This window comes from Nesoenas mayeri, assembly GCF_963082525.1.
Source record: "Nesoenas mayeri genome assembly, chromosome: 12".
Taxonomy (NCBI): domain Eukaryota; kingdom Metazoa; phylum Chordata; class Aves; order Columbiformes; family Columbidae; genus Nesoenas; species Nesoenas mayeri.
Genome location: NC_137547.1, coordinates 2,474,051 through 2,610,939, shown reverse-complemented (window position 1 = coordinate 2,610,939; position 136,889 = coordinate 2,474,051). Strand labels below are relative to the sequence as shown.

Below are 136,889 nucleotides of genomic sequence, written 5' to 3'. Positions count from 1 at the left end.
GGCGCTCCGGAAGAGTCCCGGGCAAACCCATCCTCCCGCAGCCGCCCCTGCCCGCGCTGCCGCCCCGCGGGTGCGGAGTGGGATCCCGCGCGGGAGCTGCCGGGCGCTGTAGTCCCCGCAATCGCGGCTGCGCCTGCCCAGAGCATCAGGTGATGGGCAGGAACTACCGCGCCCACAGGCCCCCGCCCGCCCCGCAGTGCCCGCCGAGCCGGGCGCGCCCCCGCGGGGGGAGGTGCCGGGGGAGCCGGGGAGGGGGCACATGCAGGGGCGGTTCCGGGGGGAACGGCACAGCCAAGGCTGCTCGGTGCCGGCCCCGGTGGGGGGAGCTGGTCCTGCCGTCTACCCCCTTTGTCTGCGGTTGTTTTTCTGCTCCGCGGTTTGAGAAATGCGATATCGACCCCTCTGTCTCCCGGGAAAGCGGCCTCCTGCGCTCATTGCCCGCTGCAGGAGGGTGCGGGGACAGCGGGAGGGCTGCAGAGGGGTCACCTCTGGGACTGCAATAGGTCACCCGTGGGGCTGCAGAAGGGTTACCTGTGGGTTTGCAATGGATCACCCAGGGCTCTGCAATGGGTGACCTGTGGCTCTGCAGATGTGTCCCCTGTGGGGCTGCAGTGGGGAGTGTGTTGTGGGGCTGCTGAGGGCAGGTCGGGGCAGATGCTGTGGGGCCGAGTGCCAGCAGCCCGATCCCTCGCCCTGTCACTCTCCCAGAGCAGCATTTGCTCCTGATCCTTCCCTCCTGCAGGAACAAGTCGCTCCTCTTGCACAGTTTCCTCATTGTTTGCAGATGATGAAAATGTTTTTATCTCTCAGGCTCAGTTCGGCTTTCATAGGAAATGACTGGAGATCTGCCATGAAACACAGCGGCAGCAGGATTCAGGGGACAGAGAGGTGAACACTCTCGCCCTCCTCTGCCCCCGGGGAGGAGAAGGCCTGTCCCACCCGTCCTGGGTGCGCAGAAAAGACTCCTTGTTTGTGCTCAGGGTGGAATAAGGGATCCTTCTCTCAGGAATATTCCTATGACCTCATTTTACCTCCCTGAGTAAGAGCCTGGGCTGTAAATCAGGCTTATTTGTGAATTGTTTTTGTAGAACCTTCTTTTTGCTTTCTCCACTGACTTAGGACATAGAAAACCAGCTTTCTATTTGTGGTGCCTAAATTAAATGGTTTGAGACTTGGGTTCTATTCTGTGTGTTTGGGTATCTTTCCTTGGCTGATGAAGAGAAAGCAAGCTGCTTTTGCCGACATTGATTTTATTTTGTCCCATATTGTTACATCTTGAGTCTTTTTCCTGTCTCTACTATTTATTCTTTCTGACGAGCTTCTGCTTTGCCACAGTGTTTAGCTGCAGAAGTAATTTGTTCCAGTCCTATCCTATTTCAAGTGCAATATTTTAGCTTTGCTCTATGCTAATTTAAACATACTTGCTACTTGAGAATTTTAGTCAATTCATAGTTGACAAAATAACAGAAATGGGATGGGGTTTGTGCTGTCTTGAGGTGGTGCAGAAAACTCATTTGTTTTACTTAGGAATTAAATTTTGTGTATTTCCAGTCATCGTACTGATTGTACTGAAAGCTTTTGCTTGTTTCCCGCTCAGCTGGTGAAGGCTCAGTGGAGTGTCTGGCCCTGCTTATCTTCCCTCAAAAACCCTGCTCACAAAATGACCCTCTGGAGCACTATATGTTAGAAATTCAAGTTCAAAGAGGGACATTTTGATTTATTTGCAGCGTCAATAACTGTTTCAGAACATTGCAATCTGCATCTCCTTCAGACCAATTTATTTTTTTTTTCCCATATTTTAAACCTTTTTGACTTCTGAAATGTCAAGTTTTGGAGCCTATATATTTTGACACTTTTCCTTTAAAGTTGTCATCAGTCATGTATGTGGAAAGCTGAGTGTTACCTGAATCTGGCCTTTTGACTGATAATTAACAAGAAGTGTCATGGTGCTTTTTTCCACGTTTGATAAGATGTAGTTCAGCAGAAAAGATTTCAAGCTGTGGCAAGACTTGTCAAGGTCTTTACCACAAAAACAAAACCAGAACTGATTTTGCAGTAAGATTTAATCAGATCAACTGAAACGTTCAGCTTACTTTAAACTCTACCATTTACATTCCGTGTATACAAGTAGACTTCCCAGACATCTTGATGTCAGTGTGAATGTTCCAGAACTCATTAGAAATCAAGGTTGAAGGCTACCTGGCACTTTAAAAATTGAAGTCCAATGGATGTGGAGCCATGAATTTGGCTAGGGGAGGAACACAAATTAACCTTTGCACTTGGTCCATGCGATACCATTCTGCCCCCAACCTGCCCTCCAGAATCAGCTGGTATAGCAGAAATTTTCAAGCCAGCCCAGCCACGGTGCCTGTGCAAGAGGAGAGGCGCAGGCTGTGTGACATGGCCGCTCTGCCACGGTGTCTGTGCGGACAGGAGAGGCGCAGGCTGTGTGACATGGCCGCTCTGCCGTGGTGTCTGTGCAAGAGGAGAGGCGCAGGCTGTGTGACATGGCCGCTCTGCTGCGGTGTCTGTGCAAGAGGAGAGGCGCAGGCTGTGTGACATGGGCACTCTGCCGCGGTGTCTGTGCAAGAGGAGAGGCACAGGCTGTGTGACATGGCCGCTCTGCCGCAGTGTCTGTGTGGACAGGAGAGGCACACGCTGTGTGACATGGCTGCTCTGCCGCGGTGTCTGTGCAAGAGGAGAGGCGCAGGCTGTGTGACATGGCCGCTCTGCCGTGGTGTCTGTGCAAGAGGAGAGGCGCAGGCTGTGTGACATGGCCGCTCTGCCGCGGTGTCTGTGCGGACAGGAGAGGCGCAGGCTGTGTGACATGGCTGCTCTGCCGTGGTGTCTGTGCAAGAGGAGAGGCGCAGGCTGTGTGACATGGCTGCTCTGCCATGGTGCCTGTGCAAGAGGAGAGGCGCAGGCTGTGTGACATGGCTGCTCTGCCATGGTGTCTGTGCAAGAGGAGAGGCGCAGGCTGTGTGACATGGCTGCTCTGCCATGGTGTCTGTGCAAGAGGAGAGGCGCAGGCTGTGTGACATGGCTGCTCTGCCACGGTGTCTGTGCGGACAGGAGAGGCGCAGGCTGTGTGACATGGCTGCTCTGCCACGGTGTCTGTGTGAAGACTGCATGACATGGCCACTCTGCCCCGCTGACAGGCCCAGCCAGGCCTCAGCCCTCATCTGCACATTCTGCGGTGCTGCTCGCACCTCACATCGCATGGCGGCGTGGGAACAAGGCTGAAGGTCTTCAAATGGACATTGCACAAGCCAAAACATATGTTTTTAGTAAAATATTTGAATGAAATATGAATTCAATAGTCAATCTCTTCTGTTTAGAAATGCACACAGAAAATAAATAGGATGAAAAAAAGCCTTTCCATGGTCAATGTAATATGAAGTGGTGTTTGTGTGATGAAGTATCCGTTGCTTTAATTGTGATAAATATATCTCCAGCGTTATTTGAACACAGCTCCTTCCAGGAAAGCAAAGAGCGCTGCTGCGGCAGAGCCGTGCCCGCCTTCCGGCTCGTGGAGTCACAGCTAAGCCGCGGTGCCCGGGCAGAGCCCGCGCCAGCCTGGCCCGTGCATGCTGCCTCCGCCCGCTGCGGCTTGGCGCATCCATGGGTAATACGAGGAAGAGAAGACTTCCCACACAAGCTGTGAAATTAGTTAATGAGCGTTTGTGAAAATCTTGTGCAATGACGTGTCAAGGATGAAACACCTGTATTTCCTACAGCAATCTGGCCTTGTCTCTGCCCCCGGCCCAGCCGTGCTCTGCCCTTCAGAGGAGACGTTCACTCGGGCCCGTGGGCCTGTGCTGACCGGTTGTCCTGATCAACAGACAGTTTATGGTTTATGTATCATCTACAAATCATATGAACACGATTTTCAGACATGCCAGCCACAGAAGGTGGCGAGTACTGCTGGCCAAGGGCAGGTCCTTGGTCCCCATCTTACATTCCATGTTTAGTCATAAAGCCATAGGATGGTTTTCTTGCAGTCATAAGAAGCTAAAATAATGAATTTTATGTTGATGGTGAGGAGCTGGAGATACAGAACAACAGCAAATGCACAAATATATAGAAAGATAGAGAATTGGAGAAAAAAATCTTGATAAACAGCTGCTGCCATGTTTCCACTTTGACAGACCTTCAGCAAGGTCCTTCGTCTTGAAGAGCTGCATAGTTTAAACCCCATGATTACAGTAAAGGCATGGGATAGCTAAGGATTCATTTTTCTTCTGCTGTTACATTTAAATAAAGGCACTGGATAGAAAACTGCTCTTCATAGCTTGAACATGGCAGTGTTGTTATTGATATTTAGGAATCTTTGAGGACACTAAGTAAATGGAAACCACATGGCAAACCCTCTGTATTCTGTGCTGTCCAAGTAAGGAGGATGGTTGTTGCCTGCGGAACACTGCTGATGTGAGCAGTTCAGAATATAAGGAGCATTTTCAGAGAAATTACTGTTTCTACTGTTATTCAAACAGAATATAGAACTTGAAGATCTTGTCCAAAGCTCAATGCAGTCAGTGGAAAAAGCGCCAGTTCAGTGACTTCGTATCTTAATTTTTACCAGCTCTTGTTGGACACGTTTGCTTTAAGAATCAAGTAAAATTAAGCAGTAGAATGGAAAAATTTGAAGATATTTTTTTCCGTTACTAATACAAGAACTTACTAAAATACAGGAGCTAGACATTAAAATGTTTATTTCTGACTACAAAAAAGAAGACAAAGTAAAGGTATAGAAAACAGGTGTCGTCTTAAAAAAATGTAAAATGTTGTTTATTGGAACTGGATGGACTGTGATACTGAGGTGTCCCCAGCTCAGGGCTGCAGTGAGGCCAGAGTGGTTCCTAGTGACCCGTGGAGCCCAGGGGTGTAGGAACGCTCCGAGCTGGCTGGTGACCGTGTCAGAGGTGTCCAGAACTGTTGGGGGAGCTGGCACACTCACACTGCTCGCACCGGCTTTTTCTTCAGGCAAGCTCTAATGTGCGAAACCTAAACTGGAGACAGGGTGTCAACCTGAACGCGTGGTCCCTGAAACCGAGAGGCATCAATGTGGAAAAACAAAATGCTTTGTAGTTTGGAAATGCTCAGTGTTTTGGAGAACAAAGCCAACATTTGTACCACTTAACTGTTGATCTTGCCCAGAGTACTTGTTCAGAGGAGTGGGATCTCAAAGGACTTGTTAGGCCTAACTGTGATTCCTTATGGCAGGACTCAAGGGACACTCAAGATTACAGCTACCCTGAAATCTACTGATGAGAAGCATAGTAGCAGTATTAAGTATCGCAAACTGTTGTGATTAGCAAAATTACCAAAAGCAGAATCCTAGAAAATAGGATTAAAGCTTGTCTCTATAATTAATTGATTTTTATATAGTACTTTCCTCTTACCAGTTGTATACTGTAACATTGCAACTTCAATTCATTCATGATACCATTGCAAATATTATCATCTAGCTGTTCTTATGATTTGTAATTTTTCTCTGATACATTCTGCTCTTGGTATGAATACCCATGTATTTTAGATATAACAATAATTCTTGATATAGTACTTCATTTATGTGAAGAATAAAAACACTACTGAATATAGCTGAGGTTGTTAGTTAATTAGGATGCATGTTATAACCTTTCTGGCACAAGGTTACACAGCATTTTAGGAGTTTTTCAGTTTGCTGTGTGTTGTCCTGCCCTCACAGGAGAGCTCCCAGGGAGCAGATATGACACTTACGAAGTGCTTCTCTCTCCAAATATGTGAATTGTACCTACTTTGGGATATTTTTGTCTTGTAAAAGTAGAGTTGCACACCAAAATACTGCAGTGTGCGAGCAGCTGGTGCGTCAGGCCAGTGAAGGGGTAAAGAACCCCAAGATCTCAGCCCATTCAGATCGGCTGGACTGTGTTGTGACGACAGCAAAGCAAAGAAGCCATCAGGAGCAGACACTTACAAAGTCATGTGCAGCTTTGCATAAAATCGAGAAATGGCATAACTTTCTTAATTTCTACCTTAAATTAGTGTAAAGCACATTTTAAATGAGGCCTGCTCTTCCAAAGTGCCACTTGTTACCGACTCTCTAAGAGAGGAGCTACCTGTACCCTTAAAAAGGTATTTATTGTTTTGTTCTCAGTGCTGGATTAAACCTCTAAATTATGCCAAAGAAACAGTGTTGGACTTCAATAACTCAATGTGTTAATAAATTACAGTAACAAGAAAAATAGATATCTTTTTGGCAAATCTTACTAATCACTTTTTTATCAGTGAATACTGCCTTGTTTGCGTTCAAATGGAAAACATTTGTGTTTGTATTAGAATAGTTGAACAGCTGCCACTGACTAGTCTATTTGCTCTAGAAAGCAAGGCAGGATGTTGTAACTGATCTCTGTTGGTTCTCTCGTTTATTCATTTGCTTCCTTACCAGATCCTGATCCCGTACCGGCAGAGCCCCCTGCTGTTACACACGCTCTGAAATGCCATCACTGTCTGTGCTTTGCTGTGTCTGGACCTTCTGACTTGAGACCAAAAAAACCCCAAAAGTAGTCTCAGGGTCCTGGTTGCACAGATCGGGTTTGCTTCAGGGGTGAAATCTGTATGTTCTGCCTGCACAGGACACATTTGTGTTCTTGGCACGAGTCGTAGTTTATATAAAAGGCCTGTCTTGTCTCGGTGTGTCTCTGGAGGAGCCCTCTGCTGGGAATGGATCGCTGTAGGCTGGAAACAGTGCGGAGACGGGAAACAAAACACACACAGAACTTAAATAGGAAGAAGGAAAGGAAAAGGGCAAACCAGGCAATTGACTGAGGCTGTACGGAGCAGAATGCACAGCCCGGCCAGGCCGCTCCGAGGGCTGCGGTGCGGGGTCCTGTCCTGCCTGGGAACGGTCACCAGGGACTCGAGTAAGGTCAGAAGAACATCAACAGGCTGGACCCACGCAGCAAATGATTTTGCGAATGCTGTTTGATTCTGTGTTCATCACACAACATTGGTAGGAAGGACGGAGAGGGATATTTCCATTCCCGCCTCGGGGGCCGAGCTCTGGTGATGCTCCTGCGACTTCGGGCCCATGGGCTGCGGGTACAGAAATCAGCGGGTGACCCTGCAGAAAGGAGGGCTCCACAGCTGATCAAACAAAACTATACACCTGTGTATCTTACATTTATCTATAAGAGACACAGTTAATACTTACAGATGCTCTTTGTAACTTACAGCACCTGGATACCCACAGCATCTAGAAAACCCCTCAGAGTGCGTTTGTGTGGAGAGATGATAACCAGAGTTCAAGTGATGTTCCCCCACTATCAATATGTAGGATTTAAAACACTTCTAATTATATTTTGACCATATGTACTTTATATTGGGAGTTTATTTTTGTTCACCTACAATTCATATATCCATCTCAGCACTGATTTCATTTCATGATAGTGCACACAAAGCAAGCATCACACTTAAAATCTAACTACTATGTGTTCCAGTGCTTAGTTACAGAGTAGTTTAATAAGCATCTTTTGCTTTATGTGAGTAATTTAGAATAAAAATGTTGGGATTATTTTATTGTCTTTACTTCTTACCCTAGAAAAAATATAAAGCTATCTGGAGCAATTACCTCTATAAGCATTTGTTTTATCATCTGCAATCAGAATCATTTGCATTGCAATAATGCAAAAGCTTGCAGTGCAGGCAGCCGTGACGTGCAGGGCTTCCAGTGGGAAACAGGCAGAGAAACCACTTACCAAACAGATCCTTCTGGTCATCTAAATCTCACAGCAGTTTTACATTAAATCAATTAATTTAAGAAGAGGGCTAACCAACAACAAAGGAGCAATACAGCTGGTCTATTACTGGAATGGATTTTTCAGTGTCTTTAATTCACTTGCATATATTGGCGAATACACAAAAAAATAAATATTTATATGAAAGACCTGTGACATCAAGTATAGTGAGAAGTACAAGCAGAAGTACAGTGTTTTGTACAAATACAGATCCTAATCTTCATTTCGGGGCTGTCTCTGTGGAGTTTGTGTCCGTTCCGAGTGGTGCCCCTCTCTGCTGGGATGCTGGCTGTGAAGGATGGGTGGGAACACATTCTCCTGGGCCAGGTGGGAAAAGTGCAGCCTAAGCAGATTAGAAGTGATTAAAACCCTGACATTTCCTCAGTTTGCACGTGCAAAGAGCACAGTCCAGAGTTCTGCTATTCTGTTTTCTCCGGGAGCTTTCAGTGGAGATCTGCCCCAGTAATCACAGAGAGAAGCTGGCAACAGGAGACAGTAAAGGACTTGGAGCGGTCGTACTTGGAGCCACAACTGTAGCCTCCCACTTCAAATGGTAAATGTAAGAAATGTGCTCTGAGGAGAGCATAGTTACTGTGAAGTTAGACACACAGATGGTTTGTGTCGAAGGACCCCCCAGCTCCCTCAGTGCCGCCCCTGCCATGAGCAGAGACATCGTCACACTAACTTCACCACATTTGGGTTTAAAATTTAGAAAAGGAAAAATTTATCCTAAGATTGTCACCTGTGGACTTTGTCATATGAGAGGATTAACTGTTAAGATTACTAAGAGGAACCACATTTCAAATGTAAGGTGAGGATGCTCCTCTTTAGAGTTGTCAAATTCACTGTATCACATAACTTCCCCATGTTACCTCCTGAATATTCAGATTTTCCTCTATGTGGCCTTTTGGAAGATGTTTCTGTTTTTACACTCTTCATTTAAGGCACAGCAATCACATCACTTAGAAATCTGTAATAAAAACATATTGCTTATCTAGAGCATATGTCTTTGGTGGATCTGGAACTCCCATTTTCAAGTTTCTCAGAACCTGTAATAAATGACTGTCAACAAATGAGCTGAGTAATTCAAGCACTAGTGAGGCCAGACAAGGTCTGATCTGCTGGGAAGGTCACCAAGCCACGGGAAGATCAAACCACTGGCCCTTCAGCTGGAGGACGACTCTCCTCTGTGAGAAGCTCGGACAAGTGATTGTCTTTTTGTGCCTGGAGGAAGAAGTGTCTTTTCCTGGCAGGGAAAGATTATTTGGGCTGTCCTGGCAGATGAATACATAGTCTCTCTAGATTCCTGGCCACTTAACCTCCAAACTGCTTTTAGGTTAATTTCCATGAAGGAGAAGTATAGACAAAAGTCTTATTAAAACTGCCTCTCCTCCAATGTTTTTTCTCAATACTTTAGTGTAGCAAACAGAATTCAAGACTAAACTACAGACATAAAATTAAAATTCTGCTGAAGCGGGCCCAGAGCCAGCCTCACAGCTGCACTCACTGCCACCTACTGAAAGCATCACAGTTCCAGTACAGTTCTTTAGTATTTGTGGGCAGCTGTCCTTCAGGCTATTTTAAACAGTCATCTTCAAAAAGAGTTTTCTGTTGTGACTTTGTTGCACTTTTCTGCTGTAGATATTTTGTAGTACAAGTAAAAAATAATCATTCAAATTCCTGTTAACAGCAGTATTGCCATCATCACTTTCCTTTTTTCAATCCAGAGGTAAATGATTCAGATATAAATATTTTGTACAAAGCTTTTACGTGCTGATGTGACATTTCAGTCTAAGAGCTGTGTCTTGGAGGAATTTTGCAGTTGAAATGAGTCTTTCCAGCTGCTGTATTTAAAATGTATTTTACAGGAAATATAAAAGTTTACATCATGCTATTAATATTTTTAGGTGGGAGTGACAGGAAAATTAAGGGACTAATGTAAAAATATCAGATTAACAAGCATGACAGCTTGCAGAGGCAGGACAGAATACCCCAACTGCTGAACCACGAAGCTCCCGAAGATCAAGGAACAGCAGCAATAACTCTCTCCCTCCAGGCTTTTTCTGAATTGAGATGAAGACCAGAAAAATAGTATTCAGCACTTGCTTGACTGTTTGTACATTTCAGTGTAACTTCACAGAACCACAGATGGTTTGTGCTGAAGGGCCTCCCCAGCTCCCCAGTGCCCCCCCTGCCATGAGCAGGGACATCTTCACCAGCTCAGGTTGCTCAGAGCCCCGTCCAGCCTGGCCTGGGATGTCTCCAGGGATGGTTCATCCACCACCTCTCTGGCCAACCTGGGCCAGGCTCTCACCACCCTCAGGGCCAACAATTCCTTCCTCATGTCCAGCCTGAATCTCCCTCCTTTAGTTTAAACCATCACTCCTTGTCCTATCACAACAGACCCTGCTCAAGTCTGTCCCCATCTTTCTTACGGGCACTTTTAAGTCCAGAAAGGCTGCAATAAGGTCTCCCCGGAGCTTCTCTTCTCCAGCTGAACACCCCAACTCTGAACACAGAACATCAGGGGTTGGAAAGGCCCTGGAAAGCTCATCCAGTGCAATCCCCCCATGGAGCAGGAACACCCAGATGAGGTTACACAGGAAGGTGTCCAGGCGGGTTGGAATGTCTGCACAGAAGGAGACTCCACAACCCCCCTGGGCAGCCTGGGCCAGGCTCTGCCACCCTCACCCCCAACAAGTTTCTTCTTATCTTTCAGTGGAACCTCCTGTGTTCCAGTTTGCACCCATTGCCCCTTGTCCTGTTACTGTTTGTCACCCAGAAGAGCCTGGCTCCATCCTCCTGACACTCCCCCTTTCCATATTGATCCCCATGAATGAGGTCACCCCTCAGTTTCCTCCTTCTGGAACTGAGGGGCCCAGAACTGGACACAATATTCCAGATGCAGTCTCAAAGTCTCTCAGTCTGTCCCACTGCAGGGGCTGGTGCTGCTCACGGTACTGGGCAGGGCTGCAGGAGCCGCCCCAGCACTGCCTGCAGTGAAAGGTGCAGGTACGTGACACCCCAGGGACAGGTCACTGCGGTGGGGCCCTGCCAGCTCCAGCCATGCTGGAGCAGCGCTCAGAGGTGACAGCGATGTAGGGAACGTTTAACGAAGGACTGTTGTTTTTACATAACTGAGGACCTGGCACCTGACCCCAGCAGGGGAGAAGGGCCAAGAGACATCGGACTATGAATCCTTAATGTAAAACCTTCCCAGAATATATACTGATACCAATACCTGCATTTACCAGTTAATTTAGGGAGAAGGGTAGCCAAAGTACCAGGAATGCTTATCTTTATAATGGATTGATAACCGGAAGGGTATTGTATGTAAACTCAGGGACGGTCGGGTGGTCTGTAAACTCTGAAGTACCAACCAATGCAGAACAGGGGAGGAAAACTGCAGCCGGGATTTTGGGGGGATATAAGCAGGGGCTTTTTGCCCTATTATGTGTGCCTGCCTTTAGGTCAAACACTCGGTGTTGCAGTATCGTTATTAAAAAAAATGCTGTGCTAAGAGATCCTGACTGGGCCTATTACATTGGCAAAATAATTGTTTCCTACAGATCTGGGGGCTCTTCCGGGAGTCAGCGTCGTCCTCTCGGGGGTCCCAATAGCCGGAGGACGGGAAGGCGCGCCCCGCTGATTTCAGCGGTCCCGTGGATCGTCAGTGGGGACTCCAGGAGACACCGACAGAAATCCTGAGGCTGTATTGAAAAAGGCGGATCTCTGCAAACCATAGCGGGAAGAGTAAAGGAAAAAGTGGTAGGCACAATACAAGCGACCTGGCAACTCTGTGCACGGAGCAAGGTAAGGAAATTGTTTCCTACAGCGAGTAGCTCGGCCCGGCGAACGGCGGCTCCGCGCTCACTCAGCCCGGCCCCCCGGCCCGGCCCCGCGCGGCTCTGCCGTCACCGGGCTGGGCGGGGCTCTGCGGCGGCGCCGGGAGCGGCTCCTTTGTCGGCGGCCTCGCCGGGGGCGGTGGCGCCCGGTCCGCGGAGGGTGTGCGGCTGCACGGCCGTGCCGCGGCCCTGCCCTCCACTCCCGCCCTCCGCGGGGCGGGCCGGGCCGGCGCTCCGGCGGCAGCGAGCATGTCCTCGAGCAGGGCCAAGAAAGTGAAGATGGCCACCAAGTCCTGTCCGGAGTGCGACCAGCAGGTGAGCGGACAGGGGATCGGTGGCCGCAGGGCTGAAGCGGCGGCCGGGCTGGCCCCGCTGCCTCTGCCCACCCTCCCAGCCCCGTTCCAGGACGGGACGGGCCCGCCGGGCCCCGGCGAGGGCAGGAGCTGCGGCTGGGGGGGAAGCGCTGGGACCCGCGGGCGGAGCTGTCCGGTCGGGCTTCGGCCCCAGCTGGCCGCCCGGAGCTGGGTCCGAGCCCTCGGCTGCGATCGGTGCCGGGGCTGCGGAACCCGCTGCCTCAGCGCTGCGGTCCGGCCGAGGCACCTCGGGGCGGCACCGCGGGACGGGCCAGCGCCCGCCCGGCTCGGCCGCGTCCGTGTGCGGCGGGATGGACGCGCAGCGCCGCGCTCGCTTGCCCCGGGGTCGGGGCTGTGTCCCCCGGTGTTGGTGCCGTGTTCCCCCGGGGCCGGGTCGGGGCCGTGCCCGGCCCGCGCCGCCTCCCATGGGCGCCGCTCCGTGTCTCGGTTGCGGTTCCTGCTTTGACAGCAGCTGCCGACTGAGCCGTTGGGTTTGAGGGAAGGGGGGGGATGAAATTGCCTCCGTGCCGCTGTGAGGCGATGTTTATATGAAGTACATTATTGCTGCCTTTGCAGTGTACTTGGAATGTGGATTAAATACCGCGTTCTCTTGCAGGGTGCTGTAACAGCCTTATTATGCTGAAGGGACGTGCAGAGTCGTTTGTTTATGCGCTAGTATTGTTTAGTAACAATGTCATTTATTAAAAGCGTAATGAACTTGGTAATTTATAGCATGCAGTTTCTCCTTTGGATGATGGGGTGCCTAAGGCTGGTCAGGAGAACCCTCAGTCGTGGTGTTTTCTCATGGAGTGGTTTAGAAGCACCAAAATAGAGCCTGTCACTGCGGTTCCCACCGTCTAGTCCAGATGTACGTGTGAACTGCTGCTCGTGTCTCACCGCGCTTTTGTTGCGTGTACAAAATGGAGTTAGGCTTCAACATTAACAACAGCTGATCCGCACTGTTACTGGATCGTGAGCTTGTTGGCATTTATGCTTTTTTTGCTGGTGATGTTTTGCTATTAAAAATGGGGCAGTTTGTTCCAGCAGCTGAACAATAGCACAGCCCTGCAGGAAGCTGCCGTGGGGCCGGCTGGGGGAGACGCTTCCACACTTTTCTGTTATTTGATCCTGAAACTTGACTGGTGTATGCTATGCTAGCTATGCTTAAAAAAAAAATCTCTCGTTTTTCTTATAAAAAAAATTAGAAAAAGTCTTCTTATTTGTTCAGATGTACATAGTTTTTATAGTGTTTCTCCTCACCCCGGAACAGTTTGGAAGGTTAAGATGTGTGGAGCATCCTTTCGTGTTTTAAGCAGTAGATGAACCACTGCAAATGCTCCCGTGTTAAGTGTGTCACTTAAGTGCTATTTCTGAGGATGAAAATGGTGTGCCAAGTTCTGGTTATTCAGCTGGCGAAAGACAAAATTAAAATGAGTGAGAAGCTGAAGATGAGAGTGGTAGGTTGTGTGTTATTTTTTTGGGTTTGTGGTTTTTTTTTTAATAAATGTCAAGCCACCAACAATAGGAAGATGAAGTAAGCAAATGTTACAGCCTTTTAAAGCTGAAGCTGAAACTTTCGCTTTGTTCTGTGCTGTAAAACTCACACATATGATATGCATAAGTCAATGTAGATTTTATCTCAGCAGCTCTTCTGTGGCTAAAATGAATCAGTGTGCAGCTGTGTCCTGCCCTGGCACAAACATTGCTCACAGGGCCTTGTTTTTCAGTACCAAATGTTTGAGAGAGGACAAGAAACTGAAGTGTCCGGTACAAGTCGTCTCTTTGCAGAATGTGGGGAGGCTCTTGTGCAACTGTGTCCTGTACTAGCGTTTCTTAAATTCTTCCATGAACAATTTGCATTTGTTTCCCATTTCTTCGCTAGCAGTGGCACGCATGGAAATATTTAGACAGCCACAAATATTGGAGCACAATATTGAGTAACACTTCTTAGACGTTTAAGCTTCCTCTGTTGTAGTTTTGATTATGTGTAATTGCCATTTCAACTTTTTTTTTTTTTTAATTAGAAAAAAAAATAAGGGTTTGGGGGATATTTTCACAACTAAAGCATGGCCCCTTCAGGGAGCCTGAAGTACTTGCAGTCAATCAGAAGAAATAATGGTCACTTCTTAATTTAGCTTCAGTTAAACATCCTTTTTTGAGAAACTCAGACTATTCTGGTTAGGTAGATGTTAAACAGCGTAAAGCAGTGTTGGTAGGATCGAGTTGCCTTAATAATTATGTGACAGGATGTTAGCAGTGTAGGTCTTCGAAGCATAACTGATACCTTTCCTTAATCCCCTCCAAATGACAGATACCTACATGCCAGAACTGTCACATGAGAACAATATTATCCTGTTTAAACACAGTTAGTTCATTGAAAAATACTCAGTCTGCTCCAGTCCCTGTGGCTGGTTTTCCTCGGATTTTTTTTAGGCTGAGTCCAGAAATGTAATTATTGGAGAGACCCAGGTGTTAAAAAATGGGCTTAAACGGAACTCCTGTATCACCTTAATGCAGACAAACTATCTGCTAGATAGTGGGTTTTAGTGCTCTTATACTGACTTATGAAAAAGGAGGGAAGCGTGCACATGAGTCTGCTAAATTCTGAGCTTTAAGGCTCATTAAACCTCGACTAGAATTGTTTTTATTATGTCAGTGTCTCCATGAAGGGAATTTAAAAGTCTCTAGGTATATAAAACCTATATCAAAAGTCCGTATGTAAGCTGTTCCTAGGGGAAAGTTCAGGACTTAAGATGTGCTACAGAAAGTGAAATAATGTTTATTCTGAGTAGCAGTTCTCCTTTAAACCTGCGTACTATCTGGCTGGAACTTGGTTCTTGTGCGCGGTGGGTCGAACTGAACCATCAGTTGTGGTTCTGTGCTCCTGCCTGGCTCGGAGGGCACCGCTAGACTTGTGGGGACCTGTCTTGAAGAATTACGCTTGAGAAATTACCTCCTGCTCTTTTTGTCGTGCTTCAACATGACTTTCTTTAATGTGTGATCATCTCTTCCAGATCTCTGTTTAAACTTGCTTCGATTTGTGTTTTCAGTCTTAAGCCTAATCAAAGCAATATGTTGTATTCCGTACTATCGAAGATCTCAGAAGATCTTGGCTCTAAGGGAAGGCAACGAGGTTTGCAATTTATCACTATTCCTTCTTTTAATTGCTCAGAGTAGGATTTTTATGTTTCTCGTGTTGCGCGGCATTTCTAGATTTTCTCGACTTGTTTAAAATCACCTGACGTGGGTGAATGTGCTGCCCCGGCTGCTCAGGAGGAGATTTGCTTTTCGAGTTAACCAGGTTGATTTGCCTTTTGAGTTAACCAGGTCCTTGTGTGTTTTGCTCCGGGCTCCGTTGTGCTCCTGTTTCGAGCTGCTGCTGCTCTCTGAAGGAGCTGCTTTCAAATGCTTCTGAAAGTGAATATTCAGAATGGACTAACAGTTTTAACTCATGCTTTTTTTTTAAATAAATGAAGGAAGCAGAACTGTCTGACTGATTTGACTGGGGATATTTTAGAACTCTGAAGATGAATTACTTTTCTGTTCTAATTCACTCCTGCTTTAGTGGTCCCGCTTTCCCCCAAACTCGTGTGTTTGTAGCATGAGGTGGTCACAGCAGCCGCATGTTTCGAGCTTCATTTGTAGTATCTCCATAAAGAGAAGGCTTGGTGGGAGATTCACAGCACAATCTGGTTTAAGTACATTGAAATACAATTGTATAGTAGTACAGACAAGTGTGCAGCGCAGTCTGAATTTGAAGAGATATCTCTGAGGACAAAATGTGAGTTACTGGGGTTTTTTCCTTCATCAGAGGGGAATTTTGTCATAATCTGAAATGCTCTGAAACATTTGTCTTTTGTTTTCCCAGGTTCCTGTTGCATGTAAATCATGTCCCTGTGGCTACATATTTATTAGTCGAAAACTTCTGCATGCTAAACGTGCTGAGAGATCGCCACCCATCACAGGTAATACTCAAAGAGGTGGGAAGAAGGGCATAACAGTTCTTTCTCTTTATTTATTGGAGGCGAAGGATATAGAGTATTTTACTTCCCTGTGTAAACTGACTGTTGTCAGTTCACTTTGTGTTGAATTTGTGCACAGTAGACTTTTAATGTGTTAATTTTTCTTGAGTTTTGAGGGTGGGGAAGCCGTTTTTTTCAGTCTTACTTCCTTTGCACTTGTGATGTTGGCATTTACTCTGTGTATATTCTAGCTGTGCATATTGCTCAATATGCAAAATAACTCCTTACAGAAAGCTTTCTGTTAATCCTATTTTGAAGCTAAATGTCTAGAGCTGCCAAAGGGGTCAGATTTAATGGTACATGCTGATTGAAACTGGGCTTTCTGAAAGTAAAAATCCTCTTTTTTTGAAGAAGTCATGCTGAGTTGTACTTATTCACGAGCACCCGGGTGTCACTTCGTAAAAAATCGATCCTATGTTTGATCTAAAACCAGGAGGGTCTTGCATCTCTCTGCATGGTTACATTTATAAATAGTGTATTTTTTGTGTCTAACTTGTCTGTCTTTTATTGTTGATGGGCACAGGGAGAAGTGAGCTGAATGTACATTCTGGCACGATTAACGTTCTCCTCGTGTTCATTTTTATCACCTCCTCCAATTCTAGCAGGAATTAGTCAGAACAAGCCCCTCTCAGGGAAAGTGTTCTAAAAAAAAAAATCAATCTGATTTATAATGTTCGCTTTTTGTAGGCCTGGTAAATAATTTCTAAATGGAAACTAAGCATTTGATATTTTGTCTCACTGTTTTGAAGGGTATGTGCAGCTTACCAGCTTGCAGGGATTATTGGTATCCGACATTATGTGAGAGAGCTGAACTTTGGGGATGGAGGAGGTGAAGCGATGTCTGTGGTGCTGTTTGAGAGTGGGGCCTGATTTCCTTTCCCCCTCCCCGATTGCTGGTGAAGTTGTTACCAAATGCAGCTGGAGGCCATAGTCTGGTAGAGCAAAGCTCTTGTCTAATCCATGTTTGTGCAGCGAGGGTTGCCAGGCAGGTTGTGAGACACTGAAATCTGGATGTGGTCCCGGGCAGGTGGCTCTTGGTGGCCCTGCTTGGGCAGCATGGTTTCCATGGTCCCTCACTACCTCAGCCTTTTAGTGCTACGGTGAAATACAGCTTTTGTATTAACATTAGTGACAATTTACCCTGCTGTCGAGTCTGTCCCCTGTCTCTATACAAGATTAGTGGGACAACTCCAGCAAAAGAAACCGCTTCCACAGGAATATATAGTGGGAGACCATGTGTGCCTGTGTTGGGCTCCTAAGATACCTGCAGCTTCTTTTAGAAAACATTGTTCCATGTTTTTCAACAGTATAGCTACTGCAGAATTGTGCTGCAGGCTTGCAAATGCCCAACTAGTCTGTTGGATAGTGTGCTGGGGTGGCTGTGCTGTTTTCAGTACCCAGCCTCGTTAATCCATCCTCACTTTACAGGTGAAACTCATGTAAACATTGTGTCCAGCTGTGGCCCCTCAGTTCCAGCAGGACAGGGAACTGCTGCAGAGAGTCCAGCGCAGCCACCAAGATGCTGCAGGGAGTGGAGCATCTCCCGTGTGAGGAAAGGCTGAGGGAGCTGGGGCTCTGGAGCTGGACAAGAGGACACTGAGGGGGGACTCATTCCTGGGGATCAGTATGGAAAGGGGGAGTGTCAGGAGGATGGAGCCAGGCTCTTCTGGTGACAACCAGGGACAGGACAAGGGGCAATGGGTGCAAACTGGAACACAGGAGATTCCACTGAAAGATGAGAAGAAACTTGTTGGGGGTGAGGGTGTCAGAGCCTGGCCCAGGCTGCCCAGGGGGTTGTGGAGTCTCCTTCTGTGCAGACATTCCAACCCGCCTGGACACCTTCCTGTGTAACCTCATCTGGGTGTTCCTGCTCCATTGGAGGGATTGCACTGGATGGGCTTTCCAGGGCCCTTCAACCCCTGACACTCTGGGATTCTGTGAAATACTTTTATTTTTTTTTACTCTGGCGTGTAGGGAATAGTACACTTGTTCAGCACTAGAACATGACGAGGCCTTTTCACAGGCTGGCTTTGGGGACGGGGATGCTGCGTGATGTGGTGCTTGCTGATGGTCTTGTTGGCTCAGCATCACCATCCGTGTGAGCAGCAGGGAAATTATTTAATTGTCAGTGTTAAAAGAAGGCGAAGAACTTTGCTGTTGGCCTATATAATATGTGGCTGGCGGAAGCATGCCGTAGGCTGTCTTGATGGCTGTGATCTGTATAGTTTTTTCCATCTTACAATGGGAAACTGAACTTTCTGTATACTGGCAAATATCTCATGTTGCTAAATGCATTTAAAGTAATTAAAGGTTTGTAATCAAGAAGTGTCATTCTGCATCTGACACCTTAGTTTCTACGTGGATGTTGTGCAGATGTAATTGTTGTGTAAAGGTATAGACATGTAAGCACTTTTCCTAAGAGATTTAAAGAAAAAAGGTGATTGGATGTGGTAAGCAGTAAGAGTGAATTAAGAACAAAGATGAAAACAACTCTAGATCACGCCATCTCTGTTCATTTGCACAGACAACAAGAGTGAGGCCAAAAGGAGACGGACAGAGAGAGTTAAGCGAGAGAAGATAAATTCTGCAGTAAATAAAGACTTAGAAAACCGCAAGAGATCCAGGTCTAACAGCCATTCGGATCACAGCAGGCGAGGGAGAGGAAGACCTAAGAGCGCCTCAGCCAAAAAGCACGAGGAAGAAAGAGGTATGAGAACTGGAGAAATATGTTCATTGGGTTTTCTTTCTGTATGAATTATTTTTTTAATCAATAACCCTTTATAACATTCAAACCATTTACGTAACTTGACTGGTTCAGAAAATACTCGATATCTTAATATGGGGAAGGGACTGTTTCACATCTGTGGAAAGCTCTGGTTTTATGTTTGTGTCTGACTAGAACTAACTGCAAAGAATGAACCCTGTACTTTTAGCTTCCAGATCAAGTTTCAGCATACAGCTTGACAGCTGGTGGACTGTGCTGCTCAGCAGGTTTTTCAGTTTTGTGTTGGTTTTGAAGTACCGCTGCTCTGTATCAAAAGGACAAACGATATAATGATGCCTGTTATCAGGGGGTGATTAGGATGATTGGATTGCTTAAAAAGTTCATTGAAACCTTTTGGAGGGACAAAGTAAAAATGGTACTTTAGTCACTGCTGTGACCTGAATTTTCGCCCCATGTTTCTACAGAATAATGCTTTAGAGGGAAGAATGACTCCTGGCTTGTTAAGGTTCCTTGGTGACCTGCTGTTCTTACTCTTTATTCAAAGAAGAGACTGTTGCATGCACTACATTAATTTTGCAGCCATTCAAGTATGTGACCGTCATAGTATGTGATCCTAAGCTTAGGATTCCTGTTTTTTCAAAGCCTGTTGACCCTGCATTTGTTATCTATGGTTTTGGAGTTTGAGGCCTGAATAATTAATCAAAAACTTAGCATAGACTTAAAAAGGCTGGAGGGTAGATAGGAGGGGAAGAACAAGACTTCTTATAAATATGCAGAAGATCTTGTTCTTAAAACTACTAAAACCATCAAGCACACCTTGTGGTATAACTTAGAAGTGCAGTTGTTTTCTTCCCTTGCCACCATATTTGTTAAAAAAATGGGTGTTAATCCGTGTTGCAAAGTGAGTTCCTATAATTTTTTGAAATCAATTCTGTTGTCTCTGCTGTTTAATATGAATCTATTTGTTCTTATACTTTGTTTTTTATAGGAAAGAAACTTTAAAGTGAGATTTCTTTGTTGTTTTTAGTGCTTTGTCTGCGGAAAGAAGAGATGGAATTTGAATTATCTATGTTGTTTGGATGACGGTTGCTTTACTATAACAGGAATACATTTATAATATCCAATATCTTCACTGTTGCATATGGTTTGCTGTTGTATGTAGGATTGCAGAGCTTCCCTATTTGTTACTGATGCAAGCTGGACTTTGTCTGGCATCTGTATGATCAGTTCTGGGCATTTTACTGCCAGTTTAGTTCACACACAGCTTTAGTTGGAAAAGTCCTGCAAACTTGTTGGTTTGCCTTAGAAAAGTAAATCTTTCCTGTCGCCTGAAAAGAAGGAAAGCAATCTCAGTGATCAAAAGAAAATACCCTTTCTCTTAACACATGTTTTATAGTCTCTGGAAAGCAAGAATTTGAAAGCATGAGGGGTATTTAAACAATGTGTTTTCCTATCCAAAACTAGGCTGAATGTTTTTAACCTCTTGCTGCATACTCTGCAGTGTGACAGCGTGCCAGTGCCCTGAGCTAGAAATAAAGATGCAGTGACATCTTTGCACACGAGTGCACGTGTGGTGTTTTCCCAGTGTTTGGTGGTGTGGCTTTTTTAGAGCTGAATCTCCTGTGAGGACATTGTCTCCTTGTCCTGTCCTGCCCTCCCTGTCACTCAGTGCTGTGACTGCCACTATTTCTTCCTTGACGTGTCCTGGAGAGCCTGGGCTGACACCACATCACATTGCGCAGGAACAGCCCCAGGTTCCAGTATAAGTTGAGGAAAGAGCTGTTGGAGAGCAGTGTAGGGGAAATGGACCTGGGGGTCCTGGGGACAGCAGGGTGACCATGAGCCAGCACTGGGCCCTTGTGGCCAGGAAGCCAATGGGACCTGGGGTGGGTTGGAAGGGGGTGGTCAGTAGGTCAGAGAGGTTCTCCTGCCCCTCTGCTCTGCCCTGGGGAGACCACACCTGGAATCTTGTGTCCAGCTGTGGCCCCTCAGTTCCAGCAGGACAGGGAACTGCTGCAGAGAGTCCAGCGCAGCCACCAAGATGCTGAAGGGAGTGGAGCATCTCCTGTGTGAGGAAAGGCTGAGGGAGCTGGGGCTCTGGAGCTGGACAAGAGGACACTGAGGGGTGACTCATTGCTGGGGATCAATATGGAAAGGGGGAGTGTCAGGAGGATGGAGCCAGGCTCTTCTGGGTGACAGCCAGTGACAGGACAAGGGGTGATGGGTGCAAACTGGAACACAGGAGGTTCCACTGAAAGAGGAGAAGAAACTTGTTGGGGGTGAGGGTGTCAGAGCCTGGCCCAGGCTGCCCAGGGGGGTTGTGGAGTCTCCTTCTGTGCAGACATTCCAACCCGCCTGGACACCTTCCTGTGTAACCTCATCTGGGTGTTCCTGCTCCATGGGGGGATTGCACTGGATGAGCTTTCCAGGGCCCTTCCAACCCCTGACACTCTGGGATTCTGTGAATTGTCTTTCCTCCTCACCAGTGCAGCACACCTTACTGGATAGGAAGAAGTCGTCTTAGGCTATTTCTTACTTTTGACTTATTTCTGGTTATGTCAAGCTGGAATGTGTGTAGGCCACTGTGGTGATTATTGGGCAGATTAAAAGAAAAAGAAAGTTGACATGTGTCTGTCATAAATATACAAATAAATTCAGCAGAGAACCCATCATTTTACAAGTAATCACTATAAAACAAGTTAACATTGACTTCTCCCTTTTCAAGTGCCTTATGAAATTGACCTAACTACTACATGTGGAGTAATTAGTGGGGGATTTTAGAAATATTCCTCCTTTAGTGAACCTTCTGCTCAATAGTGTTGTTTGCATAAAGACATACTAAGCAACTTTAACTCTTCTACTGTGGTTAAGGTGACTTTTGCGTGACTTGTTGCTAATCCTTGTATCAGTCTGTGTAGTGTTGAAAGTCAGCTCTGGAGTGCAAGACATAAGCTTAGTGTTAGCCTTCAAGCATATTATTTCCTCGCCTATTGTGTATTTGTAGGATATTTTGGGTACACAGCAGGTAATCTGTTCACTTAAAGACCACTTAAAGCTGTGAACATCTTCTGCCTAAGGCCACCCATGAGATCTGTATCTTCTCTTGCTTACGTTGTGCTCTTTTCATACCCAGCATGCTTGTTCCCAGTGTTCGTGCTCTTCAGTGGTTCTACTGTGCCCTTCGTGACTGGCTCAGGTTAGAACCAGGAGCTGGAGGATTCAATAGCAATTAGCAAGAACTGGAGAAGCAAAGGGGCTTTTTAAAACAAGCTGGTTTTCCTGCAGCTTTTAGTAAGAAGGAATGGAGAGGTAGGAAGGAGGAGGCTGATGTGGGTGGAGGGGATGTGGCACAACACTGAGACCAAGAGAATAATCCTGACATGTTTCTCAGAGCCATTTGGTGACCCTGGGAAATAGGAACGTCTCACTGCAGGCTTGGCTTGTCAAAATTCTCACTTAATTCCTTCGTCAGAAATTCTACGCTATATTTTGAAAACAGAAACTTCATAATAATATGATTCTGATTGTTGTTGTGGTGTGTGTTTTGTTTTTCTGTGTGTGACTGTGATACTCAGCAAGACAGGTTCCCAGGCGGCCTTGTTAGCTAGGTAACAGCCTTGATTATATTAAAACAAACAGAACAACCTTCATATGTTGGAGGAAGTGGTGTTTGCTATTGTGATCCTGTTACCATCAAATGAGACTCAGTAAGCATGGCCTGGAGTCTTACTAAAGCATACCCGATACTGAACAAGGAGGGGAATCTATTTATAAAGATACCTACATTTCAGTAATCAGGTAAAACTGAAGTTCAATTAAATGTATTAATCCAAGTTTTCCTTTTCCAGTAACTTCCAGCTGTATTCCTCATACAGTTGCTTGCCCAGTGTGCACATTTGAAGCAGTTTACTATCTCAGGTAGTGAACCTCAGAACTTTGGATTTTGAATCCACACAAAATGTGTGAGAGGGAGGATCCACATTTGATTTATACGTATATCACAGTTTTAGGGGCTGTGGGTTGCAGGAGATCTGGGGATGAGAGTGACATGCTACAGAAAGACTGAATATTTTCACCTACATAGCCTCAGTTGTATTTCAAAAGACTTGGTATTTTTAATGTGTTGCAAAACTGCATTGTGACTCTGTAAGACAGTCTTCTGCTAATAATAGAGAAGTGAGTCAAAACTACTTGCAGATAAGGCCGTGAAGTGGAAAGTTTTAATAGTGTCTGTAGAAACCACAGTATCCTATGAGTAGCATATGATAAAATGTCAGGCAGATTCAAGTCCTCACTAGTTACTGGTGAGAACTGGAATTGTCTTAAGAGCTCGCAGAGCTGTGTTAATCCTGAGACTGGCTGATATCAAGATCTCGGTTCTTTAAAGCTGATGCCTCTCAGAACAAGCCAGTAATTTGGGAGGACGGGGAGAAGAGAAACTCGAGAAAGGGATTTTTTTTTGCTAAGAAGTCTGCAGTCTGTTAATAGCAATGGGACTGGGGGGAAGTATTTTTAATTTTGCTGGGTGGTGACATATTTGGGTGGTGGCTGGACTTGTTTGGATCGGGAAGTATGAAGAAAGGAGAGGGGTTTAGATGTGAAAATAGAAAAGGCTGATGTGGAATAAGCAGCGTGCTCGGTGTCCGTGCTCAGAACAGGTTGTTTGTAGGAGGTGGGAGGACGGGGAGCAGCCCAGCCTGCTGTTGGGATAGAACCTGATCTGTCTGCAGCTGCAGGGCAGCGCTCGTAGCGAAACTCCGTTCCTCAGCTTTCATTTCAAACTCAGTACACTGCAGAGTATTGTTTTGTGTAGCCAGGGAACAAGAAGAAACCATTTACGTTCCAAATATCAAACATGCTTTGATTTGTTTTATTTTGCAAGGGCAACTTTTTGTTTTCAGACAAAAAACCTGATGCATCTTGGTGTGTGCAGGCTCCTCACAAAGCAGTTTTACTTGCAGGGAAAGGTGAGCTGATGTGTGATTTCAGTTGTCTACAAGTCTTTAAGTAGAAGGATTTGTTGCTATGTCTCTATCGGTATTGAATCTGAACACAGAGATAAAGGATTTTTCAGTTTCTCCCTCTTAGTTGTGTAACACAAGCACTTGACTTCCCGGGGAAGGTCGTTTGTTGGGATGGTGTTCGTAGCTGTAACACAATCTAAAGCCAAATCTAAAAATGTTGTTACGATGCGGAGCCACGGAAGGGGTAACCGTGTGAGCAGCAGGAGGTACGAGGTGCTGGAAGCTTTTCTCCACGTGGTGCTTTTTGTTGTTTTCCAAGCTTGTTCTTCCCCTTCCCCTGGCTGGCTGGAGCGGGACATGGGCAGGCGTGTGTCCATCTGTCCGTGGGACAGAGGGACGGTCAATGAGTCTTGGACACCAACCAAGGTTCTCCATGCATTCCTCTCTGTGTCTGCAGGCCTGGTCTTCTGCCGACAAAGCTGGGGTTTATGGCTTGTTTTTTGTGTTTGTTTGGTTTAATGAGTTGTGTCAGCTGCCCCATGGCTAGCTAAACTGGGCTATTAATAGCCATGATCTGGGGTAAGTGGTATTTATGAAAGTATTACTGTGTTAGTTTGGTCATACGCTATAGTGTGACTTAGTGTACCTGAGCACTTGGAGGCGTCTTGATGCTCATGGTGACAAATCGGGAACCTGCCTCGTGCCACGTGTCTGCTCTTTGCTCTTGGACGCTGCTGTTGAGCTCTTGGGTTCTCTTAAATGTAAAATAGGGGGACAAATGTCGTATTTAATGAGGATATGGTGAAATATCTTTGTTTTCTGGGCTGGGAGGTATTTATGTAAAAGCCAAAAAAAGACTCCGGAACTGGAGGAACACTCAAACTCTTTTGTGTCAGGAGTCAGTGTAATGTTAGTGACTCATTCTTTGTCATGAAAGAACAGAAATTCAGTCGTGCTTTTAGATGACTAATTCTGTGGCTCTTTTAGCACCTTGGTGTGCCTCCATTCCTTCCTGCTCTCCCTCAGTCCCTCCCTGCACATGAGTTGCTTGTCTAACTTCTTTTCAGTTCCAGTTCTCCCTTCCACATAATGTATGAACTACAACATAATCTGCTTCTAAAAGCTTCTAATAGTGACTTTCTTTTCCTTCTACAGAGAAACAAGAAAAAGAAGTTGACATGTATGCTAACCTTTCAGATGAAAAGGCCTTCGTATTTTCAGTGGCCTTGGCGGAAATAAACAGAAAAATAATCAATCAGAGACTTATTCTGTAACTTGTAAGCACAATGTGATGTGTTTATATGCGTATTCCCAAGGTGGCGTGGACTCTCGGGAGGTGTGTTGTCTTCACCGACCAGGACCGTAGTATTTCGGGTTAAAATTCTGCTCCTGTTCTTGGAAATCGAATTCTGTCTCTGCAAGTCAGAAAGAAAGTGTTCACAAGCTTGTGCTATGACACACCAGAACGCAGATGTGTTTTACACCCTGAAGACAAACGCACAGAGAGACTGCGCCCATTTCAGAGCACTTCTTTAAAATTTGCTGCCAGAAATGCAATATTTTAAATATTTTCAGAAATAAATGATTTTACTTTAAAAATTATATATTTCAGATTTTTCAGCTATATTGCCGTTTACGTATGTACAGTTCACATAACTTTTTAATAAATTGATATTCCAATATTTTATTGAGCTGTGAATTAAGTACATTTGTGATACGTAAGGTATGTTGGCTTTAATCATCTTAGAAATATGGTATTCATCCTAGGGATGACTTTAGCTTTGCCTTTTTTTAAGAGGTGTAATTTACTTCCGATGGCAAGAAAATCAAAGTAATTTCATTTGGGGGGATTATTCTGCTTGACAACTTTGTATTGTTTATGGATTCTCTTTAGAAAATGATTCTCGGTTACATAGAGTTGTTTTTTAAAAATCATAGATACACTTTTGGGGGTCAGACTCCTGAAGTTCGGGAGCGAAGCGCCTGTTCTGTGACACGTGTTCGCTGGGTGTCCCTGGCCTGGGCGGTAAGTGCTGCTCCCTTACTCCTTCTTGGCCCGTGATTTACTGGAGAGGGAGAGATGCAGAGATGTATTTCCAAAAGATGCGGATATACTAGTTCCTTTTACTCTCATCAGCTTTTTTTTTCCGTCTTTTAAAATCGTAATTCTTAACAGTATTGTATTTGCACTGTTGACTGTAAATACCAAAGCAAAGGTCTACTGGAGTGTGCCAAATAAGGTGTTCTGGCAGAAGTTGGTTTGGGGAAAACATTCACCAAAGTAGTCTTTGTGAAAGTGGTGTAGTGCAATGTGAGCCAAACTTCTTAGATTTGTAAATACTTCGGGGTTTTGTCTTACCAAAAAGAGCCGCGACATCCTGAGGGAGCAGGTGTAGGAGGCAATTGTGGTCGTAAAATCTGCCATACCAGCTTTGGGTCACCTCTCATTCACACTTTTCTAAGAAAGGGAATTCAACCAAATGTCTCAAGTTTTTTTTCAGTGTTACTCATGCTTTTTAGTATCACATTACTTTAATAGTGAGAATTACCTAACGAGATTCTGCTGCAGAACTGATGTCTAGGGGGAAGCAGAGATTTTGATAAAGCTGAATGATTAAGTACTGCCTCTTTATTAATTACTGGTTAAAGGAAGGAGCTGTGATGGCTTTGAGGACCGATCAGATGCAATCTTTGTAAGCAGGACCAGGAAACATGGAAAGTGATTTTTACTTCTGAACTTGTAAGGAGCAATTTGGGTCCTTTCAAACACTGCATGACGGGGGATGGCTGTGGAAATGCACTTAAACCACTAATCTCTGTTTGTCTTTATTCCAGTAAATGAAAAAAATGTGAACACCAGACCTACTTCCCTATATCATGTAGACTTCGGCTTTCCAGAACTGTAGCCTGTCACAGATGCCAGTAGGAAGGACAGATGAATAACTCTTAAGGATAAAGCATGTTTGCAAGTTCTTATAGTAAGGAAGACACAAGTGAAGTTCTGATTTTGAAGACTTAAGATATGATCAGGCCGTGTTGCTTCTACTGCCAGAATGAGATCTACAGTGCAAACAAGGACAAAGGAACTGCTGCTGCAGTCTCATTCAGCGCTCGCACCGGTGTTCCTACAGGTATCTCTTTCCTTCTGCTCCTATACGTGGAATTAAAGTTATCTTCAGAGGACTGAAGTTAATGTTGTTACACGTGACAAAATTCAACTTATGACTCGTACATTTAGATTGGTGACTTCTCTGATAAGTACCGAAAAATACGTTCACACCCCTCAAAAGCACAAGGCCGTCTGTTTTTTCATTCATTGGTGGAGACTCTGTAGAAGCAGTGGTTGAGTTCTGTTTCTGTACTTCTTCCCTTTGTCTTCACCAGGTCTCTGCTGTCAGCTCTTTCCCATTTGTGGTTGTGCTATTTTTCTTCCCCTGCTGGCTTCCAGTTTTCTTCAATAAAGCTGTGATGGAAGCAGGTGGCCCTGAAGATGTCCTAGGGAGAGAGTGCTGCTTTACCAAAGCGAAGCAGGAGTCCTGACTTGCATTTCTCACCAAACAGAAATAAACCATTCTTTTGTAGAATCACAGAATCATTTTGGTTGGAAAAACCCCTCAAGATCATGGAGTCCACCCATAACCCACCCCTAGCACTGCCCCATGTCCTGAGAACCTCATGTCCGTCTGTCCAGCCCTCCAGGGATGGTGACTCCAGCACTGCCCTGGGCAGCCTGTTCCAATGCCCCACAGCCCTTTGGGGAAGAAATTGTTCCCAGATCCAACCTCACCCTCCCCTGGCGCAACTTGAGGCCGTTTCCTCTGCTCCTGGTGCTTGTTCCTGGGGAGCAGAGCCCGACCCCCCTGGCTCCAAGCTCCTTTCAGGCAGTTCAGAGATCAGAAGGTCTCCCCTCAGCTCCTGTTCTCCAGCTGAACCCCCCAGGTCCCTCAGCAGCTCCCATCACACTTGTGCTCCAGCCCCTCACCAGCTCCGCTCCCTTCTCTGCACTCTCTCTAGTATTTCAATGTCCTTCTTATGATGAGGGGCCCAAAACTGAACACAGGATTCACGGTTTGGCCTCTCCAGTGCCCAGTACAGCAGCACAATCACTTCTCTAGTCCTGCTGGCCACACCAGTGCTGGTACCAGCCAGGATGCTGGTGGCCTCTTGGCCACCTGGGCACACGCTGGCTCATGTTCAGCCGCTGGCACCAACACCCCCAGGGCCTTTTCCAGCCGCTCTTCCCCAGCCTGCAGCGTTCATGGGGTTGTTGTGACCCAAGTGCAGGACCCAGCACTTGGCCTTGTTGGACATCAGACAACTGGCCTCAGCCCATTGATCCAGCTGCTCCAGATCCCTCTGGATGGCCTTCCCACCCTCCAGCACATCAGCACTCCCACCCAATATGGTGTCATCTCCAAACTCACTGAGGGTGCACTTGATCCCGTCATCCAGACCATTGATAAAGAGATTAAGCAGAACTGGCCCCAGTACTGAGCTCTGGGGAACAAACCTTGTGGCCGGCCCCTGACTGACCTGGACTCCATTCACCACAGCTCCTCGGGCCCGGCCGACCAGCCAGTTCTTTACCCAGTGAAAAGTACGTCTGGCCAAGCCATGAGCTGCAGCTTCTCCTACAGACAGGACACTGCAGCATCTTCCAGAGGCCCTCGGTGGCTGCGATGTGCTGAGACACATGTCTTGGAATACATTCAGTGACTGAACTGGAAGGTGTTTGCATTGTGTGAAATGACTATCAGCACGATGGCATCTCAAGACCTCGCTCCTTGTGTGTTAGAGATGCTAAGTGCATGAAACACTTGGCACGTCATTGTAGATTATATTTGTGAAATGTGTATTAGATCTTGGTCTATGAAGCTAAAATAAAAGCCAGTGACAGCTAAAGGATAAGACTAAAATTCTATGTACTGCATCTCTGATGTACTTGGAAACTGCATAGTTTCCAAAAAAGAAATAAATACGTAACATTTCAGGAAGTTGCTTATGCAAACTTTTTTTTTTTCCTTGAAACTCTCTAATTCGAATATAAGATTTTAGGCCCTGTCTTTGAATGTCTAAAAGATTCAGTCTAACTTAATTTGTTTCACTGCATTTTGCAGCGTGACACCTCACACACAAGCTTAATCTTTCAGAAGAAATGTACTAGGCTGCCTTGATTCGCGTGTGTCACCACCACAAAAGCGCTGATATGTGTGTTGACTTATCTGACGGCATAAACTTGGTGCTGTGAACTGGGTAGTTCAGAGTTGTAGTGGAGCACCGCCTGTTTATACACCACCCTCTAGCGAGCTCTGCTCTCTGACCCCTCTTTTCCCTGTTGTTTTTTTCTGAAGGATGGTGCTTGTTCACAGTTCAGGTCCTGCAGTTGCTGTGTTCTGCTGCCAGGTGGCAGCCTGATCTAAAGACCGTTCCTGTCTCCTCAGGCATTACTACTGTAGATACTGGGATATTTTGCATTAGGAGCTGCTCACTCATACCTGCTTTGGGAGCTTAAAGCCCAGCCAGGCTGTCTGCACTGAACGTGGATTGCTTTGTCGGTTGTGTGGGGTGTTACAACTTGAGCTGTGGAAGTCAGTGGAGATGAGTCATTTATCAAGACCAGAGAACTCTGAACTTTCAATTGGCAGTTCAATAAAAAATGGTTCAAGAGAACTCTTCTTCACCTTCCTTGGAAGTCCTGTATATCTAAGCTTGGTCAAATTTTCTAAACATCTCTAATTCTCCTGTTATTTTCACTCTAATACTGTTACGATTCATTAAAGACGGTTGAAAGTGGGGCAAGGTTTTGGGGAATACTTTGCAGATTATCATCACCCTGTGGCTGGGCAGCAGGATTTACAGAGCAGGAGCCCGGAACTGCCATTTGTGCTTCAAATATCAGGTCCTAAATAAGGTCTTTGGGTTGGTTTTACGTGTTTGAATTGAGTGAAACAGTGATTTATGTAGCCTGCTTGCAGCACTGTGTCTTGGGCCTTGGACTGTACTATCAAGGATGCTTAGGATCTTATTGCCTAACAGGACATGGTGCTCAGCTTTTGTTCTGTAAGGTGCTGATGACCTGTGATGAAACAGCATCACCAGAGAGCTGCCTCAAACTGCCGTGTAGCGTGAGCCTTCCTGAGATGCTGTTCTCTGGAACAGGGTTCCTCTGGGTGCTGGGTCCTGCAAACCTTGTCATAGTCTCTACTTCCAGTGCTTGTGTTTGCATTGTGGAATGGTCTTGGGGAACAGGCAGTAGTTTCCCTTTACAACAAAATGGACCCTGAAGATGTTGTTGAGCTGCGAGCGGTGCTGGGTGTGCAGGAGCAGCTCTGCCCGCAGCACATGTTGGGCTCTCAGTACCCGCTGGAATTTGCTCCGCAGGTTTCCCGCTGTGCCTCATTTCTTCCCTCTGATGAAAGTACAGCAGAGCAAATGTTAACAGTTTAACCAGCGCTTCCAGGTCAGTTGGGATCCTTCGAATCAGCAACGGTGCCAGCAGTGTTTTGTTGTAGGCTGCCTGATGCTTTATTTTGCTGTGGATTCTGACAAATATCCTCTAGCGAATGACCATGAGCCAGCACTGGGCCCTTGTGGCCAGGAAGGCCAATGGGACCTGGGGTGGGTTAGAAGGGGGTGGTCAGTAGGTCAGAGAGGTTCTCCTGCCCCTCTGCTCTGCCCTGGGGAGACCACACCTGGAATCTTGTGTCCAGCTGTGGCCCCTCAGTTCCAGCAGGACAGGGAACTGCTGCAGAGAGTCCAGCGCAGCCACCAAGATGCTGCAGGGAGTGGAGCATCTCCCGTGTGAGGAAAGGCTGAGGGAGCTGGGGCTCTGGAGCTGGACAAGAGGACACTGAGGGGGGACTCATTCCTGGGGATCAGTATGGAAAGGGGCAGTGTCAGGAGGATGGAGCCAGGCTCTTCTGGTGACAACCAGTGACAGGACAAGGGGCAATGGGTGCAAACTGGAACACAGGAGGTTCCACTGAAAGATGAGAAGAAACTGATGGCAGGACAGCTCTAATAAGTGGTAACATGTTGTTTGGTGTTTTTTTCTCTCCTTTAGACTCACTTTCAGAACTCAGTAGTAATTACAGAAAGTCTGGCTGCCCCAGAGTTTTATCTGATTAAGCAGTTTTGAGATGAAGATGATAAATTTTACTGCCTTATGGTTGATCAGATGCTACAGAAATGCCCTGCATGTTTTCAGTAGATATTGTGAATCCATAATGAACTGAAAGTATCTGTAAGTTAATGTACTAGAGTGGCGTTTTTTTGCCCTTACTTTACAAAGGGCTGCTTGTAGCTGCTGGCTCTGGAATGGGCTGTGCAATCCAAGTAAAGGGCAAGAAACTGATTATGCAGAAACCAGTGGAAATGGTTAAATCTGTGTATGTCTTTTTTTCTCCAGAAGAAAACCTAAACCTGCTTTCACCGAAGTTGTCTAATTTCAGGCTCAGAACATGATTCTCGTGAAACATTTGGTGTCACCATGCAGCACATCCTCCAGGAAAAGTCAGGTACCCCTCCCCCATCTTCCCTTTGCCCCCCAAAAGCTGCTTTTCTTGGTGCTTCTTGGCTTTGTGCACAGAACCTGAACTCCATCTTCTAAATGTTGAGTTTTACTGCCTTCGGTTTCCTACTGTGAATTATTTCTCTCAGTCATAACTTAGTCTTTCATTTTGTCATAAGGGTTAAGGAATAAATACTGTTGTAAATCCTGGAGCGTGCTGAAGACCCTGGGAAGCTGTGAAGAACAGTGAGTGTTCCAGATACCAGAAGGACAGACATTAGCAGTCTGGCAGTTTTCCAAATCTTGCATATTTTGTTTTGTCTTGGAATAAACAGCTTTTGAATATTTTATTGAGATGCACTTGCTAATAAAGAAAAATCTTCCGTTTGAGATCTGAGCTGCTTTATTTGGAGAAGCTGTGGAGCAGAATGTGTGTGTGGGAGCTGAGCCTGGGTCCCGGTCCCCAGCATCCCCAGAGACATGGTTTCGGCTGCGGCCCCTGGGCTGGTACGAGCTGGGCCAGGAGTTCTGGTTTCCAGTGAAGTGAGTAAAGGACACTGAGTCCTAACGCTGGTTTTACTGGCACTGCACCGCAGCTTGTAATGCAGTTGAAATTAAAGTTCATTGATGGGCTTTTCTTCTTTGGCAAATAAAACAATTCTGATGTACTAAAGGACATTTTTAAGTAAAGAGCTGCAGTCTATTAACAGTGTAGTTCACAAATGTTCAGATTCAGTGTTGTCGCAGCATGCAGCAGGGATGCGCCAGGTGCCAAATCTGTTGTACGGGTCTTGTCTTGGACACAAGGCAGAAGTCGGAGAGAAACCATTAGTGTAAGAGACTCCTGAGGAGAACAGGCATTACTGTGCGTGAGACTGTCAGCTGGAGGACGTGATCGAGACTGTGAAATGGTGATGTGTAACCTCAAATGAATGAAGTTAGACATACAAGGCTCTTTGGTTTTTTTAATATCACTAAGGAACTTGTGTTACTGTCGAATGAGGGCTAAGGCATAATGGCGTTTTACTGTAGCTTCCTGAAACAGTGGGGGATAATGATCACTTCCTATCATCTTGAAAAAGCAACAAATCTCACTGTTCTTTAAGACAGAGCAGTTCTGGAGAATTAAAAACTATGCCATGAGTAGAGATACTTAAGACATTGAGATATATTGAGTCTTGGCCAAGTACTGATTCGGAGCCTGATCCTCTAGTTTTACCTCTTAATTCTATTGAAAAAGAACAAACTAAATTAAAAATCATTAAAAAATAGTAGAATCCCTGACCAAAATGAGCAGACTGAAAAAATCCTAAGAGTAAATTCTAATTCTCATCTTCAAAAAAACTGAGATGAGCATTAGAATTTACTCTAAGGATTTTTTTACAGTGACAGGTCTTGACATCCAGTGAAAGATTTTCAAGAAGGTACGTTTAAAACAACCCTTTCTTGAACTGGATGTTTCCAATGATGGAATGTGTCTCTAGCACTGACTAGAGGTGTGTTTGGAAAACAGCACCTCAAAGCAGTGAAGAACTGGCTGAGCGGAGCTGCGGAAAGAAGCCGGATTCAGGTAAACGTGTGTGTTCAGGTATGTGTTCTGAAGAGCAGCCGGGCCGCCCCGCAGCAGCGTTGAGACTGCTGATAGTACCGGGGAACATGTGTCTTGTACAATGTTCTGTCTTTTAAATCCTTGATTAGATTTTTAATGCATTACAAGAACTTGAAAGCGAAGTGAACAGAACCAGCCACAGAAACAAAAGCACAGCGAATGGTGAAGAGCAGGGCATGTGTCCTGTTTTGGATGCCTACGTTACAAACGCATTCCTGGGAAACAAGAAGGTTCATTATTTGAACATGAGGAATCTGAGACAGTCACGACAATGATATATAGGTATTTTGTGAGACTAAGACAAGCTGGACTTGGCCAGATTGGAGAGGGAGCAGTGATGGGCACAGAGAGCTGGGGAGCCCTCAGGAGGGTTGTTCCCCTTTGCGTTTAATTGCTCTCTACTTAAAATAACCAACTGCCTTTAGATTTGGCTGATAATAAATAAAATATGCTATTATTATTACTATTATTATTATTATTAGTAGTATTATTTTGTCCTTCCCATCTTGTTGGCTGCTAAATGTGCCATCCACTCAATCAAAAGTTCAAGCAGATTATTCTTTATTTAGGCTAATATTAAACAAATAAACAATTAAATTAATACAAATATTACCAGGAGAAGGGTTAAGGTTATGAAGATCTTTAAAAATCTAATTAAACTAGAAACAAAATATTATTATATTATCATTCAATCAGAAGCTATTGAAAATAGGCTACAATATGATTTAGTATGAAATATATAATAAAATTAGCCTTGGGACTGAGAAAACTATTTCTAAAAAGGAAAACTTAGGCACACAATTTACATTTCAGAAGCGAATTTTCCCTTTTCAGCACCATTTCATTTATTCTAATGAAATTCCCTTGGGTATGGTTGGATTGTAGGCTGTATTTTAAAGTCTATGTTGATTTTCCTTCCTGCGATGCAAGGCCAAGAGGAGCAGGGGAGACAAGGCAGAGGTGACTGGGGAGGAGAACTTCAATTAAATAATAGGTGGTTTGGGAAATTAATTGTCCAGAGGCTTCACCATCTGTATCCTCAGTTGTGAGTTTAAAGGATGTTTTCTTGCTGGAGACTCATTCAGATGTGATGTAGATGAACAAGATTCCCCCACTGCTGGGAGTGGGACCAAGAGTGTTAATCCTTGTTCTTCAGAGCTGGTTCAAAATGAGGAAACGCCTTGTAAAGAAGGTTTGTGAGGACTAGAACGATCCCAGTTAGTGGATGCTGATTTAACGGGGAAATGAAAAAAGTCATCAAGCCAGACTTCCAAAGTTAAAATACATCTAAAATATTTACCTCTGAATTCCAAATTCAAATGTGAAGGATCTTGTGAGTCTGATTTCCACCTGCATGTTCATTGGACATATATTTTTTGTGCTGCATGGGTACTTTATGGGGCTGGCTCTCAGAAATTAGGTCTTATTGGAGTGACAGGCTGTAATTACCCCCTGTGCATTGTGGCTGCCTCACAGTGGGCACGATGATTTAATTCTTCATCAAAACTACAGAACAGCGCCTGTGCCAAGCAGGAGCTTGATAAAACCCTATAATCCAACGCAAGTGGCAGCTCACTGATCCCATCTGCTGGGGAACACACTTTATCTGCCCTTCTCAGTACTGCTGGCTTTTTGGAGGGCGAGTAACGACATCAAATTTGTTTGGTTTCAGGTTTTTGCAACAGGTCACCTCTCCGTGCTAAAACTAACAGGCTGTTGAACAGTACATCTGTGCTACAACAAGTGCTTTGCAAAGGAGAATAAGGTAACTAGAAGAATAAGGTAACTAGAAGAATTCACCTGCGTTTTTCCTCTGGCTGTTGTTCCCTCCGGAGGGGGGAGCAGGAGGTGCCGCTGCCGCCTCCCTCAGCATCGCAGGGGCTCTGTGCTGTGCACAAGTGAGAGATTACTGTCCCCAAACTGTCCCCTGCCCTTCCAGAGAAGGCTTGAATCTGTTCTCCTTTGGACCTTTTTTATGACCATCTAAGCCAGGTTTGCTGTGTAATGTGGTACGTTTGGAATGCAAAGTCATCCGCCCGTGCTGGCCAGGAGACAAAGTAGATACTGAGTCACTTTGTCTCTTTTCACTCGTTATTATGGTGATTGTGGCTATTTTTGAAGTGTCTGGTAGATAAGTTGCCTTTTGTGAGTTTATTCAGCTGCACCCACTGCAGCAGCTGGAGCAAAAGCAGGATAAAGAAAGAATGAAAATGTGCTGACAGATGTGCTTGTGTTTGTGCTTTGCAGGCAGGGTTCGTTAAAGTGCAAATCTTTGTGGGCTGATGAAGTTAAAGCAGGGCTTTAGGCACCAAGGTACTATTCCGCAAAAGCAGCCTGCCCAAAACTGTCTCTGCTGGTGCTTTCCTTCTGAAACGAGAGTCAACGCTACAGGTTTAAAAATGGAATATAATTTGTGAGGCCTCTAGCCTTGGGGATGAGTCCTTGTGTAAACGGGATTAAAACATTTAAAATTAATATTAATAAGGTGGGGAGGCTTTCAGCCTGGCCTTTAATGCTAATCCATGGTGAGCGGAGCCGCTCCAGCATGTGCTGGTGCTGGCAGCGCCGCGGCAGCACGGTCCCCGCGGATCCGAACACTTGTGCTGGTCAGATACCAAAGGGGACGTGGCCGTGCTGGTGTGGGTGCTCTGATCAGCCACGCGGGGCCGTGCTGGTGTGGGTGCTCTGATCAGCCACGCGGGGCCGTGCTGGTGTGGGTGCTCTGATCAGCCACGCGGGGCCGTGCTGGTGTGGGTGCTGTGCCACTGACCCTGCCCTGTGTCCCGGGGACGCTCCTGTGCGCCGTCTCGTTGCATGGATGGAAGCGTAATGAGAGGGTAAGTTACTGGAAATGTCTTTGGGAAGAGAACTGTGAACCTTCCATTAGATATTTTGGGCATAGTTGTGAGGAGTTAAACTGCGTGGCATCAGTGTTAGTAGCTCCCTGCCCCTGATTATTAGTGACAAAAAGGCTCTAACGTGCTCAGTAATTTAGTAACACTGAAGTGTGTGTGAAAGAAATGTACCAAGGGACTAAAGCTTCTACTTATTTTCATAAGGAAGATACTCTGTATTAACTGCCACGTTAACCGTTTTAGCCAGGGAATGTTGTTTAGATTATAAATTCCCTGCAAACGGGCTGTGCGAGTGGAGCAATGCACCTCCTGAGTCATGGAGGCCGATGCTGGGAGATGAGAGAGGGCACTTCAAAAGTGCTGAGCCTCTTGTTTTACTCTGTAGTTGGTGCAGGAGTCGGTGTATCTGTCAGCGGCTGGCTGGGGAAGCCGCTGATAACAAATGACCTCTTACATTACCTTTTTCCTTTTCTTGGTCTTTGCTCCAAATGCACCAATCTAGCTGTCAAACGCCTCTCTAGTTTTAATAGGAGTTTTGGAACCTAAATATAGCAGATTCAAAGAGTTCCTTTAAAGCTGAAGCACTAACCTTGCTCTTTATTTAATTTGTTGGGTGCAACTTGCATTAGAAGAGCTTTGCATTTATTCTATATGTAAACGATGTGACATCTCCAAAGCCTGTACTGCAGTATCTGTACTCCCAGTGAGCACTTGCCTTGTCTCTAGCTCATAGTATTTTAATGCAGAGCACCAAGCTCTATTTTACCTTGTCTGTAAAGTCCACTGGACCTTTCCCTAGTACTGAAGAAGACGTGTCCATTGCCTGTTTTCTATCCACAGCAATACATGTGTGGTGAGACATGGACTGCTTCTTTCTTGTGGATTGGATGTTGTGTAGTTGCTACTGATTTGTTGCTTTTAATACTCTTCTGAAAACAGAGCCCAGAATCAGTATCATATGATCTGAAGTTAAAATGGGGGAGAGAAAAGCTCCAGATTTATTTTTTTTCTGAAGCTAAAATGGAGAAAAAGAAAAATCAGTGAAGTTCATCATCATAGTAATTGCATTCTTAGTATAATTAATGAAAACACTGCAGGAAGGTGTTGTTTTACGCTACAGTTCTGTATTTAGATCTGCAAACGGAAGATCGCAGGCTGAGCATTGCTTGTTCTGGACTGCTTGCCAAATTTCCTAAAGGATTCTCTTTGTCGTGCAAGCTTTCTCCCAGTGGCACGGCGCTTGCGTGCTGCACATGCCTCTGCTGCCACATTAACTAATAGCATCTCTTTATTAAATCTGGAGTAATGACATGGTTATTTGTGCTATTGGAATAAATCACTGGTTAGTGTTCCCTAGGCCGGGGATTGTGCTCCACGTGCTGTCCCTCCGCAAGGGACAGGGCAGGGTTTGGGCACCAGCGTTCCTGCACCATTGCACGGACCTCCCTGATGTGTCTTAAGGTTTTGGGGGCAGTTCTGAGCTAGAATTTATGGGTTAGTTTTACCCTTTGAAAGGGGGAAGAGTAACAATAGATTCTAAAGCTCTGAGAAGGTTCTGTGAGCTAGGAGGAGTTTAACTCAGTTGTTGCAGGTGGAAAAACCAGGGCACAGAGATGGAGTCGGCGATGGACAGGAGTTGGCGGCTGAGACAGACCAAGGCCTCCGGGGGTCCGAGCACAGCGTCTGGGGCACCCACAGCTCCTGGGCTCCCACAGCCTCTGGGTACAGCTATCTCACCTCCATGGGCTGTGGCCAAATCATCATTTATGGTTATCAACTGGAACACAGGAGGTTCCACTTAAATGTGAGAAGAAACTTGTTTGGGGTGAGGGTGTCAGAGCCTGGCCCAGGCTGCCCAGGGGGTTGTGGAGTCTCCTTCTGTGCAGACATTCCAACCCGCCTGGACACCTTCCTGTGTAACCTCATCTGGGTGTTCCTGCTCCATGGGGGGATTGCACTGGATCAGCTTTCCAGGGCCCTTCAACCCCTGACACTCTGGGACTGTGTGATCCTGTGCCCCAGGCAGCCCTGGCCTTTTCATGTGTTTGTTGAATGGCCTGATAAACATTCCCTGCCAGGCAGTAAAAAATCCTGCGGCACAGTGAGCATGCCCATCTCCCCCTCCAAGAGCTCCTTATCCACCTTAATTCACTGTTTTTGCCTGTACTAACATGGGTTTTATATTTTTTTTACAGCATATTGGTTATCTTGCTGTACAAACCTAAGTGGAAACAAAGCACTTGCTTTTGCTGTGAGAGGGGCAGCAAGATCTATACCCACACTTCCGGACCTGACATCTCTTAGATCGTAATGCTAAAGGTACAGTGTCCCATCTGCATTGCTCGGGGGACTGTTTTAGGCCAGAGTTCACGTGCACTTAACCTGTGGTAAAACACGCTTCTGTTTCAATCTGGACAGTGAGGACACGGCTGGTGCTAAGCCCAGATCTCGCTGCCTGAGATGTTTGTCCGTCTGCTCCATCTGGTCCTTAGCGAGTGTCTGTCACTGGGTATGCGCCTGCCTGTTGGGGTTCAGGTTAATGTTAACCTGAGGCCAGTGATGCGCAGAGCCCGCTGTGCTGCGCTGCGCCAGCGGAGCGGGACAGGGAGGCACAGCACAGGTGAAAACTGAAAGCAGGTGGTTTTTTTCTGCTTCTTCAGAACTTACTTTCCAACTTAGGTCATCCCGCATCTTGGTGTCTGTGGTCTTTGTATATTTGTGCTCCACTGGCACAGTCTTGGTAAGAACTCAATTAAAAATGCATTTTACACAGGGCAAAATAAAAAGGAATTAAGTAGTTGAGGTCTAAACAAGCGAGGAGGAACATCATTTGGGTGCATTATGGCTGCTTACTCATCTAACTGTGTAGGAAGAAAAAAAGTTAACAGATTGTAAGTCTAGGGCTTTACAAATACGCCTACATGGACGTCATGGCAACATACACTTGTGTGAGTACGAGGTATTTTACAGACTGCAGCGAATGACTCTGTGTGTGCAGCGAGAGGCTGTAGAAACCGTGCTTGAAGGCATAACTAGGTACGTGAATTCTGATTATGAATATTTGTCCATTCTTTTGTTCCCTCTGTTCCCATCTTATTGCTTAAGAAACTGGAAATAAAAGAAATGCGCATGTGTGTAATAATCATGTTGTTATGTTAAAGCGAATATCCCGCAGCAGCCGTCAGTGTCACTGGGAAGAACAGCACTCAGATAAATGAGTCTTCTTGCTGCTTGGCTGAAGCAAACACGCTGTCCTTAAGTTACAGCTAAAGCAAAGTTAAACTGGGCAAAGATAAGCTAAGGGACAGAGAAACGCAAAGAGGGGACTCGAGTGGCTCGGGAGGTTTGGCCGTCACCCTCTGTTGTTTCCGCACCTTAGCGTGGCCGTTATCAGGAGTTCAGGAAGTGAGCTTATCCATGTGGATAGAACTGAGTGCTGCTGATAAGGGATTTAAATGACTGAAATGCCTGGTGCAGTGTTAGATAAGAGGAAATGCCAAGTTTATCTCCCAAGCAGGATTCTAGTGAGATCCAGGGAGGCTGTGCGGCTTTATTCAGTGAAAGGCTTCAGGCCACCTGAGTGAGCACCGTACGAGCCAAACAGAATGGGAACTTTATATCAAGAATCTTCCCCACACAGATCTCTTCGCTTGAGCATGGGAGGATTTTGTGTTTCTGATTACATAAAGAGATTTACGGTAAGAGAGTCCTTAGTGTTTATTGCGAGTCTAGCCTGAATGTAACAGCTTTCTAGATGGCGCAGTGCTGGTTTCTGTGCCTTTTGCAAAGCGCCGCGTGTGCCTGACGTTCTTGGCCAGGTTGTGCCGGCCGCTGGCTTGCAGAACACCTGCTGGCGTCAAGGAGGCGTTTCTGAAATGATGAGCGCTGGCTTTGCCTTTGGAAGGAAACTTGCTTTCCGTGAGAGCCATGGCACGTTACAACTTTTATTCCAAGTGGCAGATCTGTAGAATGGGATGTCAGACTGCCATTCGAATTATGTGGGCAGCTGTTACAGCTTTTTGCTTTAGTTGACATATGTCTGATAGTTTTAAGACAATCTATCAGGCAGGCTCACGCTGAGGCCATTCAATGAGGAGCCAAATTCTGCATCGGCCCATCCGACCTGCGGCCCAAGCAGCGCGATGAGCTGAGCAGGGCGCTCGGCGCCCAGGGGCTGCGTGGAGCTGTGAGCTCAGAGCCCCCTGTGCCCCGGTCTGAGGACGCACAGCCAGAGGCTCTGACCACCAACCAAACCCGCCAGCCCTGCGGGAGCAGAGACACTCCCAGACATCGCCGGGGAAGAGAGCAGGAATCCGCTTTTCTACTGACATGAGCTCTTTATGGAGCTACACCGACGTTTAAATCCGCCTGTGGGGCTGCGGAGGTGGAAGGAAGTCGAGGGAAACAGTATTTCTGTTGTCCTCCGCTTGTTTGTGCGTGCCTACTTTTTGAGTTGCTGAAAAGATTATTTACCATCCAGACAGAAGCAGGAAATTGACCTAAGCAAGCTTAAGAAGAATACCATGTGCGTATAATGATCTTCAAATAATGAAAAAAAGAATTTGAATTTAAGCAATGTATATATTAACTATACACGCATCTTTTATTCAGGATTGGGAAAGTCTGGGGATTTGGGAGTGCCAGAAACATATTTTTATACACTCTGCAGATTGTGGTTTCTGAATTAAGGTGTTTCTCATGCTTTTCTGAGGTTGTTTGCCAATTCCCATAAGTTTTGATCCAATAACCTTAATAGTAACATTTAAGGCCTTCTGAATTATGTTAATGAATAAAGTTCTGAATTTTGATTTATTAAGGTTTCCAAAATGAAGGTTTATGGATCAGATTGTTGTGTTCTTTTTTTTTTTCCTTATTTTTTTAAGACCATTCTCTTTCCAAATTTTGAAGAACAGGTTTCCTCATGTATTTTGTTCAATAATATCTCTAGTGGGCTTTCTTAAAGAGTTTACATTTGTAATCCTCTTAGTTCTTTAAAACACTAATGGAGTAAATGAGCTAAATCAACAGTAATAAACCAAATTCTGGCCCAGCTGAAGAAAAGGACAAAATTTATACTAATTTCAACAAGTGGGATCTTGTTCCAAAGCCTTAAATTCATCTAATGTGACGTCACGTAGTGGATTTAATATAGCCAGGAGTATAACATGATATTGTTGGTTATAATTTATTACATAAGAAACAATGGCTCAGAAGACTAGATACGTTTAATACCCCTGTGGCCACATGATTTATTGTCTATTTATCACAACACAGCAGAACATCATTTTGGTCTGTTAATTTGAATACACTACTCAGCTGTTCTTCATGCTGAACAGATAATGACGTGTTTAAATTGTTAATGTACAATGTTTTGTTAAAGAAAGATACTGAACATCCTGAAATAAATGCAATTTTCTCTTGCTTGTTGCAAGGAGTGCAAATGAAGGGTATGTCAGGAAGGAATACAGAAGGCAGCTTTAGAACCATCAGAGTGAGTGAACTGGGACTTTTTGGACTAGTCTGGGGGAAGAACGTCTGTGCTGCAGTTGCCTGTGTAGAGGGCATTCCGTGGTTTGGGTCTGTGCAGATCAGAGTTAGTATTTGAAGTTAAAATATGAAAGCCAGGATGAGCTCCCGAATATTTATTTTTTCTGTGATTGATCTGTTGGTGACCAAGTCATTCTTTCGTATTCATTGCTTCAATTTCCCTTTCGGTAAAACCAGTGATAGTGGTACTTCTCTTATGAAAATACGTTAAGGTCCACAGATAAAAGGTATTTTAGATTTAGTTTGATTTATTGGTTTTCCTAGTCCTCAGTGAGCTAAGAATCAAAAATAACTTTGTTTTGGATGTCTTGCATTAGATTACATCACTCTGGCCAGCTTACCAAACCCATTATGTTTATCTCTTGAATAATCATTCTTTGTTTTGCTCACAAAGCTAGCACTCGAATTCATGGAACATCATGCTTTTGGCGGGTATGACCAGCGGAGATGCATATAAGGATAAGTAGTGTCTTGGAGCACGTGTGCGGCTCTTACTGGAGCTGGTGAGAGCTGCGCTAACCCGTCAGCCTCATGGGAACGCTGCTGGTATTGCTCAGATGTGCGGTGGAGGGTGCAGTTCATCTGAAGCAATCAGATGAGGTGTTTTGTGGTTTTGAAATTAATCGGGCTCTTCGTTAGGAGAGGCAGTGATAAGAGTGTTCTAATGTGCCTGAAGGCCAAGTTGCCTGGGTTTCCTTCATGTTTTTCCTTCCCATGAACTGAACAGCTTTGATGTTCAGCTGCATCAATTCTTTTAGCCTTGGTGGTGCTGCTCTTTCTTCTGCTAACTTGATGGAGCAAATTCTTAGGACACAGATGCTTAAAAAGGTATCTGAGGTCACCTAGTCCTTGACATAAGCTCATCTTGGTGCTCCTCTCCTACTTCTTTTTTGTGGTAGGGGGTGTGCATTCCGCTCTCATTTTTTCCGTAACATCTTGCTGATTTTACTGTTCAGACTTCTTTCTTCTGGAGGTCCTGTGTAGGGTTATTTGTAACTCCTCAGCTACTCTTGGTTCACATCTTGACCTTTGTGTATTTGTTTTGTCTTGCACTGCACAACAATTACCTTTGTTTTAATCTCTTTAAACAGTTGTCTCTTGTTTTGTGTAGAGAGTCTGGAGAGTTGGACAGGGAAAAATTTAATGAAAGGGCAAGTGTAGAGTCTTGCATCTGGGCAGGAACAACCCCAGGTTCCAGTGTAAATTGGGGAACAACCTGTTGGAGAGCAGCGTAGGGGAAAGGGACCTGGGGGTCCTGGGGCCAGCAGGGTGACCATGAGCCAGCACTGGGCCCTTGTGGCCAGGAAGGCCAATGGTACCTGGGGTGGGTTAGAAGGGGGTGGTCAGTAGGTCAGAGAGGTTCTCCTGCCCCTCTGCTCTGCCCTGGGGAGACCACACCTGGAATCTTGTGTCCAGCTGTGGCCCCTCAGTTCCAGCAGGACAGGGAACTGCTGCAGAGAGTCCAGCGCAGCCACCAAGATGCTGCAGGGAGTGGAGCATCTCCCGTGTGAGGAAAGGCTGAGGGAGCTGGGGCTCTGGAGCTGGACAAGAGGACACTGAGGGGGGACTCATTCCTGGGGATCAGTATGGAAAGGGGGAGTGTCAGGAGGATGGAGCCAGGCTCTTCTGGTGACAACCAGTGACAGGACAAGGGGTGATGGGTGCAAACTGGAACACAGGAGGTTCCACTGAAAGATGAGAAGAAACTTGTTGGGGGTGAGGGTGTCAGAGCCTGGCCCAGGCTGCCCAGGGGGGTTGTGGAGTCTCCTTCTGTGCAGACATTCCAACCCGCCTGGACACCTTCCTGTGTAACCTCATCTGGGTGTTCCTGCTCCATGGGGGGATTGCACTGGATGAGCTTTCCAGGGCCCTTCAACCCCTGACACTCTGTGGTTCTGTGAGTCATGTTTGGACTACAGACCTGCTGGAGACCAGACCCTGGCCCCTGCAGTTCCCCTGGTCAGTCCCTGCTCAGCAGAACAGATGTGGGGTCCATGCCGCGGATCTGCCCCAGGTGCCGAGGCCAGGCGGGCTGTGTGCCGACTGCTGCCCAGAGCCGCCTGGGAGGCTGACACACCGAAGGAAAAAAAGTCAATGGAAGCTGCTTAGAAGGATTTGAACTTTTTGAAAAACACAGAGTTGGAAAATTTCTGAGCAGCTCAGTTGTTAACACTGTCTTCCCAGGCTTTGTGGGAACTTGAAAGGTGTCATATGCTCCAGTTCAAATTTTGCACCAGTATATAATAATTTGCAGTCTAAATATATTCTGTTGAGTATCTTTTCAGACAGAAACTAGAGTAGTAAACTATATATAGTATCTGACATGACAAAAAAGGTTTGTTTTCACTTTCTCTCATGGCTGAACTGAGATGGTCCTCCTGCTGTCGTGGTTTACTTTTCATTCTCTCATTTGTGTCCTCATTTTGGTGTTCAGCCTTGAGCAGCACATGTGTTTCTGGCTTCTCCAACGTATTTACTAACACCTCCAGCTTCACGTATGTACTGTCCTGAATGCTGCTGGTCCCTTCCAGCACTGACATTGCATTCTCACTGGTGTTGTATGGGGCTGGGCAGAATTAAAAAGAAACACCCTTTTTCTATCAATAGCTCTGTTCTGATGTTTGCTTGGCGAGTTCCTGTTCTGAGTTTCAGCTGAAGTCCCCCAGAAGCCCAGCGTGGGAAGCTTCAGCTTCAGAGTCCTGATTAATTCTCAGCATGTCCTTAGGAATTGGTACAGACTGAATTGCATCTTCTGTGACCTCTTTTGCTATAAAAAGGAAATAGTTTTCTACACATTTGGTGATTGATTTGGCCTTGTTTCTGGGTTTGCTTTATACACAGTTATCAGACTTAGGGCCAGAAGACATCGGTGCAAGTTCTTGCGTGGCTGACTGGGTCATTCCACTCCGTGAGGCAGTTCTCGCCGTGGCCATCAGTGGTCACTGGTCTTGGGAAGGCAGGCAGAAAGCTGTCAGTGGTTGCTGTGAGGCACTGAGTTTGTTTCAGTGCGCTTTCCACTGTGGTGTGATCCATATAGGATTTCACAAGGTCCACACTTCACTAGCTTTAGTTTAGAGAAACCTGTGCAAAATTTCCCTGTGCCTCCAGTTGTGGCTGAGCAGGAACCAGGAAGCTCTGTGCTCCACCGTTCTCATGGGTTATACGTAGACACTCTTGCCAGATATCACTTGCTGTCCTGGTGCTCTCCTATCTGCAGAATATCGCTGCATCTTCTCCAGATCCTGCCCAGCATTTGAACTGCTCTCCTGATTGCTCACACTGAGAAGATCTTGATGTGCTGTTACTGGACGAGTGGCAGGCACTGCCCTACTACCTGTTAGTGACAGCTACTCCCGATATCAACTTAATATGAAATCCAAGCCATTTGTATCCTGAATCTTTTATCAACAGTGTTATTTGCTCACTCTCCTCTGAATGATTTTGCTTTACAGTGGCAGGGCTTGGTGCTGGTGTTTTGGTCTAACGCTGCTTATTGGTGTATCTGGGTTTAGACTGCAGCTGTCTCTGCAGTGTATCTGGAGATTAACCCGTCACTGATCTAACAGCAGCAATGTGAGATCAGTGGCTTAGTAGTTTTAATTCAGGAGCTTCTTATAAGTGCAGAAAAACTTGTATGTAGTTGCTTATAAATTAATAGCCTGGAGTCTGTTGAATGTTGGTGTAAGGTAGCACTGTGGAGGAGAAAAACTCACCGAGTTTGGATAGAAGCATCCCAGAGAAGCACCAGGTTTTGCCGACTGGTCTGGAAGTGGTGCACTGAATGTGCTGTGGATTTCTGGGTTTACCAGATATTTGTACGGAGATACAAACTTTAGATGGAAAAACGGATCAATGTGCTTGGTCATACCATCGGGGCCCAAACTCAGGACTTGTAATTCTACACCCTTAAACCTTAGAGAGAGAAACTTAAAAAAATGCCTTCTGATCTTTGCTGTGGAAGCTTAGCACCCATTGAGTGCTGCTTTCTGCATCTCCACCAGCACATGGTATGATTTATTTCAGAAAAGCTTTTCTGTAGATGACATTCTTTTGTTTGTTTCCTGGATCTTTCTTCTAACTCAATGAAAGCTGTTACAAATTTAGCTGAAGTTCTTTTGTACATCTGAAATGGATGCAGCTTTTTCTGTGTTTTCTTTTTCCAGATGTTTAAGCCTTCACCTACAGGGGTGCGAGTGGCTTCCCTGGGAGTATTTGATTACAGGGCAGAGTGTGCAAAACCACCAGCTTTTGTACCCAAGCTCTCTTTACTCTGAATGTTTTTCAAAGCCGAGTTTGTGTGGAGACCAAGCCTGAGCTGATCAAGTTATTCCTGTGTTTGTGAATGACGTCAAAATAAAATGCCAGAGATCTAAATCAGCAGGGGAATACAGCACATAACAGACTTCATTATAGGACAGTTGACTCTTTACTTGATCTAGAATTTCCTTAACATGGTGTTCAGGTTATTAGTGGGGAATAGTGATGTCAACAAGTGTTCTGACTTAAAAAAAAAAAATTAAAAATCCCCCCGTTGTTAGGTTTCTGTAAAGACCATTATGAGCAAGGAACACTGAGCACAGATCTTGGTGTTTGTTGTACCACAGTGGCAGTTGTTGGGTGGAAATATGTGTGAGAGAGAAAAGAAGGGTCACTGGGGTAGCAGTATTGTTGCTTTTTAACGAAATGAAATGACAGGGAAGGGAGGGGAGGGGAGGGGAGGGGAGGGGAGGGGAGGGGAGGAGAGGAGAGGAGAGGAGAGGAGAGGAGAGGAGAGGAGAGGAGAGGAGAGGAGAGGAGAGGAGAGGAGAGGAGAGGAGAGGAGAGGAGAGGAGAGGAGAGGAGAGGAGAGGAGAGGAAAGGAAAGGAAAGGAAAGGAAAGGAAAGGAAAGGAAAGGAAAGGAAAGGAAAGGAAAGGAAAGGAAAGGAAAGGAAAGGAAAGGAAAGGAAAGGAAAGGAAAGGAAAGGAAAGGAAAGGAAAGGAAAGGAAGTTTGAAAGAATGACAATTAAAAATAATGAGACACCTTGTTAAAGTAATTTCTGTGGGTAACAGCCTTGGTGTTGAGAGTGAGCTCTTAGGTCAAGTGAGTGAACGTGGATGGGCAACAGGTGCTCTCTTGGCCTCCTGAGAGGCAAAGGAACCTGGAGGGAGAACTTAAAGGTTCTTGTTAAGCCATGTGGGCAAATGGTAAAGTGTTATCTGGAAATCTGATGACTTTGATGTAAACAAAATGTCATAATGGATCTGTTGGGCTCTGCTGTCAGCTGCCTGGCAGATGCATTGCAATGCTGCACGTGGTCTCGGGGTCAGTGGCCTGTCCTGAGCAGCTGCCTGGGACAAGGGACAAGGGGAAATGGGTACAAACTGGAACACAGGAGGTTCCACTGAAAGAGGAGAAGAAACTTGTTGGGGGTGAGGGTGGCAGAGCCTGGCCCAGGCTGCCCAGGGGGTTGTGGAGTCTCCTTCTGTGCAGACATTCCAACCCGCCTGGACACCTTCCTGTGTAACCTCATCTGGGTGTTCCTGCTCCATGGGGGGATTGCACTGGATGAGCTTTCCAGGTCCCTTCCAACCCCTGATGTTCTGGGATTCTGTGAGCATCGCACTTGGACTCCGTTGTCTGAAAAAGAATAAAAGACAACTGGGGGAAGAAGTCAGGACTTGAAGATTGTGTTTCATAACCTAGTGCGTTAACAATTTTCTGTCATTAAATACATAGAAAAAAAACCAGTTTATATAGTAGTTGTTAAGATTTAGTTAATCTAGTACTGCAATGACACACCCTTGTGAACGAGGCAATATTGAAGTATGTTATGCCAGGGTCCCTTGGGAAGACAGATAGTGCTTTACAGACTCTTTTACAGACTCTTTGCCTGATCTGCACAGAAACCCGGCAACTGGGCTCACCCAAACTCCATGGCGGATCTTGCCCTTGGAAATTATTCTTCTAAATTAGCTCCAATGCCCATTTCGGTGCTTGCCATTTGTCAGGAGAATCGGTCTCTTACTGCATCATTGCTCTGTGCACATGATTTATCAAATTTCATGTGTCTAGGAAACACGCTGTTCATGAGAAATTACTCACTGGTGTAGGGATTAATTTTTCAGAAGTTTAGATAATGTAAAAAAATTCATTTGCTGGAGGGAAAACTAAGAAGTGTATGTTAATGAACTGCAGCAACTAGATGTAGATAAAGTAGGTTTTTCAGTGTAACTTGAAAAAGTTGACAGCTGGTTTCTAAATCTGTAAAGGATATGTATTAGTATATTTTTTTTTCCGGATTAGTGTTCAGCAGATGTGTCAGTTTTTGTTTGTTTGGTTGTTTTTGGTTGTATTTTGTTTTCTTTTTGCAAGCTTCTCTTGTTTGGCCACATCAAGTTCTTCATCTCCTTAGTACTCTGAATTGTAACCATTGCAAACTTCTTCCAAAGCCCCCAAGGTCTCTATCAAACTTTGGCTTTGTTTTGACCTTTCAAAAGGTTATTTTTTAATTTACCAACATATTTCCAGCCATCTCCAGTTTTAATGTGTTGTTGCTGGAAGCAATGCAATAATCTAATGAGATGATCTGTTTGAGCAGCTGGTTTTAACCTCTGTGACATTTCTCATTTGGGATCTAAGCCTCTGCTGTCACTTCAAGTGTGTGCTGCAGATATTTTTTTAACTTATTTTTTCCCTCTTCCCTCCATCTTCGTGTTTTTTTCTTCCTTTGTGGCAGAGCTGGCAAGGAGGGATCATAAATTAACTGCCATATCACAGATTCTTGGTGTTGAACGTGCATTTTTCTCTTGTTTTCTGACATCTCCCTTTCAAAACTGGGTGGGTGTGCATGGGCTTGAAGCCAAAGAGGAATCAACTCTCATTTCCTCATTGAGAACAGCAGTGTCTTTGGCATCACCAGTCCAAAGTCACTCACGGTTCTGGTTCTGCAGCATTTGTGTTCCTTTTCTATGGCGCTCCTGAGATACTTGATACCTTGGGGATATTTTAAAGGGGTCTGGGAAGTTAATTTCAGTTCAGCTCTCGATGCACACTCCAGATTGCAGTGCTCATTTTTGGTTACCTGGAAGAAACAAGCAGAAATCCACCGGCGACCAATTATCAGCAGAAACTTTATTAAGTATATTAAGTATTATTTATTATTTAAGCCTGCGGTGGAGTCTGATGGCTCAGCAGTTGGTTTTGCCTATGACAAGGGGGCCAATGTGCAGAGGTCCCACAAGATCCACTGCTTTTCATCGCTCATACAACGTTCCAGTTCCTCAGATGTAAATTGGGGAGTACTGAAGATGAAGCAACATGTGTTGCAGTGTGCAAGTGCAAAACATTGTTATAAGCAGTAGCTCCTCACAAAGAAAAAGTGAGTTGAATAGGCTGTTACGTTTGTGACAATAACTGTACTCTTTTGTGGTGTTGAAGGATGGGTATACTCTGATCTGCAACAATAGAGTCAGGCAATTGAGGATTTTTCTCTTATGTTTTGGTTCAGTGGAACTGGACGCTCTCTTCAGGCTGCTCAAGCAAGGTGCAAACATCGTGCACTAATCAATGTTCTGAACAAAAATTGCCTTCTATTGGCGTTCAAAGCAAAAGGGATGAAAGATTTATTTTGACAGAAATTGAGCAGAAATTTGTCCTTCAGACAAAACCAGCACAGAATACTTGCTGCATGTAGCAAGAACTCTGCGCAGCGTGTTATCTCACACATCCTGGTGGTGACATCTGCTCCAGGTAGATGGAACACAAGGTGCACGTGGCCAAATCCAGAGGAGGAGGAGATGTTTTGTGCCCCTTGAAGTGCAGTCAGACAAGTCTGCTTGCATAATAGATCATAAATTCAGAGATTGCCTTTTTGTTTTTTTAAAGCGTCTTTTTTGTTTTACACAGCAGTTAGAGGCCATTGTATGTGAGGAGGATTGCGTAATCAGAGTTAAATGATTAATAACACTTGTAGGGGCAGCATTAATGCTTTTGGCTCTCGATTGTTAAATAATGAAGAAGGTTATGGATTTCAGAGGCCTCCTCTGTGCCCACAGACCAGAGACCCGTCCTGTGACAGCAGCAGCTGGTGACATGTGAAGTCCTCAGTGCGTGCCTGGGTTTCCCTATTGAAATACTTGCTGCAAGTTATCTAAAAAAAACAATAAAATGACTCTACCTTTTTCTTCTTGTCCCTGCGAGGACAATATTCAGCTGGTACTCTTGATTTAGTAAAAATGTTGGCTGTTCCATTTGTCATCAGGCATGCTTATAGTCTTGAAAGAATTAATCACTTAAAGGCACTTGGGTGAAAACTCTGATTCTTTAAATGCAGTAGTAGAGTTGCAAAGCTTTTATGGCCAGTGTCCCTATTGCACTGTATGCTTGATTATCGAAATAAGATTATATGGAGTGTCATAAAACTTACACCACACTATCCCAGACCACCATGAAAATACCAGAAGTGACATGGCATGGAATGACGACTCACATTGGTTTTCACAGGCCAGGTTTTCTTCTGAAGTCATTGCCTGGTATTCAAACTCTCCCTTGAAGGTGAACAGTCCCAGTATCAATAGGACTGTGTCCTGTTGTAAGGCCACATTTATTAGTGTTTTCTGAAGCATTCTGTGGCAGTGGGGATTGTGCACACATAAAGAACAATAACTACTTTTCTTTAGTGACGGACTGTAATTTCTGTAGTAGACATGCTGTGATTTAGAAGAGAAAGCAGTCAGTAACAAATCCTTGAAATAAGATTTATGACTTAATAATTTTGTTGCTAATAGTTGGACTAATTCTGCTGTGCCTTCATGAAGATTTTTTTTTCACTCAGTTTAGTTGCATAGCCTGGGAGGAAGATTTAATTTTAGACGTTTCAGTTGACAAAGACATGCTGGTGCTAGATACGTAGTTCAGATCCTTGTCATTGTACTCTATTTTTAAATTCAAGTGCCAGCCAACCTAAAGAGCACATGCTGCATCTATGCTGGGGGCTCCGCGTCCGTGCTCTGAAGCTGAATTCTTCCAAGCCTTAGCACAAGGCCACCCAATCTACTTCTATATTTTTCCTATTTAGTGAAGAGAAATGCTCTAGCAAGTTCTTTTCCTTATCACAGAACTAAAACTGGTCATAAAAACAGCCCTCCTCTCTCCAGAGGTCTGCTCAGGCATTGGCAATTGTTCAGATACTTGTCTATCAACAGCCACTTGAGAAAGAATTTAAAATGGTTTTGTGACGTCAAGGAGGCCCAAGAAAATATAGTCTGGTGCCAAATTACCCCCATTATTGAAAGCACACAGTAAGAAACAGATAACACAGAAATAAATCTTTTGTGCAGTAGCTGTCTCATGATATGCTCTAGCAACTCCAATAAATGCGGTTGTCTGGTATAGGAATAGCTAAAGAAGATTCACTTTCAGCATCTCATTTTCTGATTTATGATTAATGAAAATCCAACCTAATCTATTCGCCATCCTGCTGTCTGGACAAAATGTCTGCGGGTAGCTTGGACCTTGCAGAGGGAAATACCCTGACCAAGTTACAACCTACGAAAGTGAACAATTTAAGTATGATGGACAAAAAACTGAACCTCTTGAATGAAAAGATGGACAAAATGTTGCACTTCCAAGAAGACCTGACAGGCAAATTGCAGCGAGTTAACAAAGGCATTGATGATGTAGAAAAAGGCATTAACAAGCTGTCCCAAGCAGCCTCTGATGAGACAGACAACATGGACAAAGGCCTGGCGGTGTCGGACGGTGCTCACCAGAGCGATGTCCAGAGCATCTGCTCTGAAGTGCTGAAGTTGATGAGAGCTGCCCAGCTGGATGCCTCAAAGCATAAGGAGAGGCTGGCAAAGATAGAGAAAAGGGTTGATACACTGGATAAAGTTCTTACATTTGTGGGAGAAGTACTGAAAAATTCTAAAGTGGTGGATTTTATTCTCAAAGGCATTGTGCCCTGGAAGAAGGGGAGTCTGCTGGAAATCCTTGTTGAGGTTGGTTTCATTTTACTACTCTTCATATGTTTTTTTGTGATGTAGCAGGGTTTAAGATCTCCTGCTGATTTTTTTTTCATAAGACAGAATTGAGGTTTTCTTTTCGGTATTGCTGTTCCAGGCTCGGAACGTGCCTGGTGTCCGATGTCTGAGCTCTCAGAGTGGGTGGGCAGCCCTGGGACCAGGACAGAGGTAGGTGGCTGCTGGAAAGGAAAATTCAGCTTCTGCCGGGACTCAAAGACTAGCAATGTCATTAAATTAGTGACTGAACTGAGGCCCCAGTGAAATGTATGAGTTACATACTGCAACTGTTCTTTGTTGGAAAAAGCTTCCATTTTGTTGATTGATTGTGAATTCTGAACACAACACCAGTTACTAAAACCTGTGCTATGGTAACGTTAATGGGCAGACTGATATGTCCTTAGGCATCTAATTTGTCTTTAGCTACTTCCTTGTGATGAGTCTGTGACTTTGTCAACTCCTTCGACACTGCCCACTCTCCAAATCAAATAGTCTTTGTGTTTGTGAGTTCCTAGACATCAATTCTGATGCATTTATTAATTATTGAGGACAATGAGAGAGGAACACACAAGATCCCTAAGTGGTTGATACTACATTTTGGAATCTATTTACCTTGTTTTTAAAAGTTACAGGCATCTGGTACTTGTCTTAGCTAATGGAAGTTCTCACTTTTCACTATGGCTTGTATCCCACAGTGGGGAAGGAGAGGGGATAAAATGCAAGAGTTGGAATAGGTTTGTTCATTCCAAGAACCTCCTTGTACATAGAGCTTTGACTGCAGTAAGGGGAACTTAGCTTGAATGCAAATGTCTGTTTGTATCTTAATCCAAATAATGTTTCACCAAAACTGTAAAATATTTTAGTGGGAGGTACACCTAAACTTTTACAAGAACAGGGCAATGCTAGATGCTAACATACCTTTTCAGGCATTCTGAGTGCTGAAAAGTGAGCTAGGCTGTTAGAAGAATTTCTAAAGAGTTTCCATTAGTGTTTCCATTTCTAAAGTGTTTCTATTAGAGAACAGTAAATCACACGTTAGATATAAATCTTAATTCTGGATTTCCAGATTGTCAGTTTGTAAGTGAAAGGAGCAGTAAGGAGGGATGTCAGTGAAGGAGGTGATGTGAGGGGTGCTGGATGAACGTTTCGCATGGATGCGATGAGCTGCTAGCCACTGTGCACTGCTCCTCGTTGGGCTTTGCCAAAGAGGATGCTGAAGGGGGCCAGGACTTCATCAGAGCTTCAAAGAGGACATCAGAACTTCAAAGAGGATGCTGAAGGGGGCCAGGACTTCATCAGAGCTTCAAAGAGGACATCAGAACTTCAAAGAAGATGCTGAAGGAGGCCAGGACTTCATCAGAGCTTCATGGAGGACACCAGAACTTCAAAGAGGATGCTGAAGTAGGCTGAGACTTCATCAGAGCTTCATGGCTGGGTGAATAGAGCCTGAGAGGTGGGATGAGCCCATGGACCAGGCTGGGCTGGAGGTCTCTGTCCCAGGCACTTGTCCTGGGCTTGTGGAACATGCAACATGCACGGGGCAAGAGAAGAATTTTCTGACTAACTCTGGTTGTGCAATGTGACTGACATTGTTCTCCTCTTCTGTTTCTGGTTGTGAACAGTTTTGAAAGCAGAACGTAAGGTCAGTTATAAGACCTTAAGATATGTCTATACTTTGACCACGGGTTGCTGAGGGAAGTGTGAACGAGGCTTAGACCAGTGCAGTAGCGTCTGTGTGTGACCTCGTCAGGGTGACGTGGAGCAAAGCACAGGCAAATTTACAAAAAACTCGCCTTGCGCTGAGCCGTGTGCTGACTTTGCTCTGGCTTTTGCAGCCTGTTCTGCAATAGCAGCATAGACATGTCCAAAGAGCTCCACCGCTGCATGGAGGTTTCACACAAAATAATCTGGTACCTGCTTGTCTCTGTTTCCCAAGCTTTGCTGTTTGCGATGGTGAGTGCTCAGCCAAGTGCACTCGCTGTGGGGATGGGAGGGAACGTCACATTTTCATGTTTGAGGGAACTGTTTGATGGTGTGACAGCATTCCAGGGATGCCATGGGAGTATTTACAGAATAAGTTTCGTGGGGTTGAAGTCAAATGGATAAAAGACTATGAATTGAGCTTCATTAGATGCGAACTTCTAACTTCTTATTTTAAAACCAAACAGATGGAAAAACCCATCAGCATTAATCTGTCACTTATCTAAGACTTTCTTTGCACGTAGGATTTTGCAAGAATAATGTTCTCCCTGATCATCGGTGCAGGTTTGCTTAGAGCTGTAATAAAAATGGTAATGATTTTTTTACTACTCTTAATCTTTGGGTGTTTTGTTTTCGGGGGCTCTCTTGTGGAATCTATATGGTTGGAGCATAAAACTCTTAACCGCTTTTACTTACAGATGAAGGGGCTGATTTGCAGCAATTTTGTAATCAGTTATCTGCAAAAATTTGAAATGTTGCTTATTTGCTTGTATAATTAAGGATAGGATTCTGCTCATCACTAGATTTTAACTACATGTGAACCAAGAAATGTTATGCCTTTTCCTATTTTTGTGTCATGCTTTTTGCTAAATATTAGTTATTTAGTTTAAATTTTATTTCAAGTGTATTGCTGTGTGAAGTGTTTAGTGGTGCTATTACAAAATGTTCCTCCTCTGTGCTTTCTTAATTGGAGGAAGAAATTTGCTTAAAAACAAAAACCTGCTTCTGAAAGACAACAATTCTGTTTTTAACCATGTGTAATGTCCAATACATACACAAGAGTTGCCATAAAGCTAGAGGCTCTTTTTCTGCTGTCACCTCTATCATAGCTCAAAGAATGAATCTTCAGATGCCTTGAGGCAAATATATTAACAATATCTTTGGAGAAATTGCTTATCTTTCAGTCATCAGCCAAAAAGCAACAGAAATACCGTATCATTTCTTTTTCTAATCTCTCTCTTATGTTTTATGGTTTTTAATCAATATGAGTAAAGATGACAGGAGACAAAATCTCTGACAGTGGGAATTTTGGAAAGCAATGAGCTCGTGTTATTCCATGTCATCTTGTTTTAGAAGTGTGCCTGTCTGCAGAAGCGGAGAGAGTTTGGAAGAAGGGATTAAACACAGCAGTAACTAAAAATCTGGACAATCAGAGGTGTTAGTGTCTATGTTACAGAGTCTGAACACCTACACAGTTGGAGGAACCTACTGGCAAATAAACATTCTTGGCCATAACTGTTATTTTTATGTTCTCCTGTCATTTTTAGGCCAAAGATAAGTCTGAGGAGAGTGGTGCAAAACCTAAGCGTGTGCTTAGTGACAGAGGAACCCAAACTGAAGGCAAGAAGCCTCTGGAAGGTATGTATCACTGCAGGCATGCTGCAAACGTTGACGCTAGATCGTGCAGCAGACAAACTGGAAATTAATAGCCTGCTGTTTCCCACTACCTGAATTACTCAAATGTAACTGAGTAACTTTGTGCGCCAGTACCGAGAAAGTATAGCTGTTCTCACCTCCTCTGCAAGATGATCTATCCCCCGGATCAAACCCCACAGAATGCGAGAAGATCGAGAAACTAAAAGCAGCACCTTTGTTTGGCCTCACAGTTTTCTTGCTTTGCAATTACAGTGAGCCGGATTAAGAGAACAGCACTTGTTCAGAGATCCCATGAAGGTAGAGGCAATACCATATAGCAAACCTAATAAATTATTTTCCTTTGACACATCTGAACCAGCCCTCCCCCCTCTCACTCTGTCAAGAGCGGACGTGTTGACTTTGGGAATATCTTTTTTTGATCAGTGAGTTTCATTGCCATGTCCGGGCTAGATTCCTATTTAGGAGGCATCTGTCAGGGCATTGTCCTATTGCATCCATTATTAATGCCTGTGGAGTTGCAACAGGGGTGAAGGTGATGGTGAGGAGGCTCTGTCATGCTGTTGTCTTTACAAATGGTCAGCGAATCCTTTAAATTACAGACAATCCCCTTTTTCGCTTCATTGTTTAGCAACTGACAAAAATAAAGCTGATACTCACAATTCTGACCCAAAAGCTACACAGGGTTGTGAGCTAACCTTGATTACCAGCAACCTGTGCGTGGGAAAGGAGTTACCCTAGAAATTTCCACTGTTCATATTCACAACCATTGTCATGAGAAGGTGCTCAAGAACCTTCTTGTCGTGTAGTGGAAAATGCAAGAGGCACTGTCTCAAATCCCTCAGTCTTGTTCAGTGTGTCTCTGCCCCTCTAAACACGTAGAGGGTGTATCGGGTTCAGGAGGGTCCTGAATGGGTCTGTGCTCCCGGAACCACCTGCTATAATTACCCACAGAGTGATCTCAGATTTTAGATGCAGTGAGCTTGAGCCTTGCAATTTGTTTGTGTGCTTTATGGGAAGCCAGGTTCTATCTGTAATGCTGCTGGAAAGCCAGCAGAGCAGCTAAACCTCTGATTAAGCCACGGGCATTAATAATAACAACTGTCTCAAGCCTGCTGGTGTAAGGATTTTAAACATTTCGGCGGGGCGGGGGGGGAGGCCGTTCTTGCTGCCTTTTCAGATGTACGTGACCACATAGGTTGTTGTCGAGGGTTATTATTGCGGGGTGACAATAAAACCCTGACAAATGTATTATTAACCCCCTCTTCCTCCCCCTACTTCCCCCTTTTGCCCCTCCCTCTCCCCACTTCCACTCAGGAGAGGCGATCGGGAGAGAAAAAGAAGGACAGAGAGAAGAGAGTTGAAAAAATTAAAGATGTTTTACTAATGCTACTAATAAGAATAGAGAAAATAATACAAAATATACAAAACCAATCTTGAAAGTCTCAGCAGCTGCAGAGCCAGCACCCAAAGTCCTGGATTAGACTCCACAGCCAACCGGAGCTGGATTCAGTCTGTCACTTAGGCCTCAGTTTGCAGGGACGACTAGCAAGGTCCTCTCCTAAGGTCGGCCATAGGGAAAAAGAGAGCGAGATCCTCGTGATCTCCGATTTTATATGAAGTATTCACATGAATGGAATGTTATACACAGTTGGTCAGTTGTTTCTCGTCGCCCCTCTCGCGAGATGTCCATCCATGCTTATCAATAAGTTTGCATTCCATTGCTAGGTTTTACCAAAACATGTGTCTGGTTCTCCAGGAAAATGCAGTTAATATGAAGACTTTAGCTGACAGGTAAAATTCACTGAAAGAAAAACTTGTTTTTAACAAAACCAGGACAGTTGTTTTGAATGGTGGGTTGCTTTATTCCCTCTCTGTTTTGCTGTCACTTTTGTCAATGATAGTTTATTAATGACTTGTTTTATTCAGAGTCACAAAGTGGGAAAAAGCTGGATGAAAACAAAGGAGCGCGTGAGAAGGTGAACACTTCTAGTGCTGTGGCCCACAAAGCTGACTCCAAACCCCAAGTTAAGGAGAGGACACTGCAGCAGCAGGCAGTAGAAGGTGCTGGCAAAACACATGGCTCTAAGAGCTGTCAACAGCAAAAGGACATCGGTGTCAAAACTTTGAATCAACACAATGGTCTTCCCTCTGTAAATCAAGATCACGCAGGCAACCAAAATGTTCCTGCTGAAGCACACGATACGGACAGAGCCCCGTGCCCAGATGAGTGCTGCAGGACGCTTGGTCATCAGAAGCCCAGAGAGAATGAAAACAAAGCTCCACCGTGCAGTGCGGCATCCCGGGAAGCTGTGCCCTCCACATCCCAGGCTATATCAGACACAGGGTGTGAAGTGACACACACCAGGTAACAGCCTTGTGGCAGCTTTCTGTGTGATCTGAAGCCATTTCATGTGTTAGAAGAGGGAAAAAAGGAAAATGAGGTCATTAAAGGAGGCAACTCCTGCTGAGGCGTGATCCAGGGGGACATCAGAGCAGGAGTGGTGAGACCTTACAAGCGGTTCTGTGAAGCCAAGGGGTCAGAGGGCTGGATGTGTGGGAGATTGTTTTACATGATCAGGGCTTCTGTGTATTAGAGATAGAAAGGTGACTGCCCGAATATAGCTCAAGTGGTTGGACATTTATAAACCACTCACTCCTTTCCAGCTCTTCTGTTTCTATAACCGTAGAGGTGAAAGGAATTTGAAATATTTACTAGTATACGACAATAACAAACAACTTGTTTTGTTTGCTGTCCTCGGTGTTTTTGTGGGGCTTTTTATGCCTTGGTCACCTAAAGATATGACCAGATTGTTCATTTATTAATGTCTATTAGCCTAATATTTTCCTGACATAGGTGTTTTGTAATACGCCTTTCATAATCCATTTCATTTTGAATGATTTATTTAGAATTTCATTTTAATTCCATTTATTTCAATTTAAAAACCCCACACAACAAAAACCAACAAGAACCCACACCAAAAATCCCCTACCAACCAAACCTCCAAAAATTGAAATCCTGTGGCAAATTTTAACTACCTTGCCTTCTCTGTGTGGGCTGGTGGATATAAAGCTGTTTATGTATGTATGGGTGGTAGACATACACACATATATGGACGCGACTTTGTGTGTGAAATTTCCCCATTGCTTGTGTGTGCAAATCCGTGTCTGAACCCTGGACAAGAACATGACACTGCTTTTATATGTGTGTACTTTAATTTGAAAACTTTGAATTTGTAGCACTGCTTGTGAATATAGGGTGGATACTTAAATCTTCCTGTGCAAGGGAAAGGTGTCTCCTGGGATTACAGGACTCTAAAAAAATAACCCAAAAAGGTGAATGAAGAATAAATTACCCAAATAAGTGACAGTTCTCCTGAGTTCAGCACAGAGGGCTTCAGGAGGGAAATGGTTCATTGTGAAGAGTGGCACACTGGGATGTGTTTCTGTGTGTATGGATGTGGCAGGAGAAAGCAGAAGCTTTTGCCACTGTGGCCTCTTCTTCAACATTCAGGAACAACTTGGTGTACAGTTTATAGACATTGTTATCTCCCAATTGATTGCTGTGGTAACCCCAAGAAAAGAGGCACCTCTCTGTGTTTTCCTGGCGGGTTGGAGGCTCTGGCTGGAGAGCCCTGGGCCCAGCAGGTCCGTTCCTGTGATCCCTAGGCCTGGCGGGTCTGTCCCCTGACCCCTGGGCCCGGCGGGTCTGTCCCGTGACCCCTGGGCCCAGTGGATCTGTCCCGTGAGCCCTGGGCCCGGGTCTGCCCTGTCAGCCCTGGTCCCAGCAGGTCTGTCCCGTGAGCTCTGGTCTTGTGTCTGTCCCCGCATGGGCGCTGCTCGGGGCAGGGTGGCTCAAGGTGTGCATCGGGTGGTGTGGAACAGCTGCTGGTTCCCCATGGAAGTCAGTGCTGATTCCCCTGGTGTGCCGGGTGATGGACTCAGGGACAGGCAGCAGCAGCGCGGGTGGCTTGGACAGGGGTGTCTGAGCCCCAGGGCTGTGGCTCGGGAGGAGGCGGCTGCCGGGTCCCCAGGAGGCAGAACCTGCAGCGAACTCCGGGGCAGCCACGGCCCTTCCCACACCGGCCACGGGTGACGCTCTATGTGAAGGCACAGAAGGGTGAAAAATGCCTCTCTGATATGAATGCAACTTTACTGAAGCCGTAAGCCCACGCAAATGTGTCAAAAGAACATTGTGTTCCCCTGCTTGAAGAAATGCCCAAGAGTCCAACTGCGTTCAGCTTGTGCAGATAACCGCGGGGTGTTTGCTGAGAGCTGCTTCGGCTGCCTCAGAGATCCACAGCACAATGCATAGGTCTCCAAGTGCTGAAAATGAGAAACTTCAGGCTGTTGTTATGCAAAAGCAGAAACATTTATAACATGTTTTGTAATGTTGCTTCACCAAAAGAGGCCACTGTTTGGAAAATGAGGTGCATTCTTTCCTAGGCATCAGAAATTTTCTTTACTTGCTGTTGTGTAAGATCTACTTTACAGCTTCACAAGTTTAAATTCAACCTCACTGAAATCAAACTATGGGCTTATGACAGTTGGAGCAGTAACAGTTTTTAATGTATTTAATGTAGTGAGATAGCAGGTTTTTAACAGAAAGCTGTGGATTCTGTCCTTTCAGAAGACACAAGCACAGACGTTTGAGTGTGCAGGTCAGCCAGTTGGAAGAGAATGGGGATGGATACAAACATTTGGATTTGTAGAGCCATATGACCATTTAGATAATCAGCCTGTGGTTTGTTCAGGCGGTCACTACCCCCTCTCTGCCCACATCGGTGGTGGTGTATTAGACCACCTGTGAGAGCTGCAAAAAGTGGGTGAGCTTTCAGTTGGTGGGATTAATACTTGGCAGTGTCAGACACTTTGTGTTGAGCAGAAGGCAGGTGTATACACAAGATGAGGACACAGAAAAAGCATCAGCATGCTTTTTGGTGCTCTTCCCTTAGTGTTGTATTTCCTAAGAGGATTGATACAGCTAGATTTCTTTAATACTGTAGAAATCTGTGGTTTCAGAAGTTTATAGTTTTTTCTTCATTCACAAAGTTACAAAAGCAAGGCTACTTGTCTGTATAAAATGTCTACTATTTGCTCTGTAGGGTATCCATCAATGTACACACGGCTGAAATGAAAGAAAAGATGGAGATGATCAAGGAAGGAAACTTAAATAATAACAGAGGTAAGAGTCCCAAAGTAAAATCCCCATACTCCACGTCAGCAGAACTGGAAGGAGTTGAACAACTGCCTGACAAATTAAAACTTAAACCGAGTTCTAAAAACATCAGCACTGAGCCAAATCAAGAAGTGAAAGGGGACAATAAGCAAAAGGAACTTGCACCTCAAACAGGGAAGGAACAGGCATTTCAGAGCAAGCCCAAACCAGGAAAAAAGGCTGAAGAGAAATCAGAATTAAAATGCAAGCCTGTAACCTCACAGAATAGCTCTGTGAAGGAGCCTATGAAAGATCTGGGAGCAGAAGTGAAAATCCATCGAGACGCGGCAAAAGCAGAAGAATCTCTGAAGGATGCCAGTTCTGAGAAGAGAGAATCTGAGTCCATGTCCTCGGGGGGCAATGGAGGTGGTGCCCACCAGCATGCAGGAACAGCACCAGAGACAACCGAGTCACAGGAGGCCAGCAAAGAGCTTCCCTCTCAGGGTGAAACCGTCATCGGTAAGTTGCTTGCAGTTACTCACGGAAACTATTACATTGAGATTTTTGTGCTAACTGTGTGTGTTCTATACAGCATACATATCTACACCAAATATACAATAACAGTAGGAATACTGCTCAGTAGACTACCTGTATCTTCCAGTTCAGGAGCATTAATCTGAATGCTGTGGGTACCTTTTACTATGTAATAACAAGTGAATTAACGTTTGTACAAATTATTTTAATAGTAATTTTCCTTTTGAAGTGTGTTTTGGGAAAAATGTTCCTTAAAAATAAAATTGAGTGAAGTATATGTGTGACCAGAAGTATTAGTAGTTTTGAAAAAAAAAATCCATTTTCTTTAGATTCAGCATTTGTTCCTTAAGACAGAGTATGCAAACCAGGTATACTTTAGCAACTATGGACTGGACGTCCAGAGAGCAGCAAAATATTGGAGGAAGAGTATCTTGCTGTGGTCTTTCTTGTGATGTTTGCTATAGATCTTTTATTGCTTATTGTGTGAACAGTTGACCTCAGGGCGTAAGCTCTTCTGGCAGCACAGATGTGTGTATGTCCCAGAATGTACATAGAATCACAGAATCATTTTGGTTAGAATAGACCCTCAAGATCATGGAGTCCACCCACAACCCACCTCTGGCACTGCCCCATGTCCTGAGAACCTCATGTCCGTCTGTCCAACCCTCCAGGGATGGTGACTCCAGCACTGCCCTGGGCAGCCTGTTCCAGTGCCCCACAGCCCTTTGGGGAAGAAATTGTTCCCAGATCCAACCTCACCCTCCCCTGGCGCAACTTGAGGCCGTTTCCTCTGCTCCTGGCGCTTGTTCCTGGGGAGCAGAGCCCGACCCCCCCTGGCTCCAAGCTCCTTTCAGGCAGTTCAGAGATCAGAAGGTCTCCCCTCAGCTCCTGTTCTCCAGCTGAACCCCCCAGGTCCCTCAGCCGCTCCATCACACTTGTGCTCCAGCCCCTCACCAGCTCCATTCCCTTCTCTCCACTCGCTCCAGCACCTCAAGGCCTTTCTTGTGAGGTGATCCCACCACCCCTCTGGCCGCCATTTTGAGCCCTGAGCTGAGGGGCCCAGAACTACCCCCAGGATTCATGGTTTGGCCTCCCCGGGTCCCAGCACAGGGACGGTCACTGCCCTGGGCCTGCTGGCCACACCAGTGCTGGTACCAGCCAGGATGCTGGTGGCCTCTTGGCCACCTGGGCACATGCTGGCTCATGTTCAGGCACTGTCACCAACACCCCCAGGGCCTTTTCCTCTGGGCAGCTTTTCAGCCGCTCTTCCCTGAGCCTGTGGCGTTCGTGGGTTTGATATAGGAGTGGGTGTCCTGACCCGGATCTGACTTTCTCAGCAAGGGCTGAAGATGAGTTGAATACATGTTAAATTGCAGCATAAGATATCTGGTGATTAATTATGAAATTGCTTTAAATGGGGGACACCAAAAACTGGTTTACGGAAGTTTTACCCTAGAAAAACTTGAATGTTAAGTGGATCATTTTTAACTGTTTTAGCTTCCCAGGAACTAATTAAACTTAATAGTTGTAATGTTAATGTTTGCAGCTTTAACTTGAACATTTTCTGCAGAAGTGTTGCTGCTAGGAGAAACTCCCTGATTTTACTGATAACTGTCATTGTTTAACAGTGCTGTGTGTTTGTGCTGGTCTTTCCAGTTGCCATAGAATGATTAACAGATTGAGTGTAATTTTTTCAAACTTCCAGATATTTCTTTTCATGTGACCTCTTCTTGTTAATGCATAAACTAAGATGTTGATCTTGTGAAGGTGTCCAGTGGTTTTACTGCGTTATTCCTCATCTGTAAAAGACTGTTAGCAGTAAAATCCCTAACTTGAAGTAAAAGATATTTTGGGTATTTTCAGCACCTCCCTTCTTACAGCTAGCTGCAAATGCAATGGTTATTTTACTTGCATGCCGCTCTAAAAATAGTGAAGGAATCGCATGCCTAATATTATCCAAATACTTCGGTGCTTGTCTGAATTCCAGTAGAGGAAAAAATAATGGTGTGTTAGAGGGACACGAAGCAAAGAGAAGAGATGGGAGAGTGGGCAGTGAGCTTCACACTCACATTCGGCTCAGGGTGGTTATTTGAGCGGTTGCTCAGCAGTCAGGGCCGGCTCGCGTGGGCGATGTGTTGGCCCTGGGGTTCCTGTCAGAGCCCCCCGCAGCACTAGGGCTGTGGGAGGGATCGTGTGGTCCCAGCTCCACAGCAGCAATGCCCGGCTGGGGAACGGGGCTCATCCCTTGAGGAGCAGCTGTGGGGAAGGTGGGGAGCGCAGGAGCGTGGTGACGTGGAGCTGTGGGTATGGGGAGCACGGGAGGCAGCTGAGCCTTCTCATTGCACTTAGAAAACACAAGGTGATGGGCTCTCCAGTTTATGAGGGTGTCATGGGGGCACCCCGAGGTTAGTTTAAGGGACAACAGGGTCCAAAACAACTGTTATTAAACCGGTGAGAAACGGGGTTTTAGCACTCCAAAAGTGACTTGAATACAGGTTCGGATATCAGTTGAGGAAAATTATGAAGGGGCAGCAACTAATACAACAGGCGGTCCACAGAGTGCAAGCACATGGCTTCACCAAAACAGTGCCGGAGCCGTCCCTGAGTCCAGGAGGAGTACGCACTTGCCTGAACACGCTGCGGGAATATTTTGAAGAGATACACGTACTCGTAGTGAGTACGGGAAGTGTACACTCACAATTCTGCGAGGGTAAATTTATAATACACTCGCAATCCTGCGAGGGTTAATACACGTGCAAATGTGCACGGAATATTACACGTGCTTATGTGGAAGCAGGGGAGGAAAATACACCCGCGATTGTGTGAGGAAATAATTTATACACGTGCTCGTATTGAACACAGAGAGTTATACGTGCAAATGTGCACAGAAAGTACACGTGCTTGTATTAAGCACGGAAAGTACACGTGCAAACGTGCACAGAAAGTTACACGTGCATATGTGGAAGCACGGGAGGAAAATACACCTGCAATTATGCGAGGATTAATTTTACACATGCTCATATTGAGCACGGAAAGTTACACGTGCAAATGTGCATGAAAAGTATAAATATACTCACAATCCTGCAAGGAGAAATTTTACTCACACCCGTGGTGGCAATGCAAGCGGAGTCTCCATCCCGGGGGGGCTCTCGGCGGCAGCATCTCGCTCGTGCTCCGAGAGACCCGCCACAAGGGGCGGAGTCTCGACAAGAATCTCGTTTTTATATTGGCTGATCAGATCTGACTGTGGGCATTCTAGAAGCTTCTCTGCACCCCCACCCTGGCTGTGGGTGCCCCTGAAGCCTCCAAACATCCCCCACACTGGCCGCAGGCGCTCAGCGGCTCCCTGGCGCCCCGACACTCCTTTCTCCTAATGGCCCTGGCCAGGGGCTCTGGGGCCAAACAAAAGAAGGTGTCAGCCTCAAACAGCAGAGACAGAGGGAGATGTGCCTTCTCCTTCCATACTGAAGGAGGGAGAGGGAGAGAGGAGGGTTTGCATCCTGCCACAGAGAGACAAGGTACTACTAGAGGGAGTCCAGCAGAGGGCTATGAAGATGCTGAGGGGTTTGGAGCATCTTTGTGATGAGGAGAGACTGAGAGAGCCGGGGCTGTTGAGCTGGAGAAGAGAAGCTGAGAGGGATCTGATCAATGGATGGGTGGGTGTCAGAGGATGGACCAGACTCTGCTCAGTGGTGCCCAACACCAGGGTGAGGGGCAGCGGGCACAGACTGAAACACAGGAGGCTCCATGTGAACATGAGCAGAAACTTGTTTGCTGGGAGGTGCCAGAGCCTGGCCCAGGCTGCCCAGAGCGGGTGTGGAGTCTCCTTCTCTGAGACATTCAAACCGCCTGGACCCACCTGTGTGACCTGCTCTGGTGACCCTGTGTTAGCAGGGCTGGGCTGGGGATCTACAGAGGGCCTGAAACCAACCAGGCTGGGATTCTGGGATCCTGTGATTCTGTGATTCTGTGATTCTGTGTGCATGTTCTGTGGATGGAAATCACTGGTGTGAGGGAGGTGGAACTGGGTGCAGTGATATGTGCAGAAACATCTTGGTGACCAGCTTGTCTCCTCTTCAGATGACAGCCCTTCTCCTCCAGCTCCTTTCGAACATCGCATAGTGAGCGTCAAGCAAACAGAGGTGACAACGTGCTACTCCGTTTGTCGTCATGAAGTACTGGGGGGGTAAGCATCCCTGTCCCTGATGCTGTGGTGCTGGTGGTGGCCAGGGCGTGGAGAAAGGCGGTGAGCTGGAGAGCTGGCGCTGGCTTCTTCAGCCGGCCCCGCTGCAGCCAGAGCCAGCAGGTCCATCCCCGAGACCTTGGGGCTGTTGTTGCTGGGCTCTTTGTATCTGTTGATTCTGGGGTGTGAGGGGAGGGTGTCCCTTAGACGACTGATTTCTGCCCCAGTTCCATTTTCAGACACCTGACTGTGATCACGGATTACTGCTTTTTGCATTTGTTATAATAATCCTGTCCACAGCTGGTGTTGTGAGAAAAACCTGTAACCTTCAGGCAGACAGATTCAGAACGCTTGAAGTCAGCACAGCCCATTAGGTCAAGCAGCTTCCAAAACTTTTTTTTTCCATGCTGAGCTCCACGTTAAAGAAACCTAAGGGAGAACTTATAATTATTTTGTCCTCATGTTTAGTTTTCATTTATGGGAAGTCTGCAGCTGCTTCAGGCTTTGTATTCTCATATACTTACTTATCTGACAAGAAGCTCTGATTTACAGGTTGATCCAAGCACAAATATGGCTTAATAAGATGGAAGAAGGTGGTGTTTAGAAACCATCCCAAGGGGCATTAACTTATCTGGGTGACATGGGGAAGAATTTACAACATGCAAGAAATGCAGTCTGTGGAGTGGCTACAGTTACTGGTCTTATAGTCATTTAAAAAGTTATGAGATCAGGACAGAAATATCTTTGTTAATATACCCACTAATGCATCACTGAAGGACAGCAAGCGGGTACAGTTACAAAGCCGAAAAAGAATATCATCAGGTCATCCTACCACAGTGAAATGTAGTAATATGAAGGGGGCATAATATTTTAATGTAAGCATTGAACAACTGGCTGGAAAGATAAAACTAATCCTTCATAAGCTGAGAGAAAGAGGAGATCCATGCTGCTGGCCACCTGATTCTGTCCACTTTGTCCTGTGCTATTTTTAATCAACGACTAGAATAGTTGCATGAAGAGTTTCTGGGGTGAGCTGGGTCAAGCCTGTTTCCCATCTTTCCTTTGGTATCAACAGGGGGCGATTTGGGCAAGTTCACAAGTGCACGGAAAAATCGACTGGTCTCAACCTGGCAGCCAAAATTATCAAAGTGAAAGGAGCAAGAGAGAGGGTGAGTGTGTTGCAGTGGACCCGGGTGAGCAGGCGCTAAGCCCGGCCTTAGCACAGGCGCCAGCACGGAACTGCTGCCCTGGGTCAAATACTGGAAAATGCCTCTTAGTAAGGAGCAGCGTGGACTTTGCATGACTGCTTGTCATCTCCTGTTTTGGGGATTAAACCTTCTGTCCATGTGAGACTTGTGATACAGCTGTAGTTGGGTTTCACAAAAAATTGTATTTGAATATATTGGAATTTAAGTATATATTGCTCATTTTTTGTTAATTTGTTATTTTTTCAGGAGGAGGTAAAAAATGAAATTAACATCATGAACCAATTAAATCATGTGAATCTGATCCAGCTTTATGATGCTTTTGAAGCCAAAAATAATATCACTCTGATCATGGAATAGTAAGTTTAAATGATCTCAGGAATTGTCAGATGTTTGGGTTTTCTCAGGTCACTGAAGGAAATAGGGAGTGATAATTCCAAGGTGGGAAGAAGACTTGCGTGATTTCCCAGCCTAAGAGAGAGTTGATTTCACTTTCAGAAGGAGAAAAATATATGTTTTAAAGGCAATTTCTTCAGGTTAAGTATTATATATTGGGCAAGATTACAGTCTAAACAAATGGTATGAACAGCAGTTATCTTTTAGGGTATGAACCAAATGACAAGATTGCTAATGAACAGAGCTAAACTACGGTTCATTTTTCATTTAAGTTTAACTTTCAGGCCCCAACAATGTCCCTGGCTACAAAATTACATAAAAGTGTTGGGGGTCAATAAAATCTCATTAGAGAGAGAGTGAAGGTGAGAGACCCAGACAGGCAGAGTCTTGCAGGGTGTGTTTTAAGTAGAATTAAAAAAGACACGGAGAAGGTAGGAAGGTGATGAATCATATGCATGGTCTGCTTACTTCGAATAATTTTAGGATTAATAAAAATGTCTCCTCATTTGAACCTAAATAGGAACATTGATCGCCATCAAATACGGAATTCACAAAAGAGAGTTTTCATGATGTGCACCTGCTGCCTTTTCTGTGCAGTGGCTTTACAAAACCCTGAAATTTTATAACCTTAAAACTGAGAACTTACAGAACTAATTGTTAATGACATGGAGGAAAAAATAATACAAAGCAAATATAAATATGATAAGACATTTAAAATATGTATGTTGAAATCAATACCTGAAGTTTTTACCTTGCAGAACCTTGTTGGAGCTGTATGTCTGATGTAATTTTCTCCTGATTTTTGTGCAGAATTAAGTTCAAATGTCAGCTTATGTAAAACAACTTTTAGTTTAAGAAGTTTGTTTTAGTAGATTTTGTAGGTGGAAGACTTCTTTTCTCTAGACTAATCAGATGAGCAAGTATTAGATAGTATGGTACTCCCTGTAGGTTCTCCAGGCCCCCATCGGATCACCAGGTTTTGTGGCTTTGGGTTTGACTTGAATCCCCCTCAAGTGTTAACAACAATTTTTCCATTTCTGAATTTAGATTGCTATTTAACTTCACACTCAGAAATTATTTTCTTGAAGTCATTGAGAGTCCTGATACACTTTATATTGGATGTGTTCTTAGGACCCTTGTTAAATTAGAGAGCCTAAGTTCCCAATTTGGAAATAAATTGAGCTAATGAGGAATTTTGGAATTTTTAACACTTTTCTGTGTCAAAATTTTAGTCTTGATGGTGGTGAATTATTTGACCGGATCACAGACGAAAACTACCACCTAACTGAGCTGGATGCGATCCTGTTCACCAAACAGATTTGTGAGGGAGTCCACTACCTGCACCAGCATTACATTCTGCATTTAGATCTGAAGGTCAGTATTTCATACCCTCTGCTCATTAGTGATGCTGTGGTTTGGACCACCACAGAGTCTCTAATTACAAGAGTCATTTTTCATTTAATGGATTTAGGTCATCAAGGAATGGACTTAATAAGTTCAGCAGCCAGGATGAATGGAGCTCTGGAGACTGAATGCTCTGTTCTCTCCCTGTTGAACCTTCTTCTGCCTGGAACTGAACAGCAGTCAAATGAACATGTTTTCCTGATGGCCCCTTAATAACTGTTCTTTTTCAACAGAAAAAACATTTTCTGTTCTGACATTTTTCTGTCACTTAAGTTATTCCGCACATAATCTGTTTCTAGTCTTTGCCTTCATCTCATGCTAACATGCTGCCATTTCCTCTTCAAAATGCTATCATGTGTAAAATTATTTCAAAAGGAAAAATAGCAAACTGTAATTACAGCTGGGGAATATTAGTACTAGCAATTAATGATTCAGTATTACAAGAAGAAAAAAGTCTTTTGACAACTGAAGTTTTCAAGCTTCTGAACAAAATGGTGGGGATCTTGGTGGCATATTTTAACTCCTTTAGAATCCCCTGGGAGTCTCACATAGCTCTGTTCACTTACATGCCATAAAACACAGCATACAATGGAAAAAAAAATAAAATATCCTAGCCGAAAAAACCTTTTGCCTTCATGGGCAAGCCAGAGGATGCGTTTGATGTGCTTCTTGTGGCTTTTTATGGAGTCACTTTTATATTTCAGGAGTAAATTCAGAGAGTAAGACTCAACCACCAGACCGACTCTACCATTTTACACAGGGGGGCCTTTCCCTTTCCAGGTCAGTTTGTCGCTATGGTGAAATACAGGAATGCTGTTATACAGGAACAGAAGTTAAACTTCTTTATGAGAGGTCCAAACCCAAACCTTTCACTAACCCAGTATGCCAGTCAAATCCTTCTCTCCCGTGATAGGACTAGAAGGAAAGGTATTATACTAAAAATGGTGGTTGAAATATCTAAAATTTCTGTAGCCTTTTGCTAGATCTGTCTCTCAGTCATGCATTTAACTCCATGTACCCTCTTCTCTTTTTGTAGCCTGAAAACATACTATGTGTAAATCACACAGGAAATCAGATTAAAATCATTGACTTTGGATTAGCAAGGAGGTAAGATAGTCCACTTACAAACTTATTTAAAAAAAACAAACCAAACCACAGCCACAACCCTCTGACATATTTTTGGTATTTCTTTGTTGGTTTTTTTAAATGTATTTGATGACTCTAAAGTAATTGTGCTGTGTGAATGAGCTAAGCGGTATACTGCTGCAGGCAGGAGTTTTCTGCTGTGTGCCTTAATTATCTAATTACTTTTTCCAAATAACATTTATGTTGGATAAAGCTATACTGCTGTTCTAATTATCTCAAAATATTCCCCATGGAGACCTTTTTACTCCAGGGACCCTCTGAAGGCTCTCAGACATTCATTGTGCAGGTTCAAGTTGTGGAAATTCTCTACTGAACTCTTTATGCAGATGAGTTGATTGAAGTTGGGGGGAGGTGGAATGTGTTTGAGCCCTCCCATGTGAGACAGGAAACCCTCAGAGAAATACGGGCTTTTCTCCGTGTTTTCACTTTGCTCACACTGGTTTGGAAGAGAAAGCTGTGGGAGCATGACTCAGTTCCCCTAGAATGAAAAATAATTACTCCTGTTAGTGTAACAGTAAAGCACAAACGTTTTTCTATTTCTTTTCTAAACCCTTTGAGGCTTTTGTTAAGCCAAAAAAATGGTACATTCATGCATTTATGTACCTACGTGTGTGTATGTAAGTATCTGTCTAAGAGCTTTTTTCTTTTAAAATGTTTTATGAAAACAGAAATGGATACATGGAGGTTTTGCTTTTAAATTGAGAGGACAAAGATGGAAACTTCTGTAAAAGCAGTTTTGAAAACAAGATATTCAGGAAACAGAAAAGTAAAAGCAATGCTTTAATGGTTTATTCCATCTATACAGAGCTGCTGTCAGCGACAATTATTACCGGCTCCATTTCATAACCTTTCCCTTTTAAGCAATAAAGCAGAATCAGTTTCTCCATGTATGGATGACTGTTTAACTTGTTAGTCCATATAATCCTCTTCAGATTCCCATATTAGCAGTTCTGTTGTGCTCATATCTGTTATACACACCTTCACCCTGAGCTGTAGCTGGGTACATCCCACGAAGCACATGCGCTTTTAGTGGGAGCCGCTGTGTTTGTTTGGTGCTGGACAACACCTGAGCGCAGCCACGGAGCCGCCAGGGGTGGCCTGGCCAGGGTTTGGTTGCCCTTTGTCTTCCCTTTGGTTTTGTCCTGGCAAAGGGATGGCTGATGATGTAATCACCTGAAGTCACTGCAAAATTCACCCATTTATTTTTTAAAGCCCTTAACGCTGTCCTGGTCGCCTGGGTGAGTCTGCTGTGCCGGCTTGGCCGTGCCCTGATGTGCACAGCACTGAGCCGCGTTGTGCTCCCAGCACTGCTGCCTGTCTCTGTCCGGTACAGGTACAAACCTCGGGAGAAGCTGAAGGTTAACTTTGGAACTCCAGAGTTCTTGGCTCCTGAAGTGGTGAACTACGACTTTGTCTCCTTCCCAACAGACATGTGGAGTGTGGGCGTCATCACCTACATGTTGTGAGTACCCAGGCGGGTGGTGGTGCCGGTGCCGGGGGACATGGAGCAGGAACGTGGCAACCACCCAGCCCCTCTGGCTGGGACTCCTCCTCATTCATTTTGCCAAAAACCCAAAAAGCCTTTAATGCCAAGGCGTCTCACTGTGTATACAGAGTCTCTGAACAACAAATAATCATTTTCACAGAATTATTTCAGTTGGAAGAGACCCTCAGGATTCGAGTCCAACCATAACCTCACCAACTCTAGCACTAAACCATGTCCCTGAGAATCTCTCCTGCAGGTCTCACTTCCATATTAAGCAGCAACTGCTCTTGCCCAGTTTGTAGTATGGACTCAGTCATAACATGCCTGAACGTACTTTAGAGAAGGTATGAAACAGAACATAGTTTATTCAAAACTTCAGAAAGCTTACTGACTTAAATGCTCTACAAGCTGCCAGTTTTCTTCTGTCAAGCAGTCAGAGCTTCCTGCTGCGGGTGGGCTGAAGAAGAGGCTCCTTAGCCTTCACTCCATCATTAAATCAACTTTATTTCTCAAAGACCTTTTGATAAATGTAAAAATATTCCTCTCCCTTACCACCTTATTTAGCAAGGTTACATGGCTCTGGTATTTTTTTTTACTCAGAAAAGTTACCCAAAGCATGTCAGAATTTTCATTTTGATTGCATTCCTTGAGGACTTCTATTAATTTTCAAATTCGCAATCCAATTAATGCTGGGTTCTAGGCCATGGGTCTAAAAAAATGTCATGTCACAGACAGGGCTAAAACTCTGCTCTCTGGATGGGCCATGGACGGCATGTCTGTCCAAAGCGTTCTGGGGAGCTGACTGTGCACCCAGAATCCTTCACAGACGCTTTCTCTGAACTGGATAAACTTCTGGTTTAAATTTGTATGTTAAAGTAATAAATGACTGATGCAATAAATCTGGGCTTAGAGATGAACTGAATGAAGTATGCCATTGTTCAGAATTCAGTTTAATTTAAGCCAAATGTGGATCCAGGCCTCAATTTAGGAAAGCTCTTGAGTCCTCCCAGCCCCCTGAGCTGGGAAAGCACCGAAGCCTGGACCTGGACCCCCGCTGGATTAATTTCCTTGGGGATCTATTAACAGTGCGCTAATGTGACAACGCATCGCTGCTCCAGACCAGGGAACCCCCCGTAGCCGACAACAATTACAAAGCAGAGGGTCTGTAGAAGGAGAAACACTTCTTGTAGAGGAGAACTACTTATCTCCCTCCTATGTTTTTCTTTTTTTCTAAGGCTTAGTGGCCTGTCCCCATTCCTGGGAGAAACTGATGCAGAGACAATGAATTACGTAGTGAATTGCAACTGGGATTTCGATGCAGAAGCGTTTGAACAGCTATCAGAGGAAGCTAAAGACTTTATTTCCAGATTACTCGTGAAGGAGAAAAGGTACCTCTTTGTCTAATCATGAGGACAGTAGCACCTCATAACATTAAGTTCCTACCAGCCAACTGTTTGGATTGCGGTCAACAGTGAGAACTTCGGATGTGACATTTTTGTCTGCTGTGTCTGTGCTTGCTGGGCAGTTCCTCAGTGATTCAAAAGCCCCTATTTAAAAAAAGGTCTGTGTACCTCGACTGAAGAAAGTTGCTTTCCCAGCAGCATCGATACAGGCAGAACAGAGGCAATCTGGAAGGATTTGCTGTGTAGCAATGTCTTTAGCATTCCTTCTCCAAGCAAAAGCTATTTCTGTTGTTGCTTTGGGTTCTCACAAGCCCTGACACAAATTGCAAAAATGTCTCTTGAATGCCATGGAGGATAAATGGAAACTACAGCTGCAAAAATGTGCATTGTTCTCTTCTAAAGTGGTCTACATGCTCCTTTTGGGACTTAACTCTGCATGTGGCTTCTAGTCTGGGCTCCAGTGAAATAAAAAGTGATTGCACATATGAAACAGCAGGAGGGTGAGGATGATATTGATGTCAGATCATGGCTATGGGGTTGGGTAAGTGAGAAGAGAAACTTTTCTCTTGCTGAGTAGTGATACAAATCTCATTGAAATGATGCACACAGTAAACAAGAATTCCAAGAAGTGCTTAGAATATTAACCACTTCCAGATCAGATAAATCAGTTCTAGTACTAATTACATTTTTAACAGCAAGTCGTATGAAAAGCTTCAAATTTGGGCCTTCAAATTTGGGCCTTCAAATTTGGGCCTGTAGTTAAGTGTCGGGATATAATGTATGCTTAACTTGATCCAAGGTTAGGGTGAATAGACAATTGTGCTTTTTAAATATGAAGCACAGAATAAGCCTGTACTATTAGGACAGACAGATAACACCACCAATATTATTTTTCTGTATGCACTGATTCTCTTGGCAAAGTTCTGCATTCACATAACAAAATGATACATAAACTAATGAATGTATACAAGTGCTTCTTCAAAGGAAAACAAAATAAAACAAAAGCCTAAAAAGGCAAAATATAGTATTTAACCAGAGCTCAATCGACCCAGCAGCAGCTTTTCCCGCCATGTGCCCTTTGCCCCGTGGGTGCAGGTGTCATTAGGATCCCGCACATCTTGGGAAGCAGCTCCGCTTGTTGTCTGTTCATTTAGGGCAGTTTCTTTATCAAGAATATTGAAACGCGCAGGGCACTCAGAAAATGGCCCTGGGGGAGCGGGATTTCTGTGACAGAATTCCTCTCCTGCAGCTGCCGGATGAGCGCGACGCAGTGTCTGAAGCATGAGTGGCTGAACAACCTGCCGGCCAAGGCCAAGAGGTTCAAGCTTCGCCTGAAGTCCCAGTTGCTGCTGCAGAGTTACCTGGCTCACAGAAAATGGAAGGTAAGCAGACAAAGCTTGGGAAAACCAGCTCAACATGGGCAGAGCCATTCCCTGCTTTTTCATATGTTAGCTCACTTTTGCCTACAGGCTTCTTTCTTGCAAACATGAGTTTGGGAAGTCTATTTTCGGTTGTAAATGGAGGTTTTTTTTTCCTGCAGTCTGTTTTTAGCAAATTTGGTTTCAGTCTTTACTCCCTCTGATTGGTGTTTAGAAGTTTCACATGTTTTCTCTTTACAAGTTCAGAGACTTCAGGTGCTCCTTAGCTTATATTAAACGTTCTTTCTCTTCATATTGGAGAGATTCTTTCCATTGACAACAGTCACATTGTTCCATTGTCACTATGGAGCAGGGATACACCATAAGGCACTGTTGTGCCTCCTGTAGTGGAGAGTTCAAGTCTGGGAGAGAGAAAATATTAGGCTTAAACCCATCCAGAACCTTCAGGACCTTTATGATAACCCAGTGCTCCTTTAGAACTGGACTAAATTTTATATAAAGAAGTGGTAGATAAGAATTTCTGTTGGAATCTCTCTTAGATTCTAGCTAATCGATCCTGAAAGGTGAACACAGTGATCTCGTTATGAAGATGCCCGTGGCAATGGGAGGGGAATTCAGTGAGGACCACTGCCTTTTCTTTTGTCACTGCAGTTGTAATTCCTTGCCAAGGAGTTAAAACAGAGGTTTATACTTTTTCCACGGCTGCACTCCGGCCGTTTGGTCATAGATTCCTGCACTCACATTCTAAAAAATACATAATCTAAAGCTGCACCACTGTACAGTCCGTAGTGATGCTGCAGAGGTTCCCAGACCCAGCAGCGACCGGTGGGTCCCCAAAGCAAAGCTGCTCCGTGCTGCCCCACTGTCCTGGCTTTGTTAAAAACAAGACAAGTTTCTCTTTCAGTGAATTTTTCTTTCAGTTAAGCCCTTCTTAGTAACTGTACTTTTCTGAAGCTGGATACGTGTTTTGGTAGACATAGCAATGGAATGCAAGGTTGCTGATAAGGATGTGTGTCCCATAAGTGAGGGAGGCAAGGAGGAGTGAACTGAATGGGTGACTAAAACTGACCAACTAAGTATTCTATCCCATCCACGTGATACTTCATATAAAAGTGGGGGATCACGAGGCTCTTATCCCTTTTTCCCCTCTTTGATTATGGCCGGCCTCTGGGGAGAGCCCTACGAGTCGTTCCTGCGAACTGAGGTCTAGTGACAGACCCTGCATCCTAGAATCCCGTTATTTTATTGGCACCCGAACAGGGTGTAGGTAAATGGGGTAAATGGATTTACCAAGAAGAAAAATCCATGTCAGCCACATTTCCCTCACTTGCACTCACCCTTGGACTGTTCTATTTTGTTCACAGAAACATTTTTATGTGGTGGCTGCTGCCAACAGGCTGAAGAGGTTTCAGAGTATGTCTGTCAAGCTTGTGTAAGCTCCTACGAAGCCTCTGCCACTCATGGAGCTGGACATGAAGCCATGGAAGAAGGACTCAGTATCTTCAATAATTTCTATCCCGTTTGGGTCTGTCCTCCTCAAATATTCTGTGTTAGTGATAAGGTTCCAGAAGCACCTCAAGGAAGAGTCACTTGAAATTACTTCTCAAAGCAGAAGCGACCTTCTTTGGTTTTATGAGCTTTTCCTTGTTGTACATAGTGATAGAAAAGGTGGCTGTCACGGGGCTGGCTGCTCACTGGAGGCTTCGATTCTGCAGAGTATTGTTGGTGTGTTCACACCAGAAAACATCTTGTTGGTTTTGGTTCTCACACGTGGGACCTCTGAGGACTCCCCACACAACCAATGTACGGCAGCAACTTCAGAGCACTGCCACAACAGCGACACAGCTTCTCCCTCATGTGTTTGTTACTTAGAACAAAAGATATTGGATATTCCTTTCTTCTATAATTTTCCCAAAAAGATTACTTTTCCACCCCCCAAACATGATAATGATTCAGTGAAACTACTCAGAGTTGAATGGTTTGGGTTTGTTATTATTTTTTTTTAAATTATTCTCTCCTTTAAAAAAACAGTCACTGCATAGTTGGGAAATATGAGCAATTCTGGTTTAAAGCAACTTAAGTCAATTAGTCCATTGCTGCTTTTTCTTATGGTGAGTTGAACTGATCAAGGTTTGGAAGGAGATAAGTGAAACTGCCACAAAGAAAAATCACCTAATGCCTGTTGGGTCTATGCAAAAAGATCTCATGTTGTCCAGAAAGAAGAGATTTCCAGACATCGTTTGGTATGTGTTTAACATTTTTAAGTGCTTCTCATTGGCTGTGACTGCAGCCCTGAGTTATCTAAGTTTTACTTTGAGGATTTTTCTCCTGTCAATTTTAATGAAGTCTGAGAAGTTGATGTGGCGTGATATGTTGATATGGTTTAGCGGCAGGCAAATGCTGTTACTGCCAGACTCTGCCTTTAGCCCAGTGAGGAGGCTGAAGCCCCATTTTCCCCCACTTTGCTCTTGAACTTTAAATGTTTTCTTCACAATACTGATTTATCTTGGATTTTAAACTTTCGCCTGACGTATGAAGAGTTGGAGCCACTTGCAGTCTCTCAGCTAAAAGTATGAAGTTATTTATTCAACCCGTGGTTTCCTTCATTCCTGTTCTGGATTCTGCAAAATTCAGTGTGAATTGGATGGGGTCTTAGGAAAACTAGAAACTAATACTACTAAGACCAATTTTCAGCAAAGGCATCAAATCACTGTAAAGTTCCCTTTACCTTTATAGCCTTTCACGTCCCTTGAATTAGCAAAAGTGTTGGTTGCTAATAAAAAGGTTTGTAAGACTGACTTACCCAAGTCTAGTTATCTTTTCCACTCTAGTGCTTCTCACTTTGCACAGTTCAGAATTCTGGACTTCTGCAGCATTTCCAGAACTGAGACAGAGAAGAATTATTAAAGTCAAGTGAAATAATCTTGAAATCATGTGAAAAAATCTTGACGATGTACCACCTTCTGTGAAGGCCCACTTTTGTTTGTGTTTTCCTTCCACCGTGATTCTGCATGCTACATGCGATTATATTCATTGGTCTGTATATTTCAGAATTAATAATAATAAATTACATTACAGTGGAACAAGCCTATTCCTCAGTTTTAGTTTAACACCCCACCAATCAAGCCTGCAAGCATCTTTGGGCAGGTCTTAGCAACAGAATGCTTATGTCCAGGTGGGATTCCGCCCATCCTGAGGACCCTCTGCTACATATTAGACCAGCTGTTCAATGGCAGATATTCTGTCACAGCTCTTCCTCAGTGTGAGTTGACTGTCGAATGTTTTCCCTGCACATTAGGCATTTGTTTGGAGTCCATTCTCTGGTAGTTACTGTTACATTTCAGAACTCTCATCTGGAATGAAATTAGCTCTTGTTAATTAATGTTGGCTTCAAGTAATTTCCTTTTTTATGCATTGGGAGAAGTGAAAGGAAAATGGCCAGTAAGTTTTAACTTAACAATTATTGTGTGCTTCTTCCTCTGTTCCTGTAAGAGTGTCACACATCAATGCTCTCTGCTGTCTTGTACATATTTTCTTCCCATTTTCTACAATATGAGAAGGTGCATCTGGCCAGAAGGATGACCGTTTCCTAACAGAAAAACAAGAAACAACCTTTAGCTTTGGCAGCCAGCACGTGGTTCTGCAGCACGGCGAGAGCCCCCTCGGCAGCTTCACAGGGCGCTGCACCGCGGTCCTGTGCACCTTGCTTTGTGCTCTACACAAAGCTGAGGACAAACTGCGGGTGACACGGAAGTCACTGGAGCACATGACAAAAAGACCAGGCCCCACGCTGCTACATACAGCAGTTAATAACACTGACTACCGCAATCTGGGTGCCGCCTGTGCCACCCAGGGAAGCGGGGAGGGGTTTGGCAGGTAGGGCAGCGTTTCACGCTGAAATCCCAGAGTGTCAGGGGATGGAAGGGACCTGGAAAGCTGATCCAGTGCAATCCCCCCATGGAGCAGGAACACCCAGATGAGGTTACACAGGAAGGTGTCCAGGCGGGTTGGAATGTCTGCACAGAAGGAGACTCCACAACCCCCTGGGCAGCCTGGGCCAGGCTCTGACACCCTCACCCCCAACAAGTTTCTTCTTTCAGTGGAACCTCCTGTGTTCCAGTTTGTACCCATTGCCCCTTGTCCTATCACTGGTTATCAAAATGCTCAGACATGAACTCACTCACCTGCTTCACATGGACACTTGGACTCTTCTGGGTTGTTTTGAAACTGAGGGTTTATGAGTTAACTTCTCTTTGCACATCCCAGGCACAAAACATGCAAGAGAAATGGGCAGAATACTTGGACTGGTTTTATTGCAGTTACACCAGCCCTGAGCTGCTACAAGTTGTGATTTTCCTTCAGAAAGTGGTTAACACAAACTGCAGTTTTGCACAGCTGGGATGGACATGTGGGATGCAGAAGCTGCCTCTGAGAACCAGAGGACAGGGCACTCTCTCCTCTCCTCTAAGTTTATGATGCAAGATGCAAAAAACCTGTATTACCCAGCTAAGATCCCGGGCACCTGGACACCTTCCTTCTTAAAGCACAGTCATCTCCTGGACGTCTTTCATTTTGTGCTCTAAGGGTTTCACGTGTGACTAGTGCCAAGAAACTCATGTCACCATCCAAAGCTTTTCCTTCCAGTATCTTTATTGCTGCTTGGAATATTTGGGACCCCTTACAAGCACAAGAGACTACCATACAGGTCATAAAAGTAAGTCAAATTTAGTGACTAAACAATATTTCTTCAACAGTAAAAACAAATTAAAAAATTGTCAGTCTTTTAATTCCTCTGGTCGTTTTGCAGTTTAAGAAGGCACCGTTAGTCCTCTCTCTTTTTTCACTGACTACTTCCAGCCAGGGGCACAAGGGCACGTAACGTAGAACTTATTTGTACTTAACCCAGCATTAGAATGTTACCTGCTTCTTGCAGCAAGAGAAATGAAGCTCTTCTGCTCCCAAATGCTGTAGCTGCTCAGGTACCAGCCTGGCGAGTAGTCAGACAGGCTTCTTGTACAATCACATCAATTCTGGTGTCATTTACTAAAAATTACATTCTTAAATACTTAAACAACTAGCTCATAAATACAATTAGCTGACTACCAGGCAGCCATCTGCTACTGGAACTCTTGTTGGAGCAGAAGAGTCAAGATGATGCGCAAGCAGCAGATGGATTACTAGGTGGCACTACAGAGCCAGTCCCCCTACTTGTCTCTTGTGCCTTAGTAGCTTTTTCCAGGATTTTCTTTTTCCATTCTTCATAGTCTTGCTCTATTTCAGTCTTTGGCCATTTGCATGGTATCTCCTCCTCGTCTTCAGATCCTATGAGAAGAAGAAAGCCCATGACAGGCCACCATGGGCACTGTGTTGCTGGTATAAACCATGGCGGTGCACAAACGGACGGGCACAAGCACGGGTCTGTCACTGTGTTATCTAACGCTGTGGTTTGCTGCTCCCTGCCCCTGCCGGCACAGCCACCTCCTCACCTCTGTATCTGACTGCAAGAGCTGTCCTGAATTCTAGGAGGACTACTCAGCCTAAACACCATTGTCCTGCTAGGTCCTCTTCGTCCTTTCCTTAGCCAGGACTTTGCAGAATGGAGTAAGCTGCTGGGAACTGAATATTATGGCATAGTATAAAACTGGTAATAAAATACAGGACATGAAGAAAGACAATGAAGCTGTGTCAGGGGAAGTCCAGACCAGACATGAGGACAAGGTTCTTCACCGAACAGGCTCCTGCAGAGAAGTGGTCATAGCACCAAGCCTGTCAAAGCTCAAGGAGAGTCTGGACAACGTTCCTAGTTGAGTGGTTAGTGTCAGGTAGTCCTGCGAGGAGCAGGGTCTTGGACTCAACGAGCCTTATGGGTCTCGTCCAACTTGACAGATTCTACAATAAAATATCATTAAGCAGCAACAAAGCTCAAGCCTGCTCTGGTGAGGTGATTCTAGTTCACAGGTAAACACAACTTACCATTTTCCTTCTCGCAGTGCTCCAGTTTGGTCTGCAAGTTTTCAGGTGTCTCTGCAACCAGTGGAACATCTTCTTCTTAAAAAAAAAAAAACAAACAGAGTTGCTTTACCTCTGAATGGCGTCTGGTGCCCCAAGGGTGTTCTACACGCAATTATCTGACAGCAGAGTATTGTCTTCCAGTCAGAGGTTCCCTGGCCCAGCCCGGTGCTCCAGCTGCACGGGTTCACGGGCACTTTAACCAGCACTGCTGCTGCGTTTGGAACCACAACCATCCACCGTGTTTATACCCCCAAACGACTCTGCTACTCTTCTGGATTACTCAGGCAGGATTATCAGTTATTGCTTCCCTTTGCAGCCCATTTCCACACTTTGCATTACAGCTGCCCCCAACACATCTGGGGCTGTGCAGATATACAGATGCACACTCTTCTCGGAACTGATACAGAAACTCCCAGGGGCCCTGAGCTGCCTCACTGGTGGGGTAAGGTTTTGGGGTTTTTACAGGGCACTGCATAGGTCCATGCCTGGGGAGAGAGCAGATTTTAGTTTGGGTTCAGACAGCACAATCCAGAAAGCTTCACGATATGAAGCATGAAGACAGGGTGAAGCAGCGGTACTGTCAGTGGGAGAGTAAGAATGAAAGCACGAAGAAAGGAGATAAGCGGGAAGGAGCAGAGATACAAGGACAGGGAGATGTGCGTTGTATTTCAATTTTTTTCCTCCACACAAAGGAGTGGCGAGAGCTGCAGGTTCAACGCTGGGCAAGAAAGGTTCCTCAGGTCTGCCACTGGTATGTGGAGGGACATGTCAGGTAACGGCTGAGTTAGTACCAGAAGAGCAAGGCTTACGCTTGTTAATCCTGCAGTGGGGAAAGGAAAACACAGAAGTGAGTCAGTCACAGCGAGAGAGGTGGCAAGATGTTTGTTAATTGGTGGGTCACGTTGCCATGTTAACAGAGCGCAGAAAGCAGGCAAGGAGGAACCCAAGACAGGCTAGGTAGCATGTGAGAAGCAGGCAATAAATTGCAGCAGCAGAGAATGTAAGGAGCAGTGAGCATTTGAGAAGAGAGGAAAATATTTACTTTTGGCCTTGCCAAGTGCTAAGCTGTTGCGACTTCCCCGGAAGCAATGACTGTGACCTGAACTGCAGGAAACACGTTGGGATGGATGGGCAGGTTTGGCTGGAATAGCTGAAGGTCATCAGAATGGAATCACCAGTGGAAAAGGATGGGGCTCTGTGCAGCCAGGCCTGGGCACACTGTTGTACAGGGATAAAGCCAAAAACTTACTGCTGAGCTGCCGGCTTATCTTCTCCAGCTGATGGCACAGCCGGTCAAATATTGCTTTTTTTACCCCAGACGTAGCCAATATTTTAGTTTTGTCCACTTTTAGCTTCAAACACCTACAAAGAAAAATTTAAGTTATCTGTGCACAAAGCAACACTCCAGCAACTATCGCTCAGGGGATGTGACATTTACTTTACCAGCACTGCCTGTGAGCATGAGGAAGGCAGGCCTGAGGCTTTGTCCTGTCTAATCCTTGTCGCACTCAGAAATAAATTTGCCTGAAAAAACAGACTCCTACACTACTCAATCAATACAGGTCAGGAACTGAAACTCTGGGTTAGTTCAAGTTACACAAGGAAATTCTACTAGGAAAAGGTACTTTTTGGATTTTGAGGAAACCAGGACAAAATCCCACTACTGCAAAAAGCTGAATGGGATCCCTGTGTCAAGAGAACATTTGTCAGGAGCTGTGCTACTACACAGCACCCAAATTGCTTCCTAAGTTTATTACAAAGCGTAATACTGAGAGGGGAGATATTTGCACGCAAGCCCATTCTTACAAAGGGTTGGCTGAGGCAGGTGCTCCTGCAGCTGTTGGATCCACCTCCCAAAGGCCAGAGCACTCCTGGGATGTGGGGCTCAGGGCTTCCCCTCCTTCAGAGCAGCTGCTGCGTGGGGCTCTGGATCACCCAAGCAGCCGCTCTTCACCGTGAGCAAGAAAGATGTCACCAAAAGCCATGCAGCTTTTTGTTCCGTGCCCAGCTCAAATCTGTCCTGACAAGGGAAAAAAAGTTCCACTAAATTTGAAAATGTTACTAAGGGATTATGTTGTGCCGGTTAAGCTGAGAGGAAGGAGGGCAAAATGCAAAACTCTAACAGAAGTTCTTCAGGCACTGCCATGGATATGTCCTAATGGAATTATCCACAGCACTCAGTTACATACCAGGGAAGATGGGTTTCATTTGTTTTAGGATAAGTAACTCAATTTCCTTTTCTGTGTATTTGATACACTTGTGCACTGGGCCCTTGTGGCCAGGAAGGCCAATGGTACCTGGGGTGGGTTAGAAGGGGGTCAGAGAGGTTCTCCTGCCCCTCTGCTCTGCCCTGGAGAGACCACACCTGGAATATTGTGTCCAGCTGTGGCCCCTCAGTTCCAGCAGGACAGGGAACTGCTGCAGAGAGTCCAGCGCAGCCACCAAGATGCTGCAGGGAGTGGAGCATCTCCCGTGTGAGGAAAGGCTGAGGGAGCTGGGGCTCTGGAGCTGGACAAGAGGACACTGAGGGGGGACTCATTCATGGGGATCAATATGGAAAGGGGCAGTGTCAGGAGGATGGAGCCAGGCTCTGCTGGTGACACCAGTGACAGGACAAGGGGCAATGGGTGCAAACTGGAACACAGGAGGTTCCACTGAAAGAGGAGAAGAAACTTGTTTGGGGTGAGGGTGGCAGAGCCTGGCCCAGGCTGCCCAGGGGGTTGTGGAGTCTTCTTCTGTGCAGACATTCCAACCCGCCTGGACACCTTCCTGTGTAACCTCATCTGGGTGTTCCTGCTCCATGGGGGGATTGCACTGGATGAGCTTTCCAAGTCCCTTCCAACCCTTGACATTCTGTGATTCTTCTAGAGGCAAGTGCAGTATCAGTTGGACACTTTGCTGTTAGGAGGGTTTGCTAGAGCTGTCTCCATTTCCAGGAGCAGAGCAGCAGGATGTGCTAAGCAAGACTCTTCAGACTATTTGGACATGCTGATCGAAGCAGCTGCTTCCACTCCTGCATCTCTTTGGTGTCTCATGAGGATTTGAGCCCATAGAAGATCCCTCAAATGTACTCACCTGCATGCAGTGAATAGTGCCGCTGTTAGAAAAAGTGGTTTTGAGAAATCGAGGTCCATTTGCTGTGCTTCAGAGAGACTGGATTCATACCTAATGAACAACAAAAAGTGATAATTGTGTAGTGTGTCTGCCTCAAACGAAGCTGTTGCAATGAGTTTGTCCCATGGTCCCCAGCAGCTGAGCAGGTCTGTGGATCCCTCGGTCCTGTGTGATCCAGTCAGGCACAAACAGCTGAGATGGGCAAGAGAGACCAGAGAAAAGCCACCTCCTCTTTTTGAGTTAAAGGTGTTTTAAATTAGGGATCTGGATCAAGGCATGTCAGTAGAATCTACTTCTTGTGCTCCCCATTCACACAGCACTTCTATCTACATTACATCTGAAAGTTACAATGAGATGCTTTGCACGAATCCATCCCATAAAAGAGGGTAGAATTACAGTTTCTTTGATTCATCTAATATGTATAGCTGAAGGCTAAAATATAGAAAATGACAGGATGGCTGTGTAGCACTAAAGAATTTAATTTTTTTACCGTCCACCTGTCCCCATGCTATTTTTTTTTCAGTTTGTATTAAGCACTGACAAGCCTTTGTTCACTGACCTGCAACTCAGAATATTCTAAATCCCTAACAGCATTTAAACAGGTGCTATCAGGGTGGCAGCACTCCAGAACAGAACTCTTCAGTAATTGCTCGTTAAAGCAGAAGTGCAAAATTTTGGTTGAATCTCCACTGAAGTGTTCTACCTATCATTTTTAGGAGTAATGCATATTTTAAGAGATCTGCTCCTCCAGAAGGCAGGATTTGTTTCTATTAAGCATTACTTCTAAACTGTGAGATGATCAGCAGTTAAACAAACACAGTGTGGTGCTATGGACAAACACAGGGACTGGGAGTCCTGTCTTTTTTATACTATTCCCAGTTGAAGAACTGGAGCTCAAGCAAGGACTTACAGGCTGAGGCTTTCTAACGTGTATTCTAAGAAATGGCCCAGATCCATGGTTGGATTTTCACTGCTAAGAACCCACCTCGCCACTCCAGTCAGCGGGAGACATGTGGCCCTTCCAGCCATCGTGCTCTTTACACATCTAATGAAGAACCTCACCACTGAGTCCCACTGCGGCTGCAGAGCTCCCTTACCTCTGCAGTATTTTTGAAGCAGTGTTCACTGCCTCCACGCAGCAGAACTGCACAGCCAAGTCTCGCATCCCCAGTCTGGGGTTCACCTCTAGCAAACATTCCAAAGACTTCATGGAACTTTGGTACGTTGTCTTGTTCAAACCAGAGAGCTTCACAAAATAGCTCTTTCAAGAAGACAAAGACAAATGCCAAGAATTAGCAAGGTTCCTTCACAACATCTTATTCAGACAACCAAAACAGATTAGGGAGAAACTATACAACACTTTAAAATAAAGTTCAATTGCTATATTAAGCAAACTTGTGCAATGAGTGATGTAAGGTTTGACTGTCCCACCTAGGAATACCAGATCTTTTAACACAGTGTTATTTTTAGACCATTTCCCTGGAACTGAGGTTTGTCTTTTCCATATAATATGACACAGCCCTTTTATCACAAGGTGGTTAAAAACAAAGGTAACCAAGGTCTGGGCAACCTTAAAAGATGAGCAACACTTTGCTGCTATTCCTCACAGGGTCAGGTGCAACTCAATTCTCCTCTGTCTGTGAGTGGACAATCACAATCACATTATTTTGGCAATCTGGTGCCATTGACACGGCAGGTCTGCAGATGGACATCTGCAGATACTGCTATCGACAGAGATTCCTTAGAGCCACTGCTTCCCTCCCACCATAAAAGGGACAGGTCTTAAGTTTAACATCCTTGTTGGTAGTTTATTTGTTACTAAAAGAACTGAAATTATAATAAAGCAAACTTAACTTGTGAAGTGACTACGACACTGATCTCATTTTGCCCCATTTCAAACTCTGAGTACTGAAACTGTGTTTAGCAGCATACTGGCTCTAGGATAATGTCACTTATTATCATCCCTTTCTTCCTTTTAGTGTACTTAGGAGAATGCACCAGCCAGCCAAGTCATACACTGTATCTTACTTTGTCAACTGGTTGTTTCATGGAGCTGGCTGCCAGGTCCAGGCACATCACAGCACTGCTTGTTGCCGTCATCTGAGCCATCAGCCCTGTGCACTTCACCTGGGACAGCCGCAGGTACTCTTCAGCTTTTCTGCAAAACAAGCAGCCCTTGTTAACAAAAGCACTTACAAGACAGTAAGAACAGGACAGGAGCTTTAAAGGAATCACAGAATGTCCTGAGCTGGAAGGACCTACAAGGATCACTGAGTCCAGCTCCTGTCCCTGCACAGGACACCCCACGGGTCACCCCGTGTGTCTGAGGACGGTGTCCAGTCTCTCCTTGAACACTGTCAGGTTGGGCTGTGACACCTCCCTGGGAGCCTGTTCAGTGTCCAGCACCTCTGGGGAAGAACCTTTTCCTCATGTCCCACTGCCCCTCCCTGGCACATCTGCTGCCGTTCCCTGGGCTCTGTCACTGTCACAGAGCAGAGCTCACCCTGCCCCTCCTGCTCCTGCTGAGGAACCTGCAGCCCATGAGCTCCGCGCTCAGAGCGCACCGGAGCCCGGCCCGCCCGGAGCAGCCTGGGCCCGGCCGGCGGCAACGCGCACCCAGGGCGGGCGGGGAGCTGCCGGGGCAGCACGGGCTGGACCCGCTGCTGCGGGCGGGAACTGCGCTGCCCCAGCGGAGCCGCTGCCGAGAGCTGCTGCGCGGGGACCGGAGCGCTGCGAGGCGCGGGGGGCGGGGGGCAGGGGCCGACCCCGGCACCGGCACCAGCACCAATACCAACACCGACCCCGGCACCGATCCCGATCCCGACCCCGGCACCGATCTCGACCTCGGCGACCCCGCGGTACCCGATGACCGCCGGGTCGCGCAGCCCCAGCCGCGCCGCGAACCGCCGCACCGCCCCACGCTCCATCTCACACTCCCGCCTGCGCCGCGCGGCAAGCCGACACGCAGCCACGTTCGGCAGCGGACTGGCCGGCTCGACCGCCAATCATCGCCCTCTACGCCAATCGGCCTGGAGTAGAGCACTTCCTCGGAGCAGACCAATGGGGAGGCCGGGGAGCAGCGGTGAGGCGGGGTGAGGGGGCGCAGTCACATGACTGTGCGCGGCGCTGTGGGGAGTTGCTGGTGGGGGCCAGTCTGAGGCGGTGCGACCATGGTGAGGAAGCAGTGGCGGTGGGGCCGGGGCCAGTGGGGCTGGGGTCGGGGTCGAGGTCGAGGCTGGCGGTGGCCGCCGCCCCTGGGAGCCGGTGCCCGCCTCGGCCTGGCCGCTGCCGTGTGTGCAGGTGGGAGGGGTCCGGCCCGCGCAGCCGGTGGCCGAGGGGCCGGGCAGGGCCGGGCCGGGCCAGGCCTGGGCGCTCCCGCTCGGGAGCGGTGTCATTGGCTGCGCGGGGAGCGCGGAGGGCCGGGTGCTGGAGCCGGGCCCAGAGGCTGTCGCCTGGGCCGGGCCCGCCGTGCCCGCGGTTCCGTTTCCGCGGCCGGGCCGGGCAGGTCAGCGCTTCGCCGGGTCGCACCGTTTGCTGGTCGGTGCTTTAACTGGGGAAGCGCTGCCGCACTTGCAGTTAGAGCGTGCAGCATTTGAGCTGCCGCTTCTGCCTAGACCCGGCTTGGTGGCACTTGCAGCTGTGTCTCTGTGCTCTTGTCCCCGTTGCCCTGCTGTTCCTGACGGTCCTGAGCTGCCCTTTCAGACTGACCTGGTGAACCTCCCTTCCCCTCTGCAAAAATGGTGGTTTAGCACTGGTAGGCCTGGCTCAACAGAGTTGTTTTGTAACAAATGTTGGTGTTTATGAGAGAAGCAATCCTGAAATTTTAGTATGGAAATAGCTTCTATTGAGAAATGCTTTTCAATTTTTGACGAAAATAAGGGGACAATCAAGTTTCCTAGTAAAACTGAAAAGTGTACCTGTTTAGTGTATCTTGCGGTATTTAATATTTGATAAAATTTTAAGCAGTGCTTCTTATGATGATCACAGCAAATGATCAGCCCAACTGTGGAGGTCAAACAGCGCTAACAGTGTCTAGACAGTGACAGAAAACCTAACCAAATGCTTTATAAAGCAAGGATTGCACAGTTCCTAGGCTTTTTTTTTAAAGTTGTGCGTATGTTGATATAAGTGTGATGCTGTCCCTTCTTGGGGTGAGAGGGGAGCAAAACCTGTGAGGTTATTTGAAAGATGAATGGAAAATACTTAATTGGGTGATGAGAAATGCTCTGTCTACCTAGATAGCAGTCTCTGCCCCCCACATAAATACTTTGTGGTAATAATTTGCTGAAGAATGACACAACTTTCCTCTGCCTGTCACTTCAATAGGAACTGATACTAGGTAATTCAGAAAAAATAAGGGTATTAAATACAGAATAATCCTCTCTACCAAATTAGGTTCCACTGCCATTTCCTATGGTCAAACTTGGTTTAGACCTTGAAGTTGAATGTTCGGGTACCTTTGACAAGACTGATTTTAAGAGGACTTGGGCTGTTCTTGATCATCCCCTGAATAAAAAGTCCAGCTCCTTAATTCTCATTAATGGTTTGTGGTTTCCTGTGGCAGTAAGTACCAATTTAAACATGTGACGGATGTTTTATTCTCTCTGGTTCATCTGTGAGCTCCTATACTGTGAGATATGATAGAATTTCTAGGGTTGTCTTCAGTATTGCAGAGTAATGCTTCCTATAAGGTACAAAACGCATTTTTTGTTAATTCTGAGCAGCTCGATGACTTTTCCAGCAGAGCCTTGTGTGCAGCCAGGCCTGATCTATGCTTCTTCTGTAGCTGACCCATCTTTCTTTTGAAGTGTCTCAGTGATGACTGGCTGGTGTGTAATCCTAATAAAATCCAACTAAGAGAGTGCAGAAAAACCTCCTTGGGTAAATCTCATTCATTGTGGTACTAAACACAACCGTGGAAGCAAACAGAAGGAAAAGTAATATCTGGAATAGACTGTAAGCACATCGGTTATCTAGAGAAAAGTACTCGGAGATTAGAAGAAAATGCATTTTAGAATGGAACGGAAGCAAAACCTTCTACTCTGCACCCAGTTTGAGTTACCTATATCGCCAAAATAAAGCCATTTGGTAGGCTCTACATGCTTGCCTTGAATTCTGCTGTATTTCAGTACTCTGTCGCGCTGTTTCCTGAGTATTGCAGTTTACCAGGTTTTCAAGTTGAATGAGCATCTTAACTAGTTAACACATTTACCCAAAATAACTGTCTCCAGAGTGTGGCTGAATCTAAGGTGGGAATCTAAGTCTGAATCTTATGAAATCTTCCTGTGGATATGAGTGTTGGAAAATAAGTAAGTCGTGCCCAGTAGGTATAATGTTTACTTTGTATGTTCAAGAATAGTTGCTGGTATGAGGATAGGCATGATCCAAAGTAGTGTCTGTTGCTGTGATAATACACTTTTGTGATTGTTATCTGCAGGATAACTTGTATTACCCACTCTGATCAGCTGGGCAGTAAATTTCTTCCAACCTAGTTTAGGATTAAAAAAACCTTCTTTTCCAAGACATCTTACAGTTCACTAGCCTTCATTTAAAAACAAGACAAAGAAAAAAAACCGCCGAGAAATAAAAATCCACACACGAGAAAACCCACGCCAAAAGCCAGCTCTCCTCGCTCCCCTGCTGAATTCAGCTGATTGTTACTTCCATGACTTGCATGTGGTAACTTGCGGTAGTCTTTGCTTTGAAGCCAGAAAAAGGTTCTGGTGTCTTGCACTGAACCTGATAGTGCTGCTGAAAGGGGCAGGTCTGTCCTTGCTCACCTGCTTCCCTGTGGCTTCAGAGGAACAAGTTAGGGAACAAGTAAAGCAGATAACTGTGCACATCAACTCTCCTTTTGTCTTCAACATTTGCAGCGTATCTGATGGAGCTAAAGCTGAGGCATTGCTGAAGTCTGAATGGCTGCACAATTGCTATAAATTGCTTGTCTTGGCTTGATGCAAGAGTTTATACCTGTTGTATGTGCTGTGGAGAAGGCAGGATGGTCTGTGCCAGGATTATGTGCTGCTGCTTTCTTCCAGTGTCTATCTTCCACTTCAGAAGCCTGTGTTCAGGATTCTTGTTTATAGACTGGCAGAGGACTCTACAGCACAGTTGCATTTTTTTGATAAAATAACACTTGAAAATACCATCTTGCATTAGATTCTGAGTTTGAAGTGGAAGATACGGAGCATGCACAGCTTTATTCAACATTATATTTGACAGGAGAACTGGTTTCTAGTTTGGTGTGTACCCTGCTAACTGGCACTGGAGGCTTTTGCTGTATATTCTCTTCAAGTTCCTTAAACTTCAACCATATGTATCAGGATACATGTATCTTAATGTGATCTTGATAATAACCAGGTTGTGCGTGGAAACCTCTATGGTTGTGAAGCTGGAAGCAGCTTGCTTTCTGACATAGAAAAGGGCAAGCTGATAAAAATTCAGACTTTGAAACTGAAAAATGAGGAGGAGTTGGAACTGGTTTGGTGGTGCTGCTAAGATGTTTTCTCTTCGTGCAGGGGTAAAGCTGCTATAAACACCTCAGGTTGCTCCTATCTCGTGCCTGACTGTCAGGGTGGGTTATCTGGGTGACTCTCGTGCTGAGATTCTTTTCTGTAGACATGAAGTGCAGCCCCCTTGTAGTAAAGGCATCTTTTAGACCATTCACCTTCTCAGTCTTCAGTCAGAACAGATATGAATGGAATTTGACGTGTAACTTCCCTGATGTTTGCTGGAAGGATTATTCAGCCAGCCAGTCTAGGAGGTTCCTCCAGTGCCTTGACGATAACTTTCTGATGCAAAAGGTGGAGGAGCCAACTAGAAGAGGTGCGCTGCTGGACCTCATCCTCACTAACAAGGAGAGTCTGGTTGAAGCAGTAAAGGTTGAGGACTGCCTTGGTTGCAGTGACCATGAGATGGTGGAGTTCAGGATCTTGTGTGGCAGGAAAAGAATAGCAAGCAGAATTGCAACCATGGACTTCAGCAGGGCAAACTTTGGCCCTTTCAAACAATTGCTGGGGGAAATCCCATGGGTAAGGTGGCTTGAAGGTAAAGGGGCCCAAGATAGTTGGGTAGTGTTCAGGGACTGCTGCTTCCATGCTCAAGATCAGAGCATCCCGACACACAGGAAGTCAAGGAAGGGAGCCAGGAGACCTGTGTGGTTGAACAGGGAACTGCTGGGTAAGCTCAAGTGGAAGAGGAGAGTTTACAGATCATGGAAGGAGGGGCTGGCCACTTGGGGAGAATATAAGGCTGTTGTCAGAGGGTGTAGGTAGGCAACTAGGAAAGCTAAGGCCTCCTTAGAATTAAAGCTGGCACGAGGGGTCAAGGACAACAGGAAGAGCTTTTTCTACTACGTGGCAGGTAAAACTAACACCAGAGGCAATGTAGGCCCACTGATGAACGAGGTGGGTGCCCTGGTGACAGAAGATACAGAGAAGGCAGAGTTACTGAATGTTCTTTGTCTCTGTCTGCTCTGCCGGAGGCTGTCCTGAGGAGCCCCGTACCTCTGAGGCCCCAGAGGAAGGCAGGACAATGGAGGAGATGCGTGAGTTAATGAGGACTGGGTTAGGGAGCAGTTAGGCAATCTGGACATCCATAAATCCATGGGTCCGGATGGGATGCGCCCACGGGTGCTGAGGGAGCTGGCTGATTTCATTGCTGGACCACTCTCCATCATCTTTGCCAAGTCTTGGGAGACGAGAGAGGTGCCTGAGGACTGGAGGAAAGCAAATGCCACTCCAGTCTTCAAAAAGGGCAAGAAGGAGGACCCAGGTAACTATAGACCGGTCAGCCTCACCTCCATCCCTGGGAAACTGATGGAACAACTTATCCTTGGTGCCATCTCAAGGCATATCAAGGATAAGAGGGTCATTAGGGGCAGTCAACATGGCTTCACCAAGGGGAAGTTGTGCTTGACCAACCTCATTGACTTTTATGCGGACATAACAAGATGGATGGATGATGGCAGAGTGGTGGACGTGGTCTGCCTTGACTTGAATAAGGCATTTGACACAGTCTCTCACAGCATCCTCACAGCTGAACTGAAGGAGTGCGGTCTGGATGATCGGGTAGTGAGGTGGACTGTGAACTGGCTGAAGGGAAGAAGCCAGAGAGTCGTGGTCAATAGGGCAGAGTCCAACTGAGGCCTGTATCCAGAGCAGTGCCTCAGGGGGCAGTACTGGGGCCGGTATTATTCAATATATTCATCAATGATTTGGATGAGGGAATAGAGTGACTGTCAGCAAGTTTGCTGGTGACACTAAGCTGGGAGGAGTGGGTGACACTGGAAGCTGTGCTGCCATCAGAGACCTGGAGGGCTGGGTGGGGAGAAATTTAATGAAATAGAGTCTTGAATCTGGGCAGGAACAACCCCAGGTTCCAGTGTAAGTTGGGGAATGACTTATTAGAGAGCAGTGTAGGGGAAAAGGACCTGGAGGTCCTGGGGCCAGCAGGGTGACCATGAGCCAGCACTGGGCCCTTGTGGCCAGGAAGGCCAATGGTACCTGGGGTGGGTTAGAAGGGGGTGGTCAGTAGGTCAGAGAGGTTCTCCTGCCCCTTTGCTCTGCCCTGGGGAGACCACACCTGGAATCTTGTGTCCAGCTGTGGCCCCTCAGTTCCAGCAGGACAGGGAACTGCTGCAGAGAGTCCAGCGCAGCCACCAAGATGCTGAAGGGAGTGGAGAATCTCCCTTGTGAGGAAAGGCTGAGGGAGCTGGGGCTCTGGAGCTGGACAAGAGGAGACTGAGGGGGGACTCATTCCTGGGGATCAGTATGGAAGGGGGGAGTGTCAGGAGGATGGAGCCAGGCTCTTCTGGGTGACAGCCAGTGACAGGACAAGGGGCAATGGGTACAAACTGGAACACAGGAGTTTCCACGGAAAGATGAGAAGAAACTTGTTGGGGGTGAGGGTGTCAGAGCCTGGCCCAGGCTGCCCAGGGGGGTTGTGGAGTCTCCTTCTGTGCAGACATTCCAACCCGCCTGGACACCTTCCTGTGTAACCTCATCTGGGTGTTCCTGCTCCATGGGGGGATTGCACTGGATGAGCTTTTGAGGTCTCTTCCAGTCCCTGACATTCTGTGATTCTGGGTTTTTTCTGTTCCTTGAAAGTCCAATCTGTTATGGAATAAGTAAGGTTTAGTGATTACAGCAAAGTTCTGCTGGTGAAATGTGTTTGCTTCGCAACTGGAGGTTTTCTAGGGTTAGTAGCTATTGAATTGCCTGGGAAAGAGGGTCGGCTAGTCATGGCTACTGCATTTGCCTTATGCTGAAATAGTTTTTTGGAAGACATGCACTTTATGTCATTATTGAGAGAGCTTTGTAAGAGTTGCAGTCACGCTAATTAGCAGAGGTATTTTTTTTCTGTTGACTAAATAAACTGATTGATTAGTTATTTTGCATGGTTTGAATATTACTGAGGCACATTCAGTTGCAGAAGTGTTGGTTGGAAGGAAACTTTGTCTCATATAACCTCCTGCTTGAAGCAGGATTATCACCAGTGTTAGATCAGGTCAGCCTTGGTTTTGTCTAGCTGTGTGATTCAAGCCTTCAAGGGCAGTTTCACTGCTTGTTTGGGTGAGATCAAGGCAAGAACGGTATTGCAGAGCACAGTCTGTTTTCTGTATGTGGAAAAGGACAGTGGGAAGGGCAAGGGGGAGATACTTGTTAGTGACTCTCATTAGGGAGGTTCCCATTACAGAACAAGAACCCAATTACTTGTGGGACAAAACAGAGTGTGCCAAGGCTACAGCGCTCTATAACCATTAAGTTGCTTTTACACTAAAACCTCTCTCTTTTAATCAGACCTCCATTTTAATCTCAGTCATCAAAAGATGCTTGTGGACACTCCAAGCGTGGGGTGTGTGGGAGAAGCTCGTGAAGATGTGGTTTCCAGGAGCGCTAGGATGGTGTAATTCATGGTGTGCTAGCTCGTTGCTCAGATTTAGTTAAGGAGACCACACACCTTCTGAACAAACTGAACATGTATAAATAGTTGAGAATTTACTGAAGCTGCAGGCTCAGAGAACCTGCTGCGCGAATCACTGTGTATGCGGGATTTGTCAAGACTAGAGAAGATGTAATTGGGACACAAGATCAATGCTTTTGTCTCTGTCAATATTTCGGAAAGGCCATCTGAAAGCAAACAGCAAGGTTGGGAGAGGCTGGGAGGCTCTGGTGAGGGGTTGGAGTCTGGGCCTGAACTATAGGTGGCTGGTGCTGTGTGGTTTTGAGGAGGAGACTGGTGGCCAGTAGGGTCTGGGTAAGGACATTGGGACATCCCAGGGTGTGACAGAGATGCTCATAGAAACTAATTCATTGATCTGGTGGAGGGCAGGGAGCAGCTGCAGTAGGAGAAGGTCTGTTATAGCAGTGTTGGGTTATCTAAGGCTGTAAGCAACAGATTTAATTAATATTAGAAGTAAAGGTGAAGGATGTTGAAAGTTTAGTTGAGAATGTGCCTCTTTGAGGAGAGAGAAAGAGGGCCACTTGGACGAGCAGAGGACATGGAGAGTTGTTGCTTCTCTTCAGTTTTTCTCTTCTGCAAGTTGCTTCTACCTTCTGGAAAGCACTGTGCTCTATCCTTTGCTTGTCTGAAACTTGTCCTTGTTGTTGGCTCAGGTAGCAGTTAGTAAGAACTTGTGAGGACAGGAGAGCATGTGCTCTGGGCATTGCTCTGAAGCTCCCTGGAAAGGTGTAACGATGCTTCCTCTCACCACGGTGCTGTCTGTGTTCTCTTGAAGCTTTTTCTTGCCAGTTACTTACACTGGATTCTTGACCTGTAAATATTAAATGGCAAAAGTTGACACTGTTCTGTCCCCATGGCTTTGCGTTCCATGAAGCAATGGTGCTCAGAGGCTCCACACAGCCTCTGTCCTCCCTGCCCTCAGGTTTGAGCGGAGTGCTAGGAACTTTCTGCCTTACACATCCCACAGCTATTTCTGTGTCAACTTGTGAGGGGTCACACTGCATTGTGTTCTAAACGGTGGGAACCCAGTTTGAATCAAGTCGTAAACAGCTTCATAATAATCATGGAGTTCTGCTTTTTCTTCCAGCCAACAACACAGCAATCTCCTCAGGATGAACAGGAAAAGCTCCTGGATGAAGCCATTCAGGCTGTGAAGGTGCAGTCTTTCCAGATGAAGAGATGCTTGGTAAGAATGCGACTTGTTAAAATGCAGCAAAGCTTCCTGTCTGCTGGAAGTAAAACAGCAAATCAATACTAATCTCTAGTGCTGTGGGGATACTTAACCCTTTATGTATCCTTGTGGCAGAGGCTTACCAAATAAATGAGGCGGCTACTCAATGAGAACGAGCCTTGAGTATTCTTTGAACGTACTTTCTTGATTTTGCTCCAACATTTGACAAGATAAATTATAAAGATGCACCTTTATAATTTATGTGCTTGCATTTAAATATGCCTAAGCTGAGAACAAGCCCACCACTTGACATCAGGATAAATTTTGTAGGGATTAATAATAGACTGATGCATGAATTCTGTTGTGACTGGAAAACAGCATTGGCTAGGGTTGTACTGAGATCTTGAGCTCTTGAAATTGTAATGTATTTTTATTTGGAGAAACTGCTTAAAGTTGCAATGAAAATTTAAATATTCCCATCTATTTTCAAGTGGCTAGCCAAGCTAACTTTGTTTGCAGCTACATGATAGTAGCAAGACAGGCAACACCTTTCCCAGTTGGATACTCTGTGGAATGCTTTGGAAATCTTTGATGCAGCTGTAGCTGTGCTTTTCACTACTCTCTGTGACTGAGTGGGTGACCCCAACAATTCCTTCTGTTCTTCCCTAAAACTTAATGCTGCTTCTTATGATGTGTTGAACAGGTTGTAAATTAGCGTTTTGTCTTGTATCCTGACCGTTGGTCATATGCATTGTAACTCTACATGCAGCCCAATAAACAGTGTGTCTTGGTGAGGTGTTGCTCTTGAGTGGGAAGAGGAGTCTGGTTCTCAGAGGGCTCCGCTGACTGTGCGGATCCTCTGTCTGTCAGATTTCTGGGCAAAACAACGGACCAGATGGGGGAAGGGGGAGTGGAACCAGCTCTGTTTTGTTTGATGGATAGAATCCGAGTGGTGGGTGGGGATTTCTGCAAAAGCAAAATTTCCTTTTAGTGTTTTGTACCATTAGTGTTACATATTATTACTGTAGCTCTGTATTAAGATAAGCCTTCTTACAACCTTCAGGTATAATGTTCCACTTTCCTAGGATGGGCAACGTAGTAAAAGCTACATACTAATTCACTTGGTTTAATTAGATTGTTCACACATTTGCGTGCTTTTTTAGAAAACTGAAAGTGTAGCTTTCTAAAATACTGTAGTTGCCTAGTATTATTTCTTACAAGCTCTTATATTTTTCTTCCTCTAAAGGACAAAAACAAGCTCATGGATGCTCTGAAACATGCTTCCAACATGCTTGGTGAGCTGCGGACTTCTATGTTATCTCCAAAGAGCTATTACGAGCTCTGTATCCTTTGAAGAGAAAGTGAATGGTTGAAATGTTGAATTTGGAATGAAACGCTCATCTCCTTTTTTTTTTTTCGTACAATGACGTCTTGTCAGTCTCAGGTATTTACTAGCGCTTTTCTCCTTGTTACTTAGTTATCTGGATATATTGTAGGAGAGTATACATTTATTTGGTCACTGTGTAAGTTCATCTTTTCCCTTTGGTTTAAAGCAGGTCTTTAATGTCTTCCTTTGTGAGCTTACAGAAGTCTAGTTCTGTGAAAATACCAGCTCTGTAAAAGTTATGCTTGCAGTATGTTAACCTAAAATCTGTAAAACCAAGTTATTTTTTGCCATTCGTTATTACCTTGGCTTCTGACCATAAGTCAGTGCCTTGATGTATTTACTTGTGCATACTGAGGTATCTGAAGAAGGCAAGGCTTTTCATGAGATTTAGGAGTAAATGTGAATATATTCACATACTACTTTCTCCATGTGTGGATTATATTCTTTTGTGGCACATAGTATGGCTTAATTTCAAATAGCCTGTTCAATCACATTGATTTGCTTGCCATTTTGATTTAGGTGTGTGGTGGTGGTTTTTTTTGTTTGTTTTTTTCCCCTCTCTCTCTCCTTTCCCTAATATGCTAAAAAATGACAGTTGAATGCTTGGGATTAATTTTGCATATTTATCCCAGTAGTGTTTATTGTTTCAGAAGTACTGCCTACTTGGGCATGATGGCATTTGGTACAGTGTCTTTCTTCCTTGGTGCGAAGGAGCAAATGACTGTCAATCTGTTGTAGACAATCTAATTTAAAATCCTTAACTCAGACCAAAAGACATGGCAATTTCTGATGAGCTACACTACTTGGAAGTCTACCTGACAGATGAATTTGCCAAAGGAAGGAAAGTGGCAGACCTTTACGAGCTAGTACAGTATGCTGGAAATATTATTCCAAGACTGTAAGTGTGTATATGTTAGGCTTTGGTGTGGGTTGTTTTTTGTTTTTTTTTAATGCTGAATAGTGGTCAGGCTTTGGGTTCAGATAATGATTGCTTGACGCAAGAATTCAGTTTGCAGTGGTGAACGTTATTTCTGCATATCTGAAGAGTGGATTGCGATGAGGCTTTTGAGATGTATGCCAAGGGTGCAGCTGCAGAAGGTCAGGTCTTCCTGCCAATGTGTTGGGTTTGCACATGACCAAGACAGAAGCTCTTTGATCTGGAATAAAGTCATCTTTTGGGTAAAGAGCTGGTCAGTGGAAGGTTAACCAAGTACCACACTCTGATCGGTGAGATTGACTATACTTTTATTAACTAATTTGTACCTGAGGATCTAGAGCTTAGATCCTCACGCACCATAGGTGCTTTATAAGCATCTGTCTCTTTGGAGAGTAAGAAGCGTGAGAGAAGGAAGCAAAAAAATTCTGTAACTTAATTCTTAAAAGCTTTGTGTTTCTGAATATGTTGTTTTTTTTGCTATGTGTTAGCATGCTAGAGGTGATACTGGAAAGCTTATCTTTGTATATGTGACTGTTAGGCTGGAGTAGATCTTCTAGCTGTTCAGCCTTGGGACTCAAATTTTGCTTGATACTGCAGTTTTTAGTTCCTGAACTTAAGTTCATGCCAGGAAGAGGCTTTGGAGACACCAGGCTGCATCCTCACACAGTTCTGGGGTTTTGCTAATGAATACTACAATGGCTTTGCCCCTTTGCCTAAGCATTTCAGTTGGCTTTCTGTCTGCTTGGAGCAGATTTTGGTTCTCCCTGATGAACACCTCTGGTACTGCCCTGGCAGTTCTGTACGCACCTGTTCATGAAGCAGAGAAGCATGTAGGTAGGGGCTGAGGCCTCTAAACCAAATATGTGAAGGTTCTGAGCATTTTCTGTTTTTTCTTTTAAGCTGAAAGAGAGCCCAGGTATACCAGAGCACCAGTCCTTTGCACCATGTGTGTTCCTCCTGCCTGTTGCTTAATAAAGAGATGCTGAAGGAATGAGTACAGACCTGGGAATTTCCAAGGGCATAAGATCTGTCCTGCTGGACCACCGCGTGAAAGAGGCTTAACTGCTTCACCAGAATAGGTTCCTTATCTATATATACCAGAGCTAGTTTCCAGCTTAGTGGAGTCTTGGCAATATAGCCAAGCTGGTCTGAGAGCATTCGGAACGTGACGCATTTACACACTCTTTGTATAAAGTAGCGTAATGAGGTTGGGTGGCTGCTCAGACTTGCTGTGCTCTGTAGCAGAGTAGAAAAGGAGTTGAAAGCTGACTACATATCCAAAACTATGGGACCTAGATGATATTTTATTTCTGTGCTTTAATAATGCTGTCAGGATGGAAGAAAGGAACTGCTGTCTTTAAGTGTGGTGTTGCTACTTTACACTTTATTGTTTGATTCTGTGCCTTTTTCAGGTATCTCCTGATAACAGTAGGTGTTGTCTATGTGAAGTCATTTCCACAGTCCAGGAAAGATATTTTGAAGGACCTGGTGGAGATGTGCCGTGGAGTACAGCATCCTCTTAGAGGCCTCTTTCTTAGAAACTATCTCCTGCAGTGTACCAGGAATATCTTACCAGATGAAGGCGAGCAAGCAGAGTAAGATAAATGGGCAATAGCTTTTAAAAAAATTGTTTTTAACAGGACATATTTGAATTTTCTGTATGACTTTATTCATGTTTGAGAGAAGTAGATACATTAAAACTCTGTAGATTTGAACTCTGTAGACTTGACAGGTGTTTTGTCCGTTAACTTTAAGAATTCCCTTCCATAACTGAGATTCCTTATAAATGAGGACAGAAACCTTTCTTGCAAACCCAGATATCCCACCACACGCTTCCCCACCCTCCTGCTGTCTTAAAAATTGCATGTTCATGGGTGACTGGAAGCGTGAATACCTCTGACAAGCTTTTCCTGTTCCTAACCTGTTCTCCATTGCAGTGAAGAAACCACTGGAGACATCAGCGATTCGATGGATTTTGTGCTGCTGAACTTTGCTGAGATGAACAAACTTTGGGTGCGAATGCAACACCAGGGCCACAGTCGGGACAGAGAGAAAAGGGAGCGAGAAAGGCAGGAGCTGAGAATCCTCGTAGGAACAAACCTAGTTCGCCTCAGTCAGCTGGAAGGAGTTAACGTGGAGCGGTACAAGCAGGTGGGATGTCTGTCCATCCTTTCTGTCTCCTGTTACTTTTTCCAAATGAAACCTGTTGGGACTTTCAGATGAGCAGCTTGAAGTGTTAGAGCTATTCTAAAAGTTCAATAACCCTGGTGATTCCAGAGCTCTCCACTTGAGGAGAACTTCTGAATGCTGGTGAAGCTGTGTCATGTGTTTTACGACTAAGGACCTGGCTCATGCATTTTTCCTCTAATCTCATCTGTAATGCTGACAGGAAATTTGAAGACTTTCCTTCCTGATTCTCATTTTATGTATAGAATAATGAGTTGGTTTAAGGGATGTCTACACATACAGTGTTCTGTTAAATGAAGCTATGCTTCCCAAAGCGAAATGACAGTCAAGCAAATTACGTTATTTAAAAGCCTGTCCCTTGTAAGTTCTACCATATGGCTGCTGAAAACTGTTTTGAGTGGTACTGTTGAGACCCCGAGTAGTAGTCTGTGGCAGCAAAGCTGGTAGCACTGACTTAGCAAAGCAAAGCTTGCAGGTTGTAGAGTGTATGAAAGGGACAGATGTCGGAGACCAGCAGATTTTTTTTTTTTCTCTCGAGGATGGAACTGCTGAAAACTGGAAGTTCTGATAAGAAAGACTTCATGTAAAGAATAAGCTGAAAGATCTTAGAAATACTACTCTGTTTGGATTAAATGCATATGTCTGAATATAAACTTAGAAAGTAACGATAAAATCACTGCAAGACTCTTTTTCCTGTTCCAGATTGTTCTGCCTGGAATACTGGAGCAAGTTGTAAACTGCAGAGATGCTTTAGCTCAGGAGTATCTCATGGAGTGCATCATCCAGGTGAGTGTCTTCAGTTCAGCTGCACAGATGGGACGCGGGGACACTTGCTCCTATACTTCTAGTCAGATTCAGGCTAATTTCACCTCTTCCTCATGAACTGGAAAACTTCATCACTGGGACTCTTACACAGTGACTTGTCCCATATTGTTTTTTAGCAGATGGGCAAAGTGGAGACGAATCCGTTTTGTGCTCCTTCTGTTGCAGAAGCTTGTAAGCATCTGGGCAGCAGTGCCTGCAGGATTAATTGTGATGGAGAGCTTGGCCCTTGAGCTACTGTTTGTCTTGCATCTCTTGCTTCATGCATTTACCCAGTCAGGGGCAGCTTGGGGAACCCTAAAGCATTTGTAGACCAGACAGCCGCATGGTAAATACGGGCTGCTTTAGAATGACTCTGTCGAATTTTTACTGCTGTGTAACAATGGGCAAATTCAATTTATAACTTGATGACTATTGATCTAAAACTTCAGGTTTTCCCAGATGAATTTCACCTCCAAACCCTGAACCCATTTCTCAGAGCCTGTGCTGAACTACACCAAAATGTGAATGTGAAAAATATAATTATTGCTTTAATTGACAGGTGAGTGACCAAGGGGGTGGAAATCGGCTCAAAGTTGTTTGTGTTGTGCACAAGCAGATGATAATTCTTCTAGCATTGGAAAGCTTTCAGTTTTTCATTATAATTTAACTTCACTGTTTCCATGTCTCTGTATCAGCTGTAATTAAGGCTGTGAAGAATATTATTTCTATAGCTTCTGCTCTGTGGACTCTGCCTTTACAGCTTCCAATGAAACCTGTGCTAAGGACCAATTCAAACTTGTGAACAGATTAAGCCAGGAAACAACCCATTTAGTGTTGACCAACTTCACGTTTCTGCGCTGACAGCCATATCGGTCACAGGCCACTCTTGAGCACTTGAAGATACTAATGGCTCATCATATGTCAAGGATACTTTACTGTGCAGTTTTGATCTTCAGAAAGGAGCTAGTAGGAAATGGAACTACCTTCTCAATTTATAGTTTCTCACTAGCTTCCTGCATGTTCTCGCCAAAGTGTGTTTTTCCTGCTGCTTAAAGTTGCTTGCAGGGAATGAAAACATGGGAGAAATTGAAACGAGAGTTTTGATTTGTATGCTGAAAGGGATCAAGACAGATTATCAGTGAGTACCTGTAGTTCCTCACTGCACAGAGGCGGTGCAGTCACCTGGCTTCTGAGCCTCAGGAGAGCCTTGTCCTTGCATTTGTGCACAAATGTGTTCCTTTGCACGGCTGCTTCATGCACCAGTGCACGGACTCCAGTTACCTTCAGGATCCTGGATCCCACTGGCATTCAGCCATGAGTGGAGTTGTTGTGGCTGTTTCTTTATCTTCTCTAATGCCTGGAGAAGGAGCACATGCATTATCCATGACTGCTATAACTTAGGATCTTGAATTTTTTACTTACCAAATCCGTAGTTTGTTTTCTCCAGATTACAGCAGATCTCTTGGTTCAGATCATGTGTCTTGTTGGAGTATTTTCCAGTATTGTGAATTTGGCAGGAAAGCAGCTCTGTCTTCATCCAGAAGTGTTCACAGAAATTCATTGGTTTCCCTTAACTTCCTGCCTTGGATGAGATTTTTCATAATTTTGTTAGCTAAAAAAATAAATTAAAAGATCCCAAGATGCATTTGCAATAACAATCTAATTTCTGAAACTGTCTACCTTGGGACTATTTCAATAGAGGTCACAAGGTCTTTTGCTGGGTTCTTACGTCAGTGTGTAGTGATGTAATTATTGCAAGAAGGCTTTCCTTGTGTAGCTTTTGTGATCCTGTCTGATTAGAGGACTTGAACCACCTTTGGCACTACCTGCACAGTAAGTTTGCTGGTTTTACTGCTACAACAGCCAGCAACTGATGTTGCTGGCAGTTCCTTGGGCCACTACCAGTGTCTCCCAGAGCCTTCCCGTTTGGCTGGAGCACAAGGGGAAAGAGGTGGCGGTGCGATGATTCTCTTCTTTGGAGTATGGCGATTTGTGGTTTTGACTGTAATATTACTGCAAGTGTTGGAGGATATCAGTGGATCGGTTCTTGGAATCCACACATGTAGGGTAGATGTTGCTCTCATGTTTGCCTTGGAGTTGTTGGAAGCAGTTGTATGTTACCCTGTTTCCCTCAAAATAAGACCTACCCCAAAAATAATCCCTAGCACGATTTTTCAAGGTTTTTGAGGATGCTTGAAATGTAAGCCCTATTCCAAAAGCAAGCCCTAGTTACAGTTCATTAAAAAGTCAATTTAAATTGTGTCCAGGCAGCTATACATACATCTTTTGGAGAAAAATTGTATAAGACCATGTCTTATTTTTGGGGAAATGGGTTATGTGTTTCAGTATTGTGTAATTAACACACAAGTCTGTGTCATACAGATAGTGCTTGTTGCATTTTTCATCTTTATTTCAGCTCGCAGGGGATAACTGACACTGAACATCCATGACTGCTGAGGGAGCTTGTGTAGCTTTAGTCCCAGTTCCCCTGGGTCTTTGCTGCTGCAGGAATCTTCCTGCAAATAGTCTTACTGGTTTAGGATCTTTCTTGACTTACTAAACTGTTCATAGCTTTTAATTATGCTGCCATCTGCCTGCAACTTGATCAGACTTTGTCGCATGCTGCCTTATCCTCTGAGCTGCTGCCAGGAAAAGCTGCCTTGTCCCTGTGAGTGATTGTTCTTGGCTTTAGAAAGTCTGCTTGTTACCACCCTGAGGAAATCTAAGAGTAGTTCAATGTCTCTGTCTGGCGGTGAAGTTTTTTGGCACCTCAGCCTTTTCTTACCTTCTTTGTTTTAGACTCAAAGTTGATTCAGAATCAAAGTGTAGAAACCCTGTAAGAAATAACTTCAAAAATGTTAATCAGGTGCCTTTTACTAAATATTTTTGTAGGTCTTTCTCTAATTCAGACTAGAATAATACCTTTATTAGAAAGCAAAGGTAGCAATGCTGAGCTTCCTATAGTGATTCTTATGTGTGTCAGCTTTCTGCAGAAATGGGAGTTGCTCTGACTTTCTCCTGTTGTAGAGAAATGTAGTTCTGCAGTGTCTTTGAGATGCTTGCTGGATAGCAATCTCTTGCCCTTTTACCCCCTCCCCCGCAAAAGGTATTCTTTTCCATTTAAAATTTACTTTGCTTTTTGTGAACAGCAGAAGTCCCAAATACGTTGATCTCTCTTTGTTTGGAGACAAAGCATAGTTAAGTCAGCATAATTCTTCTGTTTTTCCTCTGGACACTGTTCTGTGGAGAATGCTACTTGATGTCTAACTGCAGTAAGATCACTGAATGGATGCAAGATATTTGCTCTTCCATCAGTCTCCTCTGTACCTCTTTATCTGCTGGAGAGAGCAGAACACTTGCTGCTGGGTGAAGAACGTGGATTATGAAATGCCCTTCTTGCTCTTTCTTCACCTTGCCATCTCTGGCAGCACTCCTTTCCAGGACTGATATTTACCAAGCTCAGTTGCTTTTAAGGCTTCTAACATCCGTTAATTTCCTTCTATAATAGAGCTTGCAAATACACCTGAAGGACTTGCTTTTTCTGCCACTGTCTCTTTCTGGTGTGTATCTGAGGAGTGGAAAAACGATGCTGACCAAGCTGCTTTCCTTGATCTGTTCCCAGGTTAGCTTTATTTGCACATCGTGAAGATGGACCTGGTATCCCAGCAGATATCAAACTGTTTGACATCTTTTCACAGCAGGTTGCTACTGTCATACAGGTATGCCGGGTATTCTTGCGTGCAGTTTTGGTGTGTGTGTTTTGTTGTTTTTTTTTTTTTTTTTTTTTGCAAAGTTGTGTGGTTTTATATCAACTCAGTGCTGTCTTAAATTTCAGTCTCGCCAGGACATGCCCTCGGAGGATGTGGTATCTTTGCAAGTTTCTCTCATTAACTTGGCTATGAAATGTTACCCGGACCGTGTTGATTATGTTGATAAGGTGTTGGAGACAACTGTGGAAATATTCAACAAACTTAATCTGGAACAGTAAGTTAATGTCTCTCACCTTTTCTCTGGAGTGGCAGTGAATACTCTCAAATCCTCTACATGGCACCACATACAGCAAGATAGCAAAGAGACATTCTTTGGATGTGTGAAATTACTGCTTTTGGGCCAAGCAATGGGGGATCATGATAAACTACTAACTAATCAGGTCTTGCTCACCTGTGCATAAATAGCACTGTGTAGCTGCACAACGTGCGTGCCAGTCTGGGTGGAGTTATTATCTGTTCATCCCTTACAGCACTCTAGAGTTCTGCTCTTGCTGAATTTGCAACCACAATCTCTGCTTTGGCCATCCACAACTTACAAACAAGCAGTTTCCACCATACAACCTCGGGAGCAAGATATGATGTGTTTTGATACTTTCCTATCTCCCTAGCAGCAAGTTGCTTAGAAGTTGTGGTATACATCAGAATTGATATTGACTTCAAATTTGCGTATGTGTGAACAATGGATTAATTATGGGTTTTGGATATCTTTTCTTTTAGTATTGCAACAAGCAGTGCTGTTTCGAAGGAACTGACTAGACTTTTGAAAATCCCTGTTGATACTTACAACAATATCCTGACAGTTCTGAAACTAAAACATTTCCACCCACTCTTTGAATACTTCGATTATGAGTCCAGGAAAAGCATGAGTTGTTACGTGCTTAGCAATGTGTTGGATTATAACACGGAAATTGTGTCCCAGGAACAGGTATGACATAAGTTAACTTGAAATTCTAAGTATTTAAACTACTGTTTGAAGACATGAAAACACAGTCAGTGACTTCATTGCTTTGTTTCCTGGCCGGTGTGCCCCTGCCTCACCATCTTAGTAGCACACGCTTTATCCCACTTGGTAATTGTTCCACAAGTGTTCTTAAATATCTTGTCTTTGCACATCCTACCTCAGCTCACCCTAGAGACTGCTTCTGTTGGGTTTGAACAAAGATCCTGAATCCCCTTAAAACTAGACTTGTTGCCTAAAGAAGGCCGGATAGTACTTCTGGAATCTGAATTTCCTCTGTACTGCTACGCTGTCACACTTTTTGCTAAGAAGGGCCCTTCTTCAGGGAGTAAGGCAAATACATCCTAAAGTATCACGAACTAACAGGCTTTTCTAGTGCTTTGTCTGCACTAGCAATGGCTGTACAGATACTCCCAGTTGCTGTCAACTGATATGTATGGACTACTCCTGTTTGAACAGAAGTTGTCTTGCCTTTGACAGGTTGATGCGATCATGAATTTGGTATCTACGCTGATCCAGGATCAACCGGATCAGCCTGCTGAAGATCCTGACCCTGAGGACTTTGCTGATGAGCAGAGTCTTGTGGGAAGATTTATTCATCTCCTCCGTTCAGATGACCCTGACCAACAGTATCTGGTATGGCAATCAGCGCTTCTGCTGCTCGTGCTCCCTGAACTGCATTATTTACTGTATGAGAATTTAGCATAGCTGGGGCATCACTGCTCTGGCACTACAAACTCAGTAGAAAACAAGAAAACATTGTGTATGATAGCTTTGGAGGTAGTGCAAGATGTTTTTATTTGGAAAAAAACAGGCAAGGACTTGAAAGCATTTGTGGATTTAAACTTTTCATTATATAAGGTGGCAGTTTGGATGCAACTATTTTAGTTTGTGGTAACTCTTAATAACATTGACAACTTCATATAACCATCTATCCAAAAAGCAGCAAGTGGAATTTGGAGCAGTGTGCCATTTGCATTCTCTTGGTATCAAAATACACAACAAAGCTCAGAAAACACAGCTAATATGTTTGACCTCAGGGATTTTAATTAGTGTGGGTTTAGGATCTTTGTATAGCATGTAGTATATTGCTGCTTAGTGGTTACAAATTATTTCCTCTCTGCTTGGTCTGTCCTTCGTAGCAGATTTTATATGGCCTTGAAACTTATGCATTAAGTAGGTTGTAACAGTTTGAGTTGATCCATCAAAGTGTTATGTAGCTCTCTGATGTTAATCTGCTAATTCTGCCTTTAGTTTATTGCAAGGTTAAATGATCTCCCTAAATTGAGAGGTGTATGTTGGGCAGAGGGATGTTCTGTCTATGCAAAATCCCTCGGAGGAGCGGGCAGGAGATGAGCTGGAGCCGCAGGCTGTTCCAGATGTGCAGCAGCTGGAGTTGGCGCTGGTCAGAGCTCTGGTGCAGTTTGTGCACATGAAACCATGGGCTGAGTCTGCTTTAAGTTGCAGTCCTTATACCATATAAACAGTCAGAACAGACCAATGTAATTTGTTTCAAGAACTATACAGGTTGGTTTTTTTTTAGTTTTTATTTAACCCAAAAGGACTTTGCATAGGTAGAGACATCAAAGCTGTTTTGCAAAACTTGTGGACATCACGCTGGCTCTTTTTCCTTGGCTAGCAGTGCTCAGCTTTAATCAGATTGACCACCTTTAAATGCCGTCATGGGGCTGGTCAAATTACCTTTTGGCTAGAATTCTGTAAGCTACTTCACACCTTGTGGTAAAAATGCTTAATAGCTTCTTGATGAGCATCATGAATACTTTTATCAAATTTTCCTGTGTTACAGGAACAGTAGGAAAAAATTGGAGACAATGGGATTTTCACAGCTCTTTCACAGTGTCTGGCTTTGAAATCCCATTTCAATCACTTCCGTACAGAATGTGTCATTTAAACACCTTAATGCATTACAAGCCCAAGTGGTTAATACAGTGTATATGTACAGATTTATATTTATTCAGGTTATTTACATGTATGCTAGATGTAATCTAAAGATGTATGCAGGGTTGGACACTGAGCTTCACTTGTAGTGCTTGTTTCAAAGTGGTGATGGGACTGCTATGAGCAGAAAGCAAGGTGATACCTGGCTGTAGGAACTACCCGTCTTTGTTCTGACACTTAACAAAAATAAAGAACCCATGTTTTAGCTCTGATCTGTAATAAATTTTCTGAAATTTGCTTTCGGAAGCTTTAGTGTAAAATATGGCATGTCTGAGGTTTTGTTCCCATTGAAAGGGAGTCAGGCTCTTAGAAACAACAAATGTCATGTTTGCCTTGCTTGGAACAGATGGATTTATCTTCTGAAACCTGGAGTTCTTGCTGTTCCTGAGAATTCTGGTTATGAGAATACATGAGTAACTGTATCAATAGACAGAAATAATACCAGAATAAGGGAAAGGGGAGAAGGTAATGGTACAAACGAGTAAAACTCTTTAGCCCCTCTCCTCAGGTTTAGAACAAGGGCAGTAGACAGAGAAGCATCACGTTTGTGTGGTGTGTGCAGCTTGTGCTCGAAACTGAGCAGCTGAGCACAATGGAAAACTGCAGATGGGGAAATGGCGAGCACTGCCAGAATGTGGCACTAGAGTCTTTCAGAGTATGAGAAGCCTTATTGACTGACTTGCGTGTTTAGTTTCATGAAACTTGATGTCTTACTTTCTTACAGGCTACTGTAAGAAGAATAGCACTTCTTGTAGCTTCAGTTGAGTTGAGGACAATGTATTGCACGTCATTATTAAATGCAAGCTCAGGCAACTTACATCTCGCTGCACAATCAAAAGTAGTATCTGCAGTTCATATAGTGCAAGTGTTGCCTAACACTTACTAAGCAGCTGCAGTTTGGGCAGATACCACATAAAAATCTACAGAGACTGCACAAATTTAATTCAAGTAAAGCAATTTGTATGTAGCCTCCTGAAAATACTGTAATTTTTCTAATGCTAACACCATGTCTTTCTGATGCATTTGTTCCATAGAGTGCAGATTAAGTTATAGATGCAAATAACATAAGAATTCTCTAAGCTTACAGTGCTTCTGTTTTAGATCCTAAACACTGCCCGGAAACACTTCGGTGCAGGTGGGAACCAGCGTATTCGTTTTACGCTGCCACCCTTGGTTTTTGCTGCATACCAGCTTGCTTTTCGCTACAAAGAGAACTCCAAAGTGGTGAGTTGACCTCAAGATAACTCTGGTATACTTGCCGGTTTTTTGCTTTCTTAAAAGTGCATTTTGTCTGTCTCTGGTATCTTAAGACTTGATAGAGAATAGTAGGGGTTTTTTTGCTTGAGGTGTGAATGCTGTCTGGTTTAAGGAGGACTTTTGTCAATTACTATTGAGGATCGGTGAAGGCACAAATTGGCCGGTTTGTTTATTCGTGAAGGTGACTGATGTGTTTTCATGTGGAGACCAGAGAACTAGGACACTGCAAGTGATAGCATGAAACTGATTTAAATCTGGATATTGAAATTCATAAAGTTCTAAATCTGTAGCTTTACTATCTTAATGTGTCTAAAAGTAAAGGCTTCTTTGCAGATTAACTTCTCTGATAGTTGCAAAATTGCACACTAAACCACTCACTGATCCATTTTGCCCCTTTAATGCTTTCTGATTGAGACAGCTTAAATATGTATTGTCCCTTATTGTGGGGAAATAAGTTAAAATGCTGTTTGTTAAAACACTCCTCAAAATGAATGTTTTCAAATTCTCTTCTGCTTCTCGTTGATGCTGCAGATGGAATAGGATTTTTCTCTCCTTAACTAATGAGGCTTTTGCTTAGTTATGTTGTAAGTGTAGCTGTGGTAACTGCAACTCAATGTAGGCTTCTGAGAAAGGTTTCTATGAGCTGGTAGGAAAAATGGATGTGAGCTTTTTGTACATGGAAGAAATAGTTTGTGAACACCCACCGAGGTCAACACAGTACTGCTAGGGTACTCACTGCTGGAATATTGCAATAAATCAGTGGCTGGAGCAGCATGCAGAAGACAAGAGACTGGAGCACTTAACAGATTTCATTACAGTTTAGATTTGATTTTGCTTACAGCACTAGTCTTGTTCAAGCTTTGACTTGTTTCACTTCTGTAGGATGACAAATGGGAAAAGAAGTGTCAGAAGATCTTCTCGTTTGCTCATCAGACCATCAGTGCTCTGATCAAAGCCGAACTGGCCGAGCTGCCTCTCCGTCTTTTCCTACAAGGAGCGCTGGCTGCGGGAGAGATCGGCTTTGAGAATCATGAAACCGTGGCCTATGAATTCATGTCCCAGGTGAGTGTCCAACTATTACAGCCACTGTCCTGTGCTACCTTAAATTTGGCTTGGGTAGGTTTCCTGATCATTAAAGCATCTGAAATGACAGCTAATGCTATTAGGTGGGAACTCCTTCATTCTTGCTTCCCAGGCTGCTGTGGTATTAAGTTCTGTTGCTACTGGGATTAAGCTCTGTTGAATACTCAGTCTGACAACATGTGGTATGTTGCAATGCTGTCTCCTACTCATCATGTAGTAGGTTCACTGGAGGAGTGTGGCTTTCTCAACATAAAACGCTCCTTCGCTGGTGTTGGGACTGCTGCCCAGCTCCTGTTACCTGGTGTTGCCCTGACCACAGGCACTCTTTGAAGTTCTCTAAAATTTGCCGTGTTCACAACTGCCGTGCTGGGCTTTGCTATTTAAAACTGAAACCTGTTATGAACTACTCAGAAAATACACTTAAACCTGTAAATTAGACTTATCCTTACTTGTTACAAAAACCCTCCCATCCTCCCCATTGGAAGAAGAACAAATGTATTTAATGTTATCCATGTTGCACACTTTTTCCTAATCTTTCCTCTAATGCTGCTACTAATGCGTGTTCTAGAACTGAGTTGCTGATAACCTCAGCCTTTCCTCACTGTCTCGTATCAGTTACCGCTGTAGCACAATTCTGAACATGAGAGCAGCGTGACAATTACGTACCTTCTACGAGAGATACGGTTCACAGTTGTTGATCTCATGTGTTCTGTGACCCATATAGCAGCAGTGCAAGTGCTCTTCTTGCCTCCTCTGTGGTCACTGACCTACCACTCAACTTGTGTTCTACTGCTTTGTGTGTTCCAAAGAATCAAATCCTCTTGAGGGACTATTTCCACTGCTGAAGTTGCATATTTGAGCAGATGCTTGAAATCAGGAAGAACTCAATCTTCAGCTTATATGTAGGATCACATTTGTTTACTATAACCACTTAAGTATTTCTTGCAAGACTTACTTCCACTCTGTGGATTTAACTTGATTTTTGATGCTCTCAATGAAAGATCTTCTTTCCTGCCTGAAGCTTTTAGGAAACATAAAACTGGACACTTCACTGCCATGTCACTTGGCAGATGTGATCTGTTGTTTTTTTTCTGATGTGTTCTGAAGTGGTGATTAAGAGTTTTGTTTTCTCCCTTGACTAGGCCTTCTCTCTATATGAAGATGAAATCAGTGATTCGAAAGCGCAGCTGGCTGCAATCACCTTGATAATTGGGACGTTTGAGAGGATGAAGTGCTTCAGCGAGGAGAACCACGAGCCTTTGAGGACTCAGTGTGCGCTGGCAGCCTCCAAGCTCCTGAAGAAGCCTGACCAGTGCCGGGCTGTGAGCACCTGTGCCCATCTGTTTTGGTCTGGCCGAAATACTGACAAGAATGGAGAGGAGGTAAGAATAAAGCAGCAGAAGACATCCTAGTTCAGGAACGTAGTTCTGCCTTTCTTCTGAAGGCACTCGCTTCTAAAGTAGATCTATCATTTAGTGATTGTCACTGTTTATTGCAGGGTGACTCCGGCAGGACTTGAGCCTGGGAAGCTGTAGCTGTAGATTTGATTGGAATGTATTCTAATATGTGAAGCTTCTAAATCTCACTGCAGTGTAAGCTGCGTAGATACAAAAATGGGGAAAACTCAAATTTAAGGGTTGAAGTACTGTGCGGGCTTTGCAGTGTCAACTAGTTTAAGGCTGGCTGTCGAAGTACAGTCTGCATTCTGCATGTGTTTATTATGGTAGCTGCGTTTGCACGTGAACTACTAAACTTCCAAATTAAAGACACAAGTTGTTGAGGTTTAAAAAAAAAAGTTGTGTGTTCTTCAGAGCTTGTCCCATAAGCTGTTGTAATTATAAAGAGCAGTGTTTGAAACCCGTTTCTCAAAGTATCCATCAGTGTACATATTTCAAAATTGAGATCATCGGAATAATAATGATGGCGTTCAACAACTATTCATGTTATGCTTGATTTAACAAAACTTAAAATTGGTGGCAGTCAGGAAAGGTAAGCTTTCAGTGCCAGCTTGCTCTGCACAGTTTGTGTCATTTGTGTTTCTGTGGTAGACCACCAGGAAATGCCATGTATGTGCCAAGCCAAGAGATACTGGAGCTTCCTGAGGTTCTTTTATTTCTTGTAACTTTAAAGTTTTTCCTTATAGCTTCATGGAGGAAAAAGAGTGATGGAATGCCTCAAGAAGGCTCTGAAGATAGCAAATCAGTGCATGGACCCTTCTCTGCAAGTCCAGCTTTTCATAGAAATTCTGAATAGATACATCTATTTTTATGAAAAGGAAAATGAGGCGGTGAGTGGAAATGCATTCTTTCTGTTCTCTCTCTTTCTTAAAGAGCATTTCTTTAAGATCTTCATTCATACTTATACCCCAAATCATAGGTCTCTTCAGCTTGCTCTGTAGTCTCTCGTGAGAGGCACAAGTTCTGGTAATAACAACATAGTTGTCAATTCCTGATGTGCTGATAAAACTGTGGATAAAGCTTCATTCTTCATAATGGGGGAAACATCAAACATTTGCACTTTAGTTATGACCTTAAATATTGTGAGACTTGGATACTTGAAACATTTATTAGGTCAAAACTTACTAGGACTTAGATGAGAAAGCAGTAAGATTCGAACTTTAGAGGTACCTAACCTAATATGTACATAAGGAAAAGAAAATTCTTCCAGCAGTTCAAGATCACCGAGTGGACCACAAATGGTTGGGATGAGCTTTGATCTCAAAAACCAGATGTGATGTCTCATGTACCGTCTTAAACTCTGCATCTGAAATCTGACATAGCAGTTACCCTGGACATTTTCTGTTGGTAGATAATTAGCACATGTGTCCAGTTTGAAAAAGCTGCTTGGTCAAGTAGAGATCAGCATCCCATCTGGTGTCATCATTTGATCAAGAACAAACGTTAATGAATACCCTGTAATTCTGAGAGAATGTCTAAAGAGATTTTTAGGGATTTGCTGACTTTCCAGGAACTCAACTGGCTTCCCACTAGAGTAGTGCTCTAGTAAAGGAGATACTTTGTCTGATGGAGATGAAAATAAAACTTTACATCTGCCAAGTGCTTGGAAATGCAAGAATGGTCTCTGGACGGAGTGGTGGTTGCAGCTCACCAGTGCCGGACGTGGGCAGCCGTGCTCTCCTGGCTCACGATTCAGTCACTAGGAACAACTTGCAGTTGCTGTCGTAACTGACTTATTCTGTCCTAACTTAAGAAACAGATTATTTTAGAGAGCATAGGCAACCTGATGAAGTGCTTGCTTTGTTTAAGGCTTGTTAAATTTGTATTGAATAAACTGGAGAGAAATGCTGTGGTAAAAGTTACAGAGCTATCAGGTTAATGATATCTTGCCATTTGGTGGGATTGGGGGACTTCCCCCAAACTCTGCTATCAGAATAGTCCTGTGAGGAGCAAGAGAAGGCAGTCTCCAACAGTGTGGCTTTATGCTGTCTTACCAATATTTCTAAGAACTGTTCAGATACCAATAGTTTACAGACAAGTCTGTTAAACTAATGTCTATGTACATATACGGAGGTCTTGTTAATGACTTCTGTTCTGTTTATGTTCTCCTGTAGGTGACAGTTCAGGTTTTGAATCAGCTTATACAGAAGATAAGAGAAGATCTCCCAAACCTTGAGTCTACTGAAGAAACGGAACAAATTAACAAACACTTTCACAACACACTGGAGCACTTGCGCTTGAGGAGGGAATCGCCAGAATCTGAGGGGCCAATTTATGAAGGTCTTGTTCTTTAGGGAGATAAACACTGTACTTATTTCTTTTCATTTACATACCGTATGTTTTTTTAAGATAGATTCATAGGTTGTGCCTTTCAGAAATGTCAAGTTACGTTAACGTCTATGTGTTCAGTCTGGCACTTCAGACACTTGTGTTGAGTACTCTAACAAATTGGGAAGGTTGGACCAGCAGCTCTGGGTTGGATCAGTCAGCATGGCCCAAACTTGCTTTGAAATCCATGTGACATGTCAGGCTCTTCTGGTTCCCATTGCTCCTCTGTCTGTTCACTGTTGCTTCTGTAGCACTAGAGTTCTAAACTGGCAGTGACTGTCATCTGAAACTGTGTCTGATCCTTATGGAGCATCAGATTTTTGGGATTATTGTATGTCAGATTCCGCTTGCGCTTTTCTTTTAATGCAAGTTAAGACTAAGTGTAATATTTTTCCCTAAAAACTATAATATATTAATGCATGTTTGGAGAGTTTTAAAGTACCATGTTCAAAAACAGAAGTTATATTTTGCATATTAAGGCTCTGTGACATTAAGTGAGGGCCAGTACTGTGCACAGGGCATATTTATCAAGATAATTTTGTTCCAAATAGTATAAAAATAGAGAAATTGCAATCTATATAGATATGTATAACCTTCTTTACTGTAAATTTAGGGGAAAATGCATTACACAGTTTCTTCAGTATCATGGTTTTGCACCAGTGAAACAATAAAATTGCTATTAACACCTGATGTTTCATGTTTCTTCAGAGCCCACTATTGAACCCACTGACTAATGCTGATCCTTCTGATAAAAGCAAAGGAACTTCTGGTTTGTAGGGACAGAAAAAAAACCTGGCCAAGCTGGGAGGCTGCCAGCATCTGTAACGTAACATTTTATCATTCAAACCCAGTGTTTTTCCAGATGATGCTGAGATGGCATGTTCACATTTCAGAATGCTTTTATGACATATCTTGAGAGTGCGGTGGGGAGTCCTGCTGGCCACGCGCTCTGTGCTGGAACCTGATGAAGCTGTAGGAAATTAGGCAGTAGAGCAATTCCAGTGGCAACTCCTGTGCAGGCAGCTCTTGGCTGTGAGGTAACGACAGTTGCTGAGAGCTTTGAAATGCATGTGTTACCTGAAGTGAATGCAGCGTTCTAAAGCTGATGGACCTTCCTTACTCCCAGAGTTGGCCACTGTTTTGAAAATTGTCCTGGCTTGACTAGATAGAGAATAAGACTCTTGGCAGGAGTATCTGATAATTTAGTGCTGCCTGTTACAATGAGGTCATTGGTCTGCTGATGTGTAAGCCTGGCTTGGAGGGGAGGAAGAATCAGAAGAAAATCTACTGGCTTTACTTGCCCAGTGGTGTAATTAAGGGTACTCAGAAATGTTAATGTTGCCCCGTATCTGTTGATGGTCTTCCTCTGAAGAGAACCATTGGGCTGATGGTTTCGTTTTAAAACATCCACAGCAAAACATGATGATCGTGTTCATGTACATAAATTCACGTAGTAGGGATGTGCCCTCCTAGTTTACAATACCATGTTTGTTTAATCCTCAAGGTCAGTCTTTGTAACTTAGGAAGTATCTTTGAATAATGGCTTTGCAGTTTCAGCTGCAGTTACCCAAATGTTGTAGGCTTGTGCTTTTTTTCCATGTACCATGTGCTAAGGCTACAAAGTTAGGACTCTTCCACAATTCTTAATTACTTTATTGAAATGTTACAAAGTAAATAATTTTAAATACTGTCTGTAAAATTTAAGATCAGCTGTACTAACATGCACTGTGGCAATAGACAACTAGGCCTGTTCAATAGCTATTGCTCTTGCCAGCAAAAGGAAACATCTGTGAAGCTACACAGAAAATGCTTTTGATGGTGGAAACCTGTGTCACTAGGGATGTTCGGATCGATCCCTCTGCTGGGACGACTCGTCAAAGCTTGAGCTCCTGCTCTGTGAGCTGCACTCGTGCCAGAGGCAGAATGGCAGAAACAGGAGATCGTTGACCTTGTTTCCGCACTCATGGTCAATAACAAGACTGTATATTTTAACAGACGTTTTTGGGTCATGCTATTTATTATGCGTGACTTGGAAAATGCCTAAACGTGTCAACTAATACTTCTTTTTACCATTGACTTGATGGATGGATAGGTTGAAGGGGTGGGGTGGATTCAGAACTAGTACAAGTCTAATTGGAAAGGTTTTTAAAATTACTCCATGGGAAGTTTACCTAAAGCTGCTTCTATAGCAAGAGCTGTCTGCTGTACATCTTGTGGACTGATTATACTTACTCTATACTTACAGCAAAACACAGAAGAGTAATCCTTGTGAGTTCTGTAAGGAGTGCAGTAGGTTCCTGCCCTGGTGGCACCGTGGTGGGGGAGATGTCTGAGCTGATGGAGGGGACTCCTGGTGTACAAACTCCCAGTTCCCGTATCTCCTATCACAATGCTCAAAACTCTTTTATATTCCTGCCCTGAACTTGATTCTACTAAAAATTCTACTCGTATTTGAGTCACATGCTCCTTTGGCTGCTACAGCTGTGCAGCTTCTCTGGTAACGTGCCTGTTGTGTTCTTGACTTGCCGCCTGACAGCGACACCTGGCCATCCTGGTGGTGGCGCCGGGCCAAATGCCACAGGACCAAGGTTGATGCTTCATGAACTTCCTCACCAGCAATATTTACAATTATTAAAAGTGAGACAGCCTGAACTCTAGTTTTTGGCCATGAATGCTTATTCCCTCTTCAGCACTCCGTTAGTGCACCGTTACCGGAAATTTCCCAACGAGCTTTGAGAAGCTCCCTTTCTTTTCATTGCTGCGATTTCTCCAGCGACATGGATGACTGTATTTCTACGTATTCATAAATACCTACACTTGTCCTTACCAATATTCCATAAACTACCCACTGCACATTGCACTTAATATTTGCGGGCAAATATTAGCCAGTTTATGCTCCCATTGAAAGCACTAATTGAAAAGCACCATTGAAAGTACTAATTGTCAGCCTTCACGCTTTCTTTTTTTCACATAAAAATATGAGGATGAATTTTGGCTTTTCCTGGACACAAGAGTTTTAGAAAGGCTTTCCTAAAGCTCACATGGCACAGTGGGTATAGAACAGGGTTAATGGCTGAGTTCAACCACAGCAGCCAAAATGAGGTCTCGTAGAGTGAGTGCTGCACGCAATGCCCGTGGCAAGCTGCTCTGATGATCATCACAAGTGTATATGGAGCCCAACACAAACCAAACACACAGACAATAATTGCTAAAGACTTTGCTATTCTTTTGTCTCGGGAAAGTCTAAATCTATTTGCCATGGTGTTAGCAATGTCTGCTCTGCTGGAGGTGTCGCACACGCTTTCCGTGGCTTTGGAAAAACAATTCCTCTGGGGCTTGGTCTCCACTTCCACCTCAAGTGGCGGAAGCTCTCGACTGGCATTCAAATTTAATGACTGATTGTCAAGCTTGCGCAGACTGAGCCTCGATGCCTTTTTTGGGGGAGAAAGGCCGTTTGCTCTCATCTTATGTTTGTGTCTGTTTGCAGGTTTTACTACAAATACGGTGTGTACCTTTTTTTCGCCCTGGAAACTCATTTCACAGTCCTCTTGACCAGGTGCTAGGTTTTTGTTTCTGAGGGAGGTACGTTTCCTGATGTTGAGGTAAATACTTAAGTTAAAGTATGTAACAGTGATGAAAGGTGTAAAGAATTCAATAGTAGAGGCGATCATTAGGAAATACCAATTGTAGAAGAATTCTGCATGACATTCTCCTTCAGGGAGGATGCTTTTTTGAGCAATATACTCCCAACTGAGAATGGCTGGACCGTAGAGAAGAAAAGCAGCAATCCATACCATGATCATCTTCAGTACTGTATTTCTGGTCATCCCTTTCTGAGCCCTGTAGCTGGCCTGAGAGAGACAAAAGAGTCACTTACGTTACTAGTATTTCAATCAGTTACATGCGTACCTTAGAATATGGTCCTCTCTGTCACTTGTTCATAAACCCCTTGTTCATAAACCATGGGTGTAGGGGTGAGGGTTATACCAAGCTTACTGGTACCACAGAAAAGCTCTTTCTGAAATATCCGTTCCGACAAACACTGTCAGGGTGACTGGATGTGGGCATGCAGCACATCTTCAGCTAGAAAACCAAGGCTTTTACAAAGCAAATCGCCACTGCTGTTCCTAGACACAGTTGTCACAAGTTGCTTACGTATTCAGTTGCGTTAGCTGTGACACCAGTTTACAGAAGGTCTAAAAACATGGCCCTTCAGTATTCACTCATTTAGAATTTTAAAATAATTTTGTTTAAAATCCGTGAAAGGATTTGAATTCATTGAGCACCCATGCAAGCTCTTTTCTTGCTGCTTTCTATTTTTCTTAATGTGAAAATCACACCAAAAAAAGTGGATAACGGCTTTTACTTCTGTTTGGTGTCTATAATTTCATTCTTTTATGAAGAACTTGTAGAACAGTCATCTGCAATTAAGACCTATAGTTGGAGTGTTGTGGTCTGCAAAGTGCTTTACAGGAAGAGTAACTAATTTCCCATATTTAGAAAACAGTAGAGAATCTAATGTGCAAAAAACCAGTATATGTCAGTAATACTGAGTCAGTGAACTGTATCAGCGACAGAATTCAGTAGAATCTTAAAATCATCTACTTCTCGATACTCTAATTCCCTGGCATACTGGACAATACTCGTATAGTGATCTGGAATTCAAGTTTCACATCTCTCCAATGGCCACACAGCACTTGGGGATGTGAAGTCGTCAGGTTTGAATTCTGTGTAGGATTCGCGTTTACTGCCCCCATCTCTGGATCTCGATCTCCAAAGCCAGCGCTGTTCTGCTTGAAAACCTGCACAGCCGAGGGGTCCTGCGCCCGCTGAACCGCGTCTCGTTCTGCAACCCTCGGCAAAGCTACTCCTGATTTCAGGAGCGGCCTCATAGGACGATTACCATTGTCACTGAGACACAGGATCATTTAGAGCCTCGTATATTCCTGTTCATATGTTCTTACACCACCCTCACCCAACGGGCAGCTTCTCTACTCTTGCTTGGGGGGGACTTTTATATGGAGGATTAATTTGAAGTACTTTAAAGTGGCTGATGTTTTTAACTTTTTATGACCAGTGTCCCTTTCTGTTTCTGAAACCATCCAGTCTATATATTTATACTGTGTGTATAGTCATGAGAATTTGTTTTGTGAAAGCAAAATTCATGGCTAATTCAAAACTTAGATAATAAAGGAATTGTAAGTGTTGACTGTTGAAGAATCTGTTCATTTCTCCCTCTTGAAAAAGTTGGTAAAACACTAAGTTGCATATAAACTGTTAAAGTGCTCTTTCAGCCTCTCTTTGTACTTTTTACCAAAAAAGTATCATTGCCTCTTAATGTGATTTAGAATGAGCAATGGAGCTAAAAAAACATTTTAAGGAAATGTGGGTGGAACAGGGGGCTGAAGAATAACCTGGAAATGTGTGTAGAAGAGTGAAACCCATTAGCAGGTAAAATGTGTTATTTCGGCACCACCCAAAATACTTTGTGGCTGTATGGTCTAGGTGAGGATGTCATTAGCTTTTGATTTTTGGAAAGTCCAGTCTACTTTTTGGATAACTGCCATGCTACAGGACTGAGCCATTTCTGTGGCTGGTAAATGGAAACAGCTTTCGCATCCTCTGAAAGAAGTTCATGTTAATTTATATTCTGCCACTTTTGAACTATACACAGCTGTATGCATCTAATTCTCCCTGAAGGCTTGGTACCCGTTGCAAGGAGCTCTCTCTGTGCCCTATGGTGCTGCTGGGGTGCTGCTCGGGCTCTCAGCAGCTGCATCGCCCTGTGCTGAGGGAGATGCTCTGGTTCAGCTGGGTAAGACTTTTTAAGCTTATCCAAGGCGTGGCTGGGGAGGAAAATAAGTACACCTTGTTCTGTCTGCCCTTCCAGCTGGAACAGCAACATGCACAGAATATGCCTGTTTCTAAAACAGTTACCTCTTCCAGTGTAAAAGTGAGAAGCAAATGTCTCTCCTGCACAAGCTGATCACTCCCAGAAATACTTCCAGGCTCAAGCCAAATACCCAGACACCCCTGTCTCCTCTGGTGCCTGAGGGAGGTGCAGTTGGGTTGGGAGCCGAGTGACCTGAGCAAAGAGCCCGTCCTGCTGGGCAGGGCAGCCCGGAGCCCCTGCAGCCCCCAGCCCAGCCCTTACCGCTCGGGTCACAGAGATGAACCTGTCCAGGCTGATGAGGACGATGTTGAAGACGGAGGCAGTGCACACCAGGTAATCCACCACCAGCCACAGCTTGCACAAGCCCCTGCCGAATCTCCACTCGCCGGTCAGCACGTAGGGGATGTAGAGGGGGATGCAGAAGCCGCCTGCGGACAGAGCTGGGCGGTGATCCCGCAGCCCCACCGCCCTCGGCCCGCCCGGCGCCCCGGCACTCACCCACCAGCAGGTCGGCGATGGCCAAGTTGAGGAAGAAGAAGTTTCCCTGCGTGCGGAGGCTCCGCTGCACGGCGAACGCCAGGATGACCAGGGCATTGCCCAGCACGGTGACCAGCCCCAGCAGCGCCATGAGCGCGGCCAGCAGCGCGGCGGGGCCGGCGGGGAACGGGCCGCGCAGCCCACCCGCCGCGCAGCCATCGCCCCCCGCCCGCGGGCCGCCCGAGCGGTTGAGCCATGGCAGGTCCTGCCCCATGGCTGCGGCGGACAGACCGCCGCCCCGCCGGCCCCGCCCGGACAGCCCCCGGGGGCGGCGCCGCTGGGGCAGAACTTTGCGGAGTCGCGGCGCTGTGAGGCTGCGGGCGGCAGAGACCCGATCCTGGTGTCTGTCGCCCTCTGACGAGCGCCGTGAAGTAGCGTTCCAATGGCTCCTTAGGGCTCCTGCCCGCTCTGAACGGCGCTCGCAGCGCTCTCCTCATGCTGTCACAGAATCCCAGAGTGTCAGGGGGTGAAGGGCCCTGGAAAGCTGATCCAGTGCAATCCCCCCATGGAGCAGGAACACCCAGATGAGGTTACACAGGAAGCTGTCCAGGCGGGTTGGAATGTCTGCACAGAAGGAGACTCCACAACCCCCTGGGCAGTCCCCCACTGGCTGCTCTCAGCTGCCTGCCTTGTTTTTACAGCTCCTGCCCTGCCCGTTCCTGCAGCTGTGGCCCGTGGGCTCCTCCATTGCCCTGTGCTCCCCACTGTGTCCCGGGGCTTCTGCCCCCTCTTGCTGCATGGTGGCCTCTGTGTCCACGGGCTGCAGCGCTGGGCGGCCTGCTGGGACTGACATGTAAGGAACTTTTAACGAAGGGGTCCTGGGGACAGCAGGGCGACCATGAGCCAGCACTGGGCCCTTGTGGCCAGGAAGCCAATGGGACCTGGGGTGGGTTAGAAGGGGGTGGTCAGTAGGTCAGAGAGGTTCTCCTGCCCCTCTGCTCTGCCCTGGGGAGACCACACCTGGAATCTTGTGTCCAGTTGTGGCCCCTCAGTTCCAGCAGGACAGGGAACTGCTGCAGAGAGTCCAGCGCAGCCACCAAGATGCTGCAGGGAGTGGAGCATCTCCCGTGTGAGGAAAGGCTGAGGGAGCTGGGGCTCTGGAGCTGGACAAGAGGACACTGAGGGGGGACTCATTCCTGGGGATCAAGATGGAAAGGGGCAGTGTCAGGAGGATGGAGCCAGGCTCTGCTGGTGACAGCCAGTGACAGGACAAGGGGCAATGGGTGCAAACTGGAACACAGGAGGTTCCACTGAAAGAGGAGAAGAAACTTGTTGGGGGTGAGGGTGTCAGAGCCTGGCCCAGGCTGCCCAGGGGGGTTGTGGAGTCTCCTTCTGTGCAGACATTCCAACCCGCCTGGACACCTTCCTGTGTAACCTCATCTGGGTGTTCCTGCTCCATGGGGGGATTGCACTGGATGGGCTTTCCAGGGCCCTTCAACCCCTGACACTCTGGGATTCTGTGATAACTGCACTCTGGGGACTGGTTGCTCAGCCTGTGCTAGTGCTGCCTGGAGCCCTTTGCAGATGGCAGATCCCAGAGTGCCCTGGGTGGCCAGCATTGAGCTGCAGGTTTTACAAATCCAGACTTCAAGCATTTTCTTCTTTCATGAACAGGGATTTTTTTCCATGTCCCATGAGTTACTGTCTTTTTTTACTCAGCTATGTTGATTTTCTTTTAAGAACATTAATTATTGCGTGAGGAGCTTCACTTCAAAATATATGTTGTGGTGTGTAGATATGTGCAGACACTTGGGAGGAAAGTGTTAAAAGGAGCACAGGAAAAAGCAGAGAGCTGGGCCTGGTTGGCTCGGTGTCCAAGCAGTCTGTCTGGGGGAACGCACTGATCGATGTGTCCTGGCAGGATGAAGTAAAAGTAGATAATGAACTCTTCATAAAATATCATTTTATAAGACTGAATTGTAGACTTCTGAAAACATAATTTGTTCCTAATCTTTATCTAATCCTTGGAGCAAGAGACATAATTGATTAGAATTGGCAAAGAGGAGTGACAATAGCCCCAAAAAATGATGAATATGCAGCGGTTCCCAAGGCATATCAATACTGACGTGTTCTATTTTTTTTTTTTTTTCCTGAGATTTCTTTGATGGTAATTGTTTTCATTTCCAAAAGACTTCCTTTGGTGATTTTTGAAATAGGGAGCTGTCTGAATCATGCAGTTTCCCATGACTCCAGCATATGTGCATGAGTGTATCTGCATCAGTCATAGAAAAACAGCCTGATTTCCCACCACACAGACAGATTACACTTGTCCTACAACAGGCCCAATTTAGGTCCAAATAGACGTGGGCAGCCCCCCTGAAAGGGGGTGACGCCAGCAGCTGTGGGTCCTGTCGGCTCTGGAGACGCCGAACACCTTCACAGCTGTGTCTGCCTGAAGTACCATTCAGTAAGGCAGTAAGCGCACTTATCATTGGATCTTTGCCTGAATCTCAACTCAAAGCTCAATCGTTGTGTCTTTTACTAGATATCATACCGTACAAAATGTTTCTTCTGCTGCTTGTTTCTTTTAAAGGCGCTTAGTTTTAGTCCTGGGATTTCACATACAGGATAACTCTTCCTCTGGATGCCACAAGCTTGACTTCAGCTTTGCTCCATAGTGAACGGAAAGGCAACTGTTGCACATTTCAGTGAAGTGTATGAAAGCACACCACAGCTGGAACCTTCCCTCACAGAAAGGAAACTATTCCCTAGTAGTTTTGCACATTTCTGACAAAATATTTACTCTCTAATAGCCCCATTTAATAACTGCAGGTTGCTGTCAACTATTCTCTTGGTATCAGTGATTGGTATTTGACAGAGAAAAGGCTTCCTTGGCCAGGAAAAGAGGAATGATTTTTGTGCTGCCTGAGAGGATGTATATATGGCTTTATCAGCCAGTAAATCAAATTCTGCTGTAAGACAGAGCTGATCCCAGTTAAATGAATGCAGGAAATGAAGTTTTCCAATGATCATTTCCAATTAACCTGATACCCTTTGCCAGTCGGACTTTTGCTTGTGTATTGATTCTCTTAATTTTCTTTAATGTTCTGTAGATGTCTCCCTGCATATGATGCCATTCATTTTTCAAAATCTTCTTTTTCATGCACATGTAGAGAAAAACCACCTGTTTGATCTGGAATCCCTTGTATGTCTGGCTTTATTGTTGTAATAACCATTTGTCAGAAAAAAAGACTTGTAATTTTGCTTAATATATACGAGAGATTTGAAATACTAATGGACTTGAATAGTTAGACTGCAGTAAGGTACCAGAAAGAGTTATCCCATAGGCAGTTACCTTAAAGTTACATCAAAACTATATTAGCATTGAGAAGCATCATAATGAAATTATTATATATTATAGACAGTACAAATAGTTTTATTTCCTTTTGCTACTCCTGGATGCATTCAGCAGTTTCACCTATTATTACCAGTACCGTGTGTTACCCGTTCAGCAATGCAACACATCTGGCATTGGTATCCTTCCCATCCTGGCTACTTGATGCATTACCACTTGGGTAGTTTCACTTATGTTGCCAGCATCAAAGGATGTCATCATGATTTTGTCTCTTGGCTGCAAGTACATTGCACAGGACTGAATGTTTTTTGGTTGTGCTCAGGGAGAGCTGCACAGACTTCCAGACTCTACCTCTTAGCAACATACTGGTGCAGAGGACAGCGGAAAATTCAGAGGTACCCAGACCGTGGGTTATTTGTCATTCTTAGTTCCTTCTTCCTTAATCCTTGTAAAACTTCCCTTTCCTTCTGGCCTGTCACCTCTTTTATTTGCACTGATAATGGCCAGATATATAATCTTGCTAATCTGCAATGATATTTCTAGCCAGAGCCATACCGAAATCCTAGGAAAATGGTGTTTCTGGCATTTGGATGCCTTGGCAAATGCCCACTTTTCCACCAGGAGGTGGCATTCCCCAGCAACGAACTGGGAACATCTCTGCTTTCTGCATCGCCCTATGACCCCAAACTGGAGGATATTGCCACGGCTGATGATAAGCACAGATTTAGAATATTCTTCCCAGCATCTATAAACTTCCATTTTATCTGTATCATGGTAGTTGAAGCTGTGTCAGTGTCTATTGTAGTTTTACAGCTTTGAGAATGAGTTAGGGTTAAGTTTTTCCCCAGGACTGTCCATCTTTGATTTTTTGCTGCAGTAGCAATCCTCAACACTGTGATCTTAATGCTCTTGCCTCTCTGGGGAGCAGATGCCTATTTGCTTCAATGGCAGGATGTGAAATTTCCAGCAAAGGGGAATGTGTTGCCAGCAGAAGATGAATTTAGTGGTGTTCATTATTATTAATCCATCGCCCAGTTACTGTCACGTAGGCTTTGTAATAAGACAGATTGAGATTGTTCTGATACTAGCAGATACCTTTTGTTTCCTTGCATTATTGGTGTGGTATAAATTCTTACAGAGGAAAAAGGAGGAACTCAAATTTTCTTTCTTTCAAACTTCACTCTTCTGCATTCCCGAATATCTATTTTATCACTTTATGCAGGAACTCGACAAATATCTACTGTACTTTACTTAGGCTTATTTGTCTTCATCCTACCTTGGAATATTACAGAGTTTCTTTATCAGGATATATCAGGCTCTCAGTGCAGTAGCATCATGGTCAGTGTTATATTGGAAATGTACAGTGCAGCAGTTGACACTCCACACATGCAAAATGCAGCTCAGTGCTCTGTTGTGCATTCAGATGGTCAAGGGAATAGTTGTGCATCATTTTTGGATTTGCACGGGGGTTTTATTATTTAGGACACTATGCTTCATAGGGGTAGGTAGGAAGTTGAATGTCTGTTTGGAATGAAATTTTGTGTTTTCAAGATTTATTTTAATTTTGGATGGGAGAAAAGTTGGAAAACTGCAGAAGTTTGTCAGAAGCTTTCTCAGTTTAGTGAAGTACATGAGTCAGTATGGCTCGCTTTGTACTTTCACATTGCCAGCTTGATTTGTCAAAGACATACTTAGTCTTTAAACAAAAAGAAGAAAAGATGACTGTTCTTCATATCCATAGTTTACAGGACAGAAATAGTAATCTTAAACATCAGCAGAGCACATTAAGAAAACAATGGTCTAATGGTAGTGAAGCACTGAAACAGACTACCTGAAACTACTGTGGACTCTCCATCACTAGAGATCCAAATGAAGAGTTTCAGCAGAACTCTATTAAGAATGATGTAGAAATGACTGAACGTGCTGTGGAGAAAGAAGTGGGTTAAACAGTCTCCCAGACTCACTTCTTATTAATACTTTTCTATAATTTTGTAGCTCTGCAGTGGTCCTGCATTGTGTCTGTAAGAAGCACATAGAGGTGCTCTTCAGACAGGGGACAGAGTGGAAGGAGGGATTAATTTTGAAAAGCTGCTGTCTGGTGTATGCTGCTCCTATAGTGCCCAAAATTCTGCTTTCCTCAGTAAACAGCCCAAAGGACCATTCAACTCTGGACTCTCCGCTCTTGTCTTGTACAGACACAGGATTGTCACCTGTGAACATCCTATGCTGACAAGCAACATAGAGAAAGCCAGAGAAACACAGGAAAATGCAGTGAGTGTACAAATATCCTCACAGTCCCCACACTCAAATGGGGAACCAGTTCTTACTTTTGAGTGCAACTGTATTTTAATCAGAACAGAGAGGAAGCTCCAAGCTGGGGTTCAGCTGCTGGTCTGGTGCTCACAAACCAGTGCATTCTTGCAAGGAACGGATTTGTATTAATGCACTGCCTTTCAGTAAAATAAGTGTCATCTTGCCAGTGTAAGCTCATTTAATTTTTTACTTCTTAGAGAAGGTAATCTGGTGTTGCTTTGAAATGAAATTTCTAGGGAAGTCATTTGTCTGATAAAGCACAGCACAGATTCAGACTTTTTTCCTGCCTTTGTTATAGCGGCTATTAGTGTTCTTCCTGTTATCAAATCCAATAGAAGTGGTTTGCTGCAAAAGAGCAGCAGTTACCTGGCGCCATAGCATCCTACTGCTGCCTGTGCGCCTTCAAACGCGAGAACTGGTCCGGTGCATTGAGCTGTCCAAGTCCCCTCATGCTACCTGCATGGAAATATTAATGGAATCTGACATCCAGGTCACACTTTCAGCTTTGGAAAACAATCTCACTTGTGGCCACTGAAAAAAGAAGCAGCTCCACTTATCAGAGTGGCTAATAGCTCTGCAGAAGAGGGCAGCGAGCAGGGATTGTGTGAGCAGAACATGCTGTGTTACCCCATACCAGATAACACAGACATCTAGAGATACAGCCTATCAGTATTATTATATCTGCTAACACACAGCACAACCAGTACACTAAAGCAAACCTGCCACCAGACTCAGTACCTGTCCCTGAGGCAGCAGAAGGGTGCAGAGGTTGTTGCTAACACAGCTGATTTGTATTACACCCCGAGGAATAAGCTTGGGTAGGATCTCTTGGAGATGCTCTCAGCTCCACAAAACAGCTGAGCCTAGCAAGCCAACACCTCTGCAGCTCCAGGCCCTTTTGAAGGGGGTGCTGAGGGGAGCTGCTTGGTAGCATGAGTCCTGGGCAAAAGCAGGTTTGTGTAACTGGTTCTACATGAATGGATAGAGCCCTCAATTACTGAGGCTTGCATCAAAGTCTACTGAGAATTCTTGTCTTCTGCTTTGACCTGGGTTTTCTCCTGAATTTGGTTTCTGCTGTAGCACATGAATCTTGATGTGTCTCGAGATTTCTTCCCTGTCTGCCTCTAACTGTAAGACTCTTTAAATTTTAGTGGGTAAGAGACAAAGAACAAAACTGAAAGGTAAGTGGCCTTTCTATTGCAGTGAACTTAGGTTTTCAAAAAGCCTGCTATTCTTGCATAGAATTGAAAATGGACTCTTTTTGAACTCTCTTTTTCTTCAAGGTGTGACTGTGTTTTGTTTTATCTGCAGGGCAAGCAAGCGTGAGGGAGACTGCACCCTTGGCCAAACCACTAATCCACCGATGGCCCTACTTGAGGTGTGGAAGCCTCTGGTGTCAGCCTTTGTACAAGTTGGATGGGCCACGTACACCAGTCCATCTTGTTTTCTCTGTCTACTTCAGGTGAATGACACATATGCAGACTTCGTCCTAAATTTATCTTGATAAGTAATATATGTATTAGAACTAAATGTCAGCAGAAAATAGTGGCATATGTCAGCTCTCATCCTCTCATTTTCAGAGAGGAAAATACTAGCAATAAACTATGCCTTGATCTTGCAAGATAAGGAAAGTAGAAAAAGTTTTGTCTTCTTTCCTTTTCCTAAAACTTGCTCCTTATTTCAATGTCTTTAGTAGCCTAATCCATAGTGAGATGATTTACCCTATATGCTCTATCCAGTCTTTGACCTTAATCTAGCTAGGAAGGCCATGCAAGATTCATGAATGAACCACAGTTTTCAGCGCTTTATTTACTAAAGCACAGATTTACCCTGATTGATTAAAACAAAACCAAAACAAAACACAAATAAATAAAAAAACATGAAAAACCACAAAAACAAACAAAAACCCCCCCGAAACTTCAGCCCTGGGAACCTGCTCAAGCCTGCGCACCTTGTTCTAGGCTTGTGAAACATGCAGAACTCAGACCTGCACAGAGTGTATTAGGCCTCCTTCTTCCTAACCTTATATGCAGGCGAGTCAGCTAATACATTTTTACAGAGGCTGAGCCTCTGCTCCTTGTCAAGTATCTGGCTCAACCTTGCCCTGGAGTCCTAGAAAATTCAGCAACTGACTTACCTTGGAGCTCTCATTTTCTGGAACTTTTAGCTTTTACCTTTGCTATAATCACGGAAAGTTGGCCAATGTTTTTCTCAAAGCCAAACATAAACCACTGGTTCATATAGACATGAGCACACTGCTTAGCCCTTTGAGCTGTATGTAGTGCAGAAATTAATGAACTCTTCAGTTTGTGGTAAGTCCTGTGATATTTGGGTTGTGTTCAGCAGCATGAAGTAGCAGGGTGAAAAGTATGATAAAGTTTACCAATAATTAAGGATATACTGACATATTGGCATGTCCTCATGCACAAGTTGGCATTTCCACACACAACATATAGATTACGGAGCTTCTTGTCACTGGGCATAAGGCATGCTGAAAGTTTACATAAATTCAAAAGGCAGTTGGGTTTTCTGTCCATGAATTTATCCATTGAGGGTAATTAAACACAAAGATGCAACCTCATTCTCAAGAATCCCCTGTGCTGCAAATCCCTGGAGACTGGGAGAGTGTTGTGGGGAAGTTTCATTATACGACTGCTTTGGTTTCATGCTCCTTTCCCAGCAGAGGTTTCTGTGGGAGACAGGATGTAAGTCCTTGGGCCTGACCTAGTTTGGATGCTCTTTTGTTAGCCCTTGGTTTTAAAAATCTCAGCCTTGATCATAACCAGAGCAACTTGCATCAAAAGGAAACATAGTTAGAGACTCACTGTTGATAGCAAGGTTAAATAATAAATACATTACTTCAGTTCTGAAAACACACATCTACAAAGTAGTACACTGAGATACCTGGGGTGTTGCAGGAAGGGAGAGCAGAAGCATTTTGTAAAATTCAAAAGACTATATCAGAATTTGTCATTTGTGTTGAAAGGCAGTGCACAGATCTGGACTGATGTTAGACCTTGGCTAAAAGAACCATTCAAAGTTGATGAGGCCAAGTGTTGGTGGAAGATGCTGGTCCTGAGAGAGCTGGACCTCAGACAGCAGTCATGCGGGTTCAACAGCTCTCCCTTACTCTTTTGTCACTTTGGACTGTATCTACAGCTTAACTTCTGGGGGATATTTATTACTATTGCTGTCCTAAGATCTTTATGTAGGTGAAACTTAATTATATCCCAAAGGGGAAAAGCTACTGTTTCTTACAGTTCACTTGTCTGTGATGTGACAGAGACAGAACCATTCAGCCATCTCTTTGTGTGTATGTGCTCGAGGTTAGAAGCTAAAGAACTAAGGAGAAAACTGAACTTGGGTTCCTGTCATGGAAGAGTAACTTAGGGTTCTGCTCTCTGCATGGAGAAATATGCCAAGCCGAATGCTGCTGGCCTTCTCTGCAGGAGCCTGCACCCTTTCACTAAGCGAACTTCCAGGCGCCTTCCCTCCCTGGGAACCGTTCACTCCACAGTCTGTGTCCTGGGGCCCCGGGGACAAACTCCCAGGTGAGCCCTGTGTCCATCGCAGGGAAAATGTTCAGGATCCTCCTCTCCCTGAGAACCGTTTCCTCCAGAGTCTGTATTTAGAGCTCCGAAGGCAAACTTGCAGGGGAGGCCTGGACCCATTTGCAAAGGCAAACTTTCAGGTGTTCCTTCTCTGAAAACTGGGTGCTTTGGAGTCTGTAGTTTAGAACTCCAGAGGCAAACTTTTGGGTGAGGCCTGATAACTGTATGCAGAGCAGACTTCAAGGAAACAAAATTCTCAGGAAAAAAATTAAAAAATAACGGGGTATAATAGCAGGAGGGCTGGTTCAAGCTGGGTACCTGTGCAGAGGTCCAACCCGAGCATAGAAAACCACAGACTTTCACAAACCTTTTATACCGTGATTCAGTCCAATAGTAATATTTCACTTTGGGATCTTCTTGCTTCTCATTGGATCCTTTTCGCTGATCTCACATGTGCCTTTGTTTTGTGGACCATTGGGTTTGGTCCATAGCCTTGCAGATACTGTTTTGTCTGAATGAATCCTCTTCTCAGCAAAGTGCAGAATAAGCCTTATCTTATAAGTGTTTAGCGTAGTTTGTAGTTGCTTTTGGTAAATATGAGCAGAACTTCACAGTTTTAAAATTTTAGTAGATCCAGTTTATCAAGTAACATGAATCAAAGAGTATATTAAAAATCATTCAACTTTATATCTCTAAATAATTCATTATATTCAGTGTGCATTTTCTTCTGCTAAATGATTAATATGAAACTTGAATTGGGCTCATCCACTGACCTGTGAGTAGTAAAACCATTGCCATACAGCCAGCTTATTTAGCAGAGAGAGCCCAAGGTGGGCTCATCCAGGCTGTTGTATTTATAGAAGGAAGTGGTTGGCTCGTAGTCAAATTGCACACAGTAGGAAAGGTCTGTACGAGACTCCCTGCGCCCACAGCTCACGCGTGTTCAGTTCCCGTTCTGCTTCCCTGTGGGTTTCCCAACAGGAGCTCTTGGTCCAGCTGCGGCTCAGGCCTTTCCCTCCTCTGGAGCCTGAACCAAACTGCTCTGGTTTGGCCAGGGGGTCGAGTGCACCCGCCACAGTTCCCACATCGCTAGAGAAGTGCTCTAATGACAGCGACTGCAGGAACAGCGGGGCGAGAGGGGAATGTGCATTACAACCTGCTTGTTTGGACTTGTGCTCTGTGTTCTGAAGTATAACCCCTGCCCATTTTTTTTCCCAAGATAATGCTATAGCTGTAGAATTGCAGCATATACACGACTCCTTGTAAACAAGAAGTTGCCATCTAAAATTGAGAAAAGAAAGCATTAAGATAGGTTTCCTTCAGTATTTCCTTTTGGCTAGCTTTTGTGGCTTCCCTCTTAGTGTGCTGAATGTTTGTGAGCCTTTGTTTAAAATGCCACAGAATATAACAACCCAAGCACCTAACTGAAGTGGTGTGAATATCACATAGGGAGCCTAGCATCTAAGAGGCATTACAACACATACATGTAGTTGTACAGGTTTCTAGGTGTAAGTGCTGTCTTCTTAAGGGAATAAATATCCTATAATTTTCTGAAGGGGAAAAAATGTACAGAACTACACAGCTCATTTCTCTATAACCTTAAAAGTTACTTTTGAGAGAGAGTTGAGGAATTGCAGGATAAATTACCATTAAAGACCTCTTAATGCCAAATGTGAGCGTTAACATTTCTCTCACAGGAGACTTGCAAATTTCAGGATTATATACCAAGGGAATGCGTGATCAAAGAGATACTCTTCCATTGTTAACATGGAGTGTAATCTATCACTCCACAAGCATTCTCTGAGGCCTTATGCTGGCTATGCATGAAAATGTCCTTTGGAGACAAAAAGATCATATCAAACTTGAAAACTTGGAAAACTCACTACATTAGATTTGTAATACAGGAAAACTCAGCTCACAATGTGGCTGAGAACTAGAGGCTAGCATGGAGCGACAATTAAAGAACAAGCTGTCAAATAATGAACATTTCATTAAGAGAGGGTAACTGACAGCAGAATTATAGGGGACTTTAATGGCTAATAACATTTCTGTTACACACATCTGTAATTTAAAAAATGTCCTTTCCTTTCTAATACCAAGACCTGGTAATTATTGTCAGGGGCGATTATCTTGTTCTCAGATTTGCACTGAATTTTATAATCATTTATAATTAGTCTTCAGTACCAATTCAAAAATGGGAATGGAATTTCATCCCTTTTTGTTTTCCTTCAGCTGTTAATATTAACATTTTGGTTTAACTTTTGATTTGATTTATACTTCATTCCATGTGCCAAGTGACCTCACCTTGCTTATAAAAAAAACCCCACTTTTTTCTAAGCCTCTCACAAAAGTTTTGACCTTTCAACTAAGAAATGCAAGGACTAACCTTTCAATGTGCATGCATTTATTATGTCTGACTCATAAAAAACAGCTTGTGAAATTGCTCTGCATGTTCATAGCCTTCAAATCATCGTCACAACAACCTATGTATGCAGCCTGTAAGAGTCAAAAATCCAAATCTGAGTGAAATATTTGCCTGGTGCTGATTGTTAAATATCTAAGAGATGGTCAGAAGAAGAAAGTGATCTAGGATTTCTATAAATCAATGAGAATTTTCTTCACATTGCTTCCCATTCCAATCTAAACTGTAAGTTAGTTATATATGTGTCCTTGTTTGTTGCTCTGCAGGGTCATGGCTGTAAATTACCAAGATCTGCTGACCAAATTTATAATCGGATGCCTCTCAAGGTTAATCAAGGCACTGAAGTTTGGGGTCTGTGCTTCCCAAAGGCCTCTACAGTGACTGAGGCTTTGAACTCTGGACTTTACGTAGATGCCTGCAGGTACCGCGAATATTCATTCATCCGTGTCTATCTGATGGGACTACTGATGGGTGGAGGTTAATGAAATTTAATTTTTGATGTTGCTTGCAAGAAGGATTATGAGAAACCTGCTGTACCAAATTTTGGAGCTCACCTCCCCTAGAACAGGCTACCAACTATCCTTAATAACTCTTAGTGTAAGAAGCAGCTCCCTGGAAATGTAGTAAAATCTTTACCTACTAGATTTTAATAGGCTAATAACATAATTCCAGTGCCATAAAATGAAAAAGAATGCTTATGGGAAACAGAAGAAATTATTGGGAATGAACACATATGTTATCTATCTGTTTATCTGTTTAGTAAGTTTTTATCTTTTTAAAAATGAGATTTTTATTTTTTTTTTCAATTTATCGACTGTGCACACTTAAGCAACTTCTGCAGAATGAGGTCTGGAGTATTAATAGAATGAATGGAAATTTAATGTCTCTCTGTCTTCTTGGCAATGTAATCCTATATTTCCTGTTTCCTCGACAATTTACATAATTATGCCAACTTGGTGGACATCTGTTTTAATGTCCTCACACAAAATTACATGGTTGAAATAGCACCGATTCCAGTTTGTTAAGTTTTTGAAGTTGAAAGGATAACTAAAAGTAAAGTACATGATATTGGGAGAACAAAAGCTGTAAAAATAAAATACAAGCTTATGCTTTGGGTCCTTATCTCCTTAAATTCCATCCTACTCTGTACTATTTTGTATCTGCTCTGGGTCTTCAGCACAGACACACATGGACCTGCTGGAGCGGGGCCAGAGGAGCCACAGCAATGACCCGAGGCTGGAGCAGCTCTGCTGGGGACAGGTGAGAGAGCTGGGGTGTTCAGCTGGAGAAGAGAAGCTCTGGGGAGACCTTAGTGCAGCATTTCTGGACTAAAAAGGGGTCCATAAGAAAGATGGGGACAGACTTTTGAGCAGGGCCTGTTGCGATAGGACAAGTGGTGATGGTTTTAAACTAAAGGAGGGAGATTCAGGCTGAACACAAGGAAGAAATTGTTGGCCCTGAGGGTGGTGAGAGCCTGGCCCAGGTTGGCCAGAGAGGTGGTGGATGAACCATCCTTGGAGACATCCCAGGCCAGGCTGGACGGGGCTCTGAGCAACCTGAGCTGGTGAAGATGTCCCTGCTCATGGCAGGGGGCACTGGGGAGCTGGGGAGGCCCTTCAACACAAACCATCTGTGATTCTGCTCAACCACATCTGAGCCAAAGTTCAAGTGCTGACTCACAGGGTACCATGGGTGTGCAATATTTCTTCAGGCTGCCCCTCAGCAATGCACAACCCAGGAAACACAAATTACTTGGCAGTGAAAATTCAAAACTGGGAATTTCACAACGGGAGTTTGAAAGTGTTGCTTCCTCTCATGCCAGTTTTTGGGTAGCTGAAAGAGCAGATTTCATAGAGTATTATGCACCGTCATGGTTGGGGCCTGCACGTGAAAAATCCAGAGTGCCTCTTCTGTGACGTGAGCCCTTTGCAGCACCATGTTCCCCGGCCACCCCAGGCCAGGCCCTTCCAGCAGCCGTTCTTCCAAGATACTGCAGAGTGTAGTTGGGCAACAGCACTCAGAGTGTTGGGGTGATATTCCAGATAGGTCAGGATATGGCATACCAGAGTAGAGAAGGAATATAATTAAAAGTAGATACATCGAGCTGGAGGAAAAAAGTGCTTGGGTTTGAAGTCTTCTCTCTGGCTCTGTGTTCAGGTCTTTAGAAAACCATGGTCTGACTTTCAAATGGACGGAGGTGCTTGATGATCAGAGATTTACATTGTGTTATTTGTTGCCTGTATTGTGTTGTCATCCATCTGCTCTGATGTTAAGAACTTGAAGTGACTGGTGCCTGGCCATGGTGGCCATGAGAAGTTTGACAACTTTATGTCTCAACACAGGACAACAAACGAATCTGTGGTTTGCAGCAGTCACCTCTGAGTTTCATATCTCAGTGCAGTGCAGATTTGTGGTCTTTAAACTCGATGACCATCTTCTCAGCTATTTGTAGTGTGAGGAGAGCAACTGTGGAGCAGGGATTTTGGTTTGCCCAGGTATATAATGCTGGGGTCCTGGTTGTTGCAAGGCTGGTTTTCTTTTGGCTGTTTCTGTATGCAGAGCCATATAATAGCCAAATCTATGTTGATTTTTCTTTTCAAATTGTGACCTGTCTTGATAAAGTTCATGGTGACTGGGAAGAAGACGTACCATAGCCCACTGTCATTACTAGGTAAAAGTTATGTATTAAATAATGGGAAACTCACATTTAGTTTAGTCATAGATCAAATTACTGCACTTAGCTTTCTCTGCAGCATGTTATAAGGTCTCTTACAATAACATTCACACTTATTATGTGTGATTATGAGTAATCAACCTCATTTTAAGTTAAGGGGAAAATAAATAGAAATCAAGCAGGTAAGATATTTGTTGTTCTGTTTACATTTCTGTAGCTATATAAATATTTTCTAGACAACATAAACCACCAGAAAAATGATGGGACACTTGAAATGTGCAGTTTATAGAAGCAGAGAAATATCTGCCTCCTTGTGTTTCCATATTACCCTACCACAATTAAACTATTGTTTAAAATTAGTAGAAAAAGCTTACTAAAATTCTGTAAATTCAGTAATGCTGAATTCTTCATTACGAAGAAGGTTAAGATCCAGAATTGTTCATGTTAGATGGTCAGTGCACTGATACGAGAAGTTCTGGAGCTTGATGTGACATACTTAAAGGGCTTATCCACAGAAATGCAGCATCTGGTACACAAGCATGAGAGATGAACTGTCAGCCACACACGGGGTAGCACAACTGTACACTGCAGAGAGTGCATTTCACTGGTGGAGATGTGAATATTGCTCACAATACTAATAAATATTTAGCAAGCCCTTTTTACCAATACTCTCCCTTCTTTTCCGAGTTTCTTAGTCTTTTCTCTGCATTCCACATTCAGGATGGCCTCTCCTGCACTTCTGTTCAAAAAAACCCTGAATTAATTCCTGACATTACACACTCTTTTGTTTGTTCGTTTGAAGAGACATCCCTTCAGTAATAGGATGGCATTTTCTATACCCTTTTTCTCTGGAAAATCTAGGTGATCTCATACTGAAATATTTACGGTGGAAGCCTATACGGACTTCCTGTAGGCAGCCTCAGGTCCCAGCTCAATGAATTGTTTAGCCACTCTTTGCAACACACTTTAACTATACATCAATTTACATGGAGATAATGGAGTTAAATAACAAAATAAGCCATGCGCCCATGCTGTGCTGAATTTATACTTAAATACAGTCTAGTTCTAGAGAGATAATTGAATTCTGAAGATAACATGTGTCTTGGTTGTTTGTTTGTTTGTTTCTTTTCAGGCATCTGCTGTATTTTCTCTGCTTATGTAATTTTTTTCTTATAGTGATGTAAGAAAACTAGCTTTTATGGTAGATTGAAGGAAGTATTGCTACTCTCCTTTGATGATGAATTTAACTTTTATTGCTTGTACAAAGAATAAAATTGGAGTTGAAATAGAGGTGCTGCGCTGCTAGCCATGTGATGAACTTGTCATCTCATGATTGAGATTAATGGGTTTTCTTCCATCAGATAGCCGTTCAGAAGCATTTGGCTGACACAGCAGTAGCCTTACTTATTCCATGAACAGGGTGAACAATTTTTGGGAAAATTTCAAGGTGAAAAGGGCATAACAATTGTCTCTTTACTTAAAATGTTCTCCTTTTCTCTCCCCAGTTGTCTGTTAGAACAGGCTATTTTTAAGTATTCCACCACTAATTTCCAGTTGCCCTTGTCTGCTCTGTCTTACTAGTGAACTTTTTACCAGTGCATTGAGGACCTAACCTTAGAAAAAATACTCAAAGATTTTCTTTTCCCCTGCACTTATTATGATTAAGACTATGCTGATTCGTCTGAGAAGTGACACTATGGTAAGTGATGATATTGCAATTGCTAGTAACAGTTATTATTGGCAACTTTTCCTGTGTTAGATTCTCTTCATCATCTAGGTAGGTTTTCAAGGGACCATTACAGCTAAAGTCAAGCTCTGATGCATCTCTTCAGGCTGTGAACCACCTTTTCCAGCTGAGCCTTCACAGGAATGCTTGAACAGTGAGCTCTCACCACCACCTGTGGGAGCTGCCTCTGTGGCTATTGGCACTTTTTGTTTTTTTTAAATTCTAGAATTTTCCTCTTAGTCATCATGCAAAGGTTGTGTCTGTGTGCAAACATTTCATAGAAGCAGAGATGCACAATGGCTGGGATTCTTGGCAATCAGGAGGTCAGTAGTAAGAAAACCAACCAGAGGGTGTCATCTTAAAATATTTTTCCAGTTAAGTCATCTGTGACATGAAACTAAGAAAAATAAGGGTTGTTTTGTTCCCTGTGGCCTATAGGCTTTGCTTTTGTTGATGGCAGCCTCATTTTCTTATTCAAAGCCTTGCACAAACGTTGCTCCCAAGCTGGTGTCCTGAGAGCTGCTCCCTGGACAGCCTGTGCTCTTTTCAGCTGCAGAGGCAGCAGAATAGCACATTCATCACTAAATCTTGGGTCTCCATTCCAGTTCCAGTTTGCCAACAAGACTCCCTAAAACCAAGCAGAGCTGCTGTGTGCTTTAAATGAAGCGGTTGCCTTTTCCAGCTGCTACTTCAGTAGGCTGTTCTGGTTAAAAAAAAAAAAAATTCATGTTTTGAAGGATCTACTTCTGTCTCCAGATAAGCCAATGAGATCAGGATCCCACTTACAAAAACAAGTGCTGCTTCTGGTGCTGTTTCTATCCTGCATGGAATGCTGAATGATACAGGATCTGATCTGGGGGTAAAACAAAAACCAAAAGGTGACTGTGTGTATGTCTGCATTGCAAGCACATCAGGTGAGAAGCAAGGTGTGGTGATGGACCTCTTGAGCTGGAGAGCTCCATCTCGTCACATCTGTGCAGCTTCCAGTAGCCAATGACCACCTTGCATTGGGTGTCCCATGAACACCACGTCATGAGCAGCACAGACAAACCCTTCAGCTCACAGCTGGAGAACCCGTGTGGAACATGGCTCATCAGTTAGTTTCTGTCCAGGCTGCTCTTCTTCCTCACACTGAGTGACCTGGAGGACAAAAAACACTAGTGTTTATATGTGGCCACAATTTCTTTATTATACTAAATATAAATTTGAAAAACATGTCTAATTTTTCAGTAAATGGCTGTTTCTCACAGAGGTTATGTTTTCCACGCTGACTTCTTGATCTGCTTCACTCCAGGAATAGTCACACTGATGGACACAACTGGATTAGCTGCATGAGATATTTTGCGCCATCACCCAGGAGTATCTTGTACAAAGGAAATTGGAGGCGAGCCCAAAGCTGCACTGCAAGCTCGACAGTGCCAAGAACTCCAGGGCCAATCATCTAATACCCAATCATAGGCCAAAAAACTGGACAACTATTAGCTATACAATAAAACAAGAAAGCATACAGTGTTTTTTCAGGACTTTATGTATCAAGTGGGCTAGGCAAAGGACTGAATAGAGGGTGGCCAGTCAACTGTAAAATGCAGCAAGTGTTAAATGCAGCGTTCAGGCCTGCTTTCTGCACAGCCCACATGTACAGTACCTGCTGGCATTTTATATCTGTGTATATATCTATGTGTGTATTTATACATATGAAACAGTATTTGAACATCATGGGCAAGAGGGCATTCAGTTGTCACTGAAGTAAAAGGCAAGGTCTAGGTATTAACTGAAGCTTTGTCACGCTGTGATTGATAATACAAGTAATGAGGTTTGGGAGAAAGAACTTAGATTATATTAGAAGCATAACCTCTTAGTGTTCTTCTGTAGTACAGTGCATTAATTTTGTCCTTCAATAAATTCTGTTTCTTATTGTTCTTGTGATTAGTTATGTATAATCATAAATCTATGCTGAAGAACTTGTATGTGTTAACAGTTGTTTACTGTGTAACGTGTGGAGCTATTGGCTGTTTTAGTTTATTGGATAGAAATTGGATAAGCTTTATAGTTACGGCAACATTCCGTCAATTTTAGGTAGTACCGACATCTCAGGTATGAACTGATGTAGTGTATTTGCAGTTGACAATAACTAGTAAGTTAATATGGCTTCAAAATGTTATGACACATCACTGTAGATTAAGCTCGTGAGTTACCACACAGGATGTGTTAGACTGACTTTAAAAACTCGAATCATGAGGTACTTGTTGACTGTAACTGAATGAGATGACTAAACTATGCAAAGCAACAATTTGGGCATGGTTTCCTCTTTCTGAGCAGATATTTGTACTTTTAAGTTCTCAGTTATATGCAAAGTTCCTGGCTCTGAAATAACTGTTCAGCCTGCTGTTATGCTTACAGCAAGAACCCATGCTAACTAGCTATTTTGAAGGGAGATGCTGTAGAAGCAAGAAATGGTACCAGACTGAGCCTTCTTACTTCCTAAGTTATTTGTGGAGAAGTCCAGGGCCTCAGAAACAGTAGCTGAAGAACATCATGAGCAGAGCATAAGAAAATATCATTTATCTACAGTCTTTAGGGTAACCTGACTTCCCTAGAAGCCTATTCTTCTATCCACAGGTATAATTTTTGCTCTACTTTTCTTTCTAGTATCTAAGAAAGAAGTTGTCTTTCCCTAGGCTACGTAAGGTCTCTTGATGCGTATTTGTATGCACACACACATATATATATATATACGCACAAAATATTTTTTCTGCCCTCCCTTAAAACTCGCTGCTTGTGCTTGCATTTGTGCTGCTGTTTCAATCTTTCAGCCTCACTCGTGTGCTTTACCCTGGAGCTGTTTCTCCTGGCTGTGCAAGTTTCTGCAGGAGTCTGGTTCTCATGCAGCTCAATATAAGGGGCATTGCAGCGTGATTAACATTGAAAATAACCAGATTCAGTCCTGACCTTTTATTAAGAGCTACTGTTTTTTATCATTCTGAAGCCTATAGCAAGTTTGGCAAGGGGTTATGACATGTTGTTATTACCAGGCTAATTGGCAAGTGATGAGTACACTCTCTTATTTCAGTCTTAGCAGTGGAATATTTGGGACTTTTCAATTTGTCCTGCTATATATTTTGAAAAGCCTGGCTGTGTGCTGGTATTATGCAGAGTTCCATACAGAATAATGTTTGATAGACTCAAGGAAGTAGCTAAAGATCAGGATGGATGAGGCATAAAGAAAGCAAGTGTATG

General features: G+C 44.4%; 5 protein-coding genes across 12 annotated transcripts; 3 read left to right on the top strand and 2 right to left on the bottom strand.

The window, feature by feature from the left end:
- The first annotated feature begins 11,739 nt into the window (after positions 1 to 11,739).
- LOC308044947 (UPF0547 protein C16orf87) lies at positions 11,740 to 31,460 on the top strand. 5 transcript variants are annotated; one of them, XR_013922696.1, is made up of 8 exons: positions 11,740 to 11,935; positions 15,842 to 15,938; positions 18,520 to 18,702; positions 24,840 to 24,961; positions 25,623 to 25,710; positions 26,520 to 26,815; positions 31,136 to 31,201; positions 31,374 to 31,460. XR_013922696.1 is itself a non-coding variant. In XM_080351934.1 (4 exons), the coding sequence occupies exons 1-4, from the start codon at positions 11,870 to 11,872 to the stop codon at positions 26,588 to 26,590; spliced, it is 417 nt and encodes a 138-aa protein (XP_080208060.1). In that variant the 5' UTR covers positions 11,740 to 11,869; the 3' UTR covers positions 26,591 to 27,535. The 5 variants fall into 5 exon arrangements, 2 of the variants coding, with proteins under 2 accessions (XP_080208060.1, XP_080208059.1); XR_013922697.1 differs by lacking the exons at positions 31,136 to 31,201; positions 31,374 to 31,460 and adding an exon at positions 30,066 to 30,082; XR_013922698.1 differs by lacking the exons at positions 31,136 to 31,201; positions 31,374 to 31,460 and having other exon boundaries at positions 26,520 to 27,534.
- A 7,760-nt stretch (positions 31,461 to 39,220) lies between these two features.
- Positions 39,221 to 75,849, top strand: MYLK3 (myosin light chain kinase 3; the record flags this gene model as incomplete). Of its 4 annotated transcripts, XM_080351750.1 has the most annotated exons (15): positions 39,230 to 39,356; positions 53,432 to 53,497; positions 54,455 to 54,545; positions 56,490 to 56,624; positions 56,724 to 56,928; positions 59,666 to 60,237; positions 64,333 to 64,438; positions 65,511 to 65,604; positions 65,890 to 65,999; positions 67,269 to 67,410; positions 68,477 to 68,547; positions 69,920 to 70,048; positions 71,308 to 71,460; positions 72,725 to 72,857; positions 74,219 to 75,849. In XM_080351750.1, the coding sequence occupies 15 exons, from the start codon at positions 39,264 to 39,266 to the stop codon at positions 74,288 to 74,290; spliced, it is 2,172 nt and encodes a 723-aa protein (XP_080207876.1). In that variant the 3' UTR covers positions 74,291 to 75,849. The 4 variants fall into 4 exon arrangements, with proteins under 4 accessions (XP_080207875.1, XP_080207876.1, XP_080207874.1 ...); XM_080351748.1 differs by having other exon boundaries at positions 56,490 to 56,928; XM_080351751.1 differs by lacking the exon at positions 39,230 to 39,356 and adding an exon at positions 50,679 to 51,185 and having other exon boundaries at positions 56,490 to 56,928.
- Positions 75,850 to 77,514: 1,665 nt separating this feature from the next.
- Positions 77,515 to 84,907, bottom strand: ORC6 (origin recognition complex subunit 6; the record flags this gene model as incomplete). Its single annotated transcript, XM_080352298.1, has 7 exons — positions 77,515 to 78,176; positions 78,828 to 78,899; positions 80,116 to 80,228; positions 81,942 to 82,031; positions 83,078 to 83,241; positions 84,009 to 84,138; positions 84,843 to 84,907. The coding sequence occupies 7 exons, from the start codon at positions 84,905 to 84,907 to the stop codon at positions 78,001 to 78,003; spliced, it is 810 nt and encodes a 269-aa protein (XP_080208424.1). The 3' UTR covers positions 77,515 to 78,000.
- Positions 84,908 to 85,100: 193 nt separating this feature from the next.
- VPS35 (VPS35 retromer complex component) lies at positions 85,101 to 111,931 on the top strand. The gene is made up of 17 exons (XM_080352229.1): positions 85,101 to 85,153; positions 93,031 to 93,129; positions 94,361 to 94,457; positions 95,276 to 95,399; positions 96,851 to 97,033; positions 97,376 to 97,589; positions 98,328 to 98,411; positions 98,879 to 98,988; positions 102,052 to 102,148; positions 102,265 to 102,413; positions 102,917 to 103,124; positions 103,638 to 103,793; positions 106,218 to 106,340; positions 107,256 to 107,435; positions 108,599 to 108,838; positions 109,600 to 109,743; positions 111,028 to 111,931. Exons 1-17 carry the CDS (start codon positions 85,151 to 85,153, stop codon positions 111,205 to 111,207), a joined length of 2,391 nt encoding a protein of 796 aa, XP_080208355.1. The 5' UTR covers positions 85,101 to 85,150; the 3' UTR covers positions 111,208 to 111,931.
- A 2,031-nt stretch (positions 111,932 to 113,962) lies between these two features.
- LOC308044930 (histamine H3 receptor-like) lies at positions 113,963 to 117,885 on the bottom strand (the record flags this gene model as incomplete). The annotated part of the gene is made up of 3 exons (XM_080351906.1): positions 113,963 to 115,092; positions 117,396 to 117,562; positions 117,633 to 117,885. The coding sequence occupies 3 exons, from the start codon at positions 117,883 to 117,885 to the stop codon at positions 114,208 to 114,210; spliced, it is 1,305 nt and encodes a 434-aa protein (XP_080208032.1). The 3' UTR covers positions 113,963 to 114,207.
- Between the last annotated feature and the right edge of the window lie 19,004 nt (positions 117,886 to 136,889).

What these genes read in the sequence shown, in the direction of transcription:
- VPS35 (XM_080352229.1), top strand. An exon ending in AAATTGTGTCCCAGGAACAG is followed by an intron (nt 103,125 to 103,637) that starts GTATGACATAAG and finishes TGCCTTTGACAG; the next exon opens with GTTGATGCGATCATGAATTT. An exon ending in ATGAAAAGGAAAATGAGGCG is followed by an intron (nt 109,744 to 111,027) that starts GTGAGTGGAAAT and finishes GTTCTCCTGTAG; the next exon opens with GTGACAGTTCAGGTTTTGAA.
- LOC308044947 (XM_080351933.1), top strand. Translation starts at nt 11,870, where the DNA reads ATGTCCTCGAGCAGGGCCAAGAAAGTGAAGATGGCCACCAAGTCCTGT. An exon ending in GAGATCGCCACCCATCACAG is followed by an intron (nt 15,939 to 18,519) that starts GTAATACTCAAA and finishes TCATTTGCACAG; the next exon opens with ACAACAAGAGTGAGGCCAAA. An exon ending in AAAGCACGAGGAAGAAAGAG is followed by an intron (nt 18,703 to 24,839) that starts GTATGAGAACTG and finishes TTCCTTCTACAG; the next exon opens with AGAAACAAGAAAAAGAAGTT.